Source organism: Rhipicephalus microplus, chromosome 8 (genome assembly GCF_043290135.1).
Source record: "Rhipicephalus microplus isolate Deutch F79 chromosome 8, USDA_Rmic, whole genome shotgun sequence".
Taxonomy (NCBI): Eukaryota; Metazoa; Arthropoda; class Arachnida; order Ixodida; family Ixodidae; genus Rhipicephalus; species Rhipicephalus microplus.
Window position 1 is genome coordinate 9,735,321 of NC_134707.1, and position 144,179 is coordinate 9,879,499.

General features: G+C 44.6%; 3 protein-coding genes and 1 non-coding gene across 11 annotated transcripts; 2 read left to right on the forward strand and 2 right to left on the reverse strand.

The window, feature by feature from the left end:
- Window positions 1–1,578: 1,578 nt before the first annotated feature.
- On the reverse strand, window positions 1,579–22,424 carry LOC119164094 (uncharacterized). The gene is made up of 3 exons (XM_037416200.2): window positions 22,247–22,424; window positions 10,898–12,917; window positions 1,579–9,434 (listed from the first exon to the last, which is right to left on the reverse strand). The coding sequence occupies exons 1-3, from the start codon at window positions 22,269–22,271 to the stop codon at window positions 3,152–3,154; spliced, it is 8,328 nt and encodes a 2,775-aa protein (XP_037272097.2). The 5' UTR covers window positions 22,272–22,424; the 3' UTR covers window positions 1,579–3,151.
- Window positions 22,425–23,960: 1,536 nt separating this feature from the next.
- Window positions 23,961–24,052, forward strand: TRNAI-UAU (transfer RNA isoleucine (anticodon UAU)). The gene is given in 2 exon segments: window positions 23,961–23,998; window positions 24,017–24,052. It is a non-coding gene; the product is annotated as a tRNA-Ile (tRNA).
- A 2,360-nt stretch (window positions 24,053–26,412) lies between these two features.
- On the reverse strand, window positions 26,413–104,508 carry pns (DENN domain containing pinstripe). 6 transcript variants are annotated; one of them, XM_075870999.1, is made up of 31 exons: window positions 104,351–104,508; window positions 99,973–100,082; window positions 97,392–97,562; window positions 93,838–94,008; window positions 92,411–92,639; window positions 91,242–91,367; window positions 90,380–90,567; window positions 89,366–89,577; window positions 85,349–85,515; window positions 82,706–82,932; window positions 81,232–81,417; window positions 80,123–80,213; window positions 78,099–78,258; window positions 76,658–76,748; window positions 74,137–74,181; window positions 70,294–70,422; window positions 69,571–69,723; window positions 68,588–68,684; window positions 63,568–63,672; window positions 57,488–57,620; window positions 55,847–55,975; window positions 55,541–55,662; window positions 54,257–54,402; window positions 53,079–53,197; window positions 52,067–52,164; window positions 50,541–50,612; window positions 49,863–49,945; window positions 48,825–48,948; window positions 46,918–47,083; window positions 45,314–45,525; window positions 26,413–36,455 (listed from the first exon to the last, which is right to left on the reverse strand). In XM_075870999.1, exons 1-30 carry the CDS (start codon window positions 104,454–104,456, stop codon window positions 45,342–45,344), a joined length of 4,140 nt encoding a protein of 1,379 aa, XP_075727114.1. In that variant the 5' UTR covers window positions 104,457–104,508; the 3' UTR covers window positions 26,413–36,455; window positions 45,314–45,341. The 6 variants fall into 6 exon arrangements, with proteins under 6 accessions (XP_075727114.1, XP_075727110.1, XP_075727112.1 ...); XM_075870995.1 differs by having other exon boundaries at window positions 54,257–54,498; XM_075870997.1 differs by lacking the exon at window positions 63,568–63,672 and adding an exon at window positions 67,244–67,279 and having other exon boundaries at window positions 54,257–54,498.
- A 4,418-nt stretch (window positions 104,509–108,926) lies between these two features.
- On the forward strand, window positions 108,927–117,800 carry LOC119164097 (adenosine 5'-monophosphoramidase HINT2). Of its 3 annotated transcripts, XM_075870984.1 has the most exons (7): window positions 108,927–109,105; window positions 109,260–109,437; window positions 109,981–110,097; window positions 111,911–112,045; window positions 114,082–114,186; window positions 115,747–115,819; window positions 117,643–117,800. In XM_075870984.1, the coding sequence occupies exons 1-7, from the start codon at window positions 109,035–109,037 to the stop codon at window positions 117,732–117,734; spliced, it is 771 nt and encodes a 256-aa protein (XP_075727099.1). In that variant the 5' UTR covers window positions 108,927–109,034; the 3' UTR covers window positions 117,735–117,800. The 3 variants fall into 3 exon arrangements, with proteins under 3 accessions (XP_075727099.1, XP_037272099.2, XP_037272100.2); XM_037416202.2 differs by lacking the exons at window positions 108,927–109,105; window positions 109,260–109,437; window positions 109,981–110,097 and adding an exon at window positions 111,245–111,403; XM_037416203.2 differs by lacking the exons at window positions 108,927–109,105; window positions 109,260–109,437; window positions 109,981–110,097 and adding an exon at window positions 111,422–111,826.
- The last annotated feature ends 26,379 nt before the right edge of the window (window positions 117,801–144,179 follow it).

Below are 144,179 nucleotides of genomic sequence, written 5' to 3' on the forward strand. Positions count from 1 at the left end.
CAAGCTGTTGTACAAAAGGACATGCACGGACGAGAAATTCAATCCCCATTGGGCTCAATGTGTACTGAATGTGCACCAGCCAGCAGCTGACGATGTGAACACCGGATGGCAAGTTGTGTTAGCAGGCACTGGTCGTCAGATGCGACAATGAATGCAGAAGACAATTCTTGTTGCTCCTTATGTCACACATTTGGGAACCCTGAAGTATTTCAAAACAGCCAATAAAAAGCCAAATGGCATTCCGTAATAGTTTTTGGCCTGCGTGATGCGACGCATTTCACCAGGCTAAGAATTTGTGTAGTTCTACAGCATTCGCACAGCTGGCTAGGGCTTGGGGAGCCCCGTTTGAAATGTTCACGAAATATGCGCACAAGTATTTGTTCGGTGATCAGCTCCAGGAACACATCTCCAATGCCCTGAAATGAACACTACTTCACAATCTTGGTTATGCACGTGGTTAGCTACAATGTCGCATTTACTTTGCCACTGCAGTTGGTAACTTCAGCAACTTTTTCAAACAGCAAACTTAGCGCCTGAATGTCCCATAACAACGTCCACTATATGAGCATTAGTCTCATGTGTTTCAATTATTACATGTTATTAGTTCTGTTTACTTCAAATAGAAAGCTACAGATTCAAGTTTTTTTCTTTCTAGAGAATTGTTGCACAGTATCCTTTTACAAAAACACATAATGATACGCTATGGGAATCAATGGCATAGCCAGAAAGTGGCACACCATGCACGCACCCCCCCCCCTCCCCCCTACCAGCTGGAATTTTTTTCACGATGGCACACAGAGCACAAAGTGCTTGTTTCCCTGCCACTAAGCCCCCAGTTTTGATAAAAAAAGTTGCCTGCCTCCCCCCCCCCCCAAAAAAAATTTCTATGCCTCTGATGGGAACAAAACAAATTACAGGTGTCCATTGCACTGCCCCTGTGTGACCATCTACACAAGACAAAGTTTGTCACCACAGTTCAAAAGTGCACAAGAAATGACAAGCTGCACAGCAAGTTCCAAAATGTTCAAGTGGCACGGCATCACACATAAAGCTAAATTTCAGCAATGTCTTAAACAATCAACATTTATTCAACGGAATATACTGAATTGACACATGTACTACAGGTTCTTGTTATCAACGAGAATTGCAATGTAGGCTTGATAGTGATGCATTCGAAAAATTTTTATACAGCGCGAGGCTGCAATACGTAAACAGGAAAAGTATGTACGCACAAGACTGAGCGTTTTGTCCTGTCCATCTGTTTCGTTTCTATTTTCATATTTCACCTTCTGCTGAATAAAATTCTTATCAAGACAAGTGTTTCTGAAACACCAAATATTTATAAAAATATATTGTTGACAAACTTATCATATTTACGTCAGGTCCAAAAAAATAATATATTAGCATTTATAACACCAGGTATGATAAACTTGCAGGTTATGTGCCAGCACATTACAGTGAATTTGCTTTATCGTAGATAATTTAGTTAAAATGCCGACAGTGATGGCACATTCATGAGAATTGTTTTTTTTTTCCTTTGCTGTTTAGCCAGCCACAGATGAATCACTGGACAATCACAATGTTTCCACAGCAACTCTTGTTGCTGCACTTTTATTCAAATAGTCTTGCAAATGAGATGCAATTCAGGTCAACTCTTAATCAAGGCCACCCCTATCACTTTGCATACATGTAAAAGGCAACATATTGTTGATAAGAGATCCACAAAATGGCAATAACATGGAATGTTTCTATGTACAATTTGTACAACACCCCTACAGGAACGATCACATTTTGTGCAATAACGACATTTGCGTCTTTACAAATGAAATGTGCACACATACTGAAGAGACAATAAATAATGTTAAGCTGACACAGACAAGCACTCCTGCCACCTCTAAAAACGTACACGAACTCGCAACATGCAGCTGCTCACAGCCTTGGTTCCTTGGGCAACGTGAGCGCTTTAAAGGAGCACTGACACAGCGCTTTGAAGGTGGGATAACATACGAGTGACAATCGTGTGGACACACACGCATCAACTACGAGATACCAGCAGGCAATATAGCCTAGACCATACATGAAATTAATTTTGAAGTGCATGTCATGCCACCATACGCGAAACCTTGGTTTTTGTGCAAACATTCAACAACCACTCGCGTCACGAGTTTGTGTTGGCTGCCACGATACTTGCAAGCGCTCTCTCCTAGCAGACCTTTTCAACAGAAAGAGGGGGCAGACCTGCCCCGGCCGTGCATTTCTATGCAAAGTCATGCATAATTACAACAACCAGAAAACCTTTATTGAAAAGAGTTGTCAGTGAAGTCCTCATGTGCACGCGGTTTTGTGTGCTCACATAGCCAGCTCTGTTTACATGAAAACCACTCTGGGTACCCCCTCACTCGGTGCTTTTTGAAATTGAAACTGCGAGCGGGTGCTATAAAATTGTCTCCAATTAATCACATGCTGCGCGCTCCAGCGTACAAGCTTCCAGCTGTGGTAAGTGGACCGTTAGCTACTTAACGCAACAAAAATAAGCAGAAGCAAAATTTTTTGTCAGTTCTTTTTTAAAGGAGCACTGACACATTAATTTTGCACCTCTTTTTTTTGGCGATAGGTAGGTTATGACCGACTTTTCACGGCTGAAAACCTCGATTGCGCGAGTGCGCGACGGTTATTTACTTGAAGACACTTTCAGAGTGCCCAGTCGCAGTTTCAGTTTCAAGCAACATCAAACTAGGCAGGAGCAGTTCCGGTGGCTAGGTGAACACAGCTGGCCACATGACCACGTGAAACTATGACATGGGTGCTGTGCACGAGAGCGCATGCCGCTTTGACCCGCCAACACATACTCGCGACGAAGGTTTGTCTACACTGAACTGCATTGATGTCAGTGTTGCGAGGTGCTCTGCATCTCGTGCAGTCGCGTGGCATGCACTTTAAAACTGATCTTAAATATGATATTTTGTCAATTTTGTGTATCCCTCCAAGTAAATCTATCCCACTCACTTTCTCGTCCTAAATATTTTGTGTCAGCACTCCTTCAAGTGCCGTCAGCCGTTACACTGCTGCTCCTACTTGGCCATTTCATAACTTGTGCTCAAATCAAGCCGCAAGTTTAAGGCACTTCTCCGATAATATGTGTTCAACAGCGCTACGTTTTGGCACCGCTGCCTGTGGGGACCCACAGAACCGTGCAGAAAACCGCGCTCATGCCGAGCTCGTCTCCGCCTTGCAAAACTTCTTGCTTGAGAACATACCTTCCTTGAGAAGGATGGAACAAGTGACCCGCAGAGGGAGCCTTCATCGATTGGACTTTCTCGGCTCCAACGGCACTGCTCCTGCCAGGCAAGTCCAGACGGTGTCGCCTGGCAGGCTCGGAACACGATGCACTGGGTTCCACTGAAGCAGCCGCCCGGCCGTTCTCATCAATTGCGGTATTTCTAACAGGTGCACTGACAGCACGGCTCGAGACGTGTCTGTCGCCCTCTTGGGCACTGCTACAGCTCTGCAGAGAGAAACGCTGCATCCCTTTTGCACAAACGCTGCCGCGTTGGTTTCCCTCTATCGCACGGTTTCTAGAGTTGGCGAGGTTACTGAGACTGCGACTGAGTGCGGCTGCGCTGGGCACTACGATTTCTCTAGGAAGCGGTGCCTCTGTTCGTACGTCTGATGCGGGTGGCTTCTCTAGAGCTGCGTGGAGTGCACCAGTGGAAGCACTGCTTGCACGACTGCCAACGAGACGAGGAGGAGCCGGATGATCCCTTTCAATGTCAGCGTTTGTTCCTCGTTGCACCATCCTCTCATTGGTATCGGTGGGCCTATTTGCAGAGAACTTCTGTGTAGCTCGAGATGACGCTACAGCCTTCTTCAATGCTTGTTGCTGTGTCCGTAGGTCAAATTCTAGCAATTTGTTAGGCACAGTGTCTGAAATCTCAGCATTGGCCATAGAAACGTTTTGAGTCAAAGGAATTAGTGGTTCATTTGGAATAGACATGACGTGCTTGCCGATATTCTCATCATCACAGTCACTGCTGCATAACGGGCTTTCACAAACGCTAACAGTGCTTTCGTCCATAAAATCAACAGGACTGTGAGTGGCCAAGTAGCAAGCAATTTCTTCGGCCTGTTCCACCAGCTTGTCTGACACACTGGTGGCCTGCATGGATTTCTCTGTCGGGCTTTCTGAGGGCATATCTGGTCCAGGGTTTCTGTCATCTGTTAGATGAATAAGCTCTGTGATGTCTGCGGGATCACGATCGGTTGATTTCTCGAGACTCTCTGTTCTCGCAGATGCCAGGCTTGTGGGAACATGACCAACATTCTGCTCTTCTGCCTCCAATTTCTCACACGAATCAGGAAAATGAAAACGAAACTTGGCTTTAGATTTCGATTTACTGTCTGCTGCCAACATTGTTGTAAGGCTGATGGAATTTGGGCCCTGCAACTCTGACTCGGCAAAAACAGCGGTTGCAGTCGGCAATGTTTCCACTGTGTCAACAACACACAGGGCCTCACACTCCTTTCCCCTTCCTATTCCCACTGTAGTCTGAAATTTGTGTTCGCTGCCAAGTACAGCCACCGACTCGAGTTCGTCTATAATGCCAACGGTTGTTGTAGACTGCGATTTCTGTCCACCTATAATTTTCTTTACTGCAGGAGCAACAGTTCTGGATTGCGATTTGCACCCCACATGAATGGCGGGTGCAGACTGAGGCTCTGGAACGGCAACTAATACCTTAAGCTTCTGCTGCGTGGAAACGGTAGTTAAATCTGGTTTCATAGCAGTGACTGCTGCAGACTGTGGCTTTTTTGCTGCTTGAGCAGCATTTCTAGACTGAAATTCTGCACCGAGATCAGCGAAAGTCGTGGGCTGCAACTTCTGCTTCTTGACCACAGTGGTTGCAGTCTTCAAATCTACGCCACTGATGGTCATGTAGTGCGATTCCTGCGCAACTCTCGGAGCTATAACCATCTTAGGCTCAATAATGATATCTCTGAGAGTCACCGAACCTGGCTCTTGCACCATGGCAGCAGCAGTTGATGATTCTGTTTTACATGCTTTTGGAGCAGCAGTGATAGTGAGAGTGCTTGCTAGAACATCAGATAATGCCTGAAGCTGTGGCTCTTTCATCATGGCAGACTGTGATTCTCGTGCTGCTCCAGAAGCTCTTACAGAGTCCATGTCACCATCAACAACAGTCCCAGACTGTGGTTTCCGCTTCATAGAAGTAGCCATTACGGACTGTAATCCCGTGGCCGCAGTAGCTGTAAATCGTGATTCTTCTACTTCTGGATGAGTGGTCATAATCTGCACATCTGCTGCATCAGGCAGTGTGGACTGTGGTGATTTTCTCACAGTAGCAGTAGTTGTTGGGCTTGACTCGATGGTGGCAGAAGCGGTGTGTGGTACAGCCTGTGCTGCTACAGCAGCAGTTATGGACTTGGTTTTTACTGCAACCTTCCCTAAAGCCATAGATTGTGGCGTCTGAATCATGGCATCACTTGTGATGCACCGTGCTTCTTGAGTTGTTACGGCTGCAGTCACAGACTGAGACTTCACAGTGACATCAGCAACAGTCACAGACTGTGGCCCCTGCTTTATAGAAGTAGCAGTTGCAGACGCTAATCCTGAGACAGCAGAACATGTGGACTGTGATTTTTGTCCTTCTAGAGCAGTGGTCACGACCTGCACTTCTGCTGCCACATAGGGTAGTGCCGACTGTATCGCTTCCATTGTGGAAGTAGTAGTTGTAGAATGTAACTCAGTGGTGGCAGAAGCAGTGGATGGCACAGCCTGTGCTGCTACAGCAGCCGTTATAGATTCCGCTTCTGCTGCAACTTTGGCTAAAGCCATGAAGTCTGGCTCCTTAATTATGGCATCACTAGTAGTGCGCTGTGATTCTTGTGCTATTCCAGCTGCTGTCACGAATTGAGACTCCACAATGGCATCGGGAATAGTCACTGACTGTGGCTTCTGCTTTATAGAAGTAGCAGTTGCAGACGCTAATCCTGTAACAGCAGCAAATGCGGACGGTGATTGTTGCACTTCTGAAGCAGTGGTCACGACCAGCACTTCTGCTGCGACATCGGGTAGTGCAGGCTGTATCGCTTCCATCGTGGAAGAAGTAGTTGTAGAATGTAACTCAGTGGTGGCAGAAGCAGTGGATGGCACAGCCTGTGCTGCTACAGCAGCCGTTATAGATTCCGCTTCTGCTGCAACTTTGGCTAAAGCCATGAAGTCTGGCTCCTTAATCATGGCATCACTAGTAGTGCGCTGTGATTCTTGTGCTATTCCAGCTGCTGTCACGAATTGAGACTCCACAATGGCCTCGGGAATAGTCACTGACTGTGGCTTCTGCTTTATAGAAGTAGCAGTTGCAGACGCTAATCCTGAGACAGCAGCACATGTGGACTGTGATTTTTGTCCTTCTAGAGCAGTGGTCACGACCTGCACTTCTGCTGCCACATAGGGTAGTGCCGACTGTATCACTTCCATCGTGAAAGAAGTAGTTGTAGAATGTAACTCGGTGGTGGCAGAAGCAGTGGATGGCACAGCCTGTGCTGCTACAGCAGCCGTTACAGATTCCGTTTCTGCTGCAACTTTGGCTAAAGCCATGAAGTTAGGCTCCTGAATCATGGCATCACTAGCAGTGCGCTGTGATTCTTGTGCTGTTCCAGCTGCTGTCACGAACTGAGACTCCACAATGGCATCAGGAATAGTCACAGACTGTGGCTTCTGCTTTATAGAAGTAGCAGTTGCAGACTGTAATCCTGTAACAGCAGCAAACGCGGACGGTGATTGTTGCACTTCTGAAGCAGTAGTCACGACCAGCACTTCTGCTGCGACATCGGGTAGTGCAGGCTGTATCGCTTCCATCGTGGAAGAAGTAGTTGTAGAATGTAACTCGGTGGTGGCAGAAGCAGTGGATGGCACAGCCTGTGCTGCTACAGCAGCCGTTATAGATTCCGCTTCTGCTGCAACTTTGGCTAAAGCCATGAAGTCTGGCACCTTAATCATGGCATCAGTAGTAGTGCGCTGTGATTCTTGTGCTGTTCCAGCTGCTGTCACGAACTGAGACTCCACAATGGCATCAGAAATAGTCACAGACTGTGGCTTCTGCTTTATAGAAGTAGCAGTTGCAGACTGTAATTCTGCAAGAGCAGCAAATGTGGACGGTGATTTCTGCACTTCTGAAGCAGTGGTCATGACCAGCACTTGTGTTGAAACATCGGGCAGTGCAGACTGTATCGCTTCCATCGTGGAAGAAGTAGTTGTAGAATGTAACTCGGTGGTGGCAAAAGCAGTGGATGGCACAGCCTGTGCTGCTACAGCAGCCATTATAGATTCCGTTTCTGCTGCAACTTTGCCTAAAGCCATGAAGTCATGCTCCTGAATAATGGCATCACTAGTAGTGCGCTGTGATTCTTGTGCTGTTCCAGCTGCTGTCACAAACTGAGACTCCACAATGGCATCGGGAATAGTCACGGACTGTGGCTTCTGCTTTATAGAAGTAGCAGTTGCAGACTGTAATCCTGTAAGAGCAGCAAATGTGGACTGTGATTTTCGCACTTCTGCTGCAATATCGGGTAGCGCTGACTGTAGTGCTTCCATCACGGATGAAGTAGTTGTAGACAGTAACTCTGTGGTGGTAGAAACAGTGGACAGGTCAGCCTTTGCTGCTCCAGTGGCTGGTGTGGACTCTGTTTCTACCGGAGTATTCACTAAATCCATGGACTCCGGCTCCTGAGACATGGCAGCACCAGTTGTGCACTGTGATCCGTTTGCTGTTCCAGCTGCTTCTGTTGACCGAGACTCCACACCCTGATCAGCAAAGGTAGCTGTGGACTGTGATTCACAGCTACCTTTGCTGTGTTGATCACAGTCCACAGCTGCCCCACTGGCAGCTGTGGACTGTGATTTTCGTGCTACTCCAGCAGACATCATTGACAAAGTTTGAGCTGCGATATCAGCTGAAGCAACAGAATGCAGTTCCTGCACCAGTGCGCTGTTAATAGCGGTCTCTAATTTCTGGGTTTCTCCATCAGTTTCCACGGCCGGAGGCTCGGAACTGACATTTTCGAAAGCCATGCATAGCGACTCCTGCACCATTATAGCAGTACCTGTGGGCTGTAATTCCTGTGTTACTTCAGCAATCTTGGACTCAGTTTCTGCTGTGACATTAGCTGAAGTAGTACAGTGGGATTCCTCTGCGCCTGAGGCAGTAATAGCGGTCCACGATTTCTGCACTAGTTTGTCGATTGCCACAGGCTGAGACTGCAAATTGACATCACAGTCAAAAGTTGTGGATTGCAATGCCTGCACTACAGAAGCAGCACATGTGCACTGTGATCCTTGTCCTACTCCAGCAGTCATCATTGGCTGAGTTTCTGCCCCAACATCAGCTAGAGTCACAGACTGGGATTTCCGTGCAATGGTGGCACTAATGGTAGAGTGCAAATTCTGTGCTTCTTCAGTCCCCACAGGCTTAGATTTCGAAGTGGCATCCGCAGAACTCAAAGACTGCAACTCCTGCCCCATGATAGAAGTAGCTACGGGCTGCGATTCCTGTGCTACTCCACCAGCCATTAAACACTGAGCTTCTGCTGTAACAGCAGCAGAAGTCATAGAATGTTGTTGCTGAATAATTGTGGTAGTTGTAGTGGACTGCAATTTCGTTGCTTCTTCATTCGTTTTCACAGGCTGAGACACCGAACTGTCATCCACAGGAGTCATGGACCGTTGCTCCTGCACCATAGCAATAAGTGCACTGGCAGTCATTGACTGCAATTTGTGTGCTGCTCCAGAAGGTGTTACTGAATGACACTCGACACCTACATCGGCAGAAGTCTCGCACTTCGACTCCTGCCCCACAACTGGAGTAGTTGGAGGCTGCAACTCCTGCGCGGCTGCAGCTGTTGTGGATTGAGGTTCTTCTGCAACGCCAGCTGATGTCAAAGATTGCGGCTCCTGCATCACAGTGGCACAAGTGGCGGACTGCGATTTCCGCTTTTTTCTGGAAGCTGTCATAGACCACGGCTTCTGTCTCACACCAGTTGTCGATGTGCTGGCTTGCTCAAGGTTGGCACCTGAAGTGCACTGTTTGGGCGAACGACGAAATGCGTTGGCCGGACTGCCATTTGTGCTTTTCAAGGGTTGCAACACGTTGATCGGGACAGCGTCTAGCCTTAGTCCTAAAATGCGATGCTTCATTGACACAAAGTGCTTCTTTGAGTCGAAGTGCTTGAAGCACACACGTGGACTTAGCGGCCTGTTGATACTATCGTCAATGGGCACATGCCGCAGCCACTCGGAATAAAGTTCCGCTTCGTTCGTTTTGTCAGGGAGTGCAAACAGCCAAAGGCCGGTGGGGCTCTGTGCTTCGTCGGCATGCGGGCATCCCGTCACGGAGCACTTTTCACGCAGCCTTTTGCAACTGCAGTGAAAGAAAAAGAAATGGGGGAAAGTAAGCCACAGGTTGATAGATGCATACATACACTTTTCTCCTGTTAATGGGACACAACATACTATAATTATTTTTGTACTTATGAGCAAATTACCTATTGAAAACACAAAAAGTGCTGCTTTTGCTACAAGATGACGCTACGTCAGTCAGAAAATGCGCAAAAAGAATATACAGATGGCCAACTCGCTATGATGTCATAGACTTTGAGCAGGCCTGCTGAAGCCCATAAAATCCTTTATACGTTGAAACTAATTACACTGTGTTCTAAAGCAGGCAGCGGAATGGAAATTTCTGGAAGTTTCGTTGGGACCGTATGCTCACACCAATATCTTTAAATGAGTGACATCCCATTGACATTCAGATGCATGGTTTTCTGCACAAAAGTCAGAAAATTAAACTGACTTTCGTTTTCTCTTGTAATAAAGATGTAATTCTGATATTAAAAGCAATAACGCTCTCAAACAATTCATCAGTCCAAATGCTGTCTCACTTTGGGGTCCCTATGATGCAACACAAGGGCAGTCCACACTTTCTCACTTAGGCAAACTGCATGACTTCTTAGATTTTCAACAGGTTTTTAATACAATATCTTTCAAACACGCATGTGAAATGCGCTGAAATCGCTTCCACAAGCACTCACAGGTAGGGCTATGGCAATGAAAGCAGTGCACAAACAAGTATGCCTCAACAGCCGCACAACAAAAAGAATTGTAAGAGGGCAAGGCAGCACAAAATTGAGATAGACACAAAATGAAAAAGGTACGACTTGAATGTTGACTTACAACTGACTTTATTTTAATAATAATAGGGCTGTTTGTGGCCACCTAGGCCATTATTGATAGGAATGTGGATGCAAGCCAATCTTTTCTAAAACAACAGTAATAGAGACAAACAAAGATAATAAGACTAGAGAGGTAAGTAAAGTGGCACAAATAGAACATATCGAGGCTAACTGTGTCAGCATGCCATCTGCAGCTTTTTTTCAAAAAGAATTTGATTTTTTGAAATATAGGTGATAAGTACAGTACGTGTTTGTGGTGCCTGGCAGTGACGCATATCGACAGGTGGTACGGCCATCATATCACGTTATTTCTTCATATTTTTTTACTGTCCAGGTATGTATGTGCCCACATGTCACAAAATAAAGTCAGTTGCAAGTCAGCGCTTGGGCCGTGCCTTCTTTATCTTGTATGCGTCTGAATTATGTGCTGTTTTCCCTCTTATAAGCATGGACCAACTCAACCGAGCCGCAACCCTAGCAAACAAAGAATTATCAATCTCCAATAAAGCTGTCCTCGCTAACCAAGCAAAGTTTTACATGAATGCATAAGGAACCCTGGAAGTTCTTTTCGTTGTTGTTGTCTTTATATTAGTGTGCCCTGCTCGGCCAAAAATGCCACAACAGCAAAAGCCCAAGATGTATGTAAACTTACACAGGTCTTCTAAATTGTGGTGCAAAGATCCTTGTTTCACGGTAAGGTTCTTCAACTTGCCTCTCTGCCTGCTGGGTGGAGTTCGAGCTCGTCATGACCGTCTTGGGTGTTTCCTTGCAACCTTTCACAGCTTGTGTGTTCCTTTCTTCTTCACAAGGTTTGTGAATCACAGAAACGCTGCCTCGCCAGACCTTTTTCTTAGGTCTGCCGGGTCCTCTACCTTTCTTCTTCTTAGGCTGTCTCGACAACGCGTTTTGACCAGATTCAGCATTTGACCTTAGCGTGGTCTTTTGTGGCATCCCTGTGGACGACCTCGGCCATTTTGTATTCTCTTCCCAAGTTGGGTCGTTGGAGTCGTCGGTGTCCGACTCCAAAAGACGTTCCCGCAGAATTCCACTGGACAAGTTGAGTAACTTTGCCTTTTCTTTGTAATCCGGGTCGTCAACGTCGGTTGAGTCTTCGGTATCCGACTTTAGCATGAGCTTCGGTGGCACCCTATGAGCAGATCTCAGCAACCTTGCCTTTTTGCTGTGGGGTGGATTATTTGAATCACTGGACTCTTTCTGATCTGATTTCAGCTTAGGGTCCTGTAGTAACTTGTCATGTGATCTATATATTGTTTCCTTTAGGTTGCATGCTGTATCGTCAGGAACATTAGAATCTTCAGCCTCTAAATTGAGCACAGGCTCTCGTAGCACCTTAGAGCGCGACTGTCGCAACTTTGCCTTTTTGCTGCAGGTTGCATCGTCTACATTAGATTTTTCAGGAGTTGAATTAAGCACAGATTTCCGTGATGCTTTTCCAGGTGAGTTCTGCAAGTTTGACTTCCTGTGACAGGCTGCGTCATCGTCACCAGAGCTTTGAATGCCCACCTTAGTCACTCGTCGACGTAGCACCCGATTAGTCTTGCACAACTGTGGCTTACTCTTCTGGGCTGGATTTTCAACTTTAACAGGACTTTCAGAGCTTGACCTAAGTAGGGGTTTCTGTGATACTTTTCCAAGTGATTCTTGCAGCTTGGCCTTCTCGTTAGTCGTATTGCAAACTTCATCACAGCTATGAGTGTTTGGCTTCAGTGCACCTTGTCCCAACAAGTTGTTAGGTGGTGACGTTTTTAACGTTGCCTTCTTTGTGCTACTACGGGCAGAGTCACGAAGATTGTCACCAGTATCTCTATGATGACTGTTGAGTTTTTGGGACACCTTCCCAGATGACTGCTGCGACTTGGCTTCCTCACTGGCCACATCGCCAACTTCATCGCGCTTTGTAGCGTTCGACTCACGCACAGGCTTTCCCGACACCCTATCAGGGGGCAATATTTGCAACTTTGCCTTGTTTGTGCTGCTACAGGCTTGGTCACGAACATTATCACCAGCGTCGTTAAGATGACTGCCCGGTTTTTGTAATGTCTTCCTGCGTGATTGCCGCAAATTTACCTTCTCACTGGCCATAACACCAACTTCATCGCGGCTTGCAGCATTTGACTTGGGTGCACTTTTCCTTGACGCCCTCTCAGGTGGTGATGTTTGCAACTTTGCCTTCTTTGTGGTGCTCTGGGCCAGGTCACAAACACTGTCACGAGTGTCCTTAAGATGACTCTTGGGTTTCCGTGATGCCTTCCTGGGTGATTGCTGTAACCTGGCCTTCTCAGTGGCTTCACCAACTTCGTCCTGATTTCCAGAATTCGATTCAGGTGCAGGCTCTACTAACGATCTTTTAGATGGCGATATTTGAAACTTTACCTTCTTCATGCTGTTGTGGATCACGTCACAAACACTGTCGCCAGTGTCTTTAAAATGACTGTCTCCCGTCACCTTGAGGAGGCTCTGAGCACGACCACCACCAGCGAGTCGAGGCATCTTTCGTTGATGTTGTGGGCTTGAAGGATGAGATGCAACACTCTGCCTGGAAGGGTCTCTGCTGCTCACAGGATGGGAGCGCTTCCTGGGGGAACTGTGTGCGAGGCTTGGTAGCTCCATTTTGGCACTTGCAAGCTGTGCTGCTTGTCTCGGAACTTTCGCTAGTGAGGGAAAAAAAAGTGTTCAAAATGTGAGACACGAGTTTAGTAGTAAACACATTGAAATCATAGCAGACTGATTTAAAAAGAGAGATAATAGGTTCATGGCAAACAAAATGTTTTCAAAACATTGCTGCATGAATTATAGTCCAATTTTTGGAGGAACAAGAATATCACAAAAGTACTAGAGATGATAAAAACTTCTTTGGCATTACTATCAATTAATGTTCTTGACTACATGCTAGCAGAGTTCTTAATAAGGCTTGACCATTGAATGGAACACTGCACTTAAAAGAGGCTTTGCAAGCGACACATGATCGGCTGGGAGAAAATCTTCGCGAATTTTTTTTATTGTGAGTGAAAATTTCATTTGTGTGCATACTTGTGTTTCGTAAACTTTTGTGTTGAGTAGACACTTTTTGCCTTTTTGAGGGTGGGGGGGTAGATGAGTGCTCTATGCATTCTTACAGTCTTGTGCATGCTCTATACTCTGCGAGGGCAACTGTTATGCAAGAGAAGAGAAATAGCAGGAGCATACCACTCGCCCGACCCTCTCTTCATATTCATTACCAAGATATATAAATTGAAACAGGTTGTTGAACAAGCAGGAGTTGACTCGGCGAACGAGAGCTTTATTTAGTGCAAGGGCTAACTGAACGCAAGCCTGCGATCGCAGCAAGTCTTCTTCCTTTTCTATACTCGAGCTCCATGCCCACTGCCCTCGTTACAATCACCCCCGGGCGACGAGGGAGCCATCCTGGCGATCTAAGGACAAGTGTACACAGAAGAATCATTGTATGGCTTGAGCCGAGAGATGTGTACGATTTCTTGTCCCCGACGGCGCTTGTCCGGAGATGCATCCAGCGGCTCGACAATGCAGTTGACTGGGGATGTTTGGCGTACGACTCGATAAGGGCCATGGTACCTGGACGAAAGCTTGTGGGATAGTCCTGGAGGAGTAGAAGGAATCCATAGCCACACCAGTGAGTTCGGAGAAAAGCTCATAGGCGTGGTTTACGCTTCGTGGCGATGTTTTTGGCGCGTCTGGTCATGTGACGTGAACGCACGAGCAAGCTTCCGACATTCTTCAGCGTGTGCTGCTGCTCGAGAAACGGTAGTCATCTCTGAAGGGTCCGGTCGATAAGGAAGAATGGTATCCATTGTTGGTGATGGCTCGCGTCCATAAAGAAGAAAGAAAGGCGAAAATCCAGTGGTGCTTTGGTGCTTTGCGTTGCAGTGTTGTAAGCATATGTCATAGTCGCCATCATTTAACGTAGAAACTTTCATGCCTGCTGTCACCTTCTTCGAAGAAGGCATTTCATCTATAATCCACAAATTAAAACTTTCTTCATCAGCTGGTATGGATTCCATCAACTCGAAACTCCTCAAGAATGTGAAATCGACTTGCGCAGCATACTTATGTCTTATCTTCTCACAGTCACTCACCTCAGGAATCATGCCGGATGATTGGAAAACAGGCAAGGTCGTTCCAGTCTACAAATCAGGTAACAGAAACTCACCCTTGAACTACCGCCCCATCTCATTAACCAGCGTGCCTTGTAAGATCATGGAACACGTCATCTACTCACAAATCTTCAATTTTTTGGACTCCAACGAATTTTTTCATCCTTCACAGCACGGATTTCGAAAGGGCCTTTCTTGCGAAACCCAATTAGCACAATTCGTTCATGACCTACAGACTAATCTCGACTGTAATATCCAAACCGACTCAATATTCCTTGATTTTGCAAAAGCTTTCGACAAGGTTCCTCACCAGCGTCTGTTACTGAAACTTTCAAAACTAAACTTGCATCCTAACATTTTCAGGTGGCTTGAGGAGTTTCTAACTAACCGCTCACAATCTGTCTATCTTAACGGCCACCTGTCTAAACCACTCCCAGTCACCTCAGGCGTCCCACAAGGGTCTGTTCTCGGTCCTCTCCTATTCCTAATATATATTAATGACTTACCCTTGCATGTTTCCTGTAACATTCGCATGTTCGCTGACGATTGCGTAATCTATCATACTATTACTAATTGTCATGACCATCACATCCTTCAGAGCAACCTTAACAATATAATAAACTGGTGTAATATTTGGCTAATGACTCTCAACCCCACTAAATGCAAACTCTTGTCCTTCTCTCGTCGTCACAATCCCTCTCGCTTTCAGTATTCTATTTCTAAATCATGTATCGAATTAGTGGAATCGTATAAATATCTAGGAGTCACCCTTTGTTCTAATTTATCATGGCGCGCCCATATTACAAACATCATTTCAGCATCGAACAAAACACTGGGTTTTCTTAAACGCCACCTTCGCCTTTCCCCACCACATGTTAAATTACTCGCGTATAAATCGCTTATAAGACCAAAATTAGAATACGCATCTGCCATCTGGAGCCCCCATCAAGCATACCTAATCACTGCCTTGGAAGGTGTTCAAAATCGGGCCACCCGTTTCATCCATTCCTCATATTCATATGACATCAGCATTTCACCATTGAAACATGAATCTGGCCTATCACTCCTTTCTTATCGTCGCCGCATTGCTAGCCTAACCCTTTATCATAAGTTTTTTTATTCTTCACTCAATCAAGCCCCTTATATAACAGCCGCCTCACGCATTTCCCACCGCACCAGTCATTCACTTCAAGTTGCCCGCCCGCCATCACGCACCACTACGTTTGCTGCTTCGTTTTTCCTCAGAGCAGCTTCAGACTGGAACGGCCTGCCCTACGACATTGTCACAATTGCCTCATCATCTACCTTCCTGGAACGCCTCACCGATCATCTGCCATGTTAATTCAATTTTAACTGTTTGTTTGCAATGTTAATTGAATCTCCGCTGTTTTGAATTGTAAACCCACCCCTTATGTAACACCCCCTGAATGGGGGCCTTTAAGGAAATAAAACTGAAAACTGAACTGAACTGAAAAGGCAGTATGTTATCCTAATTTGACTGGCCGGATGAAGCGTACATGGCCAGCATATCCCCAAGTGTACGATTAAAACGCTCTGTCATCCCATTAGTTTGCGGGTGATAGGCTGTGGTAGTGCGGTTTTCCGCACTACCAGTAGTGCAGGTAGGCTGTGGCAGGCACGTTTTCCCTTTCAGACCTCGCAAGATGTTATCCATCATCCTTTTGAAAATGGCAGGCGCATTGCAGAGGCCAAAGGGCAAAACGGTGAATTCATACAGTCCATTCGGTATTACAAAGGCTGTCTTCGGGCGGTCACCCTTTGCCATGAGCACCTGCCAGTAGCCGGAGCAAAAATCTAATGAAGAAAAGAACTCTGCTCCTTGTAGGCAGTCCAAAGCATCATTGATGCGCGGTAGAGGGTATATGTCTTTGCGCGTTATCTTGTTGAGCCGGCGGTAGTCAACGCAGAACTGGATGGACCCGTCTTTTTTTTTAACGACAACAACCGGTGAAGCCCAGGGACTGTTGGAGGGCTCGATGATGCCACGTTTCAACATGTCGTCCACTTGTTCGTCGATGACACGGCGTTCAGCAGATGACACACGGTACGGACGCTGTCTTAGCGGGGCTTGTTGACCGGTGTCAATACGATGAATACACAGAGGTTCCGGTGTCAATACGATGTCAATACGCAGAGGTTCGGCCTAAGCCTGACTGGTCACGATCGAATGAAGATCGAAAGCGGAGTAGAAGATTTATAATCTCTTCGCGCTGAGTTGGTGCGAGCTCAGAGTCGATGGCATCCGAGAAGACGTCCAGAACATCATTAGGCGCGTTGGTAGGAGTGACAGCACAAATTGGGTGCGAAACCGTAGAATCGGGTATAGTAGCCGGATGAATGCACTCGTAAAATTCGTAGCTTCCCAGGCATTCTCCACGTAGTAGGGATGACGGGCTGTCCGAGGGATTGCACACATAAATGGCAGCGTGACCGTTGCGAAAACGACGACGGCAAACGAAAGCATGATCGATATTTCGACGGCACGCAGATGGGACCGATGGCATAAACAACACAGGCGATTTCCGAAGGAAGGCACACGACACCGAGACAACAACAGCTGAGAAAGGCGCAATGTCAACATCAGAAGCAGCAAACACTCTACACGAAGCTCCATTGTCGGGGTCATAGCACGGCGCAGATAACGCGAGTTCGGAACGAGCACAGTCAACCAAAGCAGAATTTGAGGGAAGAAAGTCCCACCCAAGGATAACGTCATGCGAAGAACGCAATAAAACTACAAATGGGACGACGTACATCGCACCTTGAATGACGACTCGTGCAGTGCAAAAAGCTGAAGGCTGAATATGATGGGACGTAGCTGACTGCAAAGATAGGTCGGTAAGTTGTGTGGTCACTGTCTTCAAGTTTCGGCACAGTTTCTCACTAATTACAGATACGGCAGCTCCAGTGTCAACAAGTCCGTGCACCTTAATGCTATTAATATAGAGTTCGATTTCATTAGGGGGACAGCAGATAGTCTTGAAATTTTCACTGCCAACGCAGTTCTTGCCTCCGGAACTCCGCCCGTCAGTTTTCCCCTTGCGGTGGGCTGTTGCGACGTAACATTGGAGAAATTGATCGACGACGAGGAGAAGGTGAACGGCTTGAGTCGGATGGTCGGCGACCGGGACGTACGTCTAGAGGTGGATCGGCAGGAACGGGATATCGCGGCTGAGTGGGCATGGTAGGCATGTAATGTTATAAGAAGGGAAGCTGCGACGATGGCAGTGACGAGCTACGTGGCCTGGGATGCCACACGATAAACATATCGGCCGATTATCCGGAGTGCGCCATTGGCTGACGGTAGGGGCACTGTTCGCTGAATAAGGTACCGTAAATGGTCGTGCAGGCGGTGGCGTCATATAAACGTTCCGACCTGTTTCGTGTACAGCCGGAGACGGGACGGTCAGTGAGCGGGAAGGTGGCATCGAAGAATAAACGTGGCGAGTAGCTTCGTAGATGGCCGGAGACGCTGGCGCACGTGGCCGAGCAACTGTGGCTGGATACGTTAGTGGTGCAGTCACAGTTGGTGGAGCCTAAGCTGGCGGCAATGCTTCGGCAACTTGCGATTGAATGACCTGGCGAAGCGAAGGCGACAAGGGTGCCATCGGCTCGGTAGTTTTTGTGATTATAGATAGCTGCCAGGCGACCTCTTCACGTATGAATTGCTTTATGAATGGCATCAACGCAGAGTGGTCGGCCGTGTCATGGTGATAGACGAGGGATGAGATGTCCGCGGTGTCTTGAGCAGCGCAACGTGTAGAAGCGCGCTGCCTACGCAGCTCATCATAGCTTTGGCAGAGCTGAATCACCTCGGCGACCGTCTGGGGACTCTTCGCAGCAAGCATTTGGAATGCATCGTCGTCGATTCCTTTCATGATGTTCTTGATCTTGCCTGCCTCGTCCAGAGTCGAATCGACGAGCTTGCAAAGAAAGAGCACATCTTCGACATAGCTCGTGAAAGTTTCATCTGCTCTCTGTACTCTGCCCTGCAAGCGCTGTTCAGCACGAAGGCGGCGGACAGCAGGACAGCCAAAGACTTCCGAGAGGGTTTTTGCCAATTCCGACCAGGTACTGTAATCACTTTGATGATTCCTGTACCATAGTTTTGCCACGTCGGTCAGGTAAACATTCACATTTGTTCCACTTATTGTACGCGCTCACCAGTTCATACTTGGCAATCCAGTTGTCCACATCTTGGTCCTCTGTGCCACCAAATATGGGGGGGTCGCGCTGCCGGAGAGCGCCAGCGCAGAAGACAGGCGCAGGTGCGAGATCTGGAGTAGCGGGCTGAGATGGCCCCGGATCAGTCACTGTAGACGGTCGTTGAAGTGTGCGGCTGCGAAGTTCCAGGGTGAGGACCAGATGTACCCAGCACCTCTACCACTTGAAACGGGTTGTTGAACAAGCAGGAGTTTACTCGGCGAACGAGAGCTTTATTTAGTGCAAGGGCTAACTGAACGCAAGCCTGCGATCACAGCAAGTCTTCTTCCTTTTCTATACTCGAGCTCCATGCCCACTGCCCTCGTTACAAAATAAGTAAATAAAACAAGAGAGAGAGAAATAGTGCGAACATGTGACCAAGAAAGGTGATGCCTACCGGTTATGCAACATTAACACGCTGTCTAGTCTTTCCTGATAATAAGGGTTGCAGCGCGAGCACGAATGTGCTAGAAGAAACAGATAAAAGTCGAGGTACGGAAGGCAAAGAGGACAACACGAGCGCTGCCAACTGAATTTTATTATTCGCAGCACACATGATAATATATACAACAAGCAACATTTGAACAGCGCACGTGAGCAACGTGACATATTCTGGGGAATGTTCTGATAAAAAGAAGGTACAAAAATGGCTAACCCTTATCTAAAAGCGCAAACTCTTTGTCCTCTTTGCCTTCCGTACCTCGACTTTCATCTCTTTCTTCTAGCACATTCGTGCTCGCACTGCAACCCTTATCATGAAAACAAACCAACTAGCCCAAATCGCCATTCTTCTACTAGTCTTTCCATAGATGGGTCTGCCAGAGGCTCTTTTATTGATAATGACAACCTTCATTGTCCACTCATCGGTCTCATGAAGCTAGAATTAAGTCTATATGGATTTCCTGAACAGCTTCCCAGTTGTAAATTACTAAAACTGGTGGCCCACCCTTACCCTTTCCCCCTGAATTTCACATATTTTTATACTCAGTAGTGATCAGCTACACATGTAGATACACACTCGGGTTCACATAACCGAATGAAACAGCCTTCAGAGCTGCCAAACTACTTTTCTCGTTATTAAACACTATTTACTGATGTTGGCGGTCAAATCATGGCAGTAAACCCCCTCCCCGGCAGCCCCGCGTGGATGCACATCCCTGCAAAAAGTCCTGCGAACGCCCTTGACTACAACTTGTGCGCTTCTGAAGAGCCAGTGGGTCAGAATTGCCATTACGTCAGCTGAACAGTGAGGTTGAGGGACAGAGGTGTGAAATTCATTGGCACATCGAACCAATTTCGGAAAATTATTAGCTTCAAGGCTGAAGAGTAGATAAATTTCTTAAGCAATGATAATGACAGTTTTTATTATTGGATACAGTGATTGTTTGATTATACGCTAATTGTTTGATTAAATATTCCCTGTCTTGTTGTCCTGTAATATTGCTGTGAGCCGTTTATTAGCACTGTGGCCACAGCAATAACAGCCTATGCTTGGAGTCTCAACCAGACGCCTGCCCGCACATAACAGTATTCGTCCCACTTTTTCTTTTCTTAACTTGTACGTTCACAAGCGCTGACCTTTTCTAAATAATACACTATTTTCTTGCCTATTTGCGACTAATAACACTCTGTTTGCCTAAGCAACACAGACATGTATGGTCTCAAGCCTCTTTTCATAAGGCACTTCATATGGTCACCGTGTGTTGAAACATAAGAATCAAGCAAAATCTTTATATTTCAGAATAACTTTCCAGAGTTTTGACATCCTGGAGATCGGTGCCCATATGTTTCTCAACTCCTGCCATCAAACGACAGTTAGAAAAAAAATCTAAGTGGCATATATAAAAGGCATTCTTTGAAAGGAAAATGTTAGATGAGATTTTGTCCCCTTAACGAATATTGTTTTTTTTTTAACCTGGCCTTTACAAGACTAAATTTCATGACTACAGGTGAGTATGACACTCCTGATTTATGCCACTAAGAGTTATGTCCATGATGTGTGCACATAAAATATTCATGCAACAAGAGTTGCATAACTTTAAGTTGCTATTATACACTAATTCCATGTGATGAAGACACTAGAGCATCAGAATAATCAGCAGGTTTGAAAACCCAGTCTTTGGGAAAAGCCTTTTGTCAGCAATTGTGCACTAAACGTATAAGGGTACTTCAGCGTCGCATAAAATGCTGTGCAGAGATTTGTAAAACAGTCAATATCAATGTAATTGTAAACAAGTGCTAAACATCAAGCATTTTGTGGTGATGTTGGTGTGAATACACCAACTATTCTAGGAAATTTATCTGCAGCACTTGATGTCCGCGAAGTCGATCGTACTTCGAAACAAGAGTACAAAGATAGGACAGGTGACTAGGCCCCCGCTTGCGGGGAAATCACAGGGGGAAGTGGGGATCGCGAACCATTTGACGTTGGCGTCGCGTTGTCACGTGACATTCACAATCCCCACTTCTCTCCCGAAAATTTATTTTCCACCTGAGTACCCCCTAAGGTCCTCATAACACTCCAATACCAACAAACCAATGCCAACGAGTACTTCAGTCACTCAGAGACATTTTAATCGAGACCTAACTTCTGGATCGCAATTGCTTCCTTGCTCCATTCTGTGGCTTTCTCAAGCTACACAGGAGGGCCGATCACTTTTTTCTGCCAATCTCAAGCGGCCAGTATTGTCACTGCACGTGGTTAGCTACAATGTCGCATTTACTTTGCCACTGCAGTTGGTAACTCCAGCAACTTCTTCAAACAGCAAACTTAGCGCCTAAATGTCCCATAACAACGTCCACTATATGAGCATTAGTCTCATGCGTTTCAATTATTACATATTATTAGTTTTGTTTACTTCAAATAGAAATCTTCGGATTCAAGTTTTCTAAATTTATTTGTAGAGAATCGTTGCTCAGTATCCTTTTACAAAAACACATAATGATACGCTATGGGAACCAATGGAATAGCCAGGGGGTGACACACCAGGCACATACCCCCCCCCCCCCCCCCCAAGCACGAGTTTTATCTTTACAGCCGCTGTACAATACTTATATGCGATCACCACCCATATCGCGTCCTTTCACATAACTACGGGCTCGGGAAACGTTTTTACGGCAAGCCCGATCTTGGTACTAATGTTCTGCGATTCATATTGATCGACAGACGCAACAAACTTCGCACATGAGCACCGAAGGACAAACAAATTGGCCACACCAACTTCGCCACCGCATCGGCAATGTACCGTGCACAACACATCAGCGTAAAAATTTACGAAAGCCCAGACCATATGTATGAGGTCAATGCACCGTATCACGCGAAAAGTCATTGCTACGATTCGGTTTATCATGCAAAATACACAAATTTGTTGCGGACGCACAACAAGGAAGTGATAGTGCAACCGTTATTAAATACGAGTGTATAGGGGCGATCAGACATTTCCGTTTTAAATTCAGACGACAGGCCAGAAAACAGGGAAAAATAAACTTTTGATGCAGCCTGTTTTTCACAGCCACAAAAGCTTCATTGAAGCGCGATCACGGCATGCTGCGCACAATCGACGTAGCACATTTACCAACGGTGACACGAAAAGCCAACTTTGCGCCCATGTCGTTGCAGTAAATGATGACAATTGGTATTTTACCTGACCTGCGCAGTGAAGGAGCCATAGCGCGGGTTACCGATTTCGACGGTCCAAAACACGGTCGCACGACGAGCACGCAACACCATCGAATCAAACAAAAACGTCAACAAATGCCCACAAAATAAATTCCCGCGACCACACATATGCCGGAGAGCGCGGAACAATGAAGTCACTGTGTGGAGTAATAACGCAGCAAAGGGCTTGAAGCTGGCAGAACACCATCTTACTAGGGGCCACAAAAAACACGCAGAAAAACAAAACCTACGAGCATTCTACCACCATGGGCCAGGCAGGAGGGCATAGAAATAGCTCTGGGGCGCAAATACACTGCACGTACACTGTACCGCAGAGTTTCATTACAGAAAACCTCGTTTCATATTGTTTAAAACTTTATGTAAAACCAAGGAGGATTTAAAAATATTGCTGGAGTGGAAATGGCTGCGCAGAAGTGAAGTTGTTCCTCTGGCAAGATGGCGGCTGTAGCGGCAATCTAGGGGCATTAAAACTGGGCGTTAACCTCGCACGCCCAACAAGTTTACTGTGGGAACTTTTTCGGGTCACATAGTGCTCCAAGTGCGTCTTAGAGTTACTAGTTTTATTTAGTGAGCCTCTAATGGGAGGCAAAGTTCTTTGAAGATTCAGTCATCCATACTCGTTTCTGTATGTTATTTCGTAGGGAACAACTATCTTTTAATATAGAACTAACGCAGCATTTACATAACATATCAAAGCCACTTGATCTTCAAGTGGGCACTATCAGAAAAGAGCATGTTTCCGCCATCTTGGCAAAGGCAAAAGCTGGCTTCACTTCTGCTGGCAAGGCAATGCAGCAGCTTCCACTCCAGCAATTTTTCTTTAATCCTCCTTGTGTAAAACGCGCACCTGAGCTCCTTTATGGAGTGATGAACACAAAATTTAGCTGAAGCCAGCAATTTTATGCAAAGCTGTAAGTTTTGTTGCCATGAAGAAGACGAGACCATTTGTATCTATAGCTTCTTCAAGGCTCCGCAGCTTACCAATTTATCCATTATTTGGATTTTGTTTTCTGGAGTGTGGCCAACACCTCCTCTAGGAAAATGCCTGCCGCATGAGAAAACAAAAAAGCTGCCCATCCTTTCTCTCCTTCATTTTGGAAACGTTCTCGGTCGCTAGCGTCACCTGTGGCGGACGGTGCAACAACGCAAGACTTTGCATAGCCTCCGAAATAGCGGTACAGTTGTAGGTTTCGAACAACTCTCGACTGACGCGCCCCTATGGGCCGCAGATGAAAAACGCTAAGCAGTACCGCCCGTCGCCGTGATGGTCGCGAGCGTCACCGCGCGGAGCTTGTTTAAAACTGAAGGCAGGCCAATTTCGCTGGGGCCTGGGAGCGCGAGCCCTTCCTCAGGCATTTTTCTAGAGGAGGCGTTGGTGTGGCATGTGTTATCTCACCGACGTCGCCGCTTCGCCAGAGCACTATTGTATGGTGGCTAGATCTAGCCACCATAACTATTGGGTGCCACGCGAGTCCCCAGAGTTTAGGGACTTTACTGACTTCACCACAGCCATTTCCTTCTTCCATGACCACAGTATGGTAACCACAGCCTAGCTATAGGGGATTATGGCAGCACTATAATCCTGAAGAACCGATCGAGCTCGACAATTCAGGCCATTGAATGAAGAAACTTGACATTTATACAGGTCTATCCACGTTTAAGAAACAATGCGCCTCATCTCCCCAGTGGCGCAATTGGTTAGCGCACGGTACTTATACGACAGTGCTCGTGAGCTATGCCGGGGTTGTGAGTTCGAGCCTCACCTGGGGAAGGTTTTTTATTATTTTTTAACGATGCTTATTTAATTATTATGCATAAGGCGTTACAGCTGTAGACTGATATCGGAACCACCAGGAAAACAAAAACGGCAATTTCATCGAGCGAATTTACACGTTCAATCGCGGGGATTATGTGTGCAATCAGTTTTTGTTCACTTTGAGAGTTCGCTCGCTCACGCATTTGTAGAGGTGCTCGCGATATACGCTACCGTAGGTAGCTACCTAAAGGTAGCATATACAGTAACTCTAGCTAGGACTAGGACAAATCAGAGTAGGTGTTCTATGGAGTCAGCTGTTTGACAACGAGTCAACGACAGCTGGCTTCGGGGGGGCCAACCGTGCATGCCGGTACCGAACGCCCCGGAAGGGTATAAAATAAAAGTGTTTGCACGTGAACATGCTGGATTGCTGCAAGAACCCAAATGAAAGCAAGCAATGTTCGCCACGACCTCTTTTATCACTGTGTCCTTTTTCCATCGTATAACCACAGAACACCTATATAGACTACCATTTGCTGCTTGGTGACCAACAAATAATTCCGCGTTGGGTATAATCACTGGCATTTCTCTACACACAATGGTCAAATAAGGGCTGGAAGTTGGCGCAAGAAGTTACAAATGCACACGCACACACACACACACACACACTTTGAGAATGCACGGCCGAAGCTGTGGTGCCGCTTTTGCGCTCTCGGGCAACAGCTGAGGTAGAAGGGGATACTTTTCTCCGTCAAAAAGGTATATATTCATAGACAGCTCTCTAGGCGCCGCCAGGACTGTGCTAAATATGCGTGACCCCCTTCACCCAAGAGAGAGAGAAAAAAGTAAGGAAGGTGCAAGTTGTACCCGCGGTTTGCTACTCTACGCAGGGGAAGATAATTAATAAGGAAATAAGAGCGGCAAAGTTGTACGATAGTACACACATTAGCGCGAGTACCGCGCATGCTTCTGTGCTCATGAAATTGCGAACAGTCGCAAAGTACAGATCAACTTCGACGGTTTTAGATGAGGTGCACTGCGATCCAAGATGTTAAAGAAGGTTTGCAAGGACTGGCTGCAGGGTATCTCGTGACCCCCGCACTGCCGAGGGTGTGACGTCAGCCTTTGTACTCACGTGCTACAGCGCAGCACGGTGGCGCTCTTTGTCTACTATTAAATATATAGAGAGGAAAATGCCAGAATGACATGAATGACAATATACCTGAGCTCCCTTGTTTGAACATTTGCTTAGCCATTCTGAACGTCAATCTGTTTCAAAACTTGCAGCTTGCTGCTTCTTTGTAAGCAGTAATGACCCTTAAAACAATTGCTACCAGTTACCCAATTGAGGAAGCGGCATTTAAACCAAGGGGCCGGTTGTATGAAGCAACTAGAGCATATATATGAAGCCAACAATTTAGTACCCGTTGGCCTATATATGGCTTGTGCCACAAAACGTCACACATCATCAAGCGAAGTATTACGGAAGACTGACTTTTCATTTGTCTTAGTTTTTTATTCAATATAAAAAGCCGCCAAGTTCACAGCACACTTTGTTTTCCCAATATTAAAAAAAAAGGGGGGCTTAAAGAAGCAGTATCAATTTCCAGTCTTTCTTACAGACCTTATGGTAAGGTAGTACTATGCACTTGGTGTGAACACAAAAAAATGATGAGCTAATGACTGTAATATCATATTTGAAGTTAGCACGTAAGTAATTATTATAAAAAACTCATATTCTACACAAAAACATCTTAATTCTTCTAGCACTTCATCATGCGTACATGCCAGTATCGGCAAAAAAAAATGCCCAAAGTTTGTATCTTTTATTACACTTCAACACAAAGGATTCTCGAATTTAACAACATTAATCTGTCCTGTTTTTGCAGGTACCAGAATGGAATGATTACATGTTTAAAGAAATATTAAACAACAACAAAGGTGTTTTATTCAAACAGTATGTATTTATTACTCTTATATAAAGAGTGTAAACCGTATTTTATCCTATCTGATATTTTATATCCACATCTCTTATATTGCAGCCAATGATCTATTACATACATATGAAAGCCATATCATGTGTGGTAAACTGTGGAAATGTATAGTTGAACCCCTTCATAAGAGACATGCAGTGTGGAGTAAATCTTGTCTTATATGCGAGGCGTCTCTTATAGGCAGAGTACCATGTATGCATTGTCTTAACCCCTCATTTCAACATAGGCACACTGTTGTCTCATATACCTATTTGTCTCTTAAATCAGTGCCTCTTACAAAGGTGTTAACTGTATTTGCCAGTGTAATTGCCGGACACAACCCTTTGATGCTGGCTCACTGGAAACTCCGAACGCCCACTCGGGACAAATGATTGCTCAAGGTTTCCTTCTGTAGCACATATTTAATTTGCATTCCTTCACATTCCGAGAAAAAGAAGGCAGCATTCACGTTCTTCTCCGAACACTCACAAGTGAAACACCATTATTCACAAAGGTCAACGAACATGACACCTCTCTTTAGCATGGCATAGCGACACATAAGCAACACAGAAGCAACACTAACACGCCCCGCTCTGCTTGCGCAACCGTACACACACAAGCATTTCACAATCTGCGCACAAGCCTTAGCCAAACTCTCCTTTTCTTGAGTAACAAAAAACTGGGCTATGTACATATGTACATGATGAGAAAACAAACACACACATATCATTGTACACACGGATGTGGCGTGTATCAATGTAACTAATGAGAACATCCCAGAGGGGCAATATCTCCTTTGCTTCGGCAGATAAAGATGACCAGGATCAATCAACATGCACACAATGTAAGAAGCATGCTACATATAGATACTATTCTGGGGACTGACAGATAAAAATATAGATTTGTTTCGCGTGTTATGTACACTAATATGTGTCATTGCGAGAGCAGGCAGACACGTTACCAACATCATGAGATACTTATGCAATGTATTTTGAGGACAAGAATGGTATAATGTAAAATGATTTTTGTAACTCTAACGTTCCGTCTAAGCAAGACTAAAGGCAGCGCGCAATTTCTAAACGCACCTGGGACACGAAAAATGAACCGAGATGACACAACTATTTTTCAAACATGAAAAGTTTTGCTTGTTATGGATTATGACCCGTGTTACACTTTTATAAAAGTCATATTAGTACGAATATAAAAATTAGGTTGCAGTAGCTCGCACAATTCAGTTACGCAGATTTAAACAATGTAATAATAACCTGCGATGTCCACTATTCCGACATGTAAATGTAAGGAGCGAAATGTTCAACTTAATTATGCACACAGATTTAGAATTTTTATTCTCAGATAGTGTACGGATGTGTTCAGATAAGAAATTATTTGAAAGATCTACAGCGATTGCTAGCTTTATCATTCGTGTTTCAAATTGCCATGTTAGTGCTTGAATACCGTCATTTGAAATACTTGGCTAGTGAAAATGTTGCCACAAATTCAGAGTAAAAAAAAAAGATATCTCACTGGCGTTATTGACTGCTAGCATGGGGGTTTCGAGTACTTGTAAGAAGCAAAAGGCAGAGAATTTTTGAGTGGGCACACATCTTGTGCAGTTTCCGTTAATGCAGTGACGGAGAAAAATGGAACTATTTGTTTTTCAATGTGCATTGATGAAGATCCTTCACAAGTGAGCAGCAGAAACTACTCAAGAGCCAGTTGAAACAGACGGTGTAGCTCTGTGATGCAAGATAATGTGCGACAGAGTGCAGACAAATCACAATAACAGAGCACAAAAATTGCATCAGTGTGTCAGCAAACAAACAATAACAATTTGATCGGCAATGCTAATAAGTGTGAACAGACTTCACAGTTTCTTAACCGACAAAAAGCGTGTTCCATTGCACTATGTTTAAAGGCACGAAAATTAGGGTGTTTGATGCTTTTAAATCTGAATAGAAACTAACTTTTCAAAGCCATGAATGCTCTTAAGTTTCCATGATTCCATGTGCATGCTAATCCATGCAAGCAAAGTAGGATATCTGCCCTCAAACTTACTTGCTTGAGGATAGTTAAACATACTTTTCAGACTTGCCACAAAACCTAAAGCTTTGGCCCATCGCTCTTTCACATTATTATCATAAAATGGCATAAAGCGCCATTTAGGTGGCATTTTACAAACTTTTACTCAATACCCAAATCCAGGTGAAATGTCCAAATGAACTTGGGTGGAGGCATAACAACACTTCACAAGCAAAAAAACGTTTTATCAGAAATGATGCCACTTGGCTAACGTGCAATTTTCTATTCACCGATAAGTGCTTTGCTATATAAAAGCAAATAGATAACCACATAAAGAACATGTCGTAGCGAGCATATATATGCCAGCAGCTAAGTAGAAGATTGTTGTTCATTCAAATGAACACTGCAACTGTTATGATTGCGTGCAGCATTACCAGGCATCACTCCTAGTGCTGCTGTTCCAGTTAAAATCTATACTATTCCACAAAGTTATGTATACAGGTTAAAGTTCAACAGAAGTTTTAGCAGTACTCCATTGTTTTTAGCTAATAGCATTTCACAGTATGCTACCATGCTCCACAGCTGTGTGAAGACTGTTGCAAATGCACAAGCTTACTAATTGATTGATTTGATTGATTTGTGGGGTTTAACGTGCCAAAACCACCATTTGATTATGAGAGACGCCGTAGTGGAGGGCTCCGAAAATTTTGACCACCTGGGGTTCTTTAACGTGCACCCAAATCTGAGTACACGGGCCTACAACATTTCCGCCTCCATCGGAAATGCAGCCGCCGCAGCCGGGAATCGAACCCGCGACCTGTGGGTCAGCAGCCGAGTACCTTAGCCACTAGACCACCGCGGCGGGGCCACAAGCTTACTAAGGCTAACTTTAAACAAATGCTCCGTTATATATAAGTGTCGCGGCAATTTTCCCTTTTTAGAACGTTTTAGCAGTTGTTTAGCAACTGTTTATTATACGTGGTTTCAGCAATTCTACAAAGTGATCTTTAGCAAGCCTTTATAACTAGATGGTTCTAGCAATTGTGTTAAAGGTCTCCATTATTAGATAGTTAGGAGCAATTCTATAAGATTAGATATTTCCAGCAACTGTCTACTACGAGGGTCTGAGCAAGTCTCATTTAGATGATTTCAGCAACTCCACATTACTGGGTAACTTTATTACCAAGTCACCATTACTAGGTGGCTTTAGCAAACGATTCCACATAATTAGAGAGTTTTAGCAAGCTTTCGCTTTAGGCAGTTTTAGTGACCCATAATGATCAGCAGCTTTTAACAAATATTTACCAATAAATGGGTTAAGGAACACTCTATACTACAAGTTTTTTAGCATGCCTCACTAATTAGATGGCATTAGCAGCTCTTCATTGCTAGAGCAATTTCAGAAGTCCTCAATATCATTTGCCTTTAGCACACGCTAATTTACAGTCTAGACACTGCACTCCTCTCCTGTGAGAAATCTGTTGTTGGAAAGGCAACTTTTTTACAGTCTCTGTATGAGCTTCCAGCTTATACAGTTTCTTCAGCTAAAACACATTATCGAAACACATTGAGCTAGTACTCTCGAAGTGAGCATATTAAAACTCTAGAAAACCTTGTGCACATGTCATTATAGCAGTTTCAATGCCTTCACGAGTTCATGGTTCCCAAGGGCCAGGTGTCTTTACACACTATATCACACACATTATATGAAACAGTCGGAGTCCAGGAGCCTCAAAACAAAATAACAGTTCGCATTGCTGAAAAATGCACCATTGTTCTTTTCTCTACCTTGTCAGCATAATCAGATCATGCTTTTCATTTGCGAAAAACGTGAGACATCAACATGTTTAACAGAAATACATCGAGGCCATGAAAAGGTGCTAAGTGGGTAAGAAAATGATTAAAGGAGAGAGCATCTTCTCAATGGCTGAGCCACCAAAAAAAAAAGAGGAACGAACCATAAACACACCTTAAACTGGTAAAACTAATTATACATATCTGCATTTACGCAAGGCAGTCTAAAAGGAAAAAAGAAAGGAGAATATTGTACTTCTTTCGCCTGAGATTTTTGTCGACGGCAAATGATGGATGACTCAAACATCCCCATACAGTGATGAATAACATTCCCTATGCCGTTTGTGCCTACCAACTGAGCAACACGTCGGCAGACCATACACAAGATGCAAGTTGGGTTTTGCAATATGACTTTATAGTTAAAGACGCAGAAGAACATGCGATGACTATTAAGGCTTTTGATGTATCTGGTGAACGAAAGCAGACTGGCAAAATACCGGGTCAGTGAAAAGCATGAAACACTAAAGAAATAAAGTTCCTGAAAAATACAAAGCAATTTCTTTACCTCCAACTCTTCTCCTAGTAGCTGCGCATTTTTAGTAGAAAAGTACGCATTTTTCCCACTTTAGTGAAAACGCCGTTTTTCTGCTCTCGTGCCTGCCGTTTCACCTGCACCACTGGCACAGCAGGTCGGCATAACGAAGCATCCGGAACTACAGTCTGAACAGTCTAGATGCGGACAAACAAGATGGCGCTCACAAAATCTTCTAAAAGGCTAGCGCGCCACTCTTAAAAACTGCTGATTTCCCAGCGCCGTCAAGTCTGCAGTGCTGCTGCCATCAGAAGTGAGCACTTTCACGCACTAACCGATTATGTATCGTACATTTTTATACTGTCAGACACGATGAAAATATGCCACTTGCTTCTGTATACGTTACACTGTTGTATATATTGCCATTTTTTACTCTCTTTGTCTCGCGGAACTTTTTCTTTTGCATCACTTGGAACAGCAGCGCCCTTGGGCGCTTTAGTGGAAGAATCGCACAATCCCCTTTTTTCGGTCAATACACGAGCTTCGTTGCTCAACTAACTTCACTTGCAATCTACAAAGTGCACAGGACAGGAGGTACCTGTACACTGACGTGTCACTACATAAGCTATTGCACAGGAACTTCAGAAAGACCAATGTATCACGCCCTCTCATGGTGTGGAGCTCAACGAGACTACCGTAGTTCCTACTACCGTACTGGAATGGATGCTACTTTGCGATTTTCGGCAGTGGCATAATCATGAACTCATTGTCCTTTCAAATAAATTTTTTTTCTCAATAATACTTGTCAAATACAAAAGAACTTGTCTCTGATAATAATTTGTGAGGTTTTACATGCTAAAACTACAACAAAATTACGAGTGAAGGGCTTTGGTGTTTTTATGTGCACTGGCATTGCATAATACACGAGCCTTCGACATATGGCCTTTACGCACCTTCCACGGCCGGGACTTTGGATCAGCATCCGAGCGCTGTGACCACTATACCGCTGCGCGGACTGAGAATTTGTCTATAATTGTGGTTAGATCAAGCATTGCAAGATGCTACGAGAATTGAGTAACCCGGTATTTTGCTAACACGCCTGTGTATACCATTATACTGCACATTTGGGCTACAAAGATAAATGACACCTTTAATTAGCTTTGCCAAGACAGGCAACTCTACAAAGACCAAATGGCTAATGTAACTGCACAAGATAACCAACCCAACCGCTGGCACGTTCAACAAAACAGCCAAGAAAGGGTAATGAAACAATGCCCCACGTAAGGCAAAATTCCAGCAATACAAACGTGAACGTAGTATGCAGAATAACGTCTTCCTCCTTAAACAACTTTGGAACTTCGCATTAACTAAAAAAATTTAAAAGCTAGCTGTATCAGGTAGGAAGTTGATGTTCTGGCATTTAAATTGTGAGAAGCGATGAACAAAATGCAACACGTGATGAACACACGAACACAGACCCACAATGCCAGATTATACAAGCATGTCTACTAAATTCATCTGAAAAAGAAAATCATCACAAAATCCCAGGTACTACTTTCTTATACATGACATCATGCTAAATGAATTTAATGATAATTAAACTTTATACATTGTTCTTTAAAAGGTAACCACATAGCCTGATACGAAGAGAAAACAGCAGTGAGCACGACATCCTGGTTAGCTATCACTTTTTTACAGATGATACTCTATCAGCAGCTAATGCGGGAAAAAACTAAAAATAAGACAATGGTGAAAGCAGGATAACTGAGCTGACTGGATTATCTTAAACGCTCAGCTGAATTCTTTCCAAAGGCATAGCTTCCAAAATGTTTGACAAGCTTGACAAAAGGAACGCCAGAGCAAAAGCACGTGGGCCCTCACTGTTACAACGCACGCTCTTTTGCAGACATAATCCCAACACACTTTGCATTCGTCTTGGCGAGGAACTATGATGTTGCAACATGCTGCAGTGAGGAGGATCAATATGGCCAATATTTGCAAGAGGCTTTAACTTTCAGCTGTCGGCGGTGCTACTCCGCTCAACAAGCCGAAACACAACGAGTGTGACACGCTCCACACAAAAGGCACGCCGTGGTCTCTGTAGAAATTTTTCAGTTTTGAAGAGTGCGACACACTGTTAAACTGAAAAATAAGATAAAAAAAAAATAGAGGCAAGGGGCCAGGAGGGATAGCGAGACATCCGAGCTGCTGTAAAACCGAAAATTAAATAGTACTGGGCAAAGCTAGTGTGTTTGCTAAATAACTTGACAGTCTTGGTAAGGCAGGAGGGCTGCAAGAAGCTCGGTGCCAAGCAGGCGATGGCACGAAGCAGCTAGCCAATGTAAATGGGCAAACACACATTAACAGGTTTGCATGTTAGGTTCGCATGTCATGCGCCATTCTGGTGACAAAGAGCAAGAAATATATGCGAGAAATATGCGATACGTGAAATATATGATATGGGAAATATACAACACAAGAAATATATGTAGATAGAAAATATATCATGTATCAGTTCACATGTTCATAAAAGGTATCGCAAGAACAGGTAGCTTTATGTACTGTAAACTGTTTGCTCAGAGTGCTATTACTACCTTTCAGGAGCAATTGAATATACCATAAAAAAACCGCACTCTTAGTTCTGAGCATACTTGATAGTAAGGGGCATCCCGAACAAAAAGCTAGCTTTGAGAGAAAATTCTGAAATGCAGTGAATCATCACACCAAGCAAAAAAAAAGAACACTGGTTGTAAAAGCTAGCCTATTCTTAAATGAGAGCAACACTGCAAAAATTTCCCATCCTTTGTTCACTGCGAGGACCCTGCCACTACAAGCTTAATGCCTTGGGTTAGCATGAAAGTGTTTATTGGTCAGCTGTCGCCTCGTACAAAGATCATGCACCACGCGATGCCCCCTAGCAGAAAAGAGTGTTCCGAAACTCGCTACCTTGGATATGAGCAGCACTGGCTAACAACACCTAAATTTCAGGTAAATACCAAACAAGGTGGGCGGGGAAGTGCTTTTCATTGTAGTTCAAGTGGTAGAATATCGAAGGCGTAATTGGAAGGTTGTAGGTTCGAATATCACAGACTTCCGGAAGGGGCATTTTTTCCCACTAATACAATTCAATTTATGTTATAATTACTGCACTACAGCTAAAAGTAACACTTAATGTTTTCTGTGGTTTTCTAGGCCCAAGTGCCATCTGGTTGTGTCTAGCAACAATGTAGACACAAGCGTATGCTGAGTTATCTAATATTTGTTCTGAAAACTAGGTAAGCTTAACGATTCTTTAAACAGTGACACATACTCACGTATACCATAGCTCTTTTTAAGAGAGTTTCAACTTTTTGGAAGTCTCTGTCACACAAAAATGTCTAACTTGCACTCACTTCCTCACACTTTAAGAAAACATAAGGAGCATTTGGGGAGTATTTGTACCACACAACAATAATTGTCATCTGCTTCGCATACTTTTCTCGCTTTATTACCACGGTTCCGATAGTTCCCGGTCACAAACGGTACGAGTGTTATAAGTTAGACATAACATTCTTGACAGGAAAGTGGCCAGTGCCAGCTTTTCAAGAAAGGAAAGGAAAGCAAGTCAGACGGCGATTATTATTGAGTTGCAGAAGTACTCCCCATATACACCATTATTTCTTAAAAGTGCAGAAACTCAGTGTTTGAAAAGTTCGTGTTACTAGTGCTATGTAAACCTAATAGCGCACACAGTTCGTAAAATGAAAATATCAAGTGTGCTGCGTTAATGCAAACAAAAAGTGGGCGTGACAGACAACGATTGTATGTCACAAATACACTCCCATATCGAACACCCGTTTTTAAAGTGTAAGGAGAAAGTTAGTATTACACCTTTGAGGGAGTAAAACAGCAGTACGGAACACGTGTACTTGCAATTATAACTGGCACTTCTATTAACTGTCTTGCAGCCAGCTGCCTCACCAAGACTAGAAAACTTAACATTGACACAGTACACTGGGTCACAAGTTTTCATTAACAGAATGAGTGAGCAATACTATGTCATACAATAAGAATACATTTTTACACAAGTTACACATGGAACACTCAACACCAACACAGTAGACCTCCTTCGTACGACATACTCTGACAAGTCAGTTCACAGATTCAACAAAACAAATTCAGTTTTGTTACGTTTCCTGTAAGAGCAGTATAACTTCAGCCAAAACTGCTGATGATAAAAGCAGATTTGTAATGTCATTTTGCGTTATGTCTCACATGGTGCCCACTGTGGGTCAATAACTAAAACATTTGTTATAAAGGAATTTACTAAGAAGCTTGAATAATAAGTAATGGCACTGAACACAGTTGGAAATGAGAACATTGGCTAAATCATAAATGACAACACCAAACAAGGCACTTTAATGAGACAATAAAACATTGAAAGCTTAAAAAGTGATTCACACAAGACAAAGCCAATCCTCAAACAAGAGTCTAAGAAGCCAAAATTAAAAGGGAGGAGTTTGTAATCTCTTGAACTAGGATCCATAACTGACTTAGTTGCTTTCACCCGTTTGAGACAAGATATGTTATCTTACACGGTGAATTAAATAAATTTGACAAGTTTAGTATGTACACTTAGCTGTGTAGCTCGGATCCTATTGTTTAGTGACAGATTTGTAACTATTCTAGACACAATTTCATGAGTGACAAGATTTCCAGGGCTCGTAAATCATAGTCATACATTACACTCAACTCTATCCCAGTCTTGTCGTCAAATGGTCAGAGCCAGGTGATCCTGTTGATAACGTGGGCATATCGTAATTCTGAACATAACTGAAGCCTAAAAAAGGTCTGCATCGGGAAAAACATTACTATAAAATACCAATCCAGAGGCGCGATCTTGGGTGCAATCTATAACAGAACATTCATCCACACTGCACGCGATTGGTTGAACATCACGTGAACACCCTGAACAGGGAAGGTACGTGCAGCTGTTCATCAGTCATGTGCAACAAGAATGAACATTCTATTAAGAAATGCACACAATGTATACGGTACCACATTTAGTGACACACAAAATGCTGTCACATCTGCCTTAAAGCATGTGATACCGAAAGATTACACTTGCATCTTGAAGGATTGCAATTAAGCTTTTTTTTTTAACAGCTCGGGCCCAGTGTTCTGCAGAAGTTATGGAATGGTCACACTGAAACGAACTTCTGCACACATATACCCTACAGCTGTCGATTCAAAGTCATCGGGGTCATATTGCCATCTGATATTGCCGAATTCCTATAATTCCAATGCCAAAGTAAACCAACAAGTCACACCAAGGCAATACCATTTTAATTATGTATATAGACAGAGCACAATAATGTTTTGTAGCCAATGAACTCTGAAACACCTGTGAGGCATGACTAAATGAAGTGGTGTAGTGCGTAATCTGAAGCTATGTATAATGACTAAAAAAAAGGAACAAACATAACAAGCAGTAACATGAACAAAAACTTAATGGGAGATTAGTCATGACTTGCTCCGTTAAAAATTCGTCACGGAGCTACGTACTCCCTGCCTACTACAAGGTCCGGTTGAATGATAATTTGCTATGTACACTGAAAATAATGGGAGGCACGACATGATAAAACGATGAAAAACAAGAACACTTGGGGAGTATTTCCTCGCCGGAGCGATTTTTTTTTTTGTCGCAGCTACACTCCAAAACGGACATCGCCTTCTCTTGCGAACACACACGACCTCTAATTACATGCGCGAATCTTAAAACAAAACAACACAGATGCGAAAAGTACAGCCACGGAAGTCTGTATAACTATCGGCGAGGAACGAACAAAAAAATTTTTTTCTCCTTTTACGCAGGAACCACTGCACACTGGGGAATGAGTTCATTTTCCCGCCAGAGGAACTAACGACGTTAAACGTCGTACTTTGCGTCACCGCGCGCTACATTTGAAGGCAACGTTGCCCAACGTTTGGACGAGAGGAGATTCAGTGGGCTTGGCCAAATCCGCAGGCCATCTTCCGTCAGTGCCAATGGCTGTCACGTGTCGCCCGTGATTCCTCAAATGAACCAGTACGCTTGCGTCGGCTCGTCTTGTGAATCAAACTGTGAAGTGTGCAATGCAAAGAGCAAATTTTGTGTTAGCAAAAATAGTTTAGGTAAACTGACTGCTCAAATAATGAAATAATGTCAGCATGAAATTGTTGCAATAAAGAGGACGTACCACCATCCTTTTTATTTTTAAAGCGATAAAAGAACATTGTAAAACCATTAAAGAATTAAAAGTGGCTGATTATACTTAGATGCACGTTTAGAGAAAGTGCTAGAGTACCCACCATCTCGCCCGTATGTAGTCTGTACCTAGACAAGATTGCAAAAATTGAAGCCAACACAATAACTAATGCATCAGTACTCTATCCAATATCTGTCAATATACAATGCACATTCATGCACATTGTGGCACGCTGATATCACCAGCTATATAGTGCTAGCTCTTCTTTCTACAATAAATACATTTAATTGACCTGCACTGCTCTGAACCAGTTCCCATTGTAGCCGGAGAAGTTAACAAATTGAATGGCTCAAGTTCACAACTGTGGGCAAAACAAGACACTAGAAAAGTATGGCGAGGTGCGAACGCACTGCAGGTGTTACTTTTTGCTAACTTGATGTGCGCCACCCACGCAGGTTTGAGATCTTCACAAACTGCTCGCATGGATGGTCTCCGAGGCATACACTCGTCCCGATTGTGCAGGAGCAGCAGATTCTCAAGTAAGTGGGTTTTAAAAAGCGCCTGTGATTGGACGCAGTGTTGTGAGCCGTGCTGCTGCTGCTTCATTCCCACACGTCCGCATGCGCGCAAACGGCGCTGTGAACCCGCCCAGCACATTTCCTCAGCCTGTTGAAAAACACACACACACAAAAAACAGTGTGGTTTACGTAATGCCACTGATGCAATGTTGAAACAAATAACCACTGATCTTCTGTGTTGTTATGCAACTTTGGTGTTTTGCCTCCACTCCCGTGATAGCCCTTCAAGGCTGCAGTATGTTGAAATAAATAAATTGTTAAGCGGTTTATTGGCGGACACTCAGCGATGATTCACGACAGCGACAGTCAATGCGGGGATCGACTCTCTGCACGAGCTGCTCTTCTTCTTATGAAAAGGGCAACCCACTAGAAGGCGCTGAAGAGGACGACCCACTGTTCAAAGGCTTTACCACAACTACCCCGGGTACGAAAAGGGAGCCGCCTGGCGACCTAACAGCTGGTTACAATGAGCGGGTCATGGTAGGCCTTGAGGCGCTCCACGTTAACAATGTCGCGTCCTCGACGACGCATGTCCGAAGATGGTTCGATGGGTTCAATCAAGTAGTTGACTGGGGAAGTGCATTTGACGACACGGCAGGGGCCTTCGTATTTGGGCAATAGTTTTGAAGATAGGCCAGTTGCAGTAGTAGGAATCGAGAGCCAGACGAGCGCTCCAGGGAGGAACGTGGGCGCAGTAGTGCTGGCGTCAGCGCGAATGCTTTCTTGCCGCTCTTGATCATGCGCAGTAAAGGTCTTTGCAAGCTCTCGACACTCTTCAGCAAGCTTGGCTGTAGCAGAAATAGGTGCCCACTCAGACGAATCGGGCCTGTACGGAAGTATCGTGTCGATGGTGTGTGACGGGTGCCTTCCATATAATAAAAAGAAAGGTGAAAAGCTAGTAGTGCTCTGAGGGGCGGTATTATATGCGTAGGTGACGAAGGGTAGAATGGAATCCCAATTTGTGTGATCGGCGGCGACGTACTTGGAGAGCATGTCGCCAAGCGTACGGTTGAAGCGTTCGGTGAGGCCATTCGTCTGCGGGTGGTAAGCAGCAGTTTTGCGGTGAACAACGTTGCACTCTTTGAGAATGGCTTCAACGACTTCAGACAGGAAGACACGGCCTCGGTCACTGAGCAGTTCCTGGGGTGGACCGTGTCGCAGAATAAATCGTTGGAGCAGAAAGGAGGCCACATCGCTCGCTGTAGCCGCGGGAAGAGCGGCCGTTTCGGCGTATCGCGTGAGGTGGTCCACAGCAACAATGGCCCAGCGGTTACCAGCCGACGTTAGTGGAAGTGGCCCATACAAATCGATGCCAACGCGCCCAAATGGCTTGGCAGGGCAAGGTAGAGGTTGCAGACCTACCGGCGACAGGTGCATTGAAGTTTTGCGGCGCTGACATTCTATGCAGGAGCGAACGAATTTCTGCACGTAGCGGTACATGCCGCGCCAAAAGTACCGTTGGCGAATGCGGTGGTAAGTCTTTGATACCCCGGAGTGCGCACATTGCGGATCAGAATGAAAAAATTCGCATATGTCAGAGCGCAGACTGCGAGGTATGACTAGTAGCCACTGGCGGCCGTCACCGTTGTAATTGCGTCGGTGGAGGAGGTCGTCGCGAACGGCGAAATGGTGGGCTTGACGACGCAACGCGCGAGTGGATGGAGTGGATGGATCAGCCAGCAAGTCTATCAGTGAGGCAATCCATTGATCCTTGCGCTGTTCAGTAGCAATGGCATGAATGCTAATCGAAGAAATGGCAAGGTGAGACACTGAGTTGTTGGCATTGTCGTCAGGCAAGGGAGAGCGCGACAGGGCGTCGGCGTCAGCATGTTGCCTTCCATTGCGGTACAGCACGCGGATGTCATAGTCTTGCAGGCAAAGTGCCCACCGGGCGAGACGGCCTGAGGGATCTTTCAATGACGACAACCAGCATAGTGCGTGGTGGTCGGTGACGACATCAAATGGGCGACCATACAAATAAGGTCGGAACTTTGCAAGGGCCCAGACGATTGCGAAACATTCTTTCTCGGTGACTGTGTAATTAGTCTCGGCTTTAGTAAGCGTACGGCTCGCGTACGCCACGACATATTCCGGGAACCCTGGTTCGCGCTGCGCAAGGACAGCGCCGAGGCCGACACCACTGGCATCCGTGTGTACGTCTGTAGGGGCCGTAGGGTCGTAGTGGCGGAGTATGGGAGGCGACGTCAACAAACGACGAAGTGTTCTGAAAGCGTCGTCGCACTGTGATGACCACGAATGCAGAGGCCCGTTACTTCCGAGAAGCTTCGTCAGCGGCGATATGATAGTCGCGAAGTTTCGAATGAAGCGCCGAAAGTAGGAACACAGTCCTACGAAACTGCGCAGTTCCTTGACGGATGTCGGCTTGGGGAACTCGGTCACGGCCCGAAGCTTGGCTGGATCAGGGAGAATTCCGTCCTTGGACACGACGTAGCCGAGTATTGTCAGCTGCCGAGCTGCAAATTGGCACTTCTTTAGGTTCAGTTGCAGACTGGCGTTGCTCAGACGCATTAAAACATGCCGAAGGCGTTGAAGGTGCGTCGAGAAGTCAGGAGCAAAAACGACGACGTCATCGAGGTAGCACAGGCACGTGTGCTATTTCAGGTCACGCGGAACTGTATCCATCATGCGCTCAAAGGTGGCGTGCGCATTGCACAGCCCAAACGGCATAACGTTGAACTCGTACAAGCCGTCGGGGGTGACAAAAGCGGTCTTCGGTCGAGCGTCCTCAGCCATAGGTACTTGCCAGTACCCTGAGCGCAAATCGAGGGATGAAAAGAATTCTGCTCCTTGCAGGCTGTCAATCGCGTCATCTACCCGCGGTAGTGGATACACGTCCTTACGAGTGATCTTGTTGAGGCGTCGGTAGTCCACACAGAACCGCACAGAACCGTCCTTCTTCGTGACGAGAACGACAGGAGATGCCCAGGGGCTGCTAGATGGGCGAATAAAATCGCGGCGAAGCATGTCGTCGACTTGCTCGTTGATTACACGGCGTTCTGTGGGAGATACGCGATATGGACGTTGCCCCAGCGGTGGCTGTGCGCCTGTGTCGATGCGATGCGTAACGGTGGATGTGCGGCCGAGAGAAAGTTGAGCGACATCGAAAGAAGAGCGGAATTCCTCCAACAGGCCCAAAAGCTGGGAACGCTGGCCCTGCGTAAGGTCGTCGGGTATGCAGGGACCGAATATATCATCGGATGATGAAGCAGATGTCGAAACAGCACCAAGCGTACAGGAACTTGAGCAGTGCATGTCATTGGGTTGATCCATAACTTGCGCGTCTTTGATGGGTTCAACGCTGCCGAGACATTCTCCTCGCACCAACGTAACGCTGTACGGAGATGAGTTCACAACAAAAATAGTGGTGCTGCCGTGAGTGAGTTGCACAGTCGCGAAAGGAACCAGCAAGCTTTTTCTTATGAAAACACGATGAGATGGCGAGAGGAGTGCAGCGGTGTCAGAAAGGCTTGCGCAGTAGAGCGACACCGCAACGGACGAGTTTGCAGGCACTTGAGTGTCGTCTCTGACGAGTAACTTGCTTGCAGCGGATGGACTGTCGGCCGGCGTCAAAGAAGAGAATGGCGCGAGTTCTATTTCTGCTGGTGCGCAATGAATGACGGCGTCGTGGCGGGAGAGAAAATACCATCCTAGGATGACGTCGTGAGATCATGAAGAAATTATGATGAATTCAACCGCATACATCACGTCCTGAATCATAAGGCGGGCTGTGCACATCGCTGTAGGGTGAATGCTTTGGGCGCTGGCTGTACGGAGGGAGAGCCCGCAAAGCGGCGTGGTCACTTTGCGCAGTAATCGGCTAAGTTTTTCGTCCATCACGGATACGGCGGCTCCAGTATCTACAAGGGCAGATGCACGAACGCCATCCACAAGCACGTCTATCACGTTCAACGGGCTTTCCTGAGGGCTTCCGCAGTTCGACAGCGTCGCAGCCCTTGCCTCGTGGACTGCGACGACTAGTTTTCCTGGGCGCCCTCAAGTGGACGTGGCCGCATTGGCGACAGTGAGCGACGTCGTGGAGATGGTGAACGGCGGGTAGACGGAACGGGGCGGGATGACGGTGACATAGGCGGCGGTTGGTCATAAGAGCGGCTTGACTGGCTGGGATAGTTGGAGGCGACCTGCGGTTGCTGCACACGATTGCAATAGCGTGCTACATGACCGACGTAACCACAAGCAAAGCAGATGGGGCGATTGTCAGCAGTGCGCCATTGGTTTGCGGGTCGCATCCATGTCGCCGAACGCGATTGGCGAGCCGGCTGCTGATATGAGTGCATGGTAGGCGGCACTCGGGGCACGTGGGTGACGCCGGCGTATGTAGGCGAGACAGTTTCTCCAAAGGCCTGGGGCCTCGGGACGGTTTCGGTGTAATTTAGGAGAACAGTGACAGAAATCGGTGGGGGCGGCCTGGCAACAACTTGGGCGTAGCTGAGTGGCACAGATGCAGGAGGCGGCTGGTGGTATTCAGGGACGACCTCCGCGATTTCCTGCTGAATGGCTCGGCAGAGCGGAGGTAGAAGTGTACTTGATGGCTGTTGAGCATGTTGTGGGGAAGCAAAAGCCAGTAGAGAGACCTGGCGGGCAACTTCCTCACGCACGAACGACTTGATTTCGGCGAGCAAAGTTGCGTGGTCAGGAACTGCTGACAAGGCCGAGAGATCAGCATCACGTGGTGGCGGGCGACGGGTCATCAAGCGCTGCCGCCGCAGCTCGTCGTAACTTTGGCATAACATGATGACTTCTGCCACAGTGCGGGGGTTCTTTGCCAGGAGCATGGTGAAGGCATCGTCGGCGATGCCTTTTAGAACATGCATGATTTTGTCAGCCTCTGACATGTTCAGGTCGACTTTCTTGCACAAGTCAAGGATGTCCTCGATATAACTTGTGAAGGACTCGTTAGTCTGCTGGGCTCGTTCACGTAAACGCTGTTCAGCTTGTAGCTTACGAAGGTCCGGGCGGCCGAACACGTCGACGACAGCGGTTTTAAAAGCGGACCATGTCGGGAAATCAGATGCGTGGTTGTTGTACCACATGCCGGCCACACCAGCGAGATAGAAAAACAGGTTGCCGAGTTTACCTGCCTCGTCCCAATGGTTGGGGACGCTCACGCGCTCGTACATGGCCAGCCAGTCCTCGACGTCGCTGCCATCCGCTCCAGTGAAGACAGGAGGGTCGCGGATCCGGGGGACACCGGGACATGGCGTCGGCGTAGGAGGAAGCGTTTGCTGGGCGGCGTTTTGGTACATGGTTGGAGGCACAGTACGGGATCGAACCTCCAAGGGCATCGAATGCGACCGAAGGTGTTTGAAGGGCACAGCACTCTCAGCACTCTCCACCAAATTGTTAAGCGGTTTATTGGCGGACACTCAGCGATGATTCACGACAGCGACAGTCAATGCGGGGATCGACTCTCTGCACGAGCTGCTCTTCTTCTTATGAAAAGGGCGACCCACTAGAAGGCGCTGAAGAGGACGACCCACTGTTCAAAGGCTTTACCACAAAATAAATAAATAAATTCAGGGTGCATCAGCACGCTGTAAACTGGATCAGGTGGTGCATGTGAATGAAATGGGTTAATGTGTCCATGCCTCCTTGAAACTACCCACACTGCCTCGCTACACAAAATCCAATTGTGGCACTTTTATAAGCAAATGGCCTGTGAGGCCCCTGCAACGATAACATACATCCAAACTGCGCAATTTTCATATGCAACTGCACTGCAAGATTCCTGCTACGGGAACATACACCCTCACTGTAGCATTTTTTACCGTATATACTCGTGTAAGGGCCGCACTTTTTTTTCGAAAATTTTGCTAGGTGCGGCCCTTACACGAATCAGGCCGATTTAGTACAGGCAGTACAGGCCAAAGGTCTGTACTGTTTATGCAACAGTAGCAGAGTGCAAGAGTCACAAATGACATGCCAGAAATGTTTTTATTCGGATTCCATTTCGCTGTCCTCGTTCTCGGAGGAGCTCGCCTCGGCGTCCGCGTCTTCCCAGAGACGGTCATCTTCGGTGCCGTTCATGGAGTTCGAAATTCCCGTTACCTTGAAGCTTTTAGCAACTACTTCTACTGACATGGCACGCCACGCATTCAAAATCCATTCACACACCTGTTGGAGCGACGCCCGCTTCAGCCGTCCTGTAGGGGTCTTCTCGTGGACGCCTCCAGCCATCCATTCAGAGTAACATCGGCGAAATTCCACTTTGAATGGTCTGTTGACGCATACGTCGAGCGGCTGCAGCACACTCGTCAGGCCACCGGGAATGACGGCCAAGTCCGTACGAGTTGCGGCAACTCGGTTCTTGACGCGGTCGGTCAAGTGGCCCCTAAAGCTGTCCAAAACAAGGAGGGCTTTCCGTTGTAACAGCCCTCCAGGTCTGTTTGCCCAGACGGTCTTAATCCAGTCAACGACCAGTTCCTCGGACATCCAGCCCTTCTCTTGCGCACGTACGACGATTCCCTGAGGGAACTTCTCTTTTGGGAGAGTCTTCCTTTTAAATACGACGTACGGCGGAAGCCTCCTGCCGTCTGCCGTGATGCACAACATCACAGTGCACCTTTGGCGTTCTGCACCAGTCGTGCGCACAGACACACTTTTCGCACCTTTTAAATCCACTGTGGTGCTTTCCGGTGCATCGAACCACACAGGTGTCTGGTCCGCATTCCCAATTTGGGACAGGTCGTATTCATGCTCCCTCCTGAGAGCATTCACGAAGCGATGAAACTTAATGACGTGGTCTTCGTACTCGCGCGGCAGTTTTTGGCAAATCGTCGTTCGGCGCCGAATAGAAAGCTGGTTACGGTTCATAAACCGCGTAGCCCAGCCCCGACTTGCCTTGAATTGTGCCGGGGGTATTTCCATGTGGCGAGCGATGCTGAGGGCTTTGACGCGTATCATGTCAGTCGATACGGCGTAGCCGTCCCTTCGTGTGTCGACGACGTAGTTGACGAGCTCGCTTTCGAGTTGCGGGTACTTGCACTTTTTCCCGCGAAACGCCTTTCGGCTCCTGTTAGTAGCGGCGAGGGCATCTTTCTGATTCATCCAGTAACGCACGCGCTTCTCATCGACGTCGTACTTTCGTCCAGCTTCCCGCTTCCCGTGCTCCTCGGCATAGTCAATCACTTGCAGCTTAAATGCTGCAGTGAATGATCTCAGATGCCGGCCCATCGTCCGTCACGTGCGCTGGCTTCTGCAGGGTTCACTACAACCAACAAAGTGACACCGACGACACCGATCTGAAGTCGCGCTGCCAACGTATCGACACGATGCTAGGAACGATGCCAACAAAGAGGCCGCACAAGGCAAATATGGCGGCGCGCTGTCAACAGCGTGGTCGGCGCGTCGGCGGAAGTAGAATAAAAGCGGAAAAGCGTGCAGCGCCATCTGGCTGTAAATGAACTAACTACACTTTTCTGGCGGGACATTTTGAACTTTTGTTTTTTTTTTTTCGAAATATCCGCTTTCAAAGTTGGGGTGCGGCCCTTACACGAGGGCGGCCCTTACACGAGTATATACGGTATATGCAAGGGTACAGAAGACTTAAGCATCGATAACCTGCAGCTGCACTGTGGCACTTTAATATTAAACTGCACTGTAAGGCCCCTGTAACAGTAACATGAACCTGAGCTATGGCATCTTCATATGCATCTGCCCTGCAAGACCCTAGCAATGGTAACATACACCTAAACTGTGGCACTTTCACATGTAACTGCACTGCAAAACTTCTGCATTGGTAACATGCAGCTGTGCTTTGGCACTTTCAGATGCAACAGCATTGCTAGACTCCTGGAACAGCAATGTACAGCTGCACAATGGCATTTTAATGAGCAACTGCACCGCAAGACTCCTATGGTAGTAACATACATGTGCACTGTGGCACTTTCAAATGCCACTGCGCCACAAGGTTCCTGTAATGGTGACATAAACCTGAACTGCAGCATTTTCCTATGCAGCCGCACTGTAACACTCCTTCAATGGTGACCTGCAGCTGTGCTGCAACATTTTAATTAGCATTTGTCATTAAGAACCCCACAATGGTAATACACACCCCAGACCTGTGGCACTTTTATATGCAACTGCATTGTAATACTAGTGCAATGGTAACGTACTGCTGCCATGGCGCATTGATACTTCGGCTCAGTTGTCCACTCCACGGGTGATGGAGCTCTCGAGGGCGATGTCGAACTCGGAGAGGGCCTCAAGGATTTGCACGAGGAAGACGATGAGGTTGGCGTCGCGCAGGAATGACCTCTCCTCGTACATCGTGGCTGTTACGGGGCAGGCGGCCAAGTCGAACATCATCTGGTGCAGAAAGTGCTCCCTGCACAAGACAGTGGTATGGACAAGGTAAAATGTTAGGTCATTAAAATAGTGCGCTTAAAGCAGCGACAATATGAGACATTTTTCTGACAAGGCCCTACCCACAAACAAGGTGATTAACAACCTGACGAGGTACTGCATGCCCTTGGACCTTACAGCAGCACTATTTATTATTTTAAATGCACAGTTCTTATGAATTTTCTTATGAATGCACAGTTCTTATGAATTTCACAGCAGTGAATCTCGCCACATAGAAGTCCTAAATTATACAATTATACAATTATTTCCAGTACTACAATCACTAAATACTAACAATACTAACAAGTACACCTAACACAATCGAATGTAGTACCTGCCACACAATGTACAGACAAGTACAAATTAAAGGAACAGAAAAAGTCTTGTGTCAAAACAGAAGACATAAACATGTACAGGAATTGCAGTACACTCGTCTACTTGTAACCAAGCTGGATTATATGCATTACAGGATTCCCTGCCGTTTAATAACTGAACAAATGTGGAACGTAAAATTTCCAGAAGTGACACAAACTTGCTATCGGCTCAATTACAGGCCAACTTCTGCTCATTACACAGACCTTGGAGACTATTGTTGAGCTGGCTGCAAGTGACAGAAGCATTTGTGAGAGCTGTAAGCACAGCTTAGCAAGTTTCTGAAGCATCCATTAAGCACATCACAGGATGAACCAGCGAAATGCTCAATCGCTGTGGTCTGATACCCGTCTCACACGGGCATTTTTGAAAGCCCGTCGAGTCAACGGCCATCGAAATGTTGTAGCTCTATTGACTCGACAGAGTTGTCGCACTGCTACACGGTAGTTTTCAACGACCGTTGAGTGGTTCAGGTGTTTCTTGCCAAAATTGTGTGGGGCTGCAAATCTTCATTTTTGTCTTCATGTTATCGTAAGTGAAGTGATATAAAAATACTCTTAAAAGCACACATGTGTCTGTTATTTTTGTATTAGCATGTTCGAAAATTGTTTGTCTGAGTGCATGTCTGGTTTTTAAGTTGTTGAGCAACTAAACTGTGGCTACATTGTCACCGCTTGTTGACGTTGGCATGTTTGAGCCGTTTCTGTTTCCGTCGCTCAATGGGCACTGCAGTTCAAACGGAGGTGTGGGGTGCTTCGTTGACTCAATTGACTACTGGCTCAATGGCCTTCGAAATCGCCCGAGTGGCAGCTCGTGCTTGACAGTCGAGTCAATAGACCATCGTACGGGCATTTGGAAGGCCCTTTCATGGCCTTCCAAATGCCCGTACGACATGGGTATGAGGCACGCTCACGAAATAAAAACAACCACGCGTGTTCATGCTCTTAACCTTACAGCACCGCGTAAGGAGCTAAACGATGGCCAAAGATGATCAAAGCCCCACCTGGCGGCGAGGCAGATGAACAGCTGGAACTTGCCGTCCTTGCCCATGGTGTGCGAGGCACGCTCAACCTTGTTTGCAAGGTGGCAGTAACATCGCCACACGTGGTTTGGCCGATCCTCCTCCATGTTGTCCTGTAGAGCGGACTCAAAGTACTCCTTGACTTTCACTGCAATGAAAAAATAACAAAGCAAAGCGAGGATGAAAGAGGGATGCCTCACATCTGAATGCCAACCGTAATGTCTAGAGAGATTGGCTAGAAGAGACACACTGAACTCAAAATTTCCTTATGATGAAGTTGCATCATACACGGAAATAAGATCATTATATCCAAAAATTCATTATAAAAGTATATTCCTAAGATTATATCTATTACAGGACTATTCTTCATTTACTTTGTTATAATCAATGTTTCGTTTATCTAGATTCGTTATATAGACATTTGAGTGTACTAAGCAGGATCTCCAGAGTAATGCTCACCACTTGGGCTTAACTTGCATCTGAACCTTAAGTACACAATCCTCTTACATTTCGCTCACATTAAAACGTGGTCACCATTGCCAGATATTGAACTTACGAGCTCGAGCTCACATTTAAAGGGGTACTAAAGTGAAACAATAAATAAATTATTCTATGAAAACTCCAGTGTCTCTATTTTTTCACTATCAATTTATTAATAAATGAAAAAAAAATAAACGTAAGAAGTTTCTAGTACGTAATACTCGCTCTTGAGATAGTTGGTGCATGTCTGGAATCAAAAGTGAACTAAGCACCAAAATCATGATCACACTGAAAAACAGAGCAACACATAGACAGGGCAGATGGCATTCATTTACAGATGTGTATTCCTTGAGGAATAAAGGCATGTTTATTAAGTATAACAGACTCTCAGTAAACGGAAATCTGTTAAACGAGACTACTGCTTAAACAGAACTATCACCTCTGCAATGCTTGGTTTCAGGCTTGTATAATGCATCAATGTTCACCTCTTAGAAAATGGAACCCCAGTTAAATTGAACATATTTTCCCTGTACCTTCAGGTTCCATTTAATGAGAGTCTACTGTACACCTATTCGCCAACACCATCACCTAAGGCTTAAACCTTCCGTCTACCTAACCATGCTCTCGGACACTTTCTAGATACTGCATTTCTGACTCATACAGGCGGATTGGAACTTTGCTCAATCAATCACAACTACTCTTCTATATAAAAAATGCCTCTAAAATTTCCCATAAGCTACCTTGATCTTGTTTGCTTCCAAGATCCATATTATGACATGGCCATGACGTTGACAAAGGCAGAGATGGCATGTACAAAATAAAACTATCTGGCCGAGCTGGTGGCTCGGAAACGGAAACTACAGCCAACAACGTACGCTGTACACTGATATCGGTGAACAGAACAACGACTGTCGATAATCTGATCCGTGGTGACGCATGCCGACAATTATACACGCGGCGTTGAACGTGCGAGCATTATCATTGACGGCCGAGTATGTTCCAGAATGAACTCAGCTGATCCCATTAGCACGTGAAAGAGGTTGTCAGACAACTATCTATAATGCCTTCAGACATTCTGGCGCACATCGCGCAAGGCAGTACCTACATGAGCAATGTGCCAGCAACATATAACATAAGAAGGAGGGTGTGTGGCAATATTTCCATGAAGCCTGGCATGCATCCACGTGCAAAATGTGTGCTTGAATGCGCACCATCCTTATTTCTTACAGTAGGAGCGTGCTCCCTTGCTTAATAATCGACGCAGCACCCCTTCTAGCCAACAAAGCCTTTACTGCACCCTAAAGGTACGTCGTAAATGAGGAAGTGAGGGCGAGAAAGCACGCTCTTACAGTTTTTTTTTTCGTTTTTCACAGACGTAGAACAAGTTTAGTAGAGAACTGAATACACACCAAAGTACTCCCAGAGGTAGACGTGCCTGAAGAAGCGCGTGTCTTTGAAGCCATACAGGAAGACCTGTTCTAAGCAATAAACGAGGCCCAGCTCTCCACAAAGCAGGATCGTCAAGTTGCCCCTCTGAAAGTAAACAAAGCACACACACTTTTGTTTCTTCGCTGTGCTACAAAATCCCAGTTTCCCGTTTTTTCGAGCCTGACACATCAATACGCAATGGAAGCAGCAATCTAGATAGCCCCCGAGTAGACTAGCTCATCACAAAGAGGCAAACACAAAGCAGTGAGCTGAGCACTGCAGTGAGCTGAGCACTACAATAAAGAAGTGGTTGTGGATCATCACTTTGGCTTGGAGAGAAAACACAGCCTGCGAGCAGCAAATACAGCAAGGAACGTCTCCGCCAAATCTTGAAGTCGTGCGCAGCAGAGCACAAAGTTGCCATTTTCTCAGGCGTCCTATTTCCATACATAAGCCTTCGCTCACTTTCTCCAGAGCTCTCAGAGCCTGCTGTTTGACGTCGAACAGCAGACAGCTAGCTATTGGCCAACGGCTGAAGTAAATCAAGAGTGGGATTTGGATCACAGGGGCTTCTTGTCATGGGGTGTCAGCACCGTGTTCCATAGTTTGCTAAGATTACACAGTACGCCACACTGGCTTGCAGGAGTCGCAGTGGGAGAGAGCAATGACCTTGCATCACGCGCACTCAAGGTCATGATGAGTAACAACATAATCGCTCTCTCCTGTGTGCCATCCCTCCCTGTGCAGCTTCCAACGTGCTTGTTGGGGCGAGAGAAGAGAGAAAGAGCCTAGAGCATGTGTAGAACCCGTGTAACTCTGCTAGTTCAGGATGGATTCCAGATATCTCTGTGGCAATCGATTTGTGAGGCAATAAACTCTGATGCTGAGGTCATTCGATGATTACTTAGAAAAGTGGTTCACGGCCCTTCTGACCTTACAAAAATCAGGCAAACAGATCTACCCAAATTTGTTGTTTGGTGGAGAGTTTTCGAATGACGAGAAAAACAACCGAGCCTGACCTCTCGCTCGGACTTGTAGAAGTACTTGACTATGTTGTTGACTGCATCGCCGAGGAGTTGCTGAATTTCTGGAATGGTTAGCCCTGCACAAGAGAAAACAGGTAATTAAGCAAAAGGGAGGTCACCTGACGTACTAATGAGGTTTTAAGAGGTTAGCTGAAGCAAAATTTCTGTTTTTTTAAATTTGTTATGAATTCATAGTATCTATACAACTGAAGCCACTTTTGTAATGTGGCCATGTTGGTGACGCTTACAGTTTTCATTTGCGCAGCCTCTAATACAGCACATAAGCAGACAATGCAAGCACCTGGCTGTTGTCGCTATGACATACACTAAAGCCTCGATATAACGAGCATGGATATAACGAAGTAAGTGAAGCATAGTCTTGCAATTAATACAGCATTACTTGTATAGCTGTATCCCATAACGGCTGCCGCTCCCGTAACGTTTAAAACAAATTTCTGAATATAGCGAAGTTTTGTAGCAGATGTGACTGTTATATTGAGGCTTGAGTGTACATGCTAGCATCTTATAATTCATGTTGAGAAAAACATCTCATTAATGACACCCCAAAAACTGCTTCTGAAAGTTTGCTAAACATCATACATTATTCTTCAACCTAGAAACTCGTCAATTGAGCCGCATGTTTCTTCCAATAAAGTGATGAACTCAACGTACGGGGTTCACTTGGCCTTCTTGGAACGCTGGGAGACCGGCACCGCGGAGGTGTTCGGCAGGCTTCCATCAGCTCTGCGCATCAAAAAAAAAAAAAAAAACACACACAACACCTTCAGTCCGAATCGCACACTAACTGCTGTCGCATGCACGGTGCATTGCTAGTCGTAGAAAGTTCCAACCTACGCAGAAGCTAACAAATTCTTTAAGAGTTTTTCCTGGTTTTTATTGTGTTTTTTTTACACTTCCTTTCTAGGTCGATGTAAAAGACCTGACAGTAAAATAAAAATAAAATGAAACGTAAAGCCCAGCTACAATGGTCAGTGTGGCACAAAAGGCACAAGTTGTACACTGTGGCACTTTCATATGCCATATAAAAGTGCCACCGTATTTTTCCCCCACATAACAATAAAATTCAAGATGGAGAGCGGAGCATAAGGTAAGCACACTACGATTTTCTTTTTTTTCACGCTGCTCGGCAAAATAGGAAAATTAGTCAGATGGCATATGCCAAACCTGTACAGAGGTAGAATGTCATGGCTGCACTCGGCAAAGGCAACTGGCATACGTTACAGTGTACAGTTGCAGTAGCTTTTCACAAACTGCTGCAATGACTAAAGAAGTGAACAATAATAGAGTTATTGACATCAATAAAAAACAACAACACGATAACAGAGGCTATTTATAGCATGTGTGAAAATACATCTGAAATGTTTAGCATTGCGCATTAACACAGCATACGTGACACGCTGGCAATGCATACAATACAACTGCATTACATGTCACTTTCATGTTCTCTCGAATACCTTTAAGACGCAACAGACTTTCATCCTGGGTAAATATACTCATTATAATGGTGCCCAGCTAAGCAGAAAAAGAAGTACGCCAGGTCTATGTGAAACATGCAGCACAGTCACAGCAAATAGTGGAAAAGAAGCCTTTCTAGAGCTTGGTGACCACAGGTACAGTTGTAAGGTACCCGCTATGCCATGAATCATCATAATTTTACTAAGTAGCAAGGTATTGACTGTGTCATTATTTGTCATCTTGTGGGAAAGCAAGGTACCCACTACACATCTATAAGACATTGTACTTTGTTATTGTTGTGATGTAAACAATAAAGCATAATGATTAAGCCTTCGTTATGCTCGCTAACCTTTAGACCACCCAATTGTTATGCAATTAGCACTGCGTGATGGCTGATGTTATTTCAATCTTCTACCATGCTATATTACATTCAGTAAAGTGATTACTTGTCCAGGATGATGCCAATATGGCGTCTTTTTGCAAAGGATTTTCACACATCAGTTGAAACATGTAGTACAAAACTTTACTGCCACATGGAGGGCGTGGGTTGAAATCTTGCTCAATGCCGTTTTTTTTTTAAATTCTTTGCCATAGCAGTTGCAGACTCTGGCAGTGGCGGGCAACTAAGCCACCAAAATAAACTGATGTTATCTTATAACAACTTTCACTATAAAACAAAACAGAACAAAACAAAACAACAATAAAAACAAAAACGTGCCCACCTTCATTGTCGATGTCTGCAGGAACCAGCTCTGCAACTAGGAGTCTCTCCGTACTGCCATCATCGATGCCTCTGCCCAACCACCGACCACAAGGGAACCTGAAACGATGAAACGCACGGTCACATGATCTCGAAACGCTCGGATGGCACAGTTTGTAAATACACTCACACTACCTCGTTATAATAAACTCACATTTGCCGTCAAAATACTGTTACAGTCAAATACACTTATAACGATCCCAGATTCAACGGTCTATCGGTTATAACGACCATATATTGGTGTATCTACGATTTTCCTATGCTACCTATTGAAACTGCGTACACATATAGCAAACAGTTTTTAAGGTCTCCTGCAAACATTTTTTAAAGTCTCTTACTTTTAAAACGAACAATTCAGACACGGTCGCGGTAAAAATATCGCGCATACAAAGTGAAAAAAGCTTAAAACAGGCAATCTAAAGCATACAGTAGACGCATGCGTGACCCACTGCAGTTTACTTTAGACAAAGTTATTGTAGATAGCGGCAAGCACCAATAGCAGACTTCGGATACTGTAAGTCGCTCAATTTCCAGGTGTTTTTTCACCAGCAGCATGAAAGTGAGAAGAAGAAAAAAAAGAAAAGAAATAGCTTTCGCACAGCATTAGGCTTTACAGCCGTTCTCGGTATCTATGATCACTGACGATTAACAAAGCATTGCCTTCTACCACAAGAAACCATAGACGTAAGAAGCGATAACTTTTTAGTCGCATAAAAGCTCGCTAGAGCTGGTTCATGGGCGGGTTGGTTCACAATTCCTGAATTACTCTGTTTAATAAAGGTTCCAGACCTCCAAACCTAACAGTAAACAGTAATGGCAAGAGAATCCTTCATAATCTGCTGCATTTAGCTTATTGACCAACGGTCAAATGTTTGTAATCTCGTCAAGCTGCCTTTAAGCAGCCTTTTACCTACAACTCCTCCACCGGTGTTTGTAAGGTGGAAAATAAATTGAATTGAATTGAATTGACTCACTTGTAGGTGTGTCCCGTGACATCGTTGCGGACCACTACGTGCTCGATCATCCACTTGGGCGAGAGGCCCGTGTTGTCGTGGCCGATCCGTAGCGTCGTGAGCAGACCGAGGTTTTTGTGCTGAACGAGAGATGAGCAACAACATCATAAAGATGCTAAGACATCTGTAACGTAAGCTAGTGGTGCGGCCTCTCGAAAGAAAAAAAAAAGTGTAGGCAGCAGTGCTTCGCACAGCATACTAATTTCTCTTTCACTGTTGTTTTAGCCATAGCTATTTTGACCTATTAATTTTGAATTAAAAAAAAGACCCCCAGTATACATGTACATTAAGTTTAATATTATATGATATAAATTCAAATGAATTGAAATGGGCCAGAAAAAAAAGACCTTTTTTAGGCGAGATGTGAAGTCTCTATCAACTGAGCTATGATGGAAGACACCTTGAGAATACACTCAGACCCCGATATTATTGTCCCCTTTGCTTAATTAATTGTCTGTTGCATTCACTTGGTTGTACCTCAAACATAAACAGTGTGAACAATATATGGCAAACAAACACTCTGAAATAACCTACCAAGATTATTGAAGAGATTAATTTATGTGGGGCTACAATTAGATAACATGTCTTTAAAAGCTACAGGCAGTTGTTTTAATCTAAAAACATGTGCTCTTTGAAAAACCTTTCTGATGCTTTTAATTTATGAACCTTGCATGCCTGTTTGTGTGTTTTTTAGATGCTCTACAAAAACAAAGATTACATGTGAATAATTTAGCATTTTTTTGTCTCTGCAAAGGAATGCAAATTTTTAAAATTAGTATCTTATTGTTCTCCTGTATGTACATTGTAATTTGTACATAGTTAATGTATTACTGCTGTTATTGCCAATGAGGGGGCCTGCAGCCTCATCAAGCAGTATAAATGGCAGCTTTTTCCCCCGCCTCTTCTTATCACATTACACTGTATTCATGCGAAAATAAACCTGATTATTATTTTGTCATCCACATAGAAATGAGCCCTTGAGACTTGTTTCCCCTTACAACATCATGCCTTTCCCTTTTGTACACCATGTCTTAGTATATGAGAAAACTGGATACCAGGAGATGCACATGTTAGGCATTAAAAACTTCGGGGAACGCGAGATAGCCAAGCTTTTCTGCAGGACGACACAGCTCACTCACGTGACAGACAAACTCGAGCGACTGCTTGGGCACCGGGATGACGCCCGTGGTGCCCATGGTGCCCGAAACGCTGACCCAGGCGTTGGCCGACGTCGTCGAGGCACTCAGCTTGCGGCTCGGGAACACGACGACCCGATACGGCATCTCTGGGTTTCGCCGGGGCGGACGCAAAAGGAGGAGGGAAGCGAGGTTGAGAGTGGAGGAGGAGGAGCCATTAGTGTCATCGGACACGCAGAAGAAGACTGCGCATGCGCGCCGGAAAAGAAGCGAGAGAGGCGGACGGCAAGATGACACTTCAGCGGAGCGTGGGCAGCATGGGTTACACGATGGCAAAACAAGAAGAAAGCATGGCAGATGCATGAGCATGCGAAACACTTGCACACCAAGAACAAGCTGCAAGGAGGCGCCAAGCGTTTCAACCTTGGGACCTCATTCAGCATATTTTCTCTAATATTGCATTAATGAGTTATACTGCAGTACTAGTCCGCTACAAACCAAGAAAAAATGTCAGCGCCACCTGCAGCCATCGCTGTCCCTTCCATAAAGAAATTTCATTAATGCTCCATCCATAGAGCTTACTCATCTTAGACGTCAAGCGCTTCTAGAGCCGTACAGATAGTTGACTACCTATACAAACGCATGTTTGCGCCATTAGTTTTAGATTGGATTCATGACCATCCCAGTAAATATCGTCAGGGGTTTCGACATCGTAGCTCAGCCAAGTGTAATGTTTTAGGTAGTAACGTTGAGCCTTTAACTAGTATTACAATATGCATAGTATTTAAGCACACCAGCTAACAAAATATACTTATGATTCGAGCGGAAACCAGCTACCACGACTATCTTTCACAGATGAATGGCAGGTGCAGCGTGGTTCTGTGGGTGGAGCTAACGCTTTTTTTCTGGTTGTGACCGAGAATAAATGATATTTTTATTGACAAGTTGATTGATTGACAGACTGGAGTGCACTGCCTGAAACGTATTATACTTTTCCAAGCGTTTCCCAACTGTCGAATGCCTTTACAGCAGTGTGATCGAGACTTTCAAAACATTTTGTTATACAGGTCCTGTCACACTAACACCTGTAATATCACTGGATTGTAAAGAACACTTCATTGCATAGAACATTTCATTGTACAAGCATTTGCTGTGCAGGTCCGGTCTAATAAATTAATTATGACCGAGTTTTATCTGTCAAACCAGTACCCATAAAAAGCGTTAATACCCAAGTTGCAATTCAGAATTGAGAGTAGTAAACATGAGTATTACACAAATCCTACTCACCTGTGGCCGTGTAAGTATTGGTAAAGCACTTGTAGTCAACAGCATTGAGCGTGAGGAGGTAGTAGAGGAACTGCTCTTTCTCGTCTTCACACCGCAAGAAAGCGTACCGCTTGTAGGAACTCCTTCACGTGCATGAAAGTAAACGTTTACAAAGGTTGCCACAAGCGCAATCACCTCTTGCAATGGTAGGTCTTGCAACAACAATGATTTCGAGAAGAGCAACAATGGTGATGATAGCTAGAGGGCTAAGTGCCGTACATCGAGGGCAATGTTATGCTGTTTCTGCCATGCCTCAAGAACACTGACCTGAGCAGCTCCTGATTAGAGAGTAGCTTCTTGAGGTGCTTGGACAGCAGCTTCTTTTCCAGGGCCAGGCGAACCCAAGCCCGAGCGAAGCCGATGTCTGTTTTGACCTCCGTCATTGCCTGCACCGTCCTGCAGTAGAACAACAATTGATTTTATTGATTGATTGACTGATTGATCAGTGGGTTCAACACCACTGTAAAGCAGAAACACAGTAATGGGAGGATCTGTATTGCTGTTACAGTCACTATTAACCCTGTGCACCACTATGTTTAGATTTGTACAGGCATCTTACCTTGGCCATTTCTGTGCACTAGTAGCAATAAAGAGATGATGAACACTGAGTTAACTACACATTTAACAATATTGTAACTAAAGTTATTATGCTATATAAATGCAATTTAAGTGACTGAATTTTTTTCATAAAAAATATTGTGTGGGTAGCTTTACAGAAATTAGATAAATAAGTTTTAAATGCAATTAATTGCTATAAAATACTCTTTAATTTATTCAAATGTTTCTACTCTCTCCGAGTCTTGAGAATCATGGTGCCAAATTGCATAAATTCCACATATTTATGAGTGGTGAATGAAAATGCGTGTCGCAAAGGGTTAAAAGGACACTAAATTAAAGATATTTAACATATCACTAGATCCTATAGCTCAAGTCCCTCAGCTCATTAACAGACTCTTTAAATGAATCTGCATAGAGTGTATAATTTAGTATAATGCTTTCAAAATAAGTACATACAGATTAAAGCTTTGTGCATTCAATAAGTTAGCTGTTGAGATGCAAATAAATATAATGCATTGTCATCACTCACAAATAAGAATTGATTGAACCTACAACAACCAACTCTCAGTGGCTATTCCCTTCAACCAAATGTAGTGCCAACAGGACACCATGCCTTTCTAGTCCTTTCCAAGACATTAGATAGAAAAACCAAACCGAACATAAGAGTGGTCACGTTACCACCATATTATGTGAGGCGTTTTACATCCAACAACCACAATATGATTAGGAAAAACGCTATAGCGGAGAGCTCCGGAAATTCTTACCACCTGGGGTTCTGCAGGCCTAAATTTAAGCACACAGGCCTCCATCATTTCGCCTCTATCACAAATGCAGGTGCCGCATTCAGCAGCCGAACCACTACACCACCATGGCGGGTCTACATTGCAAACACATTTAAAAAAAACTGATATCAGTCAGGATTAGATAGAAAAACCAAACCGAACATAAGAGTGGTCACGTTACCACCATATTATGTGAGGCGTTTTACATCCAACAACCACAATATGATTAGGAAAAACGCTATAGCGGAGAGCTCCGGAAATTCTTACCACCTGGGGTTCTGCAGGCCTAAATTTAAGCACACAGGCCTCCATCATTTCGCCTCTATCACAAATGCAGGTGCCGCATTCAGCAGCCGAACCACTACACCACCATGGCGGGTCTACATTGCAAGCACATTTAAAAAAAACTGATATCAGTCTGGTCTAGTTGAACACATTTTCTTTCATTTGCACATCTGTCTGAATGTCTAGCTTTCTCGGCCTGCAAGCCCAACTTTGATCTACGATGAATGCTTATCTACAGCTCAACTTCCCCCCAGTATTGACAGTTCCCTGCTGACCAACTCACTTGACGTCCATCAAGAGGGAGACAGGAAGCGGCTTGAGGCCGGGCAGGTCCGGCGGCCTGACCCGACGACTCCGCTCCTTGGCTTCCCTGCCCCGCGACGCCGGCATCTCGTCTGGCACCAGGTTCGAGAGGTCTGCAAGAGGCCAGTTGTCCCCACCGCACACAAAACACACATAGCAGCAAGCATGGACCGCACGAATGGGCACAATTGTTAGAGTTATGCTATGCAACTTTGGATCCATTATCAAGAATCATCTAACATACAAGCAACTGTTAATTTTTAATTTTTTTGTAAGTACACGGTCTCAAGATGACACTACTAGAGGCCTCGTTTTCATTGCTAAACAGTGCTTATGACGCTGGGTGTATCAATTTTAAGCGACACTACCGGTGCAACTTCAGCTGGAGTGTGGTGTTATATTTTTGAAGAGCAACTCCGTTGTTTTTTTTAACCACATTAGGATATTGCTATCTTCAAATATCCCCTTTGGTGGTGGTGTGTACAATTGTACACATCGAATTCAGAGAAATGTCATGCACAGCATGTTTTTTCATATGGCTTGAAACTTGGTGCGCACATTCGTGCAAGCTTTCCGAGTGGACAAACAGCAGTCGCTTTGTTGTTCTCTTCTGCTCTTCCCGTTTCACAAAATGTTTTTTGCGCCTCACTCATCTGCACCAAGCAGTCACTTAACTTCATTGCACTGCGTATTGCTGCAGATCAAACTGTGTATGCATTTTAGGCTTAATGCTTGATTTTTTCATGCAAGGATTGAAGTTGACTAATTACATAGCAGACATTTAATTACATGCTAATTAATGTTAATTACCAAGACAAACAAACCAGCAATTCCTTTTATTTTATTTCTTGAAATGTAATATTGAGTGCCTTGGATCACGACATGCAAATTTCACACATTTGAAGACAATGTGTGATAATTCACACTTGAAGGGGATATAGTATGACAGTCCTACAAGTGATAGGGTGACTGAATTAGCTTACATAGTTGGCTATAATTTTCAATAACCAAAAAAACAATGTGCCGAAATTGCAACTGGTAGTTGTCTCATATAATGTCTATGATAATTTCGCAACGTATCCTCGTAAAATGTACACAGTAAATGTGGTGTTACACCACGCTGAAAAAATGGGCAACTCTCATCTATCACGGCGACTTGTGAAGTGCTGGGTTCGGCAGGTTCTGACATCACAAGGACGAGGTAGCCCATTAGATGTTGTGCATTGGACTACGCGATCTTCGAATGTGCAGGCTATATTTTAAATTTATTTTTCACGAAAACTAAATGGCTTAATGCCACGTCGTTTGGTACAGATCACCAGAAGGACCAAAGAGAACCTATACAAAATTTTTTATTGAGATCAGCTAACACTAAAAAAATCACCGGAGTTGCTCTTTCATACACAATAGTTTTCATATATAAATATACACTCACACCTCATTATAACAAGGTTGCATCTTACATAAAAATAAGTTCATTATATCTAAACATTTGTTATAATGATGTATTCCTAACACTATATGTATATATATATATATATTTGATATATTGCAAGACATTTCATGTATTTTGTTATAATTGATATTTTACTTTATCTTGGTTCATTACATTGAGGTTTAAAGGGGCCCTGAAACACCTTTTCAAGTAACTATGGAATGAATTCACTGGAGGAGCTTATTGCCTCACAATTCAATGCCACAAAAATTTTAAGAATCCGGGCAGTGCACGTGGAGTTACAATGGTTTGTCGCATGCTGCAATTGCATTCTCTCTTCTCTCGTCCCAATGGAAGCGCTGGAAACTAAGCCGGGAGGGAAGGCAGGGCCACAGAAAAACGTCACGCGCGCTTCGCGACCTTGAGATCTTTCTTTCTTTTTTTTTTCCCCTTCGAATGCACGGCTTTTTCAGTGTGATCGCACGCGCACACGTGGACAAGTAGTGGCCTCCGGCAGCGATCTCTGTAATGAGCGAGCGTGCCATGTTCAAATCAGCCAATGGCTGATAGATGGGTCGTTGATGTGTGATTTTGGGGCGTTTAACGTGATTTGTCGAGAGAAAAGAAAGCATTTTTTAACTGACTTTGATAACTTATTGTGAATTCCAGGCCGCGTGCTGTGCTATAATATTTGGCTCGCGTGTGGTCGGGAACCTCTACTACCGATCGGCAGCATTTTCTGACCACGCTCAAAAAGTGTTGCAGGGCCCCTTTAAGTGCACTTTACTGATAACAAAGACACCAAAAAAATAAGAGAACTTCCACAATGTTTTTTACAAACTCAATTGGAGCTGTCTTTAAACATGCATGGCACGGTATGGCTGCTTGAAACTGCACATCACTAACAACATGCCACTGTATGTCCAATAACGCTTCCCTTACCTTGGCCTAAACTAGGCTGATACCTCCAAACAGGCAACACCAAGCTTCAATGTGTCAGTGTCAGGGCTACCAAGTGAACAGCGATTACAACCTAATTTGTGCTAAATGAGCAAACCGTAAATGCCTACAGTTATACCACTAAAAAACAAGAAAAACATGACAGGTAAAAGAAACCCTATCTCAATTGTAAAGGTAGCTTCCATCTAGGAAAGCTTGGCAAACTAATGGCAGCAAAGTAAATTTTAGCATGTGCGAGCACAGTTTGCTTGCGTTATGACGAATAATGTAGACAAGGTGCTCACGCTGAAACCACATGCAAAAAATAAGCGTCACCATAGACAGGTGTCACTTCATTATCGTTTAAACAATAACCAGTGCTGCCGTTAGTTGGGCAAGTATATAGTGCAGTAGTGTGCACTTGCAAACTACAAAATTTGTCCGTATTCTAGTAACAACATACCCTACCCAAGTTCACATACTCACAATGATGGCATCACGCATATATCGAAAAGTGAAAGAAAGAGGATAGGACAGTGGTAGAAAAATGTGCAATGGAAGTAGTGGTGCAATACATTTCTATTTTGCATGACGTCATTTAAGAGCAGCCGTAAATATTTGTACAAGGGTGTGTCGCTCATTTTGCTTGAGCAAGGTAATTGCCACACATAAGCAAGTTTCCGCATGTGTCAGCGTTGTGTGCGCCACATAAATTTTTCTGTAAGCATGGGAAACAATGTAAAAGCTCCCGTATGTACAGAAGGTATTTCTATGTGTGTGGCAGATACGGAAGTTCCCGTATGTGTCCGTACAGAGCACACATACACAAGTTTCTGTACATGTAAAAAGTGACACGGAAGCTTCTGCATCAGTGATGTCTGCCAGGTGTCAGAAATGATATTTCTAGCTGCTTTCTGTGTAACTACCTCGTACTGGTGTTTAAAAATTTAGAAGATTGGAAATTTGAAAATTGTTAAACACCAGTATGAGGTTATCATAGCCTTTCTGATACTACTTGTGATTGCCTTCCTAATACTTTTGGCATGCAGAAAAAAAAAAAAAAAACATGCACGACACAGGACATAAAAAGCAGGAGACACCAAAGCACCACTATGAACCATGTCTCAAAGTAAATGCTTATGCGCAGATACAGTACCAGAATGCCAAACAAAGACTGAGTATGTTTAAAACGGTAAAGGAATATACATAAAGTTTAGTCGGGTGATATTAAATAAGAACATTACCAACTATTTAATATAATAATGTCAATCTAGGATATTTCCGACTGATACAGCAGAACCTCGTTGATACGTTCCCACTTAATATGATTTTCCGGCTCCTACGGTCGAAATCGTGGAAACTAGAACTGCGCCCATAGAGTTATGTGTCAATAAGTCCCGCTTGATATGTTCCCAGAAAATAAGATTATTCGGCAGAAAAGCTCGGCATTGCGACAAACTGCTGTTGTACGATACATTCCGCAGGCAAAAATTCTTAATTTCAGCGTTCATTTCAGATTCAGATCATTTCAGATTAATTTCAGATTCTTAATTTCAGCATTCATTTGGAACAAATGCTAGGACAGGAGCAAATTCTCATTCAGGTGTAAAAAAAAAAACCACTCTCACGTGCTTGTGAAGGGCGAAAAGGCTGACTGTCGCTGCACAGCCCCTCACCCCACAGACAGACAGACAAACCTGTCCGAGCCGTCAAAGTCTTTAAACCATTTTCAAAAGATGCATGCTATTTTCTGAAGCAAGGTGGTTTTCTTTCACAGCTGGCACCTTGGCAAAGAATTTAGGAATACCATATTTACTCTCATAATCCTCACACTTTTTTTTTCGCCGATAACCCAACGAAAAGTTAGGGGATAGAAAAACGTACGAAGCGAAAAAAAAAAGAAGACGAAGTGGCCACAAATCGGCATTGTCATGCTAGCAACTAACTAAATGCTTTGAGAAGCACTAATCAAGCCTTACCTGAACAATAAGACCACAGGTTCAACCCAAGGCAAGATTTATTTGATGCACGAGAGTTTTCAAATACCATACATAAAGCTTGCGGGTGTAGTGCTAGTGTACGACGTGAACCTTAGGCTGATGGCCATAAAACACGGAATCGTCTGCAGTTACCTGTTGTTGAAATAAAATTTGGCACACGGAAGCCCAGCACGTCTTGGTGGTTTTCAGCAGCCGTTGCTGCCATCGCCAGTAGCGAACACAAAACTAAGTGACTCCAAAGAGCCTACCTACGGCCCTGTTGCTGTTGTTTAGTGCATGATCAATGACTTTCAACTTGAAAGCAGCCACGTAGCCTTTGTATCACCCCATAGCGTAACCACAGCATGGACACAATGCACAAACACGCCTTAATGCACACTTGCCACTTTGGCTTTGCTTGGATTGGACTGGCACTTCCTTAATCACTTGTTACATGGTGATGACCCCGGGAGCTCATCATTTCTCAACGCAATGGACTACTTAAGCACTTCTTGGGACAGTGTGACGAGTGAAAAGGTTAGCAGCTGTTTCAGGAAATGCGGTTTTCAGCGGCAGCCTGCATCAGAGGATACAGAGCGCAGCGAAGAAGACCCTGTGACATGCGTGTCTGACATTGACGACGACATCGATGTGGAGTTGCTCTCCACTGGCGCCGATGCACTGTTCGCTGAGTTCATCTCGTTAGACGACAACGTCCCGACTTGCAAGCCGCAAAGTGTCGCCGAGAATGTTGCGGAGGTGGTACGGAGCTATGCGGCGAAGGAGGTGGGGGGCGAGGCATCGAGGGACAGTGGCAAGAACGAAAGCACGCGCCAACCGGCTAGCTTTGCTCCAGGCCTTGCTGAACTGAAAACTTTACAAAGCTTCTTTTGCACAAAAACAATAAAAAAAAGCGGACAAGGGTCTCCAATATGAGCAAAAGGAGCTTTCCTTGTCCAAGGGTGAGATACAGCAGCAGTAAATTATAATGTTCTTTTGAGAAATGAATGTTTTTTGTTTTCAGCCCCTACACCTCTATTTGGACTTGTCAGCCTCAATTTTTGCTGGATTCGAATGGTATGGTTATCTTCTGTGTTTTTTTTTTTTAACGTATGAACGAGGTTATACTGTATTAGGATGTTAAGTATGTGCATACGATAAATGTGGATGCAATGAAAATTTTTTTATCAGAAATTGCCTCTTTATAGTGAAGCTCAGATTTAAAGCAGATATAATTGTACTAGGTACTGATTAACAGAAAGGTTATCTGATTGTTTCACAAAGTGTAAATTCACCAGATCAACAAGACACATGGTGCAGAGAAAGATCATGAAAAATTTTTGACACCCTCAGGTAGTTAAATTTAAAGTTAAATAAATTGACGTACACAAACGTTTACACCTCTTCAATCACCTCGAATGTGGTGGCCACTATGGCTGGGGATAAAACACATGACTTCGTGGGCCAGCATTAGGAAGTGATATTAACGGGCGTTTCATGCCTTGGTGTCCTGTGCCATTGCCTATGACATCATGCTTTCTGTGTTTGTCTTGTGGATTGTTCAGCCTTTTCGATCAATGCTGTACTTTTAGGGGCTGTGCTAATTGTATTTTGGGGGTTAAGACAGGGTTTGAAGAAGGCTCAAAGGGAGAGGCTTGAAAAGAGCACAGGGTAGGTGGGGTTGCGGTGCCGCTGAGCCACACTTACCCAGGTTGGCCAGATGTTTGGTAACGGCGTTTAGGGCACCCGACTTAAGGGAGAAGATAATTTCGGGGAAACCAAAACTCTTGGGAACTTGGGCTCGCACTGGCACTACACAGGAATTGATGGGTAAAACAAAAATAAAACAAAAAAAAGAAGCGTAGCGTTCCTTCACCTCCCAACAAGTTGCAGAAGCAGCAGCAGACACATGACACTATTTCTTAAAGCATGCTGAATCGTAGAGCATACTATGCACAGTAGTTATAAAAACAAATGTGCAGAAGTGTAGCCTTCCGTAGCTGTGTCTCAGACCCTACTGTTCATGTTCCAAGGTGCTATAACGTAAAAAAATTTTGGCAGACCGTCAATCCAAAACCATCCCGCACTATCTCCCTTACTAACGAATCCGGTGAAGTGACCACAAATGCCGAGTGTGCTCATATTTTTAACATTGCATTCTCGTCGGTGTTCACCAGAGAACCTAGTATGCCTTCCGTTCCCACAACCACCCTGATAGGTTCCAGTATGCCTGCGCTAGCATTTTCCGCAGACGGCATTTCTTCCCTAATAAAAAACATTAAACTTTCCTCGTCATGCGGCATTGACGAAATTAATTCTAAACTGTTAAAGAACATTACCGATACAATTGTACCATACTTGCACCTCATATTCTCACAGTCACTCAGCACCGGCGACCTTCCGAATGACTGGAAAATTGGTAAGGTCGTTCCAGTCTACAAAGCAGGCGACAGCAACTCCCCACTCAATTATCGTCCCATTTCATTAACAAGCATCCCATGCAAAATCATGGAACATGTCATATATTCTCATGTTATCAACTTCCTCGATTCCAATAGTTTCTTTCACACCTGTCAGCATGGCTTCCGCAAGGGACTTTCCTGTGAAACACAATTAGCACTCTTTCTTCACGACATACATACAAATCTTGACACCAACTTTCAGACTGACGCCATTTTCCTTGACTACGCAAAAGCATTTGATACAGTTCCACACAACAAACTAATACAGAAGTTATCCGGGCTAAATCTTGACCCTAACGTGTTAAGATGGATTAAATCTTTTTTAGCTAATCGTTCTCAATTCGTGCACGTAAATAATGAATCCTCTGAACCTCTCGAAGTAACGTCAGGAGTACCGCAAGGGTGCGTCCTTGGCCCCTTGCTATTTCTAATCTACATTAATGACCTACCACTAACTGTGTCTTGCAAAATCCGCATGTTCGCCGACGATTGCGTGATCTACCATACAATAACTAATGCTTCCGATCAACTAACCCTGCAACACGATCTGAACAACATTCAAGAATGGTGTGACAATTCGCTTCTCAAACTTAACCCCAACAAATGTAAGGTTGTCTCATTCACTCGCCGCAAAAACCCTTTCCTATTCCCATACCAAATCACTAACGCCCCTCTAGAAATAGTACAGTGTTTCAAATATCTAGGTGTCACTCTGTCCGCCGATCTAACTTGGAATGCGCATGTCACAAACATTATCTCATCTGCAAACAAAATATTGGGATTCGTGAAACGTCATCTGCGTTGCGCACCTCAACACGTAAAACTTCTCGCATACACATCCCTCATCAGGCCAAAACTGGAATACGCCTGTGCTATATGGAATCCACCTCAAATTTACCTAATCAATGACCTTGAATCAATTCAAAATCGCTCAGTCCGATTCATACATTCGTCATATTCTTATGACATCAGTGTTTCATCCTTAAAAGCCCAATCTGGATTGCAGCCACTTGCCCTTCGACGCCGCATAGCCACTCTTTCCCTGTTTCATAAGCTGTTCCATTCGCCCCTCAACCATCCTCCATACGTCATCCCTCCGACGTACATTTCGCACCGCACCAGCCACCCCCTCCAAGTCTCCCGTTACCGCACTAGGACTGCTACCTTCTCCGCATCCTTCTTTCCGCGTGCTGTGAAGGACTGGAACGACCTCCCAAACCACGTCGTCACAATCACCTGCCCATCAACTTTCGCTAAAAATGTAATAACTCATCTCTGTCAGTGAAACTTTATGGCAATGTATATACCCACACCTATGTAGCATATTTTATATTTTGAATGTAGCAAAAGTTGTATATCCTGTATACCAGCCCCTTATGTGGCAAATGTTTTTCTATATCCTGTACATCCACCCCTTATGTAATACCCCCTTGTGGGGTCTTTAAGGAAATAAAATATGATGATGATGATGATGATGATATGCTCGGGTGATTGGGAAATCAAAAATAACTTTATCTTAGTGAGATCTTGCATGGCTAATGGCAGTCACAGCATGTGTAAGCAACAGACCAGTACCAAGCAAACTCGTCTTAGTATGACAGAAAATTTCAGCTACTATGTCTCAGGAATTTGATTCCTCATAGGAAAAACTAGACGTGCACTGTATATCTGCCATATGCATTTTTTGCCAATGTGCACAACCTTTCTGTTGATTTGTCAGCATTTGCGCTTTCCGTTTCCTGAGCCGGAGTCTACATGCCTGATTCGTTCCACACTGACCTGTCAGAAGCGTGTCACTAGGAATTACGGCGTATTCTTAGGTTCTGAAACTTTCAGGAACTGCGCAGCGGTCAGTGACAACGTAAAATGCTCCAAAAGAGGAACTACGTATATATGAAGCAACCACCTGTGAATAATGTCCCGGGCCTACTACGATTCAGAACGCTTAGTGAAATAGCACGGAACAACTAGCCTTACTGATCATTCCTTTGCCGACCCTACACCAAACACAACACACAGCAAGCAGAGCAGGCTTTAAAAAACAAAAGCAGGGATTGCACAAAACACAAAAAGCAACTCGTTGAGGCCTCAAAAAAGCGACAAAGATAATCTTCAAAGATGAATCAGCAAGCTGGCACAGGAAAGCTCTGGAGGACGTGAAATAAATGCTTGCTTCTTTTCCTTATTCTTTAACAGATTTATTACCAACTTCATTTCTTCCCTTGCTATGAATGACATCTTCCGGTATCTCATCATTACATACACTTCAATTCATTTAATCACAGCAGATCATATTTGGGCAAGTAGTTCCTTTCAACAACAGTCGTTTAGGAAAGTTGCTACACAGTTTGGACTACTACAAATGTGTAAATTTCCTATTCATTCATTAATTTCAAACCAAACTTTCTTTTAGTTACAAATGTAAAAAATTTTTTTTTTAAGAAATACATAGTTCCATATAACCTTTTACCATTAGGTTGTCAAGTGGATGACGTTTTTTTTTTCCATTTGTGAGTCCAGCTTATGGAATTGGGAAAGGCAGTTTAGTAAATGCTATCAACTTCTTTCCAAACTGTTATGTGGAATGCAACATGCAAGTAAACAGCTTCATTAAGATGCCCTGTACAATCCGACTCAAATACCATTTTAGGAAACATATTTGCCTATAATGCCATACCAGTATAAAAGCCCTCGATAAAGATGCCAGTGGTTTAAATACAAAAACAACAATAAAAAAAAACAAAATATGCCATTTCGAAGCCAAACCCTACATTGCACCTTCACACTGTTAGGAGACAGCAAGTGGGCTCAGCAGACGTGCAGTTTCAAGTAGCCAGACTCGGACAGCCCCAGAAACCACTCAAACAAACCCACACTTATGCAAGGGAGTGAGAGATGGTTATGAGAAATGAGTGACATACAGTCGATTCGCCTCCGCAAGACGCACCAAGCAAGGGCTGCACAGATAGATGGCAAAAACAATAAGAAGAAAAAAGAAAAAATGCAGAAAGCAGTGTGTTAGTTAAACGTAACACAATGAGCAAAAGCTCCGTAAAGGGAGGCTAATAAGAAATAACAGTAATATTACTAGGTAAGATGTGTTACTTATATTACATTACTGCAGTAGCAAGGCAACTAATGAGACAAGGATAGTGAGGCAAGGTGGCCAAATATTTGTCTAGCCTCCTTAATGGCATTATTAGAGTTGGTTATACAACGTAAATTTTTGGATCATGCTTATTAGAAAAAAAAATTTGAGAGGTTTGGGCTTTTTTGGCATTTGATTTTGGCACACAATGGCATTTGATCTAAATTAATTGGTCAGCTGAGGAATAAATAACATTGATACCAATAAAAACAGATGTGTAAAATTCATTATTGTGTCTTGTTACATAAGAACACAATAAATCAACATGCGAAGGGAAGTCACCAGCACAAGTGCCCTTGTGAGATCAGCAAATAATGTAACACAGAATTCCACAGTCTACAATTGAATTTTAAATGTACCAGATTACATTCTAACACTCTTAATTAAACATATTAAGAGTGCACCACACTGAAAATGTTGCTTTTAAATTTACCAGCACCATTACTCACTTCACAATAAATTTTTTCGTGCTATCGATGTTTTCATTTACAGATATTGTGGAAGTCATGCTTGCAATGCCTAATCTAAACAATGCCACCAAACATTACAGGTCCTTTACGAATTATTCATAACTTTTACCCACACATGACTCTTTAAGCTTGTCTCTGAACTGTAACGAATGCATGTCAATTGAAAAGTTGAAGCATTAATTGGTTAATAACAGTATCAGAAATGAGAAGCATACAGCTTGGAGCCCGACACTGAAGAATCACTTGTCTCATAGCATTGAATTCCACACTTTCTCAACTTTGCAAGAAGCATTACTCCTCTTGGGCCTAATAATTCTTGTCATTACCATGATACCTTAACAGATCCAGTGCGATCACCATGGTCGAGATTCTACAGAACTCTCTAACCAGCAATGATGTTAGAATTCAGTAAACCAGATTGTGTATTGATTATTAAGTTGTCTACAAAAAAAAAGCCTCTACTGGCTGAGTACCGTAAATGCCACAGAGATTAGCACACCTACAAGCAGTGCTGTTAAAAGAAGCAGTTGCAACTGCTCAAAGCAAAGCGCACACAAGGCAAGGACACCGAAACATGCAACAGTGAAGATGTTAAATGAGTAGCCTAAACTTGTCCTAACCATGGCTTTCGTTAACAAACCACCTACCTGGAGTCAAAAAGTTCCGATCGATCGGTTTGCCGCTGGACCGACACTCTTCGACCTCCAAATAGTTGAGCAGGTGAGACCACAGCGCTGACTTGCCCTGCATGAATGGGCCGAAGGTTTCATCAGCGGCTAGTCGTGGCCCGAGAAGTTTTACTGTGACAGGTACTACATGGAAGCTGCAAAGTTCAGGCTAACCGCAATTCTTCGGGCAACAGAAAATAATGCCGTTTCAATTTTGTGTGCACCATACGATGCATGCCTCTGCAGAAAGAGACTCTGAGGAGTGCTACAGCCACATGAGTACAAGAAGAACTGATTCACCATGTCAGCATTTTATGACATGCTGGCCAGGGCATATATATCACGAAAAATAGGAAATAAGTGAATACAACATCACGCAACTTGTCGTGTTCAAGACCACCTGCTAAGCACACATACAGTTGAGCCCATGTGTAACGGCCCCCACTTAAAACTAACTTTCGCTTAAAACAAACTATGCCTGCGCGACCATGAAAATTCTATACATTATTTCAATGGCACAAAATCACATGTGTAACGAACGTCTCTGTGCGCCGCCAATCAGTTACAGCGAATGGAGTGGGCACTCTGGTGACTTTCTGGGAAACCATTTTTGGCCACCGATAAGGTATTGGCAAGGTGCCCATACATTCTTATTGTAATTGCCGACCCTGCCTCCGCAGCCCTCTAGTTGTTACTCTCCTTGACCGTCTTATGTTACACACCCCTTTGGCATTTGTCCCTAGCTATCTGGCGACCCTGGGTTAGGGCAGCCGAGTTGCTATAGCGAGTTGAGCCCTAGCAGTAAGGGTCCACTGGCTATTCTTATGATTCTTGTTGCAAAATAATATTGAGTGCTTCGAAGTGATATTGTAGTGATTTGACATATTTACAGACATTTCTTCGTTGGTGGCATCTGAAAGGGTTAAGATGAAACATCAAAATTTGTATTAATCCTTCTGTACCTGCTTGGCCTGTAGGCCATGTGACCAGATGCGTTCAAGGAGGTCGCAGAAGGACGCCAGTAGCGTGTTCTCCTCGAGACCCGTGATGCTGGCATCGGCATGGCCCAGCTCAACGGCTTCGACTCCCATCTTCTCGACCAGCATTCGCTTCGTCTGCACGGAGACACGAGACGGGTTTTAACACAAATATGCACTGACGTGTCAACGGTGTGTAGACACACAAAAGAGCATGTTTGTTGTAGATGCATGCCAATTCTGCGCAAGTAAAAGGTGGTGCCATGCCACCATTTTCAGGACAGAAAAATTTTAAGTGACATTGTCACACATGATGCCCAATTGCAATTTACTGTAGTTTGATGGTCAACGCCCACAAACAGGACAGTAAACTAATATTAATACAATATTATACGTAACCTTTGAGCTAGCAACTTTCCATGTTTACAAAATACCAATTGAATGAACCTGCGTGTGCATCACACAAAGAACATCTAATAAGTTTCTCAATTAGCTTACATCACTTCACCCTTATGTCAAATGAACTTATGAGCTGTTAACAACATACAACATTGCCTAGTTTATAAGTTCTGAGAGCAATCTACTTGTCTGATTTCAAAAGCAGTGGGACTAGAAATACTTTTTAATACAAGTGATCACCATAAAGACATTTACTTCGTGGTTACTGCCAAGAAAAAACTTATCCGTGCACTTTGCCCTCCGACTCACCCTGGTCTTGCACTCCATGAGCAGCGCCTCCACAAATTTCCAATTGGTCTGTGCAATGACCGCAGCCGACGCTGTGTCACTGAATTTTGGTTGCTTCATGTGCTTGGCCCGTGCTTCGTTCATGTACTTCTACAGGTTGACAACGATGACGCAAAAAAAGTGCATTAGACCATTGTCAGCACTTGTCTAGCAAAAGCACTTCCAGCTCTAGTGTACAGTTTACGCGGCAGTGTACTTATGTAGAAGTGTTATGCAGTAGTGTACACGCGGTAATGCATGTATCCTTAATGTATGTTGCCACAAAAGTGGGAGTTGTCATAAAGTTTAGGCCAAAGGTCATATCGGTGTCTGATAAAGCTGAAAGAGGATGTTATTTGAACAACTAAGTTTCAGTTTATATGATGAATAGTGACTGCATACTAGGTGGCCACTTTGGACAACATAAATCTGCAGGTTTGTCAACTGTGCTGTTGACAAACCTGCAGATAGCTGTTTAACAACCTGAGATAGCTGACAAACCTGAGATAGCTGTTTAATAATGGTCAGTATTTCTTGGCTTGTAAGTAAGTGTGAATCAAATAAAGGCAATAATTTAAGTACAACTTACGAGCATAACACAGTAAGTGATTAACAAGTGTTAATAAAGCAAGATAATTCATTTACTCCCTGCAATGTTAAGAATGATAGGACATATGTTTTTGCAAAAATATACTAAAAACAACGTAAATTTATAAATATTTTATATGGCTTATATTCGATGCTTTCAAGGTGTTAACAAAGTAAAACCAATTTACGCTAAAGCTTTTATAGGCACATTAGCAGTACTCATAAAAAGTAACCAATGAAAAATGCACATCCTTCGCAAAAATATTTACATCAGAGCACAATTTCATAAGACACATATACAGCATACGGCCTAATGTAAGAAATGTTAGGTGTGTTATTTCACCAATTAAAAAAACAACATGCACATGCTTATCCAGTGGGCAAAGTTTTAGTGATCATAACACAAGCACTACCAATTAGCAACGCTATAGAAACACAGACATGCTGAATGAATGCAAACATGCCAGGCATGCAACACGCATGCAAAACATGACAAACTCCACAAACATATGGCCAAACATATAGACACATACACACACAATTTGTTACATGTATTTTACAACCACCTAATAGTAACATCAGCAAGTCTTATTACTGCACATGTAGCGTCCATAATTGTATTGCACAAGAAGGAATGCCTGGACTCATATTCAGCACATGTGGTGAAGTTCTATGCGTGCACTTTATGCTAAGTGTACAATTCTTACATATGCAACACTCTTAAGGATGCTACATGTGTGGCACCAAAACTTGCCAATGAAACAGGTTTTTGAAAGGCCATTTCCCGACACCACAAAATAGTAATAAAAAGACAAAAACTTATGAGATTTTTTTTTTAGCCACTGAGAGTCCACCACCACCTTTGTACTGCTCTTGATCACCTCATGACAAACAGAAAAAAACACCCGAAAGGCATGCGGACGAAACGCAGTGCAGTTGTAGCGAGTGCACTGAAACTCACTTGGTACTTTTGTTTGGTGCAATTTTGTGGAAGAGGGAAAACAGAAAACCAGGAAAAAACCGCGTGAGAAAAGAAAAATGAAACAGGGTGTTAAAACCACAAACCGAAAAAACACAAGTATGAGACTGAAACGTGCCCGGATGAGCAAACTAAGGCCAAGAACCGTGCCCAGGACCAGTTTTTTACACCAAAAATGTAAGAAAATGCAACAAGATAGTTGTTCACCTAGACTCAACTAAAACTTTCCACCACAGTGAATAGAAAGCTATGCCAAGTGCACATTATAAGACTCCTAGCCCCTCCTTATCTGCTCCCCTTCCCCCAAAAAATCTGCGTTAGCTCAAGAAGGGAGAGACATCTTGCTAATAATGTGAAAGACAAAATACATCAAGAAGTACGACTTATTCTGTTGCTTCTGTCTCAGAATCATTAATCAATTACTAATCAAGATTTATATTTCCCCCTGATAACCTAAGGGTGTACTTTATGTTCATGGTGCACAATCAGTGTTCTTCTCCGCCAAATTTTTTTGGGAGTGTGTCGGTGGCTAAGATTTTCAGTGGCTTGGAGTGAAGTGAAAAAAAAAAGGGGGGACTCATGTCTCGTCATCCTGTCCACCATTTTTTAATGGAGTTTTTTAACACTTTGCACCAGGTGTGCTTCAGTCAACAACATGGAAGGGTGCACAGAAAAATTGGCAACACTATTTGATGTTTCTTAAAGAAAGCCATGAAGGCTGTTTCAAACATCAATTGCACCACACAGAGCACATACAAAAAGCTTACACCAAAATTACACCTTTGTCGAAGTGATGCGCTTTTAAACAGTAACCACTATATTATTATTATTATTAATGATATTTTAGCATAGAATATGATTGTTTTTACTATGACACAATCATATTGATGACTGATTGATATGTGGAGTTCAAAGTCCCAAAACCACCACATGATTATGAAAGACGCCGTAGTGGAGGGCTCCAGAAATTTCGACCACCTGTCATTCCTTAATGTACGCCAAAATCTGAGCCAACGGGCCTGCGTCATTTTTGCCTCCATTGAAAACGAAGACGCCGCAGCCGGGATTCGAACTACACAATCATATGTATGACTAATTCTTACGTTTCAACTAAAGTTTTATTTTTACACAAACACTGCTAGTGGAGGGAATGTAACTAAGTGACAAATATATGCTGGTACAGAAAGCGCACATTCACATTTTAGAGTTATGAGCATTTGTAATCAAGATATGCGACTGCCTCTGGAAAAAGTCTCTTGTACTTCTAATGACATTTTGATGAAGTATGTGCGGGGTCAGGTGGCTGTAATCCAAATGCCCTTAAATACTATGCCTGGAGGCAGACAAGCCAATAAGTACCAACTTCACGTTTTTAATGTCTACAAAGAGTAGTACCATTAATTTTTAGTCACAGCTTACCATAAACAACATGATGATAACAACCTGGTGAGTATCACAAAAAAAAAGAGTGGAGGATGATATTGTGAGCACGAGTGCAGCTAGGCCACATACCACAGCTTGGACACATAGCACGAAACTTAAACAACGGATGCATGGCAAGTATCAGTGGCTGTCGTCAGGCTTAAGGCATTGTATGAAATAGAGGCACAAAATTTGTTTGTGGTAGTGCTTTCGTTTCAGTTTCATCGCATTTAAAGATACATTTATTAGGCTTCACTGAAGTATTACCACAAATAATTACGAAAGCACAGCAAATGTTACAAACAGAAACTTGACATAGTATTTTCCTTGAACAAGCGTTACCAACAGCAGCTTAACCTCCTGTACCCCAGAAGAAATCCTCAGCAAATTTGACGCTTTGCTCTGAGAGCACCTCGAGCTTGATGCTGAATCTACGGTCTGAGACCGTACCACAAAATACGGAACACCATTCCATTCGCTCTGCGTCATCCCGCGTTGTGCCGGAGGCATATTTGGCAGGATCTGCCGTATTTTGAAATAGCCAATCAGGAAAGACCAATACGGAGTAGTGTTCTGTAGTACGGCATAGCTCTAGTAATGGCCCTTGAAAGAGCTATCGGAAGAACGGAATAAAAGACGAACAGTTCCACAGCAAGCTTTTGTGATGAAGCGGCCTTGTGTCCGCTGTCAAAAGCAACGAAAAGCACGAAAGAGGCAACACATTACTTTCGCATCGTTACACAACACGCTTTCACAAACATCACGTCACTACAACATGGGCTCAAACGAACGTCACAAAGCGTTAAAACATAGAGTTGCATCGAGGCTGTACTCACTTGCCACAATTGTGCATGCTTCGATTTCGTGCCAACACAGGCAGACTAAAAAAGAAGACAAGAAACAAGAGAAAAAGAAAGGTAGAACACAAACTCGAAAAAAAAGAGCGCACACACATAAATTGTCATGCAAGGAGCAATAAAAAAAAGAGAAACCAAGCAAATCTGAATATTCAGGCAAAAAAAAATTAAGTGCAGAACATGTGGTTGTCTGATGAATACAATCCTTTTTTTTTATTCAATAATCAGTAAACACAGAAAAAACCCAGAAAAAAACCTTACCTAACATGTTTTTGGGTTTATTGTACTGTTTAATTTTTTTAGCTTTTATTTTATGTCTTTTATAACAACTGCCATAAAATCCTGAGCAAGCACTGCCTTCACTCACTCTCAGAAAAATAAAAACAGCGAATAAAACAGTGAAGATGATGATAAAATAATAATAATTACTATTATTATTTTCTTGTTTTATGTCCCAAAATCACTATACGATTTGAGAGACCCCGCAGAGGAGGGCTCCAGAAATTTTGACCACCTGGTGTTCTTTACCGTGCACCGAAATCGCACAGTATACAACAAGCCTCTACCATTTAGCCTCCATAGAAATGCGACCCCCCCAGCCGGTATTGAACCCGCTACCTTTGAGTCATCAGCCAAGCACCTCGGCCACTGATCCACCGCGGTGGACCAATGGAAATTGGGGAAGAAGAAGAGGGGCGAATAGTTGGTACCTCCCAAAGATGGGAGGGGGGGCGCTTGCTCGGCAAGGCGTGCTCGCTCGGTATTTCACGGTAGCGTCGATAGAGCAAGCACGAAATGCTTTGCTTTCCTGTGTTCTAAGAATGACGGCAAGATGAAAATAGACAGCCAAACACTTTGGACTGAGGACAATGTTGCATTTCTTTTTGTCTTCCCAAAATGGCACTACCACCTGATGAAAATAAAACTGCAGAATTTATGCTCCTTTAGTACACTAAGGTATCGTGAATAATGTCAGCCAATCTGTTCATTTCTTTACGCGAAATGTACCTACATAACTTAAATCTGGTTATGCAGCTAGACTATGTTAAGAATGCCTCTACTTGAGACATGTTCAATTTGATCACAAGATAGTTGGCACCATTGCTCTGTCACAAAAAGCCAGTGAAACAGGCCTAAAAAAGATGCTGCCTTCAAAAGTGCGTCTTATGATGTCTGCCTAGTCTTATGCGAATGAGACGCGCACATTTTGTTGTCATTTTGCTCAATCATTATTGGGCCACTGAACAATAATCCAGAACACAAGATTGAGGAAATTGAGGAAACCTTCAGGAATAAAAAAAAAATGATTATACGTGAAAATCAAACGAGCACAACTTACTTTGAGAATGATCTGAAAAAAACAACAGTATATTTGGGTTTCTGGAAGCATTCATAGCTCAAAACCACATGTTTGCAGCATACCTTCCTACAACTCTATTGGCAAGTCCATTATACCCACTTTTATTTTATTGAAATAACAAATGAAGAAGTTCATTAGGATCTATACACTTGCTGGTTGCTGTAATTATTTTTTTAACTATTGGGGTTCGTTGTTGTGAGGGCACAGTTGCTTTAGTTGAGAATCATCCTGGGAGATTTGGACATGAAAAAAAGTATATACTATATATATTATTGCATTAGTGTTAATCATAGCTTGTGCCTGGCAGACCGTATTTACTATTTGCATAATACAAGTACTCTAATGTTGATTAATGTCTTGATGTCAGGTAACAATGGGTAATACTGCCTAGTGATGACTAATGTAGGCTTGTTGTAGCTGTCAAACTAACTGAATGTAATTACATGTAATGCTAATTTTTTTATCTAATTTTTTATCACTAAATCTCTACAAACAATTTTTTTTTCATTTCAGAGGCTGCTATATAGTGCTCTTCAATTAAAAACACTACAAAAAAAAATACTTTAACATGTTGTTTAATGTCTAGATGCGGTAGGACTTCGAAACAGCGGTTTCATTCACACTTCAAAATGTATGCATTGCAAATGCCCATTCTGAACACTTTGCCATTTATTAAGTCAACGAACACAATCTAGTGTGCCTTACACATATGGACGTTTTTGTCGCATGCGATTGGTAGAAGCTCACACGTACGTTCACCCGTTCACGACATCTGCATAAGCCTTGACAAATCGTATGCAGAAAAAAATACTGGTCTGTTCGTAGATTGCATATAAGATTGTGCCCCTGACTTATTTGTAGGCCGGATAGGCCTCGTGTGATTGGCTGAAGCAAAACGTGAAATTCAAAGCAGGACAGCATACTCTACTTCTCGATGTTGAAGACATGCTCTGGTGTTTTGAAATCCAAAACACGAGAAATATAAATTACTCATCGAAACAAAAATGTCCAAAAGATAAAGACGCGAACCGCATCGCACAGAATGTAACACGACCGGGCTAAGAGCTGGCTTTGCAACGTTGCCACACTATTGTGCAAGCTTTTTTTTTTCCTTCGCCTCGAGTTCAATACACCACTCACCTCTCTCTGCTCGGCTGTGAGCTTCAAGTGCTCAGCTTGTTGGATGGAGCGGTCTTTCCTACGAAACTGGGCATGCGCGCGTTTTTTGACCCTGAAACAGCAGCAGACCACCAAATAAAAAGCGTCAGCAGAAAGGAAATTACTTAGCAAGAACCACTACAGGGGACTCAGAGTAAACAGGAATCTCTTTTAAACAAAACTGCTGCTTAAATCGAACAGTTTTCTCTACTATGATTGGTTGTACACTTGGATGCTGAAACACTGTTCATCTTTTAGTAAATGAAAGTTTCATTAAATGGAACATATTTTTTAAATACTCTTAGGTTTTGTTTAATGAGTCTACCATAGTGATTGCTCTGAGGTGCAAAAAAAAAAAGTGTAGCAAAATGTAAAAATTATTTCATCATTTTTTGAGAAGTAATAAAATCATAACACAAAAGATAATACTTGTTTAAATGTTATCTTTCTGCATAGTCTGGGACATGAAACCCAAACACGAGCTGGCTGTTCTGTTAGATTAACGTGATTGTAAAAAAAAAAAAATTAAATCCTGCATTTTCTTTTTATTTTTCTTGAAGGTCTCACAATCCTCGAGTTATTGAACTTTACGCAGTAACTCACTTTTTGATTCAGAGTATTGATTAAAGGATATTTCCATGTAACAAAGGATTGTCTTGCCTTTGAACACAGTGACTTCTCATATATTAATCTATTTATTTGTACCGATTGTTCTATGGTACAGAGTATATAACTATGGTACAGTATATGAGTAAGTGAAAATTCAGTAAAATTGTTTTCAGGCAGCAATTCGTCTGTCCTCTTTAATTTTCGTCCCAGTCATAATCTATGAACCAACCCAACTGAACACACTAATACGGTATGCAAACACACCACTCCAGGGGAATTAGAAAATGACAGCAGCAGCTAACTTATAGAACGAACCAATACACACGATTTTAGCACAAAAGCTATGTACTATTCGACATCAGATCAAATAAAACATCCCAATGAAACACACCAGTTACAGAGAATTCCACAGAAACTAGGGCTATGAGTTACTATCCACTACCTAGCCACCGTTTACATATATCCTTATGTAACAAAGAACCCAAGGCATCTTCTCCAAAAGTTACTTTTGTAGATATGGACACAGGATGAAAGCAAAGTACAGGACGCAACGAGAGCAAACTACCAACTGATCTATTGAATCCACCGAATGCATTGACTGCACTGTACTGTGTTTTCTGTCTCGTGTCCGTATTTACAATGTACACTTTGAAGATGAATCAAGACTGCCTAGCTCACCTTATAGCTCTTCTAAATCCAAGGTATATTTGTATTCCGCCATCCATCCTCCCATATCCATCGCTGCCCTCCACTCACGAAACATAATGGAGTTCTCGAAACACTGAACAGCCTGCCATTGTGACAGACAACTCACTTGGACTGCACTGGCTCTCGGTTCAGCACGCCACACTCCAGCGGAGGAAAGACCCCTGGCCGGTGGTTCCGGCGCCCCGGGAGATCCACAGTGGGGTCTACAATCTTCGGTACCGGTGCCACCAAATCCGGTGCCGACAGCCGGCTCTCGATGGGCAATTCTGTGCGTGTTTGGCATACGCTGCGCTCTATAGGGGGTCTCCAGAAAAAATCTTTAAAGCTCGCGACATATCGGCGCATTCACCGCAGAGATGGTCACGAGGCAGTATTCACAGTGTCCCATTACTTCATTTATTTAGCAATACTGCAGGCCAATACTTTGGCCCAATCACGAGGAAAAATAAAAGCAAAAAATACAAACATGCATAAAACAATACAGCATATAATGACCATAATGTACAAAAGAAAGCAGAAATCATAATGACATCGCTGAATCAAAAAAAAAAAGCTTGTCAAAGTAGCCCTCGAATTGTTGACAGTGTCTAGTTGTTCTTTTACTGTGAAGATTTACATAAGAGGACAATGGCATGCAATTTTCTCATGAAGACTTTTGAAGAAACGATCCTTTTCGTATCTTTGTATACTTGATTATGGTTGTGTTTGTTGGGAACCGCACACAGTTGATCTCACAGAGCAGCTTGAAAGGGTGTAAAATAAGGCGGTTCGGTTAGTACTCGACCGTTACAGAGCATGACGGAAAACAAACGTAAGTTATCATGGCAGGTTTTGCGAGATCGGCGAAAAAACCTTAGAATGAAATTTTTTCCTGCAGCATACCATTCTAAAACCGGCATTGAGTGAGCAAAGTATATTAAGTTACCCCCTTACATCTCATCGAAACACGACCATGCAATGAAAGTTCGCAAATTCCTTTTTAAGGGTGACTTGTTCAGGTATGTTTTTTCCACGAGCCATTAGAGAATGAACTGCCCTATCGCCTGATGCAAACATTTTCGATACCGATGTATTTCACCACGCTTTGCGAGTGTGTTTGCTTTGTATATTTTTGTATGTAACTGCCCTGCTGTAATGTCCAATGGGGCGTGCAGGTATTCAATAAATAAATAATAAATAGATCTAATCATCCTCATGAAATTTTGTGACTCTGCTCTTGATGAATGAAAACATACCAGTGACAATTTATTCACTCATTCTTTGTTGATTAAACAATATTGCCGATTGCAACTCCTGATGTTGCAGAGGGGCTCAGAACCTCAGACGTTATGCAGATAGCAGCGCTCGGGCATAACTTCTCAGCATTTTTTTCTTTATTCCACAACAGGATGTAATGGAATAAGCAAAAAAAGTATTGATTGATATGTGGGGTTTAACGTCCCAAAACCACCATATGATTATGAGAGATGCCGCAGAGAAGGGCTCCGGAAATTTCAACCACCTGGGGTACTTTGATGTGCACCCAAATCTGAGCACACGGGCCTACAGCATTTCCGCCTCCATCGGAAATGCAGCCGCGCAGCCGGGATTCGACCCTGCGACCTGCGGGTCAGCAGCTGAGTACCTTAGCCACTAGACAACCGCGACGGGGCAAAGAAAGAAAGTAAGTAATATGTGCATAAAAAGCAAAAAAAAAATCAACGTAAGCCATTAAGAAGGCAATCAATGTTTGCAAGTTTTTTGATGTCTACTGCTCCAAATGCCCGTAAATCTAAGACATTCACCCACATTATCGCTCACGAAATGAGAGAATACTTAAGCACATTATTTTTGGGAATTCCCAACATTTTCCAACAATGGGTTAAAGAATGTCAATCAGGGAATGTAGTATTGAAACAGATTAATTAAATTTGATTATTTATTCTAACAAAAGATCATATATGCAGGTATCACACAAGAAATAGGTTGTATAATAAACAAAATAAAAAGATAAAGATCTTTCAATGGCAACAGTATTCTTGAGCAATCTGCTTTCAACTTCACTACGACAAACCATCAGAAAGTGAGAACGGTTATATTCACCCATTTCTAGTACTGCTTCGATTCGCATCTCAGCGGGGGAAGGCTTACCTGTTTCTTTGTACACGGTGCAGCATTCATAGCGGTTGATAATTGGCTCGTTGGAATGGTTGCGAAGCAGTTTTATCCGATTGTCGAAGATCTGTAAACAGCGGAGGAATGTGCACTGTAACCGCAGTGCTAATCAGAGAACCACGTTGAAGAACCGAGAGCATCAACGGCGCCAAGCACAAGACGTTGAAGAACCGAGAGCATCAACGGCGCCAAGCACAAGATGAAATTTCTTCCTCTATCGCAGCTGTTCTCACACATCCCAATTGTGGCGCAAGTGCCGTTTCGGAGCCGCAAGGACGTCAAACAATCAATTAGTGACTGTTATAAAATGATTTAGTTGTACTGCAAGACTGTACGAACAAAATTTACAACTGTGAGCACCAGCCAAACGGACTTTAAAGGGGCCGCGAACCGCTTTCACATTGAATGACCTAAGTACTGGAGGCCATTGCCTCACAATCCGATTGTTTCAAAATTTATTTCAAACAACGAGCAGAGTTACAGAGATTTGTAGCATGCCTTTAAGTGCTTCCTCACTCCTCTCATCCTGATCAGCGTCCTGGAAGCTATGCATGGAGGGATGGCGAGGAGTAAAGAAGTTACGTCAGACTGTTATGATAATGAGTTGACGCAAAGAAACACGATCACTATGTCCTGTTGAGATTCCTGCACAAGTGTGACTCTGAGTAATGTTAGCAGACCATGGAGAGTGGCTCAAGCATGCGGAAGCGCCGCGTGGCATAAAGCTCATCTGATCACAACGCTGCCCTTGATTTATGATTGCTACTGGCCAATAGCATGCTCTCTACTGTTCGACATCGAACAGCAGACGCTGCGAGCTCTGAAAAAAAAAAGAGCACAAGCCCCCTCATGAAAAAAAAAGGGGTGCCTGTGGAAATAACACTTTTGTGCTTTCCTTCTAAACTTCCTTAGCTATGCACGACCAAGATTTGGCTGAGATCATCGTAGCAGTGTCTGCTGTCAAAAGGATGAGTTTCTCATCAAGCTCCAGGTTGTTCATGACGGGCGCCTCAAGGAAACGATTGAATGGAAACGTCACAGACGCAACGACCAACCTTCGAAAACCTCAGATCGAGTTCACTGACCTTGAGGCACGAATCGGGCTCTTCCCACAGCGAGAGGATCTTGCTGTCGATGAAGCTGGCAAACATCTGGGTCTCGATGAAGCGTGACAGGAATGGTAGATGCGGCTCTGGCTGGTCGGACAGGAATGTCGTCTTGTCGAAGTTGTGCACGGTGTCTCGTGATGCCAGCCACTGCTCCATATCTTTCTGCATTGTCATCATTTGAATTACAGACTGACATAGTTTTGTGACACAAGGGCCCCCCTCTGCCTAAGAGCCCCATCAATATTTATAAGTGCAATGGCTAGACTCAAACAATGCGAGTGTGTGAAGAAGGGCACATATCTACAATAAAATTCTGTGCAGAAATCTCATGCCACTCTGTAAAATTGACCTCCCCCACTCCCGCAGGTTTGGCACCCTAGTAACGCACCGGCCTGTTCGAATCCCATCCTATCCTATCCTGCTTAGCAGTCCGATCTCAGAGCATCTACATCTAGAATTGAACATCAAAACTTAATTACCTTTGTTTCTCACACATATTTTTGCATCCCAACCTCAGCACGTAATAACCCATAACGATTTTCAGTTAAAACTTAATTATCTTCATTTTTCTAACATAACGATTGCACCTCAAGCTAGGTGCATAATACCCATAACGATTTTCAGGTTCTCGAGAGCAAAAGCATGGCTTTTGAGATCTGTATTTTCGACTTGACAGTAGTACCTATGACTCAACTATTTATAAAAAGTAAGACCCTTGAGATATACGCCTGTTGCACAGAGATGTTGCGTAGGCGAGGGCTCACTAACTGAGGAGCTTCCACACCACGCTTCCCACGTTGTGTTCACATTGCTTTTGTATTTCTTGTGTTTGTGATTCATATTACACCGTGCCATGAACAAGCGCTGAAAGACTCCCGAGAAACTCCATGTCCACTCTTTTTTTTCCTGGTAGAAAAACTAACTTCGAGGGCTGCTATCTTGAATTTTGGGGTCACTTCAGGAAAGCGCAGCTCGTTCACTTTGCCAGTAATTTGGACTTGACTGAAGTGGAGCAGCTTGAAATGAATTTTGCAGTAGAGTGCTGTATAGGGGCAGGAAAATTTGCTAGACAGAGAAGCAAATAAGCAGCTATGCTTATACAGTAGACTCTCGTTAGACTAAACCAGAAGGGACAAGCAGAATATGTTCCATTTTAACAAGAGTTTCGTTTATTGAGAAATGAAAAGGGGTTCAGAATACAAGCACTAAAGCAATCATATCAGAAATAGTTGTTCCATTTACGAAGCAGCAATTCCGTTTAACAGATTTCCGTTTACTGAGAGTCTACTGTATTCAAAACTTCAATGCAGGTTGCAATAATCATGAGTAACTTATACAGGCTTTAGCTGTGCTGCATTCCTCTAGTCCTCTCGGTGGATTTTCTGTCTGCACTATTTTTGCTAATGAGGATAAATAGCACGCCCAACGTTTGGTCGTTTCCTATTCATACCTGGTTGGGCTGGATGACGAAATGGTCGTACGAGCGGAACATGTGCAAAAAGCGGTTGAAGAAGATCTCGCGCACGGCGTTGTTCAGCCGCAGCTCCTCCAGCTGCGGGTGGCGGTCTGCCGCGGCGGCCGAGGCGTGCTGTTGCGGCTGCCGAAGCAGACTGAGCTTGCCCTCACTGTTGTCCTGACAGCGGGGACGGCGCAGGTCTTCGAGGGAGTTCATCACGCCTGGTGGAGAGAAAGAGTTAAAAAGCACAGTGAAATTGCAACCTTGCTAGATAAATTATTGGAAATAAAATGAGAGCACAGCATTTGTTTGATTACTACCACTGTTTATGCAAAGTAATTATACTGTATTTACTTGCGTAATGAACCCACATTTTCTTCAGAAAAGTTGACGCCAATTTGGAGGGAGGGTTCCTTACATGGGAGAAAAAAAGTCACGGGAAAAAAAGTCAGTCAGTATAACAGCAAAAATTTTGTATAACGGTATTAATTGATTATGATGATTATGAGAGACACCGTAGTGGAGGGCTCCGGAAATTTCGACCACCTGGAGTTCTTTAATGTGCACCCAAATCTGAGCACACAGGCCTATGCATTTTGGCCTCCATCGAAAATGCAGCCGCCGGAGCCGGGATTTGATCCCGCAACATTTGGGTGAGCAGCCGAGTACCTTAGCCGCTAGACCACCGCGACGGGGCGTATAACGGTATTAAGAAACTTTCTGTCCAACCACTGCTGGCCTTCAATTGAGTGACAGGACTATTTGACAACTTTGCTCACCACAAGGGGAAACTGTCCTTGTTTTGGCCCGTGAAATATACGACGAACCTTTTCTGTAGCACGAAGCTCCTCTTGTTTTCTTTAGCAACAAACGAGCACGAATCGATGCTGAAGTGTCATCCAGCTACTCGGTTCCCATGCACCAGCGCATGCTCGACTAACTTTAAATTTAAAACCGGCCATGTAGCTAGTGTACCGGCCAATCGTGCCCTGCGCAGCAGATGCCTAATGAAGTTCACTACGACAAACCCAATAACAAAAACACAGCATCGGATGACAGTGCATGCATGTCGTGGGTGCACGTCGGGCTGTCAACACGATTGCACTTTGTGTTTTGCTTTGTTTCCGCACTGCTATGTGCAAAGAGGTTTGTTCTGCGTTTGACAGATGGCACTCTGTTGCAAAAGACGCGGCTTTTAAATGTTGATCGACATCATCCGTGTTTGCACTGCTCGCAACTGTTCAGCAAGGTTGTTAATCTATGTGCAGACTTTTATTACACCACTTTCACGTGATATAAGGGCATTATTTAACGTTTTTATCTTCAACGGCGCTGGCTATCACACCGAAATAAAATGAACAGCAACATTAAAAAAACAGATTTTTTTTCAACAAGAACCAAAGAAGGGGTTGGTAAATTATGCGAGTGGGTTCATTACGCAAGTAAACGTGGTAGTAAATTGGAAAAAATGTGAGGTCACTGCAGTTTGCCCAGTGCTACATGGCTGGCATCAGTCGAAGTAGTTTAGGTTGAGCGCCGGAGTGTTTGTGTGAAGCTTGCTGATGACTGTACTACTCATCATTCTCATGCTGGGTGACACACCAAGGGTTTCAGCTACCACTCACACTGGTGCCAGATTTCTCTCTAGAGTATCATTATGAAACTCTATGGCCTAGAAGACCAAACTGTGTTCGTGGGAAGCGCAAAATTAAACTACACCGAGACAGCAAGAAAAAAGGAACCAGATGAGCGTTTCCCTTCAAATAAGCATTTATTTCGAAAGGAAAAGACATATATTGGTGAAAGAACAAAAAGAAAACACTTGGCTAAATAAACACTTAGTTGATGTTAAGCGCCTGTCTTGCTCCTTCTTTCTTGCAGTCCCTGTGTAGCTTAATTTTGCGCTTCCCTACGAACATTTGATTCATACCAACTAGCCCGATCTTCTTGTTTATTAAAGGCCAACTCCGGCAATTTTTCGACCATGTCAAGGTTATGGTATTTCTATGTTCCTGAGACACTCTTGTCACGAACCCAATAGCGGAAATGCTCAGAAAATTTGAAAATAATTTTTAATAAGCAAAAATGTGCAATAACGAAACCGAAACCCAATCAAGCGCCCTGTCTGCGTATGACATACTATTTGGCAGAGCCGGAGGCCATATACTGGTTCCGCCGGCGCAGAGTATGAAAACTGTGAAAGCCAGTCCAGCGAAGCACCGGCCAAACACCACAGAGAAAGGAAGAAAGCATTCCCGTGCTATACCTGTGCCAAACACCGCCGCCATCGCCTTGTGGAAAGCACAATAAACGCTGTAGCGGCCAAAGTAGCGATGCCATCGGCTTGGTCACTTCCGCTGACAAGCCAAACATGACGTCACACAGACAGTGTTGCCAATAATTTTGGCATGTGAGGTGAGCTTTTCGACGCAATCTTTAAAATTAATTTGCAAACGATCAGTGCCTCACTCAAACCTGTGATTTGGCATAAAGGACTAAAATGTGCGAAGGAACATACCCAGCGAATTTCACTGAGATTCATTGACCTCGAAAAACCGCCAGAGTTGGCCTTTAAGACCAAGCTGCACGACAATGCGATGGCAAAGTATCGCAGCACTGCAAACAGCCGTGACTGACCGGCTCTTTTGGCGACAGCTGTGATGCGCTGGAACGCCTCACTGTGCTGCAAGAGAGGCGACGGCGTGCCCAAACTCGTGAAGGAGCTCCGCGCACTGCTACCCGTGCTGCTCACCCCGGAGTCCCCGCTCTCCAGGCTCCACGAGTGTTTCCGACGAGGGAACGGCCTGCGCCCAGATACAACCAAATAAACAAATTAACAATAATATCACTACCTAAGCACTCCGTAGACAGATGGTTTACCAGCAGGCGTATGCAAATATTCAAATTTTCGAATATTTTTCTAATACCGTATGCTATTCCATTCACGCTGGAATTTTACTGTTCGAACAATTCGAACTTCCCAAAAAAAAATGCAGTCAGTGTCCAATTGGCAGGGGCCCTTTCCGAATTTTAATATGCTTTGCCCCATCACACTCAAATTGCGGCAAGGATGCTTTTAGGCTCGGCTATGGTCACAAATGTAATGACTCAAAAATTAGCTCCAGCACGGTAATAATAGATGTTGCAGAGGTGGGGGCTTAATTAATGCTGTTTTGAACCTGAACCTAGGCAGGAAGTTCCAAAAAACAAGACGTAGAAGATTTTTAAAATTCAGAAAATCAGGTTTTCTAATATACTAACATATACGAGACAGATTTAAAACTCCGTACTCAAAGAGAACACACACCCTTGTCCGCCACATCAGTTGAGCTTCCACAGAAGTTGAAAGAGGAGGAAAGGCTGAGGAAATAGCAACTTTACTTTCACATGTTAAGTGTAGTCGGCAACACTGCGATTGCCCCAAATAATGTATGTGAATACAATTTGGCCTCCGCATTGCTTCGTTCTTGATAGGACAACTATGATACACCATCTTGCCAGTGCTTCAACAACATAGCCTAAAGAAAGAAAGAAAGAAAGATAGATATAGATATATAGATATAGCCAGATATAGATAGATAGATAGATAGATAGATAGATAGATAGATAGATAGATAGATAGATAGATAGATAGATAGATAGATAGATAGATAGATAGATAGATAGATAGATAGATAGATAGATAGATAGATAGATAGATAGATAGATAGATAGATAGATAGATAGATAGATAGATAGATAGATAGATAGATAGATAGATAGATAGATAGATAGATAGATAGATAGATAGATAGATAGATAGATAGATAGATAGATAGATAGATAGATAGATAGATAGATAGATAGATAGATAGATAGATAGATAGATAGATAGATAGATAGATAGATAGATAGATAGATAGATAGATAGATAGATAGATAGATAGATAGATAGATAGATAGATAGATAGATAGATAGATAGATAGATAGATAGATAGATAGATAGATAGATAGATAGATAGATAGATAGATAGATAGATAGATAGATAGATAGATAGATAGATAGATAGATAGATAGATAGATAGATAGATAGATAGATAGATAGATAGATAGATAGATAGATAGATAGATAGATAGATAGATAGATAGATAGATAGATAGATAGATAGATAGATAGATAGATAGATAGATAGATAGATAGATAGATAGATAGATAGATAGATAGATAGATAGATAGATAGATATAGATAGATAGATAGATAGATAGATAGATAGATAGATAGATAGATAGATAGATAGATAGATAGATAGATAGAGATAGATAGATAGATAGATAGATAGATAGATAGATAGATAGATAGATAGATAGATAGATAGATAGATAGATAGATAGATGCGGTTTAACCTCTCAAAACCACCATTTGATTTTGAGAAATGCCATAGTGGAGGGCTCTGGAAATTTCGACCACCTGGGAATCTTTAACGTGCACCCAAATCTGAGCACACGGGCCTGCAGAATTTTCGCCAACATAGCCTAAAGAAACACTTTCACGTTGCTATGTCATAAGAATATACTTAAGAATCCTCTCACACCAATATTCCTGTGATTTTACTTCAAAGTAGTAAAAAAATATTCAAGAAACATTTGAGAAATATTCTACTCCGTTCGCACTTCAATATCCGAATTGACTTCTCACCCAAAATTTTGCTAATCGCACAGATACTTTTACCAGTGAAACTGAAGCATACAGCGCCGTTTTTTTTTTTTTCTGCGACCTAGACTCTATTAAATCTCTTGTTGTAGCTTTCAAGTTCTTGTAACTTTCTGTATGGTTACAAGATATGAAAGGAACACTAAAGAGAAACAATGAGTTGTTTCTTTTAGGGGGGGGCACTAAAGAGAAACAAATGTCTATTTTCCGCCTTGACTTGGTCCACAAAAACACATACATGTTCTTTGTTCACACTGTGTGAACAAGGGACCAATATGGGTCTCGAAATGTCTGTTTTTTCACCTTGACTTGGTCCACAATAGACATATACATGTTCCTTGTTCACGGTCTTGAAATGTCTGCTTTTTCACCTTGACTTGGTCCACAATACACATATACGGGTTCCTTGTTCACAGTGTGTGAACAACGGACCAATATGGGTCTCGAAATGTCTGTTTCTTCACCTTGACTTGGTCCACAATACACATATACGGGTTCCTTGTTCACACTGTGTGAACAAGGAACCAATATGGGTCTCGAAATGTCTGTTTTTTCCCCTTGACTTGGTACACAATAAACATATACATGTTCCTTGTTCACAGTCTTGAAATGTCTGTTTCTTCACCTTGACTTGGTCCACAATACACATATACGGGTTCCTTGTTCACACTGTGTGAACAAGGGACCAATATGGGTCTCGAAATGTCTGTTTTTTTCACCTTGACTTGGTACACAATAGACATATACATCTTCCTTGTTCACAGTCTTGAAATGTCTGTTTCTTCACCTTGACTTGGTCCACAATACACCTATATGGTTTCCTTGTTCACACTGTGTGAACAAGGGACCAATATGAATCTCGAAATGTCTGTTTTTTCACCTTGACTTGGTACACAATAAACATATACATGTTCCTTGTTCACGGTCTTGAAATGTCTGTTTTTTCACCTTGACTTGGCCCACAATACACATATACAGGTTCCTTGTTCACACTGTGTGAACAAGGGACCAATATAGGTCTCGAAATGTCTGTTTTTTCACCTTGACTTGGTCCACAATAAACATATACATGTTCCTTGTTCACGGTCTTGAAATGTCTGTTTTTTCATCTTGACTTGGTCCACAATACACATATACGGGTTCCTTGTTCACACTGTGTGAACAAGGGACCCATATGGGTCCTGAAACATCTGTGTCTTTCCCCCTTGACTTGGTCAGGAACCGCACCGCATCTACATCCTCAAAATACATTTCATGCAGCACGAACACACACAGCCTGCCTAAGTGACATTCAGACCCCGCACAAGTTTGTGTGCAGAGTCGATGGCATGCAGCTGCTTCATGCATGCCCGTATGCACCAAGTCGGCACAAATGGTGCATAAAAACCATAAACCCTGCACTTTTCCTGTACCCTCTGAAATAAGAGGTGTGGTCCAAATAATACACTGATAAAGCAAACGGGCAGGGTTCAGGAGTACGCGAACTGGGGAGCCATCCTCAAACTGTCCATTTAGTGGACTGTTCATGTTGGCCACTGTCTGGCCAGAGCTCGAGCAGCACATTCTGTTTCCAACTATTCTTTCAAAACGTCATATTGGAGTGACGAAGCGACAACTCGCTACACGACTGATGGGAACCGAATGTGCTCCAGTGGTGTGAACATAGCCTCCAGAAATCAGCGCTTGGCCACATATATTTCAAAGACTGCGCACGAACTCTGATTACGTGATCGCATTAGTTCTCGAATATGCGCAGTTGCATCATGGCTTGCCAATTTTTGCAGCAACAGAATGCGCTCAGATGAAGTCGGCCCGAAATGAACATGTTCATTAGATGGACGGTTCCAGAATAGTTTTTCTGGTCCAGGTATTGCCAACGAATCGACTGGATCAACAGATGCCAAAGCAACGTTTCTGAATGTCGCTACAAAACTGAGACCTGGGATGCCTAAATCGCTCACCGGTCATTGAGGCTGCGACCTAGCGTTGCAGATGCCGCCACGTTTGGCACCGAGGATGTGATGAGGGACGACGAGCCGCCCGGTGTCCTAACACCAAACTGCGTGAGCAGCTCCTGCAGTTCGGCAACCAGCTCCTGCTTGTTGGGAAAGCTGGGCAGGTCTTCGGGCACTTGTACACTACAGCCATCGATGTCCACTAGGCACAGGTTGGCCTGAAAGTGTCACCGAGTGGCGGCAATAATGTGACAAGAGAAGGTAGGCACAATATTTAGCTATGAGAGAGGCAGGTTAGAATAGAAAGTGCAGACGCGCACAAGCACCTTAATACAAGCAAAAAAAAACTGTGAAATCTGGCTGATCATAGCAAATTTTAATGAGTGCTGTACTCCTATAATGTAACCTAAAATGAATGCCAAGTCAAATCAGTTACACTGAAGCTATAGTTTGCAAGCAGAACAAAATATGTGGTTTACATAAAGGACAACAAATGCTCAGCAAGGGCAACTGGATGCCATGCATTCCAACCAGTCACCTCATGGGCCTGCAGACCCCAAGCCACATGACAATCACATTGAAATTCTGCATTCAAAAAGCAAGTTTCTAACTTGACAGCTGTTCACATGTTGTGATCCACATGGCAAGCTTTCGACCAGACCATCAATATGAACAACCCCTTTGATATTCAGAGGCGTCAGATTAGTGTTTGATTGCATAAATCCAACTGCGAAAATTATTTTGGTCCCAGTGCCGTTAAAAGAAATGTGGGATATGAAGAATGCAATGCTATGACACACGCTAGTTTGTTCTAAACAGGCTGTGTGCAACATAGAGCAAGAAAACACCTCTACACTGTAGTAAAAACAATGAAGTTTAATTACGCCTAACACTTCAACAAACCACACACATGACACGAATGCACTGATAGAACCTGTCCCGACTGCACCCACAGGGAACCACCATGGTGTTCAACGACTTCACAACATATTAACGACTGCCATGCTTAGCAAACCTCACCTCGCCCGGACAGATGGCATCGCCCTCCTCACCGCCGCAGACATGCTTCAGCCCCATGAGAAAAGGCACCGGTGCATCTAGGAAGTGGTGTAGCGAGTGGGGCAGGATGGGCACATACACGTGCTGCCACTGGAACGGCAACAGCAGGCTCGTCACGCACTCCGCCACGAGCATCAGCCGATAATAGTCTGCAGAATGAGTTGAAACCATCAACAATGAGAAGAACCAGGTATGAATGGCACCGAAAAGTGACCAGTGCACAGGCGGTTGACCACAGCGGGGAACCGTAATCCTCAGATGTCAATCGGATGCTACGACTTAGCCAATGATAAATCAGTGCGACACCCATCATCATTACAGCACCTTATAAATGAACTACGAATCCCACCGTGTCCAGCAGCAATAGCAGTTACAACTAACTCGGGGAGTCTGATTTGACAAGGGCAACATCCACAACGACAAGAACAATCGCAGCAGCGAATCGGCTCCTGTGAGTAGCCGATTTGGTTTGCTTTAAATACGTACTGCCCCGATTTGAATCCTGGCAGAGCACCGAATGACTGTAGCAGTGAGACTTGGTCCTACTTGTAGCTCGTTATCAAAGACAGCGATCACTGCACAACGTGACACGACTCATGGCTCACTATCAAGAAAGGCTATTCCCTTTACCGTTATTTCATAATTCCTATGCCTTAACTATGCACCACAAGTAATGCCTTCAATTCTTTCCATGATATCATTACTTGCTCACCTGATACGAAGGAGTCTAACCTGGAATGGGTGCCTCAACGCATTCATCTCCTATTATTTGGGACAGACAAACACAACATACTATACGAAACAATGAACAGACAAAGGATACCTTCGGAGCAGAGGAGGATCTGGTTCTCAAAGCACACGCTGGTGAAGAGCAGGACACAGTTCTCCAGGCCTAGTATTGCAAAGAGCTCCCGGAACGAGTAGTCAAAGAAAGGTAGCTCCCCCGTTCCTGCATCATGACATGCCATTAGGAACAAAGAGGGTTATCACATAAGGTGCGTGGATGGAAACTTTAGTGTTATGCATTTCCTTGGGATCATATCAAACAGAAGCTCTCCTTTTAGGAAGATTACGCCACTAATTTTTAAATTATTTATTCGTGAGAACTTCACTTGATCATGTTTTCAATGAGTTGGCTATTATATTCCTCTGAAAGAAATGCCATTGCATTCAGTAGTTATCAATAGCACAAAAAACATAATTTTGTCGTCCTAGCCTTCTAAGATAAAGTTATGAAGCTACTAAGTTCTCTTTTCAAGGACTGAAAAATGCAATTTTTTATTTCAGCCTTTCTGAATATTTGTAACTCAATAAAGCAAGATTTGCCACTATGTTGCACACACAAAATATTCAGCTTTTTAGCAAAATGAAATGATAAAATAGCGTGTGTAAAGCTGAGAAGAGTTTTTCAGAAGAAAGGAAGTTCATGAAAAAATGAAACAAGGTAAAATAGCAAAGAACAACATACCATTGCCTCCTGACACGATATAAAACAGTATTACGGCTAGAACATTAGTCTAGGATCCCTGAAAACTAGCGAGGTTATGCATCAGCAATGACAGAATCCAAAAATAACACCTTTAATAAATCTATCCTTTTGGCGAATTTTGGTCCACGAAAGGAGTTTCCGCCCTTAAAGCTTAAAAAATACTCACAGAACATTTTATAAGTTGTCATTTCTTTTTATTTATACACGTTAAAGATAGCCAGAGCCCTCGCACCTAAAGAAGGCCTTAAGCATCAAAATAGTCTTGACAACTTATTGTGAGCAAGAAAAAAATGGTTACAAAGAGGCAAGAGGCACGGATAAAGGCAATTTCGCGCATGTCCGCGTCTTCAGTGTCCTCGTCCAGTTCATGACCAACCATTTTTTCCTTGCAAGTAAGCAAGTTCTACAGAACTTTCTGCAATACTTGTTCTATGAGCCTATTTTGGTAATAGTACGCACGACACGGACACAACGTGATGTCATGCTTCAGAAACCAGACAGACCTGGCCTCTGGCAAACGTAGTCCTGGTAGAGGTAGCTGAGGCGCAGTGAACGCCCTGGCGGAGGCAAGGGCAGCTCGTACAACAGGTTGTACACATAGCTCTCAAGGGGCAGCGGTGGGGAATCGCGCCCCTGTACCAGCGACAGCAGCTTCTGCAGTATCGTCCGGCATGCGCTGACCAACGGCAGTGGGGTCACCAGGCAGATCACCTTGCTCACGTACAGTGTGTCCTGCATTTTTTATCGATGTAACGAAAGCCTTAGACGCCTTATTAAATGGGAACACGTGACCATCAGTGTTGGGCAGCCGTGTCAACGAGAGTTATGTGAAAACATCATCATGACACTACAGATTGCAAAAATATTTTTGATGTCATCATGAAGTCGCTATGACAGCACGTAATGTGATGTCAGATGATGAGATCATCACGTGACACCATCACATGAAGGAGTCCTGCAACACATCATGAGTATGGTCCAAAAACGCTGCCGATCGGTACTCGAGGCTTCTAAGAACACGCAGGCCAAACATTATAGCACAGCACGCGGTCTGGAATTTGCATTTATTTCCTAAAGTCAGCTAGAAATCGTTCCCTTTCTCTCGACAAATGATGCCACAGATCCAAATGATCGTGCCATAAAACAAAAGTCTCTGGCCATTAACCATTAAAGTTATCTTAACTACTAGTTTTTCCAATCACCAAAGTTATTTAATCTAATCAATAAATCAATTGGCTGATTTGAGCATTGTGAGCTGTATAGTTACTATGGCAGCCGCAGGATGCCACCATGTGCTGGCATGCTTATCAAAGTCACACTAAAGGTAAGGTGTGCATTTGGAAAAAAAAAAAAAAGTGCTCATGATCATGACGAGCGCTAACGAATGCATTTTCTTAATCCCCGCCCTTCCCTGCGTAGCTTTCAGTGTGTCCGCTAGTAAGAAAGGAGAGAGAAAGAATTTGATGCACGCGACAAATCCCCGTGACTCCGTCCGTACTTGATGGATTCTAAAAATTTTATAGCGGCGAACACATGAGGCAATAAACTAATTTGAATAACACAGCCTTTCAAAGATAACTTGAAAAGGTGTTACAGGGCGCCTTTAATCAAAAGTGAGTCGATGCCGGAGTACAGTACACACCAGCAGCGTACGCAGTGTTTGAAGGGGCTTATGAGAAGCATGGGCCGGGCCTGTAGAGCAAAGGCATGATGACCACTGGTCATTAATTAGGAGCAGCAGACTGGATTTCGAGAGAATGCAAGCGTTTGAAAAGGAGCCAGAAAGTTGGGTGGGTAGATGAGATTAAAAAGTTTGCAGGAATAACATGGCCGCGGGAAGCACGGGATTAAGTTGACTGGTGAAGCACGGGAAAGGCCTTTGTCCTGCAATGGGCACAATCAGGCTGACGATAATGAGAAGCATTATCACCTTGGTTATGTCGTACAGGGCTCCCCCGCTCGAGTCTGTCGACCTCGACGTTGTCATGAGCCGAAAAGACCTTGGGAGTGACCTTGACACAGGGGCCTCCGTCTTGATCGCTGCTGTACGTGGCAGTGGTGCCTTGTTCCCGTTTGAGCTCAGTTCTGTCAGGTGCATTGCCTGTCGTAGGAACAATATGTATTCATGTATAGAGACCAACGAACGAGTGCCAAATCATTTATTTCATAAAAGGTGTCACTCATGCATAGTTTTCCATTCTTACGTAAGCAGCCTCTTGTACGCACACGCGCTGCTCTGCGCAGGTCATGCAGATGTCTGGGAAACTTTCAGATTATTTGAAACACTTAAGATAACATTGCGTGTGCAATGCGAACCGTTAAGTTTATTTCGGAAATAACGTGGCCCCCAACGTTAACTTCGGAATCTTCGGTGCCACATGTATAAATGCCGACACACCTTACCCACTAACCAGTTCATCGATGACTTAGAAATTGCGTGCATCAATATCATTGAAATCTGAGCGTCTTTTTTCTGGACACAAGTTTGCCCTATGAAGAGGTTCATCATCACCGACTTAAGGATTTACTTACGTCACCAACTTGACCCAGTGACAATGTACATGTAGTTTGTGGGGATGCTGACATCCCTCCTGTAAAGTTGTCTGCGCCGCGTGGCGCATGTGTCTTGCCCCAAGGCTTCATTTCGGTGGTGACCACCGCCGGGCGATAGATGGCGTTGTGTTCGCTTTGAGTGCCATGTTGGTAGAGTGGTAGCGCCGGTGGTGGCCCCTGGCGGAACGCAGGCCTTGGTGGTAGGCGAGAGTTGAGCGAGTCTCTTCTGCGCGTGGCGGCTGCCGCGAACGGTTGTCTGTCGCGTGGGCCCCCCCGATGCTCGGCACCGCGGGCTTCGCGCCGGGGTCCCACGTGGAAAGTCAGGCGTTGGCGACGCCGCCTTGAGTATGTGCTAGTGTGTTGGGTGTGTTAGTGTGTGTTTATCATGTTATTGTGTGTTTAGTGTGTCCCTGCGTTATGTTGTTTGTATGGTAGCCTGTTATTTGAAATTGTTGTATCATTCGGCGGACGATATCGTCGTCTAAATTAGTTAATAAATGTATGTATGTTGTGTGCTTTGTACCGACCACGTCTACTGTGTCCGTTCACTCCAAGAGCGTGGCGTGGCGATGCGCACGTTCGCCTTGCGGAGACCCCACACTGGCGCCCAACGTGGGGCTCTTGGAGTATCGGACGACAGTTTTTGCGGTTCGGTACAGAGATTTTGTTAAGAGCCGGAGTAGAGTAGGCCTAGGGGGGACTTCTTTGCTAGCGTCGGTGGTGTGCTTTGTTGAGAAGCGAGGAGATTGGTCTTGTAACGCGTTTCAATTTGTCGGCAGGTTGACTTTCTATTCATTTTTTTTTGCTCGCAAGTGTTATTTTTGTTGTTGTTAGTTTTCAAAAACGTTGTTGAATTAGGACGAGAGCCATGCGGTCCGCATCCTGGGGTGAGCAAGGCCTAGAGCACGTGGTTTGTAGGCCAGGCCCGAAGCGAGTGAGTATGGAAGCCTCGTGGGTGGTCCGATTTTCTGTGAATAGCTTCTTCTATCTCTTTGGGCTCAGGGAGCCGGGCGTCGTTGCTGACTTGTATTGCGGCTCGACGCCGAGGCGTCGTGACACCGCCCGGGGCGGTGGACGCCGGTCGCTCGGTAAGCTGCTGTGTGCGGCGAGCGATAGGGCCACCTCACAGAGTAGACGTCTCCTCGCGGCTGCCTCTTCTGCGCCTAGGCTGGGTGCTGGGTGGATGCCGGTTGTTGTCGAGCGACTCATTAGGCCTAAGGCTCTGCGCAGCCGCCTGTCGCACGTGGCACAACTAGGTGGATCGTGGCGTTGAGGTGTTGCGCTCTGCTTCCCTCACTTTTTTTTATCTTGCGATGCAAGGGTTAGGAAAAGTGATTTTTGTTTTATTTTGATGGGCGTCTCGGCCGCCACCGATGTATTAGCTAGCAGTACTGACCACCGTACTACGTGGCTGAAAAGCCTGAAGCTCCCTCCCTAGGCCGCGCTCCATTGTTTCTTTCGAGTTTTGTTTTTGTTGATGTATTCAGCGGGAGGGATGTCATCCACGGCCGGCTGTCCTGCACATCGTCAGCGTCACTGGCCAGGAATGCGGTCGTGAGGTCGGGCGATGGAGATGCCTGGGACCTGCGCAACTGCCTGCAGTCCGGCGCCCTCGCGAGTGCTGGTCGCAACTGGAAGACGTGTCGGCGCTAGCGACGGATCGTCGCGCCGACGGCAACGTTGCTGTTGCGGGGCCAGTACTGAGGTGAAGTCTAGCCGGACAGTGCAGCAGTGTCGACCAGCGGTGGTGTCGTGGTGCAAGGACATTATGGTCGTGCGATATGATTTTTTTTGTTAAAGCTTGTGTAGCTAATTTCTGATTTCGGGATATGGTTTCATTTAAGGTTGGGGGAATGTGGGGATGCTGACATCCCCCCTGTAAAGTTGTCTGCGCCGCGTGGCGCACGTGTCTCGCCCCAAGGCTTCATTTCGGTGGTGACCACCGCCGGGCGATAGATAGCGTTGTGTTCGCTTTGAGTGCCATTGTTGGTAGAGTAGTAGCGCCGGTGGTGGCCCCTGGCGGAAGGCAGGCCTTGGTGGTAGGCGAGAGTTGAGCGAGTCTCTTCTGCGCGTGGCGGCTGCCGCGAACGGTTGTCTGTCGCGTGGGCCCCCCGGTGCTCGGCACCGCGGGCTTCGTGCCGGGGTCCCACGTGGAAGGTCAGGCGTTGGCGACGCCGCCTTGGGTATGTGCTAGTGTGTTGGGTGTGTTAGTGTGTGTTTATCATGTTATTGTGTGTTTAGTGTGTCCCTGCGTTATGTTGTTTGTATGGTAGCCTGTTAATTGAAATTGTTGTATCATTCGGCGGACGATATCGTCGTCTAAATTAGTTAATAAATGTATGTATGTTGTGTGCTTTGTACCGACCACGTCTACTGTGTCCGTTCACTCCAAGAGCGTGGCGGGGCGATGCGCGCGTTCGCCTTGCGGAGACCCCACAAGTTATACCAACTTTAGACAGATAAGAGGGCACCCTTGAGACCTCAACCTAGCACTAAACCGCCTCTAGATTGTGGTTGCCCAAGCCCCTAGCATGCAGAAGAGATTACCCTAAAGAGAGTTTATAAAAAAGCTCCTCTTCCCCAGCCCTATCTTCAAAACCCTCCACCTAGAAAAATCCTGATGGCAGGTGCAGTTTTAGGAAGACCAAGAAATGATCGTTAGCTACTGACTGTAGCTATGTTCTCACAAAGGCTGTTCTATTCACTGGGCTCTCTCTAAAGATGATACTGCAGATGACTTTATACACCCTTGTGAATGGGCAACTTGAAGGGGTTACACTCAGATATGCCTAACGAGGCTGAGATGTAAGGCATACAATTATGCAACAAACAGTATGACATCTAAAACAGTGCAAGAACTCAGTCGCAAAGCGACAGAGATGGCACTCAGCTCAGAGGTCTCATTTTAATATTAGTGATGCGAAGCATCACCTGTAATGTCTGCATGGCTGAGCAGATTTGCCGGTCGGTGACCTCCTCGTAGAAGGTGAGTGCCTGGCCGTAAGTCCGTGAACCGTCCTCCCGCGTGATGACGAACGGGTGGAAGAAAGGTTCGCGGGAATGCTTCTGTGTCCGGAAGGATAATCCGTGCGGCAGGCTGAGCTGCAGGATGGAGAAGAGCTCAAAGGCAAGTAAAAGGCAACAATGGCCGAACGTAAGACGCAGCTAAAGTGGACGATTGGGTAACTTGGTATGACATATACTTGAAATCGAAACAGCACAAACACAGAGGACCAGTAAAAGAAAGACACTACTGTTGTCTGTGTTTTTCTCACACTGGTCCCTCCTCTTTAGCACTGTTTTTATTTATAGCAAGAGACACAGGCATTAAACGAAATCATTCGCTGCGCGTTTCTATACGAAAAACAAATCAACATACAGAGCGACCGTTGGGACACCTAGAACATCATCAGAAATGAAAAAGTGATGGATGGATTTTACTCACAGCACCCCGCCTATGTTGAAAGTCATTGTTCCCGACATACATGTGTATATTTTCTGCACGGTGCACACATATAATTTTAACTGAACTAGCCAACTTTCATTACTGTTGTAATCAGTGAAGTTCCACCGTAAAATTTGCCGAAGATTTGGAGAAAGGGCGAAGGCGAACATGACCACATGTCTGATACCACAGATTGCCGATACAGATGTTACCGTTCTCTTTTTCAGACTGCACTCCAAACAGCTTGTCATATTTTAGCAAATTATTCCAGAAAAAAAGACATAGAGTGCTGGAATTGAGTAAATACAGTAATTACCTACACAGATTGTTGCAGCATTTAATTCTGCTTAACGGTCTCCACTTTACCTTTGCTTCGAGTTGCCAATTATTTGTCCCTTGAGCTGTGACATGCTTGCCTCCTGAGCCCTGATTCCGAAATGACTGAATAAGGCGAGAGAGTCCATTTGCAAGAAATATAGCCTGACAAGGTCAATAGCTGAACAGACTATTTACGAACGAGGCATCCCCATTTCACCGGTTGCTAGAGATTTCGAACGTCTTGCAATGCAACAGTGGGTGCACTGTACAAGCTCAGAGCAACTCAAGTGTGCTGTTTTTGGGTGTACCAGCTTCTATGCAGTGGCTAGGCTACGCTACTTGAAATATAAGAAGTGTTGGAAGTGCTTCAACATTTCTTGGCTGAGTGTTTCAAGAGCAGCATAATTTTTAAAGAAGGCATGAGTGACATGCATTTTTCTTTTTTGTTTAACACAGTGTAGTCTGACAGTTCACCTGCAGTGTACTGCCGCAGTGCAGGGACGGTGCCAGAATTTTTTCAATAAGGGTGGGGGGCCGCCAACGAGAAACAAGTGTGGGGCAGGAACAAGGCGAATAACTCATGCATTCTCTTTTGACTGCTTGCTCTTGGGGGGGGGGCATAAGGTGGGGCAGGCGAGCATCCCCCTCCCATACCCCAAATGTCATCCCTGCCACAGCGGCATGTTCACATGTGCCACAACGTCTCAGCATGTTCGGAGCGCTTGATTAACCATATGAGCAATGCAAAGTTCGAGCAGATGAGACATTCAGACCATGAAAAAAACTTGCTTGCAAAACACAAGGTAACGTTTGCCGAGAGCTTCAGTGTAAAAAAAGCTGCACATCCCCCAAACAACGATACTAGAAGCTACCGTCTAAGAAAGTGAAACGCTACACTTCTTGCCAACTGCCCGTTGGCAAAAAGGTGCATCCATCTATTCTGGGCATGCCAAAGGCACTGTAGAGTGCCGTGACACAAAATGTACATTGATTTGATTGATTTGTGGGGTTTAACGTCCCAAAACCACCATATGATTGTGAGAGACGCCGTAGTGGAGGGCTCCGGAAATTTTGACCACCTGGGGTTCTTTAACGTGCACCCAAATCTGAGTACACGGGCCTACAACATTTCCGCCTCCATCGGAAATGCAGCCGCCGCAGCCGGGAATCGAACCCGCGACCTGCGGGTCAACAGCCGAGTACCTTAGCCACTAGACCACCGCGGCGGGGCAAAATGTACATTGGCGGAAATACTAGATGGCATCATCAACTTCCTGGCCTTGCTCACTAGCAAACCAGTGGACATCAATGTCAACAATGCGGCCATATTGCCTATGGCAATTAATTCAGAATATGAGCCCAGGAGCCCTAGTTTCAAACGATCATTTTCGATGACAGTATCGATTTGCATCATGTAGAATCACACATGTCCAATGACTGGAGTGACTAATTTCTTGCCTTTCTTTGACCAGCCTACCACTCACATTGAAAGCGCTTTTACACTGATATATACACTAAAAATACGGCTCATGAGTAGCTCAAACGAAAGGATCACCACTTTTGAAGAGTGTCGGACCTGGGTTGCAATCTTTGAATAGGACGACCTCTTGATTAAATGCGTAACTGCCTTTGTAAAAAATCAAGGTTTCCTCCAGACATTTATGCTAAATTGAACAGATGTTAGTTTCCCCCTTTTCCCATTCTTCCCCGCAATACTTAGGTAATCCTCAAGCAAGGGACCGTCCTTACCATGCCAATGGCACTGGGGTCGAATGCGTTCCAGGAGACATTCTCAGGGTAGTGCGCCAAAACCTTGCCCTTGTAGCAACGGTCCAACGGCGTAAAATGTAGATGGTCACCTGGACAAAGACGTCGCAACATCAAGCACTCGCAAGCTCTCACAGCCTCAGTTGAAATCCGTTTGCCCAAGCCAATATCATACATTCCACCCAGCTCATTATCTCCCAATCACGTACAGTGCTCATGGAATGAAACGAGACATCAAACATTGCAGTATCACTGCTGGTATATGCAAGTGCTCAAGGCAATCATGTGTCACCATCAAAGGTCCCATTGAATCTAATGTACCTATACGAGCCACAATGACTCAAATGTAGCAAAAGATTTTGTGTTTATTTTCATTTTTGCTACAGAGTACCTTTCCGGCTGACTGCAAGCATTTATGTAGCCTTGATTTGTCCTTATGTGTGCATATTTGCATTCCTGCCTTCTTTTAACACGAATCTGCCCCAACTGGCCCAACTTTCTGTAGTTCTAAAATTCAGAAACTAAGAAAGCGAGGTCGAAATTACCACTTTCACCGACTAATCTTCGTATTAAAGCCCGAAAAGAGGGCTAACATGACTTCAGAATTAACTTTGGTCTAGCCGATGTCCTTCTTTATTATTCACAGCTGACAGTTGCCTAACTCTCTCGACAATGAAAGCGAAGTACAACTTAGACCTCATATATGATGGTGTTTCCCACTCAACCAAAGTAACTGCCTAAAATCTGCCCCAATCCGCATTGCTGTAATGACTAACAAGGCTTCACCTTGGAAGAATGTGTCACACAAGTATGCTTATAAGAAAGGCAATGCATTTCACACATTTTGAAGAAAAAAAAAAAAAACTAACATTCTTCATGGGTTCATGATTTGAAAGCTTTGACGAGAGCCCATAAGACTAATTCGACCAATTATTGATCTTCAAATGAAAAATGACTGGGTCAGACAGTGCACCAGCTAAGGCCTGCCTTTTTCACACAAAGTACAAATTACTTCAAATGAACAAGTTGAAACGTTATCACTTTTTACAATGGCACATTAAAAGTTGAAAATGGCATATTAGATGTTCATTCCGCAGTATGCAGTATGGATAACAGGACAAAGATATCAGAAGTATACAGAATTGATTATGAATAATTAAAATTTCAAGAAAAATCTTGCATATCATAAAAAAAGAAAAGTAGTCAAGCAATGGTACAAATTTGCTGTATTGAGCAATGTGTCCAGGATGCAATATTAAAATCAATGTCTACACTTTTTTCTACAAGGCTAAAAGCTTCTGAGTGACTGCTTAACCTACGAGGTTCAATAAATGCGATCACTTATATATATGCATGCAGCCTGCCAAGCTGATAAGAGATATGTTGGAAGTTATAGTCAAGGTGTTCAAGTATGCAGACATGCATAAATCTGTAAATCTGCAGTTAAGTGTGCTATTTGACAATAGTTACACAATTTTTCTAAGACAGGCCACTTTCAATATGTTTTCTGTGCATGTTACACGACTAAAAATATGATAAAGCTACAAAAGGAATCAGTAATGAATAATTGGCACTTCTCTAACTCTGCTTCCATCAAGCAAGAAACGACTCGCTTTTTCTATTCCTATGCACTATTGGCAAGGATGAGACCACAAACATTAAGCTAGTGGTAAATTAAGCATTCTTATTGCCTTAAGGGGACACTAAAAAAAAACAATTTTTCTCGTAATAGTCGATGACTCTTTTGCATTAACAAGATCCTCACATAAAACATGGCTGGCGACGTCACCTTGAAATTTCATCACCAATCACCATGATGTCATAGGTTTTGATGGCATCTACTCGCCCATAGAAAGTTGTTGATCTATCAAGATGAAGTACATTGTCCTCTTGACGGAGCCAGAGACTTAACATATTGTTGCGTTGGTGTCGTCAGAATACAAAAACACACATTAAAATCCATGTTGTCAGACGCAGCGATATTGGCATCAAATCTGAATGTGCCATTTAGCCATGATTTGCATTTATATCGATGAATATATAAGGGTGCAGTTACCATCATCAGAGTTTTCAGAATACAAGTTATCAATATAAACCAAGTGATTTCAGTGTTCCTTCAGATTCCTTTATATTACTTCTGACTGAAGTATATTGTTCAGTATCACAGATAGTTGAGCAAGTTGGTGTGCGTTCATGGTTTAAAATGGCACAACACCACGAGACGCCAAATGAAGAAAACACAAGGTCAGGCGCTAATGCTTGTGTTTTCTCCATTTGGTGTCTCGTGGTCATGCGCCATTCTTGAACATGAAACATACTGGTAGACATGAACGGTGCAGGGAAGGCAGTCCTGTGTTAATGGCATTGGATGTGGTGCATTTCATAAGTATTATAAATTATCGTTTTACCTACCTTCAAATGCTCGCTGGCCACAGACAACTATCCCATGTAATTTGAGTGGGTCATTAAATTTTGGTTCAAAAAGAAAAAATATGTCATGACTGCTTACACAATATTTAGATAGTTATTTACATTATAATTAGAAAAATAGTATGAATTAAACTGCAATTCATTCTAAAAATTCTACTTGCAATAAACTTGGTCTCCACAACCTGGGCATCAGAGTGCATAAATTTGACACGTTGATAGACAGTCAATTATAATGCACGCCACAAAGGGTAAAGTACACAATGTCCCCACATATATAGAGTGCACATAAGTCGAAACGTGTTCACACCATTAAACATTTAATCGGTCAAAACAATGCCAAGCCAGCTAACATTGAAGCAACACTAGCAATGCTAACAGGAGCTTTCCCTCATTGACACCAGAAAACAGGTTCATACAGGAGTACCCACTAAACGTATCAGGCAATGAGTAATGCGAGAATAAGTTGCAAGCAAAGTGCCTTCGAACGACATCCGAGGTCGAACGCTCACAATCGTGCAGCTGCAAGTTTTCAGGAAGTCAAAGAGCGAAGGTAAAAAAATAAAAAGCCACCACCGCACACAGCTGTTACGGGGACGTACTAGCAAACGTTCCACACATGTGTCACTGTGGAATGCGGTTGCCGTGGCAACTGTGAAGCTCGCGTGTGAGTCATGGATGCTTTAAACATGCAGGATGCTCAGATGAGACGAAAAGAGGTGCTGCCATTCGAGGTGAAATCAGAACCTCGACTATCATGCCTTCAAAGTTGAATAAAACACATGAATAATTCCATTTCGTTTTAACATTAAAGGTTGTAAAGTCTACGTACATGCAACTATCGCGAAATGGGAGTGGTGTTATAAAGGGAAAACTTGACTAATGACCAGGTAATTTGCACGGGAAAAAAATAGCGTGCCTTAGCTAAATTTCCTAACCTAATTAGCGGATATTCGTTGTTTCGGGGAACGTCTTAATCATGCGGGTAACTAAACGGAGTGGCAAAAAACAAGCGAAGTTCTTAAAGACCTTAGGTTCCTGGAAGATTGCAACACCACGCGCGGGCAAGTCGACAATATTCTGTGCATTACACGCAATTAGCAAGAGATGCTCCATGGGGGGGGGGGAGGGGGGCGATCGTGGAACACACACACACACATATATACAAAGCGTTGATCGCGTTCGATATCTAGGGCACCCGCTCGAATTATTCCGACGACAAGACGGTTTCGTGTGAAGCGCCCGACAATAGGGTGCATTCGTGCTGTAAACACGCGCCCCAAAAGTAACTTGGGCAAATGCAATTACTGCACGCTCTCGAAAAAGACAACACGCCGTTTTCACGACACCGTTCGAGTACGAGGAATTGCAAAATCCGGGTGGCGGAGAGAGTCGAGCGACGGCGAAAGTGAAAGTGCTGAGAAAGGGGGTGCAGTTCCCCGATGTCGCGAAACATCGCACGTTTCCTGGGACGGCTGGCGACGGGTCACGATTTTTACAGATGATGTGCGCGCGCTGTAGTTCTCCTTTCTTTCCCTTTCAACGCTTACAAACTAAAAAAAAAAAAAAAAACATGGTACTGCGAAATGTAATTAATGTGCAGAGGTTTGCAGAAAGTACGAATTCACATCGTGCGTCCACAGTCTGCTCGAGAAAACAAAAATGGGAAAGCTGCTGCAATCTAAACAGTGCATTCATAGCTTGCAGGAAACTGCGAGAGAAATAATCACAACTGGTGCGTGCGTTTCCGCGCTTAAAATCACTGGCATGCTGCAAGGATTGCTTCGCTTTGAACTCGCATACGGTTAGCAAGGCCAGGCAATGCATTCGGAACGTCTCGGCTCCGCATCGTAAGACTTGGGCACAGCGATTTTTTTTCTACCGAGTCAGCTTCGCGATCGCTACAACGGAGACACGAAAGCTTGCGTCTTACCCGATAGGGCGTCAGGTTCGAGTCCCGATTCGAGGTCTAGGCCGCACACGACAAAGTAGTCGGCTAGTCGCTTCTCGGACGCGAACACCGACCCCAGAGACGTCATAGCTCCGTGGTTTTCCGAAGACACTAGGCTCCCGGGCCTGACATTGTTTTCAGCTCGCAGGGCTCATCCTCCGCGCCGCCATGTTCTGGACGGGCATTTAACAAATCCAGCGCGCATGCGCGCGCCGCCGCCAGCGCCTTTACGTGGTTAGCGGCGAAAGCAAAACCAGCTACCATAGAGCCTGGAGCATAGAGTTAATCTAGTTCACTTTACAGACTACAACTACAGCATAGAGGAACAAAACAACATCTCTGGTATCACGTGTCTAGCATGGAGTAAGGAATCTTTGTTTTCTAGGGAAAAAGCTGGACCGGAAAAGCTATAATCATAGAGTCATCATAGCATACTGTATGTTAACCTCATCACTATAACCCACGGTACAGTGTCTAGAGTCCCACGGAGGAAGGAAAAAGGTAAGGAGAGGCCCTGACGTCACTCGTAGTGAAGCCTTTCTCTATGGTGAAGCCGCGATGAAGCCGGAAGTCGGCCATTTTGACTAGGCAAGTTCTCCTCTCTTGTTTACATTTGAATGCGAAGCAGAAGGCGCGACTCCCCCTCTGTCTCAAAAAGCACGTGGCCTGCGCGCCGCGTGCGCCAGTGCTATCCGAAACCAACGGAACGGATTTCAACACGCTGTCTTGCTGCGAAACGGTCAACGAAATCTCTGCGTATGGCTGTTGTACTCTTGCACTGCCGGCTTTTACGATAAACACGGCAAGTTGCACGTTAAGCTTTTTCTTTATTTGATGTGTTCTTTGTGAAAATAAAGATGATATTTCGGACATTGCCGCGCGACGAACCAGGCACCGAAATTTGTACAGCTTCTTTCAGATCACTTTTCCCCCCTTTTGTGCTTCTCTTTAGGCTTTATGAAATTTTCGGTCAGGCTGTGGGCTAGACACAACGATAAAAAAAAGAAAAAAAATGTCATCCCTGCAATAAACCCGAAGGTCCGTAATTATGCCAGTAAAGTCGGCGTCGGTGGAGTTTGTGTGCGTGGCAGCCCGTTGAGTTTGCGCCGGCCTCTTTGTTTTCGCCCCTCTTTTGTCCGACGCGCACTGCTTCCATCGGATATCCCAAAGGCCATGATTTCATTAGGACGAAAGCAGCGAAGACCACCCAAAAGTGCGTGAGAACACGTCTCCAGTGTGATTCACACGCTCTAGTAGCTACGGAGAACGGAGACCAGGATCGCGTTAGGGCGAAAGGTGGGAAGTTAGCCGAAGGAATGCGTGAGAAAAGGTCTGCGGGAAGCTTCAGGCGTCGACACAGCTGTCAAGAACGGCAGGGAAAGGCAGCCAAATGCGAGGGAAGATAACTCCGGGATAAGTGGCTAGTCATTAGAGGAAAATAAGGAGAAGGTGCTCGTTTCGGTCTTCCTTATCTGGAACACAGCTCAGCGCCAACCGCCAAGGATGGCGGGGAAGGCCATCCAGCGGAAAGCGATGGAAAAGAAGTTCGGGATAATTGGTTGTATGAAAGAGAGGCTGACGTGTGTGTTCAAAATATCCTCTAATGCAACAAAACACACCTGGCTCTTATTGATACAACTGATATTGGCCATAAGATAGAAACCAAATACTGCGTAGAATGCCTTCGGGCATTTTCCATAGTCGAAATGTGCTCTAATGCAACTAACTGTGCCTGACACTTCATGATGTGACAGATATCGGTCATAATATTGCAACTGACCCCTGTATGGAAGACTTCTGGGCGTTGTCTTTAGTCAAGGTATTCTCTAAAACGACAAATGACACCCAACTGTTCATGAAGTCACAGATATCGGTCATAATATTAGAACTGAAACCTTAATGCAAGACTTCTGGACGTTGTCTTTAGTCAAAGTATTCTCTAACACGACAAACGACACCCAACTATTCATGAAGTCACAGATATCGGTCATAACATTAGAACTGAATCCTTAGTGGAAGACTTCTGGACGTTGTCTTAAGTCAAAGTTTTTTCTAAAACGACAGACGACACCCAACTGTGCATGAAGTCACAGATATTGGTCATAATACTGGAACTGAACCCTTCATGGAAGGCAGCCAAAATGTTCTCCAATGCAATAAAACACAACCGACACATCATGATGCAACAGATATTAGTGACCAGATTGGAAGCGAGCACAGCGTGGAACACTTTCGGATGGTATATTTATTTATTTTCTAATACAGCTGCTCACTGTGAGGCTACTGCAAAAGTGGCGTACATATATACAAAATGAAAGGATTTAAACAGTAATATCACATTAAGTGTGCCAAGGTAAACAAATATCACTACCCTTGAGTGCACCCCTGTAATAAATGAGAGAAATAGGACATTATTATAATACAAGTGCCTCCAAAAAGTCAGACACACTGGTATTAGGAATCAAACCAAGTAGATCAATCCAGTGTTTGATAACTTTATTTGAACGTGTTAGAGAGCTCCACAAAGACTTCTAAGCTGGGTGGTGATTGCGGATCAGTGCTGTGTTGAAGACTTCAGCACTTTGCTGGTAGTTTAAATATCCTTTAACATATACAAAATGCATCTGACACTTCTTGATGAGACAGACATTGGTTTTGAGATTACAGCCAAGCACTGCGGCTTTCACATGTCATCAATTGTCAAAATACCCTATAATGCATAAAGCATGCCAAAAATTTTTGATGGGACAGATACCGATCAAAGGATTGCACCAGAGCACCGTACAGAAGTTTTGGCAAGTTTTCCAACAGAACAAAACTGAATATGCTTAAGTGCATGCGTATATATAATCCAAGTTAATGTATATACTAAAGAACTGAACAGAAACGAAGGACTCCTTGGAAACACATACAAATATTCAATGTTCGGAACCATCGAATATATTCAGCTCATTACAGTCTGGAGGAACAGATAAATACATGCACAGCTCTGAAAGGTCTCATAAGTCACATGAGGTACTTTTTGCATTTCTGCTATACAAAGTGCAGTACCATACTAGTGCACCTTCATTCATTCTGTGCATACATGTGATGATCTTCTCTTCCAACAATCGTGTCATCGTGCAGCTGATTTCAAATCAGGTGCTTCTCACAAGGTTTTCAGTTATCTGTCCAGCTGTAAACAGAACGCATGTTATGTTATAGTAAACTGTAAAACGACGGAGAAGCACCATTGTATGCCTAGAGCTATCAGTATCAGAATGAACTATAAATTAAGAATGTGTGTGTTAGAATGCCTCCAAACAACGTATGTGCTACTGAGCGTGGCAGAGAAGCAGAAGAAGCGAGAAGTGAAATAGCAGGCAATACCAGCAGCACTTAATCATGCAACTTTCTTTTTCGATCCCCACATCAACGCACGCTCGAGTTTCTGTCTTGTACGTGAATGGAAATGAGACCGCTGACAGCTCAATGTGTCAGCGTCGCTGGTACCCGACACGAAGTCACATCTCACTGCTACCAACCAGCGCACGCTTGTTATTAGCTTGGCAACACACGAAAACGATTAGCACTAAAGCCAACGAATGCTTCCGCGTCATACAATTCGCGAATACACTTATATAAGTACGTACGTTTTCACATCACGGAAATGTGTTGGCTAGTGCGAGGTTCGCTTTCAGCGATGGTGAATACCGATGTTGAAAACAAACACAGTGCAGATAAAAACTCCCCCGTATGAACTACGCGGTATTTCGGGCGTCGTATATGGTGTCTATGTTGCGACGGAAACTACCGTAGAGTTTTTTCAGCCGATGTGCTTCGCATGTGCTGGTTCATACGGACTACATGGTAGAGGCCTGCGCTGGATGCAGATGACACCGATCTGAATTGCCTCCGCGGTAGGCGAGGGCTCACGCTCAAACCTTCGAACATCCGAAGTCTGTTTACACTCGTTTTTAGGACAGAAAGTCACAGATCAAAGCACAAGAACACCAACATTCTCCTTTCGCTCGGCCGACGATCGCACACGGGACCGGCGCTAGCATAGCCGACCGGCATTCGCTGGATTTGTCGGCGTCGCTCGAACTCGGCACGAAACCGCGTCACGCTGGTAGCACTCGCAGTCGTTCGTTGTCGTTCTAGATTACGAAGCGGCCATTCAGTAACGTTTGGAGTAGTTTTCATGCTTGCTTTCAGCACTCGGCTGTGCCTTCGAAGCGGCGGCCGTTAGGCACAACATTCGGAGTCATCGCGGCCTCTGGTTGGTTGGCACGCGGCCTCTGGTTGGTTGGCGCCGCTGTACGCGTGGTGACGTAGCGCACGCGAGGCGAAATATCAAGCCCGGCTTGATCCCTCGCGACTGCTATGCCCCTCCGACGCCGAGAGGCGCATTTGACGCTTTTGACGCGTAGACGCGAGCGTACGCGTGCCAGTGGTTGGCACTGGGGTGGTTCACGCGCAAACAGACCCTTCAAGGATGCCCGCCCGGTCCCAAAAGCGCCCGTAAAGAAACACAGCATTCCTCCATTCTCAACGAAAGCAGAATATGATTGTGTATACCACACTGGAGGATTTCGAGTAGTATTAGCGGCACGTCTTGCTGCGTTCGCACTATCCCTCAAAGCTCCACTGCAAGCACTTCGCTGTGTGCGCGGTCACAGCCACAATGCCCAGCTGTTGTGTGCCAGAATGCAAGTCACGCGGGTCGCAAGAAGTACCAGCCACCTCCTACCACTTGTAGGTAAATTTACTTATTGGTGCATACTCTACCGCATGCCAAAGTTGAATGTATATGTGCGCATAGTGGCAATTCTTCTGTACATTTATAAATTAACATGTTAGTTACGCTGCGTATATACTGTGCAACACATATGCAATCATTCATCATCAGGTTTCCCAAAGACGTCGTTCGTCGGACAAAGTGGATAGAAGCAATTTGGCCACCGCATATTCGCCGGGAACCTGCAAGGAATGCTCATGTTTGTTCGAAGCATTTCTTAGAGGAGCATTTTGATCGCACGTCCGCGTTCAAAGTCCGCCTACGAGAGCATGCAGTTCCTACTCTTTTGGTGAGAACGAATGAACTTTGGAACCAATTTCCCTTATCTTCGAGCAAATTTTTTATTTATGCTCTTCTCTTTCTGGTATACGCTTTTGATACATGTCGCTAGCGTTATAGGGGCAAATAATTTTAAAAAGAATGGACGTACAATAAATGTTATACTGCAAAATAAATAAATGACCAAATAAATAAATAATCAAATTGTCATGCACCAGTTGTATTCATCCATGCTTCCTTTTTTTTTGACATCACCAAAAATTATATTCTCATGTTAAAAATTAACAGCACCAATTCATACCTGTTAGTAGTTTGTGCACGAATTGGTGCAATGCAAAAACACTTAAGGTAGCCCATAACTTGCATCCGAAAAATTAGATATAAATGTGGTAATTAAAAGCAAAAGTTTTGTAAGTGCCTCTTGTATCATGTATAATGCTTAATTTATGTTGGTATGAAGTGACGCAACACCTGTGCCATTGTTATTTCGTTTATCGTTCTACTTTTTCCGTCCAATTTGCAATAGTAATATTGAAAGTCTTCAATCCCCCAGCTACCACATCCAGTACAACAAGGTGATAGAGTACCTGATTCAGCAAGCACCGAATCATCCTTTGATTCCCCTCAGCTCATGCAAGGTGGTGCTGAAGGCTTGCTGCTGCTTGCACAGGTAAACATTTCACCTTATCATCATATTATGCTTACAGGTCGAGTTGTGCTTGATGAATGCACTTGACAATAAAATAATCTGGTCGCACTTGGCATATTAGAATTTAATGTGTATTTGTACAATGCAATGCAAGTAAAGCAATATGCAGAAACTGAGGGAATGAATACAGTTATTTTGACTCAACCCTTCAGTTTCAATGCCTCGTTTTATCTGCATTGTTTTGAACAGTTTTTCATGAAGGCATTTTTAACTAGCAGTCATATATTACTATCAGATTGCTGCAACTTCTCATGAAGGCCTCCAAGCTAGTCTCTCCACACCTGAATCGCCTGAGCAGGTTGCTGCAACTTCTCATGAAGGCCTCCAAGCTAGCCTCTGCACACCTGAATCGCCTGACTCAGCTGCAGGCCTCCTACAGTACTGTCCTTTAAGTACTGTAATGGCAACAACTACAACGCTGACATCTTGAAACGCTGTCATTGTTGCCATTACAGTACCCAAAAAAAAAGCACTAAACTTATCGAAATAAAACGCTCAACATAATAGTAAAACATTCAAACAAATAAAAATTTTGTGCTTTATATACCAACTACTTTTACGCAAAATACAGTGGTCATTTGTGTAATACTGTGCGCGCGTAAAAAAAAAATGTGCTTGCAGGTTTGTTCACTAGATGACGCCACCATTCTAGTATTGTGAGGGGACGCTCATAGCATCCATCCATCCATCCATGTATCAACATTTGAGAGTTGTGCGGCCGATATTTCCGGCTTGGTTGCGCCTAGTCGTCCGTGTTTTATGTTGCCATGAACCAAACATGACTTTATGTGATGGCCTCTTACTGTGATGCAACAGAAATTTATGAAACAAAAAAAAATGCCGAGTTTATTCTAGCATGCAGTGGCGAGTGCGAGAGTACACATATAGTTAATATACAGACTCTATGAGTGTATTAACTCTATGAGTGTACATCACCCTAAAGCAAAGTATCGTTTCATCATGGCGGCACCCTAGTGGTTATAGGTTTTAATACATGAGGGCAGCTTGCATAGCTCTATGCAAGCTGCCCCGCCCCCCTCCCCTTTCCGTCAACTTGCGTTAATGTAGCCTTCGAGACTCTCTCGAAATTGTGGAGCATGGTGTTGGCTCTCGGAGGTTAAGAAACACAAACATGGCGGCTCTTAGAGCTCAGGCATCAGCTGATTTAGTTCGGAAAGTTTCTGTTGCAGTTTTTTCTCGCCGTTTGGACCCACAGCGGCTCATAGCCTCCGTCTCAAGTCTTCAGAGGCGACTGTTATGTCTAACAGTAAGGCTGTGGTGTTTTGCGGTTGCCTCGTATTTCAAATTTTGTTCACAGTTTGAGGCGCGTGTGTTGGTTAATCGCGCCGGTCGGGCACAGGTCCAAGATAGCACGGAATATTCTGTTCTAAGCGGAGTCTCCCGAGGATGTTTTTTGAAATACGACGCCGTGATATCGTTTAATGAAAAAGAAGGGTGCTGTAAGCATCGCTGATTGTTTTACTGTTTACCGACCGTCTCGTATTGTAAACGCGCGCACAGGCACACATGGTTCTCGCGAAAGAAAGAGAAGAGGATATAATGAGCTTTGTTGTTGTTTAATCGTCATCCTTTCCCACTCGACCTGGTGGCTTCGTGTTTTTTCTGGATCAACGAGACCGCGTCCTCGATCTATCTTTTCGAGGAAAGTCCATAAAGCCTCGCATGCATGGTAATGCTGGTCGATGTAGCAAACGCTGTCGCCTCAATGTCATTGTTGTTTACGAGTTGCCTGATGGCCGGCGCAATGTTGCAGAGTTCGACGTCGTCGTTGAGCAGCGACGAAGTCGCCAAGGCCCAGCATGCGACCGTGACCGCCGGCAAACCAACCATCTTCTCCAAGATCCTTGACGGCAGCTTGCCGGCCGACATCATCTACAAGGACGACAAGGTATACAAGTTATGCTGAACTGGTAATAACTCGATCGGCCTTGTTCGGTCATTTTTGTTATGCGTGCTTTCTTGAACAGCGAAGCATTTTAAGCTTTAGTTCCAGCCGTGGCCGGCAAGCGCTCAAAACTGGGTGAAGCTGTGTAAAGCAAAGTGAAAGCATAACATAGCCATGTATAGTGTAGTATACTATGTTATATATAGTATAGTAGAAAGGAAAGTGGGAGGGAGGAGGAGTAATGTGAGGGTGAGAACGATTCCAAGTGGAACTGATGAAAAAAAATCATTGGCTCTTGGTACTTGTATTCCGTCACAAGGGACAGCTGTGTTGTGTTCATAACATAGCTTGCCATCAGGGGGTGCTTCTCGTTCGTGAATCTTAGGAGCTTTGAAGCATTGTTCTGTCTCACAGTGTTAATCCTCATCTATCTCGCGTGCTTCCCTTATTTTTACGCTGTGCAGCCAGTAATTGCTGGTTGCAAATGATGTGCAGCTATCAGTGTGACATAACAGTCTTGATAGGGAATTGGTCATTGCAGAATTTGCAGGGAAGCAAATGCAAGCAATTAAGCTAGATGTTCACAATTTTTGTATGGCACAAAGGCCTCCCAAATACCGTTTGTCGTAAATTGTACAGAGTTTAACAATATGATACACGTAGAATGACAAAGGGGCAATAGAACAAAATATGATAGGAGTAACATTAAGAGATCAGAGGATGGCAGGATGGCTCAGGGAGCAAACAGGGGCTGCAGATATCCTAGTTGGCATCAAGCAAAAGAAGTGGACTTGGGCTGGCCATGTAATACTAAGACAGGCAACAGAAGGACAGTATGTAAGAGAAACAGAATGGTGACTGAGGGATGGGAAATGAAGATGGCCGAGATTTAGATGAGGTGACGAGACTAAAAAGTTCGCAGAAATAAAATTCACCCAAACCTCATTATAACAAAGTTGAATTTTACACGAAAATAAGTACGTTAAATCCGAAAATTTGTTATAAGGGTATACTACCAACACTATACTTATTCCAAGACTTTTTTTCATTTACTTCGTTATAACCAATATTTTGTTATATCTAGTGTGAATGTAGAATCAGCTCGTACAAGATGGGGCTAACTGGAGATCATTGAGAGATGGCTTCGTCCAGCAGTGAACTGAAACAGGCCAAGAATGATGATGGTGACACACGAAGAGCAAAAGAATAAATGCAGAGTCACTTGGTTCACCTCTCGTGCCTCTATATGTGTTATTGCAGCGCACCTATATCGTCCAGACCATGGGCAATGTGAACACTTTCAGCGTGACATTGCTTATTCTTGATAGGAAAATTGCGAGCGCTAAGTTTTCAACAAAGGAATCGCATGCAAACAAATGTGCTGTCAGCGATGTTTCTGAACTTTAGCAGCTTCAATAAGCAGCATTTATTCCAAGCCATTGCTTAGTCAACAACGTAAAGAATTCTCTATGCAAAACCAGCTGTCAGGCCCAACGTTTATTGTTCTCGAGACTAGCACAGGAATAAAGCTTGATAAGTACACCTGTGTGAGTGTAGGCTTGCACAAGCTACTGTGGCATTTGGACCGTTGTGTCGAAATTAAATTGTGAAGAAAGGAGCATGGGTTTATATCAAAACCACAGCATGATTATATAAGGATTGAACGGCATGAAAGTGTGTTCAGGAAGATTTTCGGCCACATCGAGTTTATTAACTTATGTATATCTATATCTAAGTACAGGGGTATTTTGACAGGTTGCCACCCTTAAAAGACAGCCACTGTAGCCTCAGTGATCAAGTGAATAATCAACAGTATATATAACTAGTGATGTGGGAAGTGTACACTGTGGTGTGATAGAAGGTTATGATAGTAGTTAAGCACTTAATTGCAATTGAAATTGTTGTAATGATCACATTGTCGTCAATGTACACTGTGAACTAACATAATTTACTGATTCCCCATTAGTTTTAAAGCTTTTTGAGCTTACACATACACTTGGATCTATAGCAGAATGTAATTGTTAATCCTCTATATGCAGTGCATTGCCTTTCGAGATGCCATGCCCCAGGCCCCCGTACACTTTCTGGTCATCCCAAGGAAGCCGCTGCCCATGTTAGACTCGGCCACCGATGAAGATGTTCAGGTACGATATTACTGGCCTCACATTCCTTATATATGTATGGCTCCCTCCAAGCTGATACCCCATTACTATGTGATTGTGTTAAACAAAATTGTAGGGCCACTAAGCAATGTTGTTGTCATCAAGATTGTCGAAATATTCCTATGTATGTAGTGGGGATCCTAAAGTTCCAGTAAGAAAAGCAGCTCATCCTTGCTTCTTCAGGTTTGTCTTCTTTTATCATTGTATCATAGCATGATGACTATCGTACTAATTGCTTAGTGCCATAACTCAGCAGTACCAACAAAACCCCCACAAAAAAAGAATGTGACATACTATGTCATAATTGTATAGTGGTGTGCCAATGTTTTCATTTTTATTGGTGTTTGTGTTTTTTGGATTACTATAGCTTTGATCAAGTTGTTGAATGAAAAACCATGGCTACAATATTTACATTTCAAATTCATCATTCAGTCATGCAACCAGTGCAGCAAATGCATGCATAGACAGGGCTGAGTGTTGGTAGCATTTTCATTGCAAAGGAGTCATGGCTGGTCACTATTGCGATCTGAAATCTATAGGAATCTATGCAATCTATGACTGGAATTTATAGTGAGATGGGTATAAATAGGGTATGAACTTATTGTTAGAAATCTGGATACCCAACTCACGGCATTCATTCTTCACTATCTGCCCAATACAATAGCAGCTACTCCTCTACCGTAGTAGCACTAACTGCTGCCTCTTTGTTGCTGACATGTTGTGATTGTTGCTTCAACATCATGACAGCATTCATTCTACTAGGGTGAATTGGTCTGGGGCAACAAGTCGCCAAGCTTCCTATTCCTGACTATTTGTTCTATTATAAGATTGTCCATACATTAATCAGAAATATTCAATATCATTCATTGCACACTGTTTCACTGTATGGTCCATCAACTGTACAGCTGGCTACACCAGTTTTTCGAGCGATCTATGTGTCCACGTTTAAGGCCTTCATTGATCCTGTGGTGTGTTCAGAGATCATGCGATCAGAATCATGCTTTTACACTATTTTCACATGCAGGCACGAATTATAGGAAAAATTCTAGCTCGGTAAACTGTGTTCTCAGTCACTCACAAAGTGGCGGTGTCACCTGGTTGGAGAGCACGACCATTTATGCTGGCCTCTGTGACGGGTGACGCAATTGAGGACCACACCCTCGCTACAAAATGTGAAAGGAAACATTGCGATTAGCTGCATCAGATGTGTAAACTCGTTAAGCATCTATTGTGTCTTTCTTGCATGGCCCTTCACACCATTGTGCACTAATTGGAAGGAATTAGAGACCTAGTTTGCATCTGCAGGTTTAAGGGCTTATGCGAAATGCCCCTGTAGTTTTCAAGTAGTCTCGAGAGTACTTGATAACCGCAGATGCATGTGGACTCTAGTTTTCTGCAGAGCTCGATAAAGTTTGTTGCCAGCCATCTTTTTTGTTTTCGTTAGCAATAGATGATGGGATGTAATACTTTCTGTCCTCTCTCTGGCATTTGCATTATTTTCAAATGTGCAATATATAATTGTTTTTTCTTACTGTTATGCAGCTTCTGGGTCACCTGTTGCTGACAGCCAAGAAGGTTGCAGCACAAGAGAAGCTTAAGGATGGCTACAGGCTAGGTATTGGCACTTATGTGTGACTGCATGCCAGAGAAGGAAGTCTGTGGAATAGTTGAAAATTAAATTGGGAGTGCATTTAATATACATATCCAAGTTGTTAATGGTAGCCTACTATTATCCTTACTAACATGTCCTTCCAATGTGCACATAAATCTGGAAAGCTAACAAAGAAACATTTAAGGACTCTAAGGACTGCACAGTAAAATGGTGCAGTGGTACATGATGCTTCCGAAATCGTAGAAATGTTGAGATAATATTTTAAAATAATTTTTGCATCCCATGAAACGTCACACTCAACTCCCAAATTTCATTTCAACAAACGTGTACCATCAAATGTTCTTAACTAAGTACAAGGGACTTTCAAAGTGCTTCATTATTCAGAACATTTGGTTGTAAAGGTCGTGTACCATAATGCTTTCAGTTTAGTGAGCCTGTAATTATATTTATTGAAAAAAACCTTTTCCTTGAGGAGGCATTTCTTTTTATATGTATGTATATATAAATGCCATGTGGTAACTACTAAACATGCATAGACTACTTTATGGATGTGTTTATAGGCTATTATCTTGGGCTGCTTACATAGTTATTTCTTATTTATAACAACTATCTAAAGAACAATATTTCAGCAGGCTTGTGGTAAGACAAATGCTTTTCATTACCTTGTTGATTTGACATGATGGCATATGTGTATCAGCTGGGGGGAGGGGGCAAGCACCCCTTTCCACTGAGAAAAGTTGGGGGGGGGCTAAGTCCCCCACTTTCGACAGTGCTTACTTTGGCTGTACGCGGGGGAAGCGAACAACTAAGATGAAGTTTTCGTTCACAGTAATCATTATATTATATTGTTACGATGAAACGAAACTATTTCGAGAGAATGTTACAATATAGCGAAATTTTCCCAACATTTCTGGTGTGACGATTTTCCTTGAAGGCATTTTGTGGTGCAATTCACCTAAGCAACGCTTTCCCGTCTTGTGCTCTGGCATTGCAGAGCAGGCTAGCGCTGAACAGAAGCCCTCTATCATTACATTACTTGCTCATGCTTTTATTCTGCTGTGACTGGCCGATTCGGTTATGGATGGGAACAAACAAACTTTCTATGAATAGGTCAAATCATTTGCTGCTTCAGGAAAATCATTTTCTTTCATCGAAAAGCAGTAGCATCACGGCTGCTCTGTTGGAGCTGTGAGACGATGATTGTGACGTATATTTTTAAATGATTTAGTTTTGCCGTAGTCTCCAATCATCCCTATACACCTTGCATATGGTAATTTGTAGCGATGCCGGCAGCTTGCAAGATAACTACGAATGAAGCAGTGGACTCAAGCATAGTGCGAAACTCAGCTACCGAACCAAGGAGAAGGTGAAAGACCGTGGTTTTTAGCACTATAGATGCTTAATTAGGAGTCAGGTTCATCAAAGCACGAGCACATTGATATATATATATACAGTTGATGAGTGAAGTTAGCTTCCCCCCCTACTCACGAAAGAGTTGGTACGGCACTGCATGATGGCATTCAAAATACTGGTGCTGAAACCCAAGATGCTGGTGTCCAAGAGTCAAGAGTAAAATAGTACATACGCTTGTCTGTGGAAACGAAACTATTGTCCTAAGTAGAAAACTTGTAGCATTATTTGGTCCTTTTCTGTCCATGCCTGGCCATGCACTTGTCATTGGAAAAAAGCCCCTTTATCAGGCTGTCCTGCTAATCAGTTAGAAAAAAAGATGCATCCGCACACGTTGATGCAATGAATATAGTAGTGTTATAATGTGCTGTTGATCCTGAAGTGCAATGATGTTTTTTTGATTGCTTGCTTTACAGTTATCAACAATGGGAAGCAAGGCAGCCAGTCCGTCTACCATCTTCACTTGCATGTCCTTGGCGGCCGCCAGATGGGCTGGCCACCAGGATAACTCCTCGACACTGTGCCAAAGAATCATGTAACATTTTTGTCTGAAATAAACTTACTATGTACGTTTTTTCAGTCCCCAGCAGCTGCGAAGCAACTGACCACGGCGGCGGTCAGATCTGCAAAGCAGCAGAGGGTGCTAAGAATCTCTGGATCCGGACAGGCCGCCATTGGAACCTGAACTTGGCAACGTTTAACGCTAGAACCTTATCTAGTGAGGGAAGTCTAGCTGTACTATTCGAGGAGCTAGAGGGTGTTAAATGGGATATAATAGGGCTTAGTGAGGTTAGGTGGACAGATGAGGCCTATACGGTGCTACAGAATGGGCATGTCCTTTGCTATCGGGGCTTGGCTGACAGAAGAGAACTGGGAGTGGGCTTCCTAATTCACAGAAACATAGCTGGCAACATAGAGGAATACTATAGCATTAATGAAAGGGTGGCAGGTATCGTAATTAAACTGAATAAGAGATACAAGATGAAGGTGGTACAGGCTTACGCGCCTACATCCAGCCATGATGATGCTTCAGTTGAAAGCTTCTATGAAGACGTGGAATCGGCAATGAGTAAGGTAAAAACACAGACTATACTGATGGGCGACTTCAATGCAAAGGTAAGGAAGAAGCAGGCTGGAGACCAGGCAGTAAGAGATTATGGCATCGGCACTATAAACGCTAGAGGAGAGCTACTAGTAGAATTCGCAGAACGCAATAATTTACAGATTTTAAATACCTTCTACCAAAAACGAGGAAACCGCAAGTGGACATGGAGGAGCCCTAATGGCGAAAATAAGAACGAAATAGACTTTATATTGAGTGCACACCCAGGCATCGTGCAGGATGTGGAAGTGGTTGGCAAGGTACGATGCAGTGACCATAGAATGGTACGGTCTCGAATTCGCCTAGATTTGAGGAAGGAACGACAGAGATTGATACGCAAGAAGCCAATCAATGAGCTAGCACTGAGAGGGAAAGTAGAGGAATTCAGAGTCTCGCTTCAGAACAGGTACTCGGCTCTTAGTGAGGAAACCAATCTTAGCATAGATACAATGAATGATAATCTGACGAGTATCATTACGGAGTGTGCAGTGGAAGTTGGAGGCAGGGTAGTTAGACAGGACACTGGCAAGCTTTCCCAGGAAACGAGGAATCTCATTAAGAAGCGTCAAATCATGAAAGTCTCAAGTACAACCGACAAAATAGAACTGGCAGAGCTTTCGAAGTTGATTAACAGGCGTAAGGTATCCGATGTAAGAAGGTATAACATGGAGAGAATCGAACATGCTCTGAAAAACGGAGGAAGTGTCAAAGCTGTGAAGAGGAAACTTGGGATAGGCAAAAATCGAATGTATGCACTAAGGGACAAAGAAGGCAAAATAACTACCAATATGGACAGGATAGTTAAAATAGCGGAGGAGTTTTACAGAGATCTGAACAGTAGCCGAGACAACCACGGCCTTAATACTATAAGAACTAGCAGTAACCCAGATGACACCCCACCAGTAATGATAGAAGAAGTCAGAAAAGCTTTGGAGAGCATGCAAAGAGGCAAAGCTGCTGGTGAGGATCAGGTAACATCAGATCTGCTGAAAGATGGAGGACAGATTGTGTTAGAAAAACTAGCCACTCTGTTTACGAAGTGTCTCTTGACGGGAAGAGTACCAGTGTCTTGGAGGAACGCTAACATCATCTTAATACATAAGAAAGGAGATGACAAGGACTTGAAGAATTACAGGTCGATTAGCTTGCTCTCTGTAGTATACAAGCTATTTACAAAGGTAATTGATAACAGTGTAAAGAAAACATTAGAATTCAATCAACCAAAGGAACAAGCAGGATTTCGAACAGGCTACTCAACAATCGACCACATTCATACTATCAATCAGGTAATAGAGAAATGCTCAGAGTATAACCAACCACTATACATAGCCTTCATAGATTACGAGAAGGCGTTTGATTCAGTAGAAATACCAGCCGTCATGCAGACACTGTGGAATCAGGGCGTCGATAAAGCATATATAAACATCCTGGAAGAAATCTACAGGGGATCAACTGCTACCATAGTGCTTCATAAAGAAAGCAACAGAATACCAATCAAGAAGGGTGTAAGGCAGGGGGACACAATCTCCCCAATGCTATTTACCGCGTGCTTACAGGAGGTTTTCAGAAGCCTAGAATGGGAACAGTTAGGGATAAGAGTTAATGGAGAGTACCTTAGTAACCTGCGCTTCACCGATGACATTGCATTGCTGAGTAACTCAGGGGACGAATTGCAACTCATGATTACGGAGTTAGACAAGGAGAGCAGAAAGGTGGGTCTTAAAATGAATCTGCAGAAAACGAAAGTAATGTACAACAACCTCGGAAAAGAGCAGCGCTTCGAGATAGGTAATAGTACACTTCAAGTTGTAAAAGACTATGTCTACTTAGGGCAGGTAATAACTGCGGAGCCGAACCACGAGATTGAAGTGACTAGAATAATAAGAATGGGATGGAGCACATTTGGCAAGCACACTCAAATAATGACAGGTAGATTGCCACTATCCCTCAAGAGGAAGGTATATAACAGCTGTATCTTGCCGGTACTTAGCTACGGAGCAGAAACCTGGAGACTTACAAAGAAGGTTCAGCTTAATTTGAGGATGACGCAGCGAGCAATGGAAAGAAAAATGGTAGGTGTAACCTTAAGAGACAAGAAGAGAGCAGAGTGGATTAGGGAACAAACGGGGGTTAAGGATATCATAGCTGAAATAAAGAAAAAGAAATGGACATGGGCCGGGCATGTAGCGCGTAGACAGGATAACCACTGGTCGTTAAGGGTAACTGACTGGATTCCCAGAGAAGGCAAGCGGGTTAGGGGGAGGCAGAAGGTTAGGTGGGCAGATGAGATTAAGAAGTTTGCGGGTATAAATTGGCAGCAGTAGGCACAGGACCGGGTTAACTGGCGGAACATGGGAGAGGCCTTTGTCCTGCAGTGGACGTAGATAGGCTGATGATGATGATGATGATGATGATGTGCCTTTTTTGTGTATATCGTCTTTATAAGCTGCATGACATGTATATGTCGTTGATGTTAAAGGGGTACTGACACAAAAACTTTGGCCTCACGTTTTTCTGCTGCAATGCGTTGCTAGGACCTGTTAATCATGACACGATGCATCGTTTGCTGCAGCACGGGACAGATAATTAATTACAGGCCCCTCATTATCAATCAGTTTCCGTTTAAGATAGTTTCAAAAACTGGGTGCAACTGTTGCCACCTGGCGTGTGCAACTCTTGATCCCGTCAGAACACAGAACTGTGACACATTTCTGCACGGTCCACATCAAGAATTACCTTCAAATAGTAAATGGGACTGGAATGTCGCCAAACACAAAACTTTCTAAGCGTGCGCCACGACCACGCACTCACAACCAGCTGCCGAGAAATATAGACTTCGGGAACTAACGCAGCAAAAGAAAAATGGCGACTCTGACGTCATCAGAACTTGTTTTGTTGACCGCAGCGTGGTGACGTGGGGGAAGTAGGGGGTCACGTCGGGGTCACCTCTGAGGGTATCTGTAGTGCTATGGAGTCAGTCGCTCACGCAAACTTCAAAATTAATTTAAAATACCTTCCAAGCTATATTCCCTGTTCATATCTTGCAGATGATATACGAATGTTCCCGAGAATCGACCCCGCAGGCTATCTCGGCCCCAAATTTTTGTTTCAGTACTCCTTGAAGACGTGAGTGACAGAAACGACATGATAGAGACACCGCGGTGAATCCATTGCAGGTATTTTAAGTGAGAACATTGCATTCGAAAAAGATTTTTATTTCTAGATCAATTTAATGAAGGTTGGCAAGTGTATGTATATGTGTGTTGTGATTTAAACTGTGCAATTATTTTTCTTTTGTTAACTAAGTGTAGTTTTTAAAATAATAAATATTTCATGTGCCTTTTGGAGAGCAAGCTTTTTCTAAACTAAGAAAGTCACAAAGTCAATAAGCAAATCAATGTAATCTGGAATCAAAGCTGATTGCAGTGCAACAAAAATGAATGTTCTAAACCAGCTAGAAGAAAAGTTAACGCCTATCAGGACACTGAAATGAGTAATTAGAAAACAACTTTAAAATGTGTTAATTATATGGACTCTGTCCACTGAATTTTGCCGCCGGCCCTTGACATCGGCGTCACCGTCACTGACCATATATGTATACGTATCTATATATGTGCGTGTAAACACAAGAAAGAAAAATATTTGAGAAAAAGAGTAGTGCTCAAAATCGAACGTGGGACCTCCGAATCGTGAATGCGAGGCGTTAACAACTGAGCCAAGGAGAAGCATCTCCTCCAACGTTCGAACGGCAAGCTATTTATATCTACCACTTACCACTGTTGATGGGCATCTCGGGCGGAACAATCGTGTTTTCAGCATTACCAGCAAGATGGCGCAATGAGCGTGCGTCGCTACATCGTCACGACGCGGCGGCGCGCGCACTCATATCTCACCTGTACTTTGCCCCGCGGATAGGAGGAGGTGGGACGTTCACTCGTGCGCCCTTATCTCGCAGTGGGGAGAATCGTATGGCTTGGTTGGCGTCGGGCTTTCACTGAAATGATTCTGTTGTAGTTACCGGGCGCGCAAAGGTCACTGCGATCGTTGCACAGTCTCCGTGTACGGAAAGGGCACGCTTTTCCAACACAGCGAAGTAACAACTGAGACGTTTATTCGCGTTCATTTGTACCTGTGAGTACGTTTCGTGCGTCATTTGTGCGCGAGAAACGCGGGGAATGTTCCCATCTGCTTGCCATTTTGCGTGTGACTTTCCAACTTGTTGCTATCACATTCATTGCTTCGCCTTTGCTGACAAGGCAGTGACGAGTGAGTGAGAAAAAAATTATTTACAGAAAGGCAGTGAGATTGGCCTGAGCAACAGTTTGCTCCGACCTGCTACTCTACACTTGGGAGGGGAGACAAGGGAGAGAAAGAGAGATGAATGATGATCGTGTAGATATATATTCCTGTTACACAGTGAAGAAATTCGAATGAAGGCGCATCTTAGGTGACTAGGGCGGGCAGCCACCCTTTGCCCACGCCCCTACCCCCGTGCGCACGTCTATGTCATTCGTCCATATTGGGTAGGGAACAACTAAAAAGCAAAGAAGCAAGATAGCTCACCTTGTGATTGTGAGTGCAATTCACTTGCCAGCTTTTTCACCAACTCCCATCGAGTAGTGGGCATTTAGCTTGTCTGCAATCATTATTACTGACGAAAGCGCCAAGAAGAAGACACTGGCCAATCCTCCAGAGTGGGTATATTTGCCGCCTTCTGTCAGGCTCAAACAAACAAATGATGCTTCGACAGTCTTCTTTAAGCGAGGGTACCAAGAACGAATCGTGGCGCGTTCTAACAAGAAACGAGCCCCCTGTCTTGCAGGATACAGTCCCCAATGACGGCAGTTCCGAACATGCAGCCGAGTCCACGGAACATGAAACTAAAGAGAGGAATCAGTCGCAGATAACCACCGTGGGCGAACCCTCGAATGCGGTTACCGGAACAAAGAGTTCACACTTGGACACCGCTGGACCCAGCAAGGTTGCTCCGGTGAGTTTTCATCCACGCCATTTTCCTACTTTCCTATCAGACCACCTCACATGACAATGTTTTCGGACATAGAACCTTTTTTCGACAGGCAGTCTTTTCTACACTCCTCTATACCAGTTCCTTGTGGGTTTTATGAGTCCTAGAAGCGCATCGCGCTCTTGGCCACCGTTATGATGTATGGGAATCAAGGCTAGCCCGCCGCCTTTGCGTGGACTTTGCCGCCTCTTTTTGCGTTCTCATGTCCTGGCATGACTCTCCGCTCCTCTACGGTCTGCCACGCTGGGGGAGCGGGAGTGGAGTTAACCCCTGTCGCCCGGTAGCGGACGTTGACTGTGGCGCCGTGCACTGAGTGTCTCGGGACGTTTCACGCGCGCGCGTCGAGAGTGAGGGAGAACCTCTCCGGGATGACATGGGCACGCAGTTCTTTTCCGTCAGTCGGTTCCTTTTGTTTGGGGCTCGTTCGGACTTCGCCAACAGCGCCTTGCGCCCACGTCAAACGCTTACCTTTTGTCACCTCCCCCCTTCGAATGCTAGGCTGAAAAGCGATGCGGTGTCCTAATGCGTGGTCATACTACGCTGACCCGTACCTCTTGGAAGCCAATGCGAGCGGAGTTATGCCCTCGCTCCAGCGACAGGGCCATTTTGTCCCGATGTCCCCGTGAATAACTTTTGCCCACGGAGATGTGCTCGCGGCATCCACTTCTCGCCCATGACGTGGATAAGTACATTTGCTTTCCCGCCGCCCCTTTTGCAACGTGCTCTGTACTGCGTTTTGGGTGTTGCCACAAGCAATAAAATGTTGTGACCTTGAGAGCAGCACTGCGTTCTTGCCACGATGCGCCCAGCGCCATGGCTGTCAGAACGCACGTGTGCGGAGGTGACTTGCCCTGCGGCTCACTAAGACCGGACCCACAGAGATAGCGCCACGTGTTGCGCAGTAGCGGTACGCGTGGCCCACTTTTACGCTCTTCAAAAGGGCCAACCTGCGTACTGCCCGGAAAGATACGCCTTGGATGTCTCGAAAAATGGACACCGTCACACGCTGTGGCTGAATGCTGTTGCCCGGAATGATGGTCGCTGCGTAGCTGTCTCGCCCCTGGGCCGACACTGCTGTGTACCGGGTTTCGTTAAATAAATGTTGTTCTTTGTGTTGACGTTAACCGTCTTCCTTGCTTTACCTACGGACGGGATGCAGCAAGCCCGATACCCACAAAGGTTAAAACACGTTGGTGTGCAAGGGCTTTGATGAGGCGATGCTGTTTTAAGCGATAGTGTTAGAGAGCTAGTGTCGAGAAAAACCCAACGTCGGCCCCGTTGGTTGTGAGCGAAAAATCGTCTGTGCATCTGTGACCGAAAAATCATGTTACCGAGATAGCCACGGGAGGCCGCTACTTGTCCACGCGTGCGCGTGCGATCACATTGCAAAAGCCGCGCGTTCCAAGAAAAAAAAAGTTCTCAAGGTCACGAGGCGCGGTAGTTCTTTGTCCTGTCACTCCTCCCTGCTTAGGTTCCAGCGCTTTCGTCGGGACGAGAGAAGAGAAAATGCAATTGCAGCAGGCGACAAACCTTTGTAACTCCACTCGCACTGGACGGATTCTTAAAAAAAAATTGCGGCGTTGAATTCGTGAGGCAATAAACTCTGCTAGTGAATTCATTCCATGGTTACTTGAAAAAGTGTTTCAAGGCCTTTTTAACGCATTTTGTTCGACAGGCGTCACGACGAAAACGAGCCGATTTGGCGATAATAGCGTGCGCTGGTCCAATCTGTGTGCGTTTGTATGCGTGCATGTGTATGTAACAAAACATATTAATAAAAACGCAGTTAGCGGTTGAAGGGTGCACTAGGGGCCGGATTTCGCTATCGCTTTCAACTCTTAAAGGCGAAGCTTAAGGGTCCCCCAATTTTTCGGTCTATCACCTGTTGAGAACTAGATTACTTTAGAAAATATCTTGTCGTTGCCATATCATTATTAGCTATAAGCCAGTGGCGTAACCAGGTGGCGCCCACACACCGAATTTCTTTTTGCCATGGCATAGAGAGCTGAGAAATGACCATTTTATGGGACAAGGAGTCTCCCCCCCCCCTCCGAGAAAATTGTCAAACTACGCCACTGCTATAAGTATACGTAGCTTTTTATGGGCTCGACCTGCGTTTCATCTTTTGTCGCATGTCGCACGGCCGCACAGCGGTAACACCTAAAACGAAGCTAACAGCACTGGTGTAGACAGGGGGGCTCAATTTTAACTTTAGCTTCTTGGCGTTCTCTCAAGGTTGTGTTGGACGGTGGAACGGTCGAACGAAAAGAAGCCGCAGCCTGTGGTAGCTTATCGGCGCTGCTGCCGGTGACGCCGTCTACTGTACTGGAAGACGTGGAAATAGCTGCAGTGTCCTCTCCTGGGGCAAATGATCAAACCAGGCCAAGACCTTCTGGGATATCGAAGTCAGAAGGTCGAGTCACAGCTCCGCAGTTGCGTGAGATCGGTGCGAGAAGGATCTGCGTGACACCATCTGGGACACCGCAGGAAGTGCCATCTCCCGACACCAGAGGTAAAAGGTGTATGATGTACATGGTGCTTTATATACATAGTGTCACGTAGCGGTGACAATATATGCAAAGGCGTAGATCACAGAAGCGCAAGGAAGCGTGAAAGAGTAAGTGAGTGAGTGGGTGGTTGGGTGAGTGAAAGAAACTCACCATCACCCACTCGGGGACCATGAGGTTAAACCAGACGGCGAACGCGTGGGCCCTCTGGACGGCCAGGATTTGAGAGTTCCGTTACTGGGCCCTAATGAGCTTCTTCATTTCCTCTTGGAGGAAAAGTATACCAGCCGAGGTGCAGCCACACAGGACATGCTCGAAGTCCGCATGACCACCACTCGAGGCATTTCTGGAAATTGGGAACTGTTCAGACATATTATGTACTAGTATACGCAGGGATCGGGTAGATTCTTGTTTGCACCAGTCTGAGAGGGACAGCTTGGGTCCTGCACAGCGACGAGTGTGGCAGGAGTGTTTGTTTTAATGTGCTGACCGGCGCCTAGAACAATGTAAACTGCCAGAATATAGGCGTGCGAAGGGTGCTAAGTTTTAACGCAGTGTCGTCGGCAATCCTGTTGGTCGAGTACAAAGGACAACATGCCTCGTGAGGATAACAAAAAAATGAAGCGATGACCTGCTTCATCACAATGGCCTGCTTTTAGACCCTGGCTTTCCGGGAGTAAGGATAAGAAGTAGACAATTCTTGGAAGGCAGCATATCAGCTGCCTTTGGCTGCCATTATCGTCAATAACCTGATGGCCATAAATAAACATATGGGGTAGATTTCCCACTCCCTCATTTGCGACCTTAGTACACATGCTTATGTGCCAGGAGGTTGTTAAAAAAATGATCCGGAGGCATGGCCGTCGGCGGGGTGTTGCCAAAGGGGCACTTGTCCTCCTGAAGTCATACTGCTAATTTCTGCTAATTTCCCTGACCGAAGCTGCAACAGCGCAATCCCCAAGCTACAACAATGCTCTGGGTCACTAGCCGAGTCCATCTTCAGCCCAGAATGATTTGAAAGCTCTATTACGTTTTTTGTGGACAACTGGTCTTAGTGACAGACTTTAGTGGAGTATTCCCTTTAATTTTGCTTTTCCTCTTCTGCTATATTTGTCCTCTCTCTCTCTCTCTCTGTAACATCTTTTTCTCTGATCTTTTGTTCCCCTTACCCTCTTCCTTAACACAGGGCAGTCAGCCAGTCTAGGAATTAGCTAACCTCCCTGTCCTTCCAGTTATTTATTTCCTTCTCTTCCTCTTTCTCCATCATACCCAAATTAGAGTTTAGCCCCCCCCCCCCCGCACGACGGAATCCTTCCGACACCCACGCCCACGGAGGCAATGTTTTAACATTCATAAACGTTTGCGGCAAAACGAATATTCTCTGTGTGATGATGTCACCAATAGAACTAGAGGGGGGGGGGGGGGGTTCCCGATAATTTTTGTCATTCGCCACTGGCCGGCCGATATTGCCGATTATCAATACGTCAACAGTGCGATTGGTATTTCACACTGTACGCGTAAAAATATTGTGAGTATTTCAGTGGCCTTTGGACGAGTTTCCAGTGTACTTTTGTGGGGTAGAGGTGTTGGGGCCGTATTTTCTTCGTATTTTCAAAGGGGGATCTCTAACTTTACAGGAGTGGGGTTGGGGTGAGTGAGTGTGATCCACACTGGCTGCTTGGTTGTGTGGTATGCGGCGGTATAGTAAAACAAACTAGGAAAGATATGCGCTAGGCTAGATAGAAAGCGTTTGGCAAAAAAGGATAGGTGTCGGTGCTCTGTTAAGCACATTTTTTCGTTTGTTGAGTGCAGAACCGCGGTTGTTTACTGTTTGCTCATGTCATGTGGGAAAATGTACATCGGTCAAACGGGCCGGTGCATAAATACAAGGTTAACGGAGCACAAGAGAGCATTAGCTAATAATGCTTACTCGCACTTAAGACGGCATTGCTTGGAATGTGGATGCTCCCCGCTGTTCTCTGAGACTAAAATTCTTTCCAGCCACAGAGATAAGTTGACAAGGGAAGTGATCGAGGCCTTCCACATCGCAAAAAGAAAAGATTACTGTATAAGCCAAGCATCGATTACTTTGAGCGATTGCGAAGTTGGTTTTTTAGAAAATACGTTGTCATTGTAGCTCGTGGTACACCGTCTTGTTGTATAATAACCAAGTTCTTTTACGGAATAAACTAGTTGTGAGTGCAGCGGTGTCCCTATCGTCTCTCTTTTGTAAATCGTCGTGCGCTGCTTTTTGTAATCATGAGCGGCGGTATAGGCTGTGAAAACACTGATCACGAGGTAAAAGGGGTGGCCTAGTTTTAATTTTGGTTCAAGAGCGCCTCCTGACAACACCTAGTGCTCATTGGCTTTTCTTCTCGATCTATGAGAAGGTATAGAAGTGGGCACCCTTTCACGCACTCAAGCACCTTTTAAATTATGTTGGCCAACGCAAGCTGCGGTCAAACGCAAGCTGTGGTCGCCTTTTATGGTTGGGGTAGGTAGACGCTGGTATATTTTGGGAGAAAGTGGGTTAATATGTCACTTGTAATGTGCAATGACAATGGTGGAAGAAAGTATTAGCGCGGTCACCACAATGGTAACGAGACGTACACACACGCTTCCTGCTTATACTTTCTTACTGCGTGATGAACCGGTGTTGCAATTCTGCTGTGTTGCTTTTCCCGTCTCCACATACTTGTTTGCGTGCGTGCCATATTATGCATGTCATATTAGATGCGAAGCAGCTCTTTGACTAGCCTGTGTAGCACTGCCCCTCAGTGCGTCCATATGAACGCACACACTTTCCTCGCTATAGTGTACACTCGCCGCAGGTGTTGGAGTGGTGCCAAGTAGGTCACGGCGCAGCTGCGCGTTAGCGTCACGCTCCTTTCGCTGTGCGTGCTGACGTAACTCTCTCCCTTGCCTGCCGCGCGCTCGCTGCAGCGTCTGCAGCTGCCGCTTCGTCCGTTCCGCAACACCTACCGCTACCACCGCTCGCTACGGTACCGCGACCAGCGCTCGCGAATATTCCAGCGCTCACCGCAGCACCCGCGTTAGTGCCGTTCAACCCATGACTCCACCCGTGCGCAACGCTGCTGCTTCGCATTCCTTCAGGGTTCCCTTTGAAAAGATGATGTAATTCTTTAATGGACTCGCCCAAAAAAAGTAATGGTGAAGTACATTCTTTATTGTCCGGTAGGAAAAAAATACTCAGCGCGCACATTAACATATACCAGGCGATTGGTGAACTACAGTGGACCTTGCGGGAACTTCGCAGGCGATTTTAGCGCCGTGCTTCACGCTCTGTACAGTACGGGCTCCACGGATGAGGACTACCGCAAGACGTCGCTGAGTGGCCTCTGTTGTCTGTTGGTGGTGTTGCCCAGCGCGGCCATTGTAGTCGTCAGCGTCCTGTCCTACTTAAAAGGTCGCAACGTACCTGCGACTGGCCAGGTGGAAATGTCGCCGCTTGCCGAACTAACAGAAGTACGTGAGTGATGAGACCGTTGAGCCACTTGTGATCATTTACGCAGGACTGATTAAGTGTGACTGCTTCATAACTTTGCTACAGTCGGTCTGTATATATATATATATATATATATATATATATATATATATATATATATATATATATATATATTAGACGGTCACAGTATACGTGCATAGCGTGACATGCTTTAAAGGAACTTGAGACGTTTTTTTCAAGATATTCATTGGTGTTCGCATCCGAGTACCTACCACGTGTATCAGTTCTTACATTATTTCAATTTACTTTGCCTTTTTTGTTTATCTGCTGTATAATTACTTTTCTTTTTGCTTACTTCTCAAACACTGCATTTGTGTCATGACACGCCCCTGCTGTTGCCCCTCCTTATGTATTGCCTTGTAGAGGCGTTTAATGGTTAACAAATGATGATTATGATGTTAGTTAACGTTTAACTAAAACATAATGGTACCTATTGGACGTTAATACCACAGTCCCTATAAATTACTCAGTGTTATTCAAATAAAATATCGATAATGACATTATTTGTGAACTGCTCAACAATATTTATGCACATTGCCGAGGAAGCGGTATGTGTGTTCATACATCATCGATACGTTTCCGATTGAGCAATTCCTGACCTGCTTGAAAATGATGAACCAGCGCTTTCGTGTTTCATATCGTTAGTCGTATTGCTCGACACACTGTTAACATTGTTACCATATGAAAGAAGAAAATGACGTTCAATGGGTATACGGATATAGTATAGACGGAAGTTAAAAAGTAAATCCAGAGTTCTTCAACATAGACTTTCTTGAAGAAATCGTGGATAACCTCTGCCGAGTACAGAGTTTCAACTCATTGCCTAACGGTGGTATAATTGATGGCATTGTCCAATTTTGAGTTCAGAGCAGAGCAGCCATATTGAGTGTTCGTGATTCATGGCCTACCTCTGCGCGCGCTCGTGTAGGCCTGTCCCGGCTCGTTCGCTGATTGGCCCGTCAGTGACTGCCACGAGGTGATGTCGTCGGTTCTCGAGGCCTCGAATCCTCACGTGACACCCTGCGACGATTTCTACGAACACGTCTGCGGCTGGTGGTCCCGATGGAAGGACAACATTACCACCTCTCAGGTGTGGATTACCATTTATTTTATAGCACGCCCTTCACTGCGAGAGAGTGTCGGTGGTGGCAGTAAATGATGTTGACCCGAGGAAAAGACGCTATTTTTATAGCGCTAGCTGGGAGCATGGCCCAGCGTCCGTAATAGGATGATGTACGTATGAAAGCGTTGGAGGTGCATACATTGGGGAGGATATATTGGGGAGGAAAAGGGAGGTTCTTGCCCCCTCCCCGCTTCAGTTTTGTTGAATAGAAAGTAAGTTAGGAAAAAATGCGTAAAAAAGGAACCGATGATGGGTTTTGACAGCGTCTTGCCTTTGTTAGGTGGAAATGGGGAGTAAGCCGTTTTTCAATGCAATGTCTGAGATTCTTTCCCGTAAATGCCGTCAAATAACAGCTTCGAATAACAGCAGAGGTCAGACTGGGTAAACGTCTAGAATAAACTTACTACCGCTCCCCCCCCCCCGCCAATCACCGCTTCTGTTGATTATTAGGGCCCCTGTCCCCCATGAACCCCTCATGCGCATGCATATGGTGATGCCTGCCAAATGCTTGCCGGTAATTCAGGAGGGATTCTCAGATCATGCCCTTAAGACAAAGGTACGTAACAGCATGCATTTCACCGGTACTACATACAGAACAGAAACCTGGAGGTTTATGGAAATGGTTTAACTAACATCGAAGACGCCGCGGCAAGCCACGGGAAAAAATGAAAAGTGTAACCTTGAGGGTACACGAAGAGAGCATTGACTGATATGCGGAGTTTAAGCTCTCAAAACTACTTCATGATTATGAGAGACGCCGTAGTAGAGGAGCCCCGGGAATTTCGACCACCTGGGGTTCTGTAATGTGCACCCAAATCTGAGAAAACGGGTTCATAGTATTTTCACCTCCATCGAAAATGCAGCCGCCACAACGAAGAGAGCAGAGCGGGTCAAGTAACAAACGGTTGTTAAGTAGCCGAAATAAAAAAAAAATGGACAGAACATGCAGCGAAAAGGCAAGGTAACCAGTATGGATTCCAAGAGAAGGAAGCGTGTGATGGGGAGGCTGAAAGTTGCAAGGGCAAATGAGATCAAAAAGTACGGGCGCATAACGTGCACATATGGGTGTCGATGCAGCAGGTACGACCGGGTTAATTGGCGAAATATGGGATAGGTGGGCGTAGTAAGGCTGCAATCGATAGATAGGCTGATATCAGGAGAGAAGAGCAGTGTATTCAGCCCGTAACGGGGCAGGCGTCCTTTAACGCCTCTTTACCAGGCCACCGTCTCTCAAATGCAGTGCAGAACTACGTTTAGTACCTGGTGGTGGTTATGGAAAAAGACCATCTGCATGATCACCGAGGGACCCTGGTGGCAGATGACGGAGGTGGAAATGAAAGCTCTCTATGTTGACGTGGTAACATCAATCTTAACTTGAACCAGCATTCGCACGTTTGCGACCTCCATCGGCCAAACGACGCAGACCTCATGCTAAAGTACTCGGCAAAACACGTGCTGTACCACTTATTCGCAGGTGAAAGAGCACGTGCGAGCATTCAACAATCGCGTCACGTCTACTCTGTTGAACGTCACTCGTGATCTCGGGTCCACCCACCGGGCTCCACGGACCATTTCAGGCCAGATGGCGCTCTTCTACTCCAGCTGCTTCACGATGGCCGTCACTTCCGGTCACGAGGGGGGCAGCTCCGGGAACGTCGCGGCAGCCTTGGCCTTGAATGTCGAGACGTGGCTTGGCTCTGCCACCTTCAGATCCTTGCTGGAGCTCATGATCTCGGCGAGTCTTAAGACCGGCCTGCCTTCGATCATCGCCGTATCGTTCAAGTAACGTGCTTTGTTGACTCGAGTAACGTAACTGACCACAAATAATGTTTTATTATAGGGCGAAAGCCTTAGAAACCTCATAAAACACGAAGATTGCCTGTCGGCGTCAACATGAGTGACGCAAAACGTCACTACGCGATCACGTCACTATATGACGACCCTGGTTGTAAAAATTTACGACATAAATATGACATCACGTATTAGTAAGTTATTGTGACGTCACCAGATTACTTTGAATACTCTGCGCATCGTTTTGGCCGGGCACTTCATTGGCTACTCCTTTCGTCCACGGGGGTGTATCCGCATATTTGCCCTCTGTGGACCATTCACTTATACCCATTTACTTAGGTTTCCAAATGTATAACGTTACAGAGAACCACCGAAATATTTACTGGAGTTCGGAGCAGCTGCATTTTTGTGTTTTAGCGGAAAATGATAAAACGATGTTGCAAAAAATTGTTTGGATGGGCATGCTATTTCGGAACATTATTCATTCTTCATATGGTGAAGGTAAGCAAAAAAATTTCAACAATTGGACAATTTCCAAGCGCCTTGTTGCACTGACGTAGCCGATGGAGGGGCGAGGGGTCCAGATCCTCCTCCACACACAAAAATAATTACGCATATGTATGTATACATGTACCCGTGTAAACGTACGCACGATCGAACATTCATAAAGCACCCCCCCCCCCTATTCCCCAAAAATTTCCTGCCTGTACGCTACAGCAATGTTGCATCGTATGTCACAATGTTCGAAATATGTATACACCACTTAACATCATGTATATGGGTGTGCAAATACGGAGTAATGCGTTGCTACTGGAAAGTATCGCTAATAAGTGGGAGCACGCGCGTGTTCGATTACCAAGCATGGCTGCCACACTTCGATGGTCACGCAATACAAGAACTCGAGCAAACATACATTTAATTACACATGGCACGGGTGATAGAAATCAATCTGACGTCCCTAAAGTGCGCCTCGTAGTCATATCGCGGTTCTGGCACGTGAGCAGTAGGAATGACGAGGACTTTATTTAATACTACTGAGTAAAATGATGAAGGTTGGTCTATAGGGCCAACACCACCTAGACAGTCTATAAGAGATGTTGATAGGGCTCCCCGTCAAGCCGGTGGATTCCACCCAGGACAGAACCTGAGAAGCAGTAACACTCGGCGAGGGCCCGGGACCTCTGGACCACCTGTAGTTGAAGAGTGATGTCCGAACTTCGAAGAGCTTCGTTCCACTTAATCTGATTGTGCAGACTGGAGCCCGCATTGAATGGGCACAGTCCAAGTATGTGGTCTAGAGAGCAGTACTCGTGCCCGCTGTTAGAGCAGTACTGTGGGAAGCCAGGATCGAGACAATTAAGTGTTCTCGGGTTGGGATACGTTCGCGTCTGCGATAACCTGAATGTGACTGACTGAGCCCTATTCAACTTTGAACTAGGGGTAAGGAAGGTCGTCCTGCTTAATCTGTAATGCGAGGTAATCTCGTGTAACATATAGCCCCAGAAATTTTTACAACGAAACTGTCTTAGGCTACCCTGTGCCGCCGCCGCTGTCCTAGTGGTAGTAGTACTCATCACGCATGTCACGTGACCAGAAGGCACAGCAGCATCTAACGTACCCACTACACAAAGAACGCGTTTGTACATCATGGTGTGAAACTGTGCACGATACCACACCACAAAGCTTTTGCTGATTGTCCACTGTAACAGAGGAAAATTGCTTCTGAATTTTCGCTTGAACATCCTGTATGCAGGGACAAGACGTTCAGCTTAGACGTTGGCCAGACGTTGGCTTCCACGTTGGCCAAGTACGGTCAGGTCGACGTGAACGCCGTTCATGATTTAGTCCGAGAACTGAACGGCACCCGCCGCAGCTCACAAACGACGCACAACGTGTCTTCCACAATCTTGAAGCTCGACTCTGAGCTGGAGAACATTCGTCGCCGTACCACGGACAAGCAGTCGTGGTTTATGTACGTCAGCCTCGACCAATTGCAGGCACTCACGGCCTTCGACGTGAACTGGACGCGAGCCCTGGAGCACGGGTTGCCCGTTTGGCTGAGGAATGAAACGTCTGCGGGCAGCCGACTGTTCCAAGTGAGGGCAGCCGCCACAATCGTGCGGCTCGTGGACAGGATGCGGTTGGAGCCACTCCAGCTTGTCGGCCTCTATGCCCTGGTTGTTCTAATTTCCCAGGTAAGCAGCTAGGATCAAAGGCGTGAGCCTCTTGTGAGAACCCCTCCCTAATGGAATAAAAAATGGTGCGTACCACCAAGGAATGATTCAAGACAGAACAGCAAAGGGCGTCTCCCTGTTGCTGCTGCTGTTGTCTTGCTGAGCCAGACGTCGCACTATCGCCAGCTCCTCCTCGCTAATTAGTGCTTGTACACGCGCTACCGGCACAGCCCGACCGCACGTGGCGTAACACCGGCCGCACGCAAGCTGAGCGTCGCCTGTCCGCTCTTGCGTCCTCCACTTGCGTGCGGCAGGTGTCCCGGCAAGTGCGGAGCGACTTCTGCTTGCTTAGTGCGATCAAGGGATCAGTACGTGTCCCGAAACACCTCTGTGTTTACACCTTGACTTAGTCAGTGAACGCATCCGCATCTGTCTTCATTACTGTATAGGACGGGAACAAACAGCACTGGACACGAGACGGCAAAGGAACCACAGACGAGGGCACCGAGTGCTCAGTGCTAACCAGTCCACTTCGGCGCACTCCTGTCTTCATTAAAATTTTAGGCGATGTTCTGCCTGCCATACTTTTTACGACTAGAAATTTCTCACCTTTAGCTCGCGAAAATGTTTCTTTGAAATATAAGACGACTGTTTTATTTCTCTGACAGCTTTTTTGCAGAAATAAAACCACCTTAGCGTTAACAAATGGGCTTCTTTGTATTTCCGTCATGGCTCAAGAGAGGGATTCACCATTCAAGGCGCTATGCTAGGCGATGAAGAAGAAAAGACCGAAGTAGCACGACCTGCTGACCCGGAGGTGACGGGTTTGATCCCGGCCGCTGTCGTCGCCTTCTCTATGGAGGCGAAGTCATGGAAGTCCGTGTGCTGCGTGATGCCAGTGCGTGATGGCCGAAGGCCGAAGTTTCCGGATGGTCGAAGTTTCCAGACGCTATCACTATGGCGTCTTTCATAATCATATTGTGGTTTTGCGACTTAAAACCCTAAATAATATTAAAAACGAGCGCGCAAACACATCACGCTGCATATAGTCGTGTTATTTTGGTTGGTCTCTTCTTCGTCCTTGTTTAATGTTACGCATTGAATGATGCACCAGTACCAACTCACCTCCCCCCTTCCCTTCCTTCCCGATGCTCAGGACCCCAAAAAGTTTTGTCGTACCATGCCACACCAATTCGCCCAACAATCACTTCTTTTGCTGCGAAGGCCCGGGGGTGCTGTCAGACATCGCCTTTTGCATCGCAGATAATGAAGCACAAGGCATTCATGAAACAACCATTGGTGACGCTCAGTTCGGCAGACCGGATGCTGTGGTGCCTGAAGCAGACGGCTGTTCACTTCAGCGCCATCTACCCGATTTGGGTAGCCGCCAAGTTTCAAGACAAAGAGGACGCAGAAAATCTGAGAGCCATATTCGACCACGTCGTGGCTACATTGAGCCGCGACAATAGGGTCAACGCTGGCGTCGTGGTTCACACCCATCGCCTGAAGAAAGCGCGGCTGGTGCTTTTAGGTAATTGCCGCTGAAGCGTGGTAATATTTAGGTGATTAGCTTATTTGACATGAAACGAAGCGTCTCAAAAAAAAACAGCTGAAAACTGTTTTCTTGCCATATTTTTAGACCATTTGAGCCGTATTAATAATTCCTCAAATAAAAACATCATCTATTAGGTGACTTAGGCTTCGCCTTTAAGAGTTGGACGCGACAGTGATATGCTGTACCTAATACGTGCTTCGAACACACAGTGCATGAAATCTTTTCATCTTTTCGAACTTCTCATGCACCTACTACGTGGCCTTAGGGGAATAGACGCAGTAACGTGTGGCCTTTTGTAGTGGACCAGCTTTAAACCACGAAGTCAACAAGATAATGGCATGTCCTTACGCCCGACGGCAACGTACGCTTGTACCACGCATCATTACCGCAATATTTCATGTTGTATTATGGTGCATCTATAGACGGGCAGCACATGACGTCATTTCCGGCTGGCAAAAAGAGCGACCGCCATGTTTCTCAACGTTGCATGTGTCAGGCTGAGCGTGCAGCTTACCCCCGCATGAGAGCTTGTCGGCGTCATTCGAGCGATATGGCTAAAGAAAACGTACACGCGCTTTGGACGCGTCGTACTTTGAAGAGCTTGTGGGATCGACCCGTGTACGTTACCGAGTGAAATATTGAAATGTGTGATGACATCCACCTGTACGAACTGGCATCGGTTAGCATGCTACACCAAACGTCGATCTGTTGCCTTCCGTGACACACGGCGACATCTTGAACTATTTGGTACTTTCGACAAGTCATGTCACGCTGCAACAAATGAAGGCCTGCAAGTCACTGGATGGCCACAACTACTTCACCAGCGGATAGGTGAAGAGCATGGCAGCAAAGCAGCTTCCATCACACCGCGTCGTCGTTCTAAGCGAGTATAGTTACGACGCTCTTTCATGTTACGGTCGAAGTGAAGCTTTGTCTTCCTCAAGACGCTTGGGCTTTGGCAAGATTTTGTCATGAGGGGCGCAAACCCGTGTCGCATCGTGGTGGGGGAAATTTTGGTGTTGTTTGGAAAGTGATGCCCCTTTTGTACGCTCCTACCTACGCCATTGTTCAGACGTCGCCGCAGTTGTGCTCGTTTGAATATAGTGTAGCCATTCTTATTTTATTTTCTTGTGATCTACGGTTTCGAACGATCTGCTGCTGATGGTTCATCATGCTCTCGTTCTGCCTCTATGGCAGGCAGTTCTATCGATGTTTCTCATTGCACGGATATGGCGTGCTCGCTCTGATTTCATCCATTGTTCGTCTGTCGCTTTGTAGAGTCAGGTCATAACAGCCGTGGCCCGGCAGTAGGCTCGGTGCCCAGTCAGGGTTCACGTCATTCATTGAATTCGTGGGTTGTCCTGTAAAAAAGACACGTTCACATATGTCACATTGTTAGACCTCATTTAACGACTCGAGATGCGGTTATTCAAGAAGAAAAGGTCGTCTGGAAGTCGCCGTGAATCGAGGCGGCATTTTGGAGAAAGCGACACGATAACTTCAGTAAACGTGGCAAACCTGCACATAATTCGAGAATGCCGTTACCTGTGATGAACTAATCACTGAAGAGGCAGATGCATTTCTTCTTATTCAAATTTTCTTAATTAATGAGCGCCAACCATGCGATACGCATCGCTTTTCGGACGACATCCTTGTTCGAACGCACTAATTTGTAATAATTAACCATAGATGGGCAAACTAAAACTCCCAACACAAGACTCTGCCATGCCTTTAGAAGCAGAAGTTCCAATTGTTGTTCTTGATCCAAAAAAGCCACAGAGAGTCTTGGTGAAGCCGGTAGCGCGACCGAAGACCAGATCCCACTGCTGCAACGCTCCCTACTGCGTTTCCAGCCAGCTGTATCTGTTGACAAACATGGTGGTTCTTGGCCCTTTCATTTCCAGATGGGACGCACGTGAAGTCCATCTATACATGACTCGTATGTTTGGTAAAGAATGAAACTTACTTTCACTGCATTTCCAAGAGGAGGAACTTATTTTCACTGTAATTAAAAGCAGACCCATCGCCCTGTGGTACAACGCTTGTTTGTCATGCAAACCACCCGTTTTCGAATCCCACTCGTACCCAGAATTATTTTATGTGCATCTTTCTCGATTTTTCGGTGACGCACAAGATAATAATTTTTTCGCTCCCAATCAACGACGGTGACACCGACGGCAGACTTTCTGCGAAACGATCTCTGCAATGTTATCGCGTAAATAGTAGAAGTAGCACAGTGTAGGGTAACTTGCCTTATTTGAACAAAGTAAAATGTTGACTTAGCTGGATTTTTTTACTGAAAAAACTGCCATAATTACAAAAGAGCAAGATAAACAGAACGCATCGCTTGAGCGCCGTAATTATCAATTCAGTCAAATTTGCAATTGCGGCGCGCAAGCGGGCATGTCACGTGGCAATTTTTCACATTTCGCGGGCGCCTGCAGGAAGCAGAAGGAACACTGTAGCATTTAATGGTTTAAAGTTAGGGACTGTCTACCTGGGCGTCCCCCCCCTTTTTTTGGAAACTGATCTAAAACTTTCTAATCGATGATATACTGGCCATATTCGTTGCTTTGAAAGTTAGTTAATTCATCTGACCTAATTAGGCAATTAGCTGATCTCAAAAAGTAGTGTGACTTACTCCATGCAATAGCCAGCAGTACCAATTTACTAGTGTCTTCATAAAGTGTATCGGTATATTTCTAAGCTTTGGCTAAAGATAGTTGTAACACACTGTATATAAGCTCTGAGAGTCGCTGTTAATTGCTTGAATCCCTCTTCATTCACCTTATTCGCTCTCATTTATTCACTTTATTGTACGTTGATTAAATTTAAGGCCACTGTGAATTCACCTTAATTAGCACCTTTCATAATTTCACATCTTTATATTTGTATTTATAGTCACCAGATTTTGGTCTCATTTTAGTTCACACCACCGGAGGCCAAATTTTGTAATCAATGAGCCCTTGAGGGTTACACTTGAATAAACTGATTATAATTAAACTTCCATAAATTGTTAATTATAAGCACGCATTTGTTCCATTGACACCACTACACCGCTGTGTTTATATTATTGTGCACTAAAATCATAATTTTGTAATTTTGGTACCCATGTAGATCAATATGTACACCATTGTATACATATAAATGCTTGTTGATGCGTTTCTTCTGCTTTGCTGCCAGGGTGGCATAACCTAGTCAGGCGATTACTAAGCCTTTAGTCGTGTCCTTCGAGACAATTTGCGAAATTTGCAATTTGCCTCGAATAAATCAAATCAGACCAAATTAGAGCAGAGTGTTCTAGATTGCTTGTCATGGCGGTCTAATGGTAATGACACTCGACTGCTGACCTGAAGGTTGCGGGATCGAATTGAGGCCGCGACGGGCACATTTTCGAAGAAGGCGGAAATGCCCAAGGCCCGCGTACTTAGATTATAGGAGCACGTTTAAGAAGACCAGATGGTCGAAAATTCCCGACCCCCTCTCTCCCACTACAACGTCTCTCATAATCATATCGTAGTTCTTGGACGCTAAAGCTCATCGATTATCTATATACACTCTCTCATTTCACCCGGTTTATTACCCTGCCAACCACAAAGTAACACTTTTGCAGGTGATGGGGCTCTGCCGACTGCCAAGATTCCCGTCCCCATCGGCGACGTGTTCTTGCCGAACCTGGCCCTGATGATCGCCTCGAGAGTCGGTCGCGTCGATGACGCCGCCCGGCGCAAGTCTCTGCTCCAGCTCAGGGGTCACTTCGGTTTCGACGGGGATGATTTCGTGGTGGCCACGGCTTTCGTCTCCCGAGCGACGATTTACTCGCGTTTCACCCGCGAAGACACCCGCTACGCCACTGTCGGTGTTCGCCTTCTCAGGTACACCTCGTGCATGACTCGGGTGACATTCTGTAGGTATTCCTTGAACAGGAGGGTGCCGCTGGAGCTAGCGTATCATTTCGACAGCAACTACACGCACACTCTCGACGGGGTTTTACCCTGTAGGCCCGTGTTCTCAGATTTGGGTGCACGTTAAAGGACCACATGTGGTTGAAATTTTCTTAGCCCTTTATTATGGCGTCTCTCATAATCATATGGTGGTTTCGGGACGTTAAATTCTACATATCAATCAACCATCAACGAGGTGTTACCACTGGCGTCGGTGTCGACGTTGCCACCATGTTCTGTATAAAGTCCAAGTTGATAACATACTCCCGCATATCGTATGTTCTACCAGCGGGTATTCGACAAGTGGTCTTGTCCTCATTAAGGCAGAAACATTTGCTGTATTTTTGTCCCCTTTTTGTCGCGTTCATATTGCGCCGTTACTCAGGAATGGAATCCAACTCGCCCAGCTTTCTATCCTTATTTGGTGTATTGCAGTGAAGAACTATAAAGAAATAAATCCCGAAATTTTGTTGAGAGCTACTACGGTCATACGTGTTAGAGTGTACACATAGGCATGTGCAAGATATGGAGTAGTCATATAAGTAGTAGTGCCACTGATGGAGGCTGTTTATTCATTCTTGGCTGCTTTGGCTGGCTGGGCTACATTGACTGATTAGTAGGCATTAGTGAGAACCGACCAGATGTGCAGTATGCTCAAACTCCCTTTTTCCCCCTCTCGAAACGTTGCCTTATCTCCAGGAAGCTGTTCAAATCCCAATCCGACTACGATCCACCGTGGTCAGCGAACTACGTGAACCACTGCTTCGCGGCGTCGGTTGCATCTACGCTGGGCCGGAGTTCCGTCGGTGCCGCCTCTTCCTCGGGCTCGAATCGTGGCGGTGGCGGCGACGTTAAGCCTTTCATGGGGAGCCGTTGGTCCGTACAGCTCGCCTGGCGCATGGCTCATTCGTCACCGTCATTTAAACAGTCTGCCACTGCGAACAGCAGCAGCAAGTTCGCCAGGCTCTTCTTTCGGCTGGCTTTCTTCGCGCGATGCGGAGAGTCTGACGCTAGGGACGAATGCAACGACTTCGCCAGGTTCGCACCCGAACTCGCGGCTGCCTACGAGTGCCCGGGCAAGCGAAAGGGCGTCTGCGAGGAATGCACCGCAGCGGGGCGCTGCGAGTCCCACCTGCCTCAAACCATTTAGAAACACATTTCAAAATAGACCCTCTATTCCTATGCTTTATCCTTTTCAGCAGGCGTATGCAGTGGCGTACCTGACGGGAACATAAATAAACAATGAGTTAACATATTGGATTTCAGGATATTTTTCATTACAAATAATATTATATATAAATCGTAATTTCTTAACCGCAATATAAAGTTTCTACAGGCGAAAGCCTTTTATGCCTCAACATGATCATTGACTGTCGGTGGCGTCAGCATCTGTGCGAGTGACGCAAAAAAAATCACATCATGTCCGCGGAATGAAGGATGATGAGTAGGGCGATGCGTCCGTCCGTTCGTCTGTCCGTGCGTCTGTCCGTCCATCCGTCCTATTGCACACTCTTCTATTGGACCAATGCCATCTAGGAAATGAGACGAGAAATGGTGATGAAACGGTGCCATCTATTATACTGCTCGGGGATACTGCCGGTTACCCCTGACGCAGGACAAGGTTAGAGTAAAAGGAGCTTCGCCCCTAATATAATCATCGCTGGATGATGACATCATATCACATCGTCACAGACAGCCAAAATTTGCAACGTCATCACGGCGTTTCCATAACTTTACACACGTGAGGTCCCATGATGACGAGGCCGTATGACGTCATTGCTTCGTCTGAGGTGAGCCGATCACGGAGGCAGTGCAAAACCAGGCGAAGTGAGGAAAGCTTCCGTGGGAGGGCGGAAAGGATCAACGCATCGACTGAGAAGAACAAGAAAATGGATTTTGCCTTTAAGCTGTCTTAGGCGTGGAGTTTCCTAAAGTTAACTTGAGGGAACTTAGGCGCTGCGATCGTTCAGTGACCATACAAATGATGCCTAGTTTTTGTGCTTGCGGGCTTCGAACTCACTTGTGGCTATGTTTATTAGAGAGCTTTAGTACTGCGGAATGGTGCTACGTACGCATCACGCAAGCACCTTGCGTTACGTGGCGTCGTTTGCCACTAATGGGCTTTTAGTACGCCGTAGTACCCAACGTTACTAGATACTTTTTTCAGTTTGCAAACTGCGGCGCCGCGAGTGTCACCCTTCCCTGTACCGGTCAAAAAGCCGGAAGCGCGCCCCCTCTCGGCGGTGCCCGGACCCACGCCGGCGGAGTTACTGCAGTTGTGTTCTTATGCCGGGTGCTGCTTTGTTGCTTTCAAGTGTGCTTCGTAGTCATCGCGCCACCTAGAGAGCGGGAAACGAAGGGGGCCGCGTTTCGCCGCCGCATCCCGGCGGAGTTTGCAAACTGAGGTAATCTAGTAACGTTGGTAGTACCCGCGTACGTAACGAGCGTGAAGCGTGTTGCGCCATCTGGTAGATCAAAATAGAAGCACGTGTTGTTGACAGCCAATGTGAGCCAATCCAAATGTTATAGCCAGATTATGGCCATATTTTAGGCCACAGAGCCGGTCGGTGCTTGCCTTCGTTGCCGCCATTTTGCAAAACGAAGTCTCGCGCTGTTCGAGAGCGGCGCGATCACCTCATACGTACGAACGCACGCATCTCATGCGTGCGTACGTAGCTGCTGCGTACGTAATGCGATACGCGCGCGTTGCGGTCTGCGCATGCGCACTACGCAGAACGTGGCGTCCTTACGTACGCAACGCCGCCACGTACGCAGCGTACGCAGTACTAAAACTTTCTAATGTCTTGTTTTGGTTTCGTTTTGAATAAAAGAACGGGTTGTTTCGAACTTCATAATCGCAGAAGAGTTCTGCGGAAGCCAGCAAGCATAAACAGGACGATCGCGGACTAACAACTGTCACATATGGACACTCGAAGCGGGCTGTTCAAACAAAGACACACGAAACGAACGCACAAGTATGGTTAGGACAAGCGCGAACAATAGTCCCAATCCTTGCTTATTCGGGTGTGAGCAGCATCTTCCTTTTAAACGCGGCCGTTGCAGCGAGCGAAGCGACCACCGTGCTCTCCCGAATGACGAGTCTGAGAAGCCAACGCCTCCTAAAAAAATTATGCCTGGAACTTGAGCCGTGAACGCGCTGCCTTACCGTCTGATTTTACCCTCCTCCTTCGGTACAAAGGAGAGCGTCTCTGACGGGCGCCTCCTGCGAACACAGCAATGCTCTCACAGTTGCCTCCGAGCAGCCGTGATGTCACGTGACAGTGCTCCTATGTCACGTGACTGAGTGGTACGGAGGTGAGCGGTCTCACGCGGCAGCCGATCGCAACACAAGGCAGGAGGCATGGCCTCCGAGATTGCGTGCTGGCAGGAGGCTCTTAATTGAAAAGAGAGCGACGTTCCAGGCATAGTTTTCTAAGAGGCGTTGGATAAGAAGGCGCGCAGGAGGGACCGTTTCGTTCAGGTGGTGCTCATCAGAGGGCATGAGGCTACGACCTGCTAAGATCGCCGAACGCTTTACGCAAAGCGCGCACTTCGTGTCATCTCGTTACTAGTGACGAAAACGTGCTAAAGTGGGACCGCCAAACGGTGTCAAGTGTATATAAATGGCTTGCAGTTAGCACTCTCATCAGCGTGTACGAAGGAAAAAAAATGCTTCGGTGCGTAGTGGTTGGTGCCGCGCGCTAAAGATCGTGAGGTCACTGGTTCGACGCTCCGCACTCATTTATTTCCTTTTCTATCAGCATGTATTTTACAGCAGAATATCTGGGACGGTAGTACGTCAAAGAAGCCGTGGTTGACCCTGGAATAAAACAATATTGTGTTAAAAAAGGTGAAGGGAGTTTATAGCTTCCAGGAAATGAAAGCAAGACCACGGACAAGCAAATTTTGGTACAGCGGTCGGTTGCTACGGGATGACGTAATGAACCGAAAGTAATAAAATTTTCGACCCTAGGCTAAATGATGGCGAGGTGGGTTCCAAGTCGCTTACTTAAAACTGAATGATTGATATGTGGGGTTTTGCGTCCCAAAACCATCATATGATTATGAGAGACGCCGTAGTGGAGGGCTTCGGAAATTTCGACCAGCTGGGGTTCAAAACTTGGTCATGCCATGACTGCCGCACGAGAAAAAAAAATGACTCCAGTCATGTCTTCGCAGGCCATGAACTTTATCGAAAAATTGAA

Coding starts and splice junctions, on each gene's coding strand:
- LOC119164094 (XM_037416200.2), bottom strand. CDS start 22,271: ATGGCTCCTTCACTGCGCAGGTCAG. Junction 12,918..22,246: donor TCCTTCACTGCGCAGGTCAG/GTAAAATACCAA, acceptor TTCCCTCACTAG/CGAAAGTTCCGAGACAAGCA. Junction 9,435..10,897: donor CCACAATTTAGAAGACCTGT/GTAAGTTTACAT, acceptor CTTTCACTGCAG/TTGCAAAAGGCTGCGTGAAA.
- LOC119164097 (XM_075870984.1), top strand. CDS start 109,035: ATGCCCAGCTGTTGTGTGCCAGAATGCAAGTCACGCGGGTCGCAAGAA. Junction 114,187..115,746: donor CCACCGATGAAGATGTTCAG/GTACGATATTAC, acceptor ACTGTTATGCAG/CTTCTGGGTCACCTGTTGCT. Junction 115,820..117,642: donor TAAGGATGGCTACAGGCTAG/GTATTGGCACTT, acceptor CTTGCTTTACAG/TTATCAACAATGGGAAGCAA.
- pns (XM_075870995.1), bottom strand. CDS start 104,456: ATGACGTCTCTGGGGTCGGTGTTCGCGTCCGAGAAGCGACTAGCCGAC. Junction 94,009..97,391: donor CAGCCATGCAGACATTACAG/GTGATGCTTCGC, acceptor TTCCTACGACAG/GCAATGCACCTGACAGAACT. Junction 47,084..48,824: donor CTACCTCTGGGAGTACTTTG/GTGTGTATTCAG, acceptor TTTTCATTGCAG/TGAAAGTCAAGGAGTACTTT.